This window comes from Tamandua tetradactyla, chromosome 5 (assembly GCF_023851605.1).
Source record: "Tamandua tetradactyla isolate mTamTet1 chromosome 5, mTamTet1.pri, whole genome shotgun sequence".
NCBI classification, from domain to species: Eukaryota; Metazoa; Chordata; class Mammalia; order Pilosa; family Myrmecophagidae; genus Tamandua; species Tamandua tetradactyla.
In genome coordinates, this window is record NC_135331.1 from 138,437,659 (window position 1) to 138,581,837 (window position 144,179).

At 37.8% G+C, this 144,179-nt stretch overlaps 2 protein-coding genes and 1 long non-coding RNA gene across 8 annotated transcripts; 1 reads left to right on the forward strand and 2 right to left on the reverse strand.

The window, feature by feature from the left end:
• Positions 1 to 15,688: 15,688 nt before the first annotated feature.
• Positions 15,689 to 22,783, reverse strand: TENT5A (terminal nucleotidyltransferase 5A). Of its 5 annotated transcripts, none has more exons than XM_077162319.1 (3): positions 22,662 to 22,783; positions 21,388 to 21,931; positions 15,689 to 20,331 (listed from the first exon to the last, which is right to left on the reverse strand). In XM_077162319.1, the coding sequence occupies exons 1-3, from the start codon at positions 22,727 to 22,729 to the stop codon at positions 19,555 to 19,557; spliced, it is 1,389 nt and encodes a 462-aa protein (XP_077018434.1). In that variant the 5' UTR covers positions 22,730 to 22,783; the 3' UTR covers positions 15,689 to 19,554. The 5 variants fall into 5 exon arrangements, with proteins under 5 accessions (XP_077018434.1, XP_077018436.1, XP_077018438.1 ...); XM_077162321.1 differs by lacking the exon at positions 22,662 to 22,783 and adding an exon at positions 22,322 to 22,465; XM_077162323.1 differs by lacking the exon at positions 22,662 to 22,783 and adding an exon at positions 22,423 to 22,438.
• A 363-nt stretch (positions 22,784 to 23,146) lies between these two features.
• On the forward strand, positions 23,147 to 36,925 carry LOC143684904 (uncharacterized). Its single transcript, XR_013176260.1, has 3 exons — positions 23,147 to 23,360; positions 35,143 to 35,249; positions 36,755 to 36,925. It is a non-coding gene; the product is annotated as an uncharacterized LOC143684904 (long non-coding RNA).
• On the reverse strand, positions 27,679 to 96,308 carry LOC143684902 (uncharacterized). Of its 2 annotated transcripts, XM_077162324.1 has the most exons (5): positions 96,237 to 96,308; positions 53,633 to 53,765; positions 30,059 to 30,156; positions 28,442 to 28,506; positions 27,679 to 28,085 (listed from the first exon to the last, which is right to left on the reverse strand). In XM_077162324.1, exons 1-5 carry the CDS (start codon positions 96,300 to 96,302, stop codon positions 27,986 to 27,988), a joined length of 462 nt encoding a protein of 153 aa, XP_077018439.1. In that variant the 5' UTR covers positions 96,303 to 96,308; the 3' UTR covers positions 27,679 to 27,985. The 2 variants fall into 2 exon arrangements, 1 of the variants encoding a protein (XP_077018439.1); XR_013176259.1 differs by lacking the exons at positions 27,679 to 28,085; positions 28,442 to 28,506; positions 30,059 to 30,156; positions 53,633 to 53,765 and adding an exon at positions 70,810 to 72,483 and having other exon boundaries at positions 96,237 to 96,303.
• Positions 96,309 to 144,179: the final 47,871 nt, after the last annotated feature.

The following is a 144,179-nucleotide window of genomic DNA, read 5'->3' on the forward strand; positions in this document are numbered from 1 at the left end:
AAAAAAATAAAATAAAAAAATAAATACTCATGTACCAGGCCCAAAGCCTGAGATGTTTCCCACTGAATGTAGAGGGGCTGGTGTGGGGAGAAGGGAATGGAAACAAGAAGGGTGGGTTAATGCACTCAGTCTGGAAACCCATCCAGACCAGCTCAGCTCCTCTGGTGTACATTCAGCTTAATGCCCAAATTTGGTCATGTGGCCTCTAACTGCATTGTTGGCCTTTCCAGGTCCTCAGATAGGTTATGCACACTATGGTGGTGCTAAAATATGTTTGCTAATTCATTGACACTCCTTCTTCCCATCAAAAGGTGGACTCTACTTCCCAAAGTGATTTACTTCTAAGGAATAGGATACAAAAGAAATGACCCTGTACTACTTTTGAAGGTACATTGCAATTGGGTTTTTGCCTGGCTCTGGCTCTCTTGGAAAATATACCTTAAGGGCCCTGAGCTGCCATGGAATAAATCCAGCTAGTCTAAAGTTTTCATGCTGGAGAGATCATGTGGAGAGACCACATAGAGAATGAGAGGAATGCTGAGGGATTCCAGCTATTTTTTGTCTCCAACTGTTTGAATCTTCAGTCATTCATTCCCTAAGTATTTACTGAGCACCTACTAATGTCAAGCCCTCTATCTGGCATTGGGAATGCAATGGTGAGCAAATCACTCTTGTCTCTGGAATTATTTGAGCAGGGCTCATTTCAGGCTATGCAGTAATATGTAACAGGCATTATTTAAAGGACTGATGCTTTGCTATTATAATTTGCAGGTTTAAAACACATTTCAAAGGGTGCACAGGTGGTTCAGAGGTAGAATACCGACCTGCTATGCAGGAGATCTGGATTCAACTCTAGCCCGTGCACACAAATAAACAAATAAAGAAATAAATAAAACATTCTTGTTTTAAAAAGAGCTTTTCTACCATTATCTCATTAGGTCTGCATAACAATGTTTTAAGTTCTTTTGAACAGATATTAGTCTCATTTTATAGACTGAGGAAACAAAAATCCAAAGAACTTAACCTTGTCCAATTAAATGAGTAGTCAGTGGTGTGACTAGAAGTCAAATCTGAAATCTGACTCCACATTCTGCACTCTTTCAACCATGCAGCCTTGCTATGGCTGAAGCTTCCAGTTCCTAGGCTGACTGACAATGCATGGGAGTGAAGAAAAGAACATGAGGCTCAGTGCATCAGACTCCCACAAGTCTTGGTTTGCTTTCTGCACTTTTATCTGATTTCATTATATGAAACAAAAAGTACTCCAGTATTTCAATCTTAAAGTGTTTAAGTACAGACAGTAGGGTCTTACAAAATCTTTGGAAGTGCTGAAGGAGGGAAGTCAGAGGGTCCTATTGGTCTCTTGATATAAAAATATGACACACTGGTGCAAAGTCCCTTTGGGAGAAAACAACAAGCAAATCACTGCCCTCCCTCTCTCTATGTGGAACATGACTCCCAACGGTGTGGACCTTCCTGGCAATGTGGGACAGAAATCCTAGAATGAGCTGGGACTCAGCATCAAGGGATTGAGAAAACCTTCTTGACAAAATAGGGAAGAGAAAAATGAGACAAAATAAAGTGTCAATGGCTGAGAGATTCCAAACAGAGTCAAGACGTTATCCTGGAGGTTATTCTTACACATTAAATAGATATCACCTTTTTCGTTAAGGCATAAAAGAGAGGCTGGGGGGAACTGCCTGAAAATGTGGAGCTGTGCTCCAGTAGCCATGTTACTGGAAGATGATTGTACAATGATAAAACTTTCACAATGTGACTGTGTGATTGTGAAAACCATGTGTCTGATGTTTCTTTTATCTACCTTATGGACAGATAAGTAAAACATATGGATTAAAAATAAATAAATAATAAAGGGAACAAATATTAAAATAAATTTAGTAGATTGAAGTGCTAGTGATTAATGAAAGGGAGGGGTGAGGGATATGGTATGTATGAATTTTTTTCCTGTTTTCTTTTTATTTCTTTTTCTGAATTGATGCAAATGTTCTAAGAAATGATCATGATGATGAATATACAACTACGTGATGATGTGAGTTATTGATTATATAACAAGAATGGAATGATCATATGGTAAGAATGTTTGTGTTTGTATGTGGTTATGTTTCATAAATTTAAAAAAATGTATATGCCACTCTGGAAATAAGCCAGACACAAAAGGATAGATACAGTATGTTTCCATTTTTATGACCATGGTAAAGGTAAAATCAGAAGCTTATAATAAAGAATATAGGGGTCTTAGAGATACATAGAAGCTAAAGATGGGTGAACAGTTAGCTAATGAAGTTGAACTCAAATGTAAGGGAATAAATAGAAGTGAAAGTGGTTCTCTAGTGGATCTATAAATAAATTTACTGCATTGAAGGTGAACAAGATTGAAAGGAGTTGTTTAGACCTATGTGTTCCATTAATTAACACTAGAAATATAAATAAGTTCTTGCAAGAACTATTTTAAAGGTATGATTTGAGTACAAAGAGTATTCAGGGTACAGGGTTAAATAATGGGGAGAGGGACAAGAGTCAAGGGAAGGTTTAGATTTCCTATTTGGTGAGGGTGTGTTTATTGGTTATCTTCCTCTTGGGAACAATTAAAGTATTTGAAATTGAGAATGTTCATGGGCTGTGGACTTTGGGCATTATACATGATGCCTAATGAATGCAGGTGGCTGAAGGATGCACTGACTGAGTAGTAGATTGGCAAACGATGGTGTACACATATGATCAAATATTTGCTGCTACAAAAAGGAACAAAGTTGTGAGGCATGCAAAGATGTAGTGATAAATCTGTGGGTCATTTGGTGAGGCAGAATATGCCAGAAACGAAAAGAACAATTATAGTATGGTCTCCTTTAGAAAATGCTTATAAGGAAACAGGGGTCTATATTGTAAGCTCTTTAGCAGACACATTTAGTCTGGAGTGGTAATTGTTATTTCTGGATTTTGAGAGGCTGTTTTATGTATCTACAACCTGGTATTTAAAGATAAGAAGAGAGCTGATCAGGTCAGGATTAAGGTAATTTAGAACACAGGGGTAAGGAAGACATTGTCTATATTTTAGAACCACAGCTACTCTTTGAGACCAAAGAAAGAAAGGTTTATTTTGCCTGGAACCTAAATTTTTTGCAGTACATAATCTAACTCAACCTGTCTGGATAGCTCATTTGAATAACTGAAACACAGAGTGCCCAGAATAAGAATGAGGGCCTTAGGTCTTGCATAGCTTAATGTAATGCCTGGATATATCCTGCAGTATATTAAGCAGATAATCAAAAGTATTGGCAAAACCTTTAAGGGTGGCAGAATAAATATGGATCTATTAAACTTTACCATCAGGGAATTCACTAATACTGTGTCAAACATTAAGGACACCCAAATCAATAGGCCAAGCCCTTAATCTTTTTTTTTTTTAATTTTTATTAATAAAACCAATCAACATATAATAGGAACATTCTTTTTTCATCACATAGTTGTATATTCATCATCATGACCATTTCTTAGAACATTTGCATCAATTCAGAAAAATAAATAAAAAGAAAACAGGAAAAAAATTCATACATACCATACCCCTTACCCCTCCCTTTCATTGATCACTAGCATTTCGAGCTACTACATTTATTTTAACATTTGTTCCCCCTATTATTTATTTATTTTTAATCCATATGTTTTACTCATAAGGTAGATAAAAGAAGCATCAGACACAAGGTTTTCACAATCACACAGTCACACTGCGAAAGCTATATCATTATACAATCATATACAAGAAATATGGCTACTGGAACACAGCCCTACATTTCAGGCAGTTCCCCCCAGCCTCTCTTTTATGCCTTAACTAAAAAGGTGATATCTATTTAATGTGTAAGAATAGCCTCCAGGATAACCTCTCAACTCTGTCTGGAATCTCTCAGCCATTGACACTTTATTTTGTTTCATTTCTCTCTTCCCCCTTTCCATCAAAAAGGTTTTCTCAATGCCTTGGTGTTGAGTCCCAGCTCATTCTAGGCCCCATATTGCCAGGAAGGTCCACACCCCTGGGAATCATGTCCCATGTAGAGAGGGGGAGGGTAGTGAGTTTGCTTGTTGTGTTAGCTGAGAGAGAGAGGCCACATCTGAGCAACAAAAGAGGTTCTCTTGAGGGTGACTCTTAGGCCTAATTTTAAGTAGGCTTAGGCTATCCTTTGTGGGGTTAAGTTTATTATGAACAAACCCCAAGATTGGGGGCTCAGCCTATTGCTTTGGTTGTCTCCACGGCCAAGCCCTTGATCTTGAGGCTCACTCTTGTGAAGCTTATGTAGATAGCAGGGACGCTTCACCTACCTATAGGCATGCCTAAGCATTAATTCTGGAGGACCTCTTTTGTTGCTTGGCTGTGGCCTCTCTCTCTAAGCCCAACTCTACAAATGAAATTATTCCCCGCCCCCCCCCCCATGTGGGACATGACATCCAGGGGTGAAAGTCTCCCTGGCAGTGTGGGAGATACTCCCAGGGATGAGCCAGGTCCTGGCATGATGGGATCAACAATTCCATCCTAACCAAAAGGGGGAAAAGAAGTGTAACTAATAAGGTATCAGTGGCTGAGAGAATTCACATTGATTCAAGAGACTGCTCTGGAGGTCATTCTTACACAAGTTTCAGTTAGACATTGCTACCTATCGTAACTTGCCAAACCCCAACAAAAACCATTCTAGCCAATCCTAAAGAACACTTGGGACAATATATAAGATTCTACAAGGGTTCCATGAACTAGGGTAATTTTCCAGAAACCAAAATCTCCAGATGGGAACCTGGACCAGATAAGTCCTGAAATCTAGAGGGCCCTGCCTCTCCATAACATTGGCTAGTTCCATCATATTATTGACAGCCCCTTCCAACATGAACTAGTGAGAATGGGCATAACTCAAATACCCCCAAAGATTGGGATATAAGGATCAAAGGTGATGGTGGAATTATACAGAGAAGGTAGGGTTTAACAAATGAATATGATTGCTGAATTATTAAATTGATATTTCTTTTAGTCTCCAGTATCTTAGAGCAGCTAGAAGTAAAAACCTAAAATTGTGGAATTGTAACCCATACTAAACTCTAAAATTTGTTCTACAACTAATTGTTTCAATGTGCTCTGAAATTCATTGCTTTTTTATATGTATGTTATTTTTCACAAAAAAAAAGTCGACTGTGATGATAAAAAAAAAACATTTATCGCTGGCAGGCCACAGTGACTCAGCAGGCAGAATTCTCGCCTGCCATGCAGGAGACCCGGGTTTTGATTCCCAGTGCCTGCCCATGCAAAAAAAAAAAAAAAAAAAAAAATATATATATATATATATATATATATATATATATATATATATTCAGCCCTTCTAGCCTCCTATATCCTGGAGCAGCTAGAAGGAAGTTCTGAGAGGATGGTATGGTAGCCCATGACAAACTCTGGGATCTGTCCTTTAACTACTTGTTGAAGAATACTTTGAAAACTATTGCTTTTTTTTCTCTTTTTTTTTTTTTGTATATATGTTATATTATACAGTTTAAAAAGTTAAAAAAAAAATGCCACTCTGAAATCCAAAGGTCAAAAAACTATTACGGGGGTATGAGGGTAGTTCAGTGATAGGATTCTCGTCTGCTATGCAGGAGACCCGGGTTTGATTCCTGATCCATGCACTTCCACCCCCCCCCCCAAAAAAAATTCAACAAATGGTGCTGCAATAACAGGATAGTCACATGGAAAAAGAATGAATATGACCCCCACCATACAGCATACCAAAAAAAATTATTACTGTCACCAATATTCACATCTATAGGAGCTTGCTTGGCAGCACTCCAGTGATAGAAAGAAGACCTCTGCTTTTCACAGATAGTGACAGAACTTGCATTGCAGCCAGAACTTCAGCTGTAAATGTTCTTTGCCTTCCAAATCCTGGGATACTAAGAGGAGGATAGAAAGGTGGAAATAGATGGCATGTGCCAATCAACAACATTTAGCACTATAATTTTCCTCTCCCCAATACATTCTGTCTTCCCTAAATCTGCCATGTCTTCTCTATCTCCAACTCTCTCCTCTTAACTCCTCAATGATCTCTTCCTTACCTTAAGTGACAAAGTTGCATTGTAGAATGCAAATCTTGGCTATCTACTTCATTTTTCTCTTAGTCAGCACCCTATATGCACCAGATTAATTTCACCTCTGGACTTGAGGGAACCATCACCCTGTAGGGGTAAGACGTTTCTTTCTACACAGCCACCTAGGGGACAGTTGATGGAACTGGGAATGTGGAAGAGGTAGTTCTCCTAATGGCAAAAAGTGGGAGAAGAGAGAAAGAAAAATCCCAAGATAAATTCCCCTTCCTTTCTCCTTACTACTTCAAGGTGCAATGCTTCCTTACAAACCTTCTGAGTGTTCCCTCCTACTGACTGAAGAAGTCTGCCAAATCACCATCTGTGTTGCTTTGTCGTACCCTGTGAAACAAAGTAATCAGCAGGGAAATACATTTGTGTTGTAATGAATTACATCTTTTCTTTGCTTCACCGTCCTGTGATTGTACCTGGCAAATAAACCATTGGAGTCAGAAACTCTGCTCAGTCTCTGTATCTATAGGGCTCAGACATGAACACTGCACCATTAGAGCCTTTAAAGCAGGGTATTGAGGAAGGCTGTGCTTCAGAATCACCTTGTAAAAATTATAGATGTTCTTGCCTCACTTAAGGGTGACTGAATAAAAACTAAAGGGATGGGGCCGGGGCACGCATGCATTTTCTCCAGCTCCCTTTTCAGAACTGTATCAACCAATGTATAAATAGAACTAGAATCCACATCTATAGATCTTATCTATGCTCTCCCCCTTCCCCACAGTTATCCTGACTTATTTACTGCATGAAAAGACTCTTGTTGACATTGGGTATGAATGGAAGACTTAAGACATTATCAGGCAGTAGTCATAAACTAGGAGAAAAATGCCTGGGTACATGTTTGGGGTGGCATAGCTAAACAGTTGTGATAAGCCTATACTACAAGAAGACTAATGAGCATTTTAGGAGTTATAGAAATTTATTCAAAATTTTGGAAGAGGTTAGCATATCTCATTACCCTCGTTACCTTTCCTTTCAATCATTTCCTTCAAAATATTTTTTTAAAAAGGAGATGCAAAAGCAGCCAGCTGTTAGCATATATTGTCAGTAAGATGTGACGTAAACCAAGCTAATTGATCATTTTTTGAAGATTAAGTGGCCCATTCTCTGTATCATTGCATATAGAAAACGGCTTTGACAACACTGAAGTAGTTTATTGAATTTTGACTCCAACTGAAAATTTAAATCATGCTTATTTTTCGTAAGGTAATCCACTTACAATAGACAATTTATGAGATCTCATCCTGTCAGAAAAGCTCTGACGTTCTTCCTGAACCTCTTACCTGCCGTGTTGTTGGGATGCACCTGCTTTTTTGATATAGATGGTTGATAGAAAAAGAGTTACTGAGAACTTGAAGACCAATTTGCTTTGTGGTTCTCAGACAGAAATAGACTCTCCCTCTGTGGAATCTCTGAATGAGTTCTAAAGGCCTTTATCCTGCGAACTTCATATGAAATGCTCAATACAAGTTCAGACCTTCTAGGTCTCATTTTCCTTACCTTAAAAGTAGGATAATCACAATAGCTGTTTTACCTAGTACTCAGGTTATTGTGATGATTAAATGGAAAAATATTTATTTTCAATATGAACATGTACTGCTACTATAATCGTACATTCTATAGAAAACCTGCAATTGGGAGCTACTGGCCACATCCACTTTTTTCTCACCTTTTTCTACCTCACCTAGCTGAGGTAGTGGGAACTAGCACTGTTTATCCTTCCTCCCATCCTGGGAGTGAGAGAAACAGTGACACTGACAATCCACAAGCAAGAACAGGAAGTGGAAGGGTGAAGGAGGTTGGGGTAGGCAGGTGTCAGAATTTCAGGGTTTTAAAAAACTCCTTTGGGTGTGGAATTAGGTCTTTACCGCTCATAAATTTTACAAAAGGTAAAGAGTAATAACACAAAGGATATGAAGTTCAAGATTTGCCCTGGAATCCTTCCTCTTCTACTTTCCATCTGCATAGTCTAGTCCTTCTTAGACTACATTTCCCACTCATAAAAGTGGAGAAAATAACAGCTACCACCATTAAAGAGGATGTCTTCAGGGTAAGAAGACAACAAATATCACTTTCCTTCTTCTAGCTCATCTAAAAAGATCACACAGTGCAGGGAGCAAAAGAGGACTTCCCATGGGGTCAGAATTCTGGCATGCACATACAACAGTATAAAAGTAATATAGAGGGTCGCTCTTCTTTTGCAAATGAAAAAGAGGTATCACTTTCTATTCCCCTCTTAATATTAAGATTTGCTCAAGTGGCCCTTGAAAACTTTAAGGTTTTTCAGGAACCCTAAATCTACATTCTTTATGGTAACTTCATATGAAATGCCTAATACATTTTTATAAAATACGTCACACTGTGCTATTCTTGATCAATCTCCCTCTCCTTCTTTTCATGAAAATTTTCATTGGGTTAAATGTGTTGAGCCTTAGGACAAGAACCAGAGACTATACACTGGTTTTAACATGTGAAAGTAGCAATAATTAAAATTTGAAACTAATTTTAAAAGATATTTTACAGATTCTGTTTATCTATGAAGTCCAGGATCCTCACTGCACCAGGCATCTAATTTATTCAGTAATTATAAAATAGCATTTAAAATTAGAAGCCTTATTGTAACCACATGCAACGACATGACAGGTCCAGGGTCTGACAACAAACCCTGGGCAGTATTCCAAAAGCTGGACACTCCTGAAAAATCAATAACAAATGGGCACAACAGGTATAAAGCTCTAGGGCAAGACTGTTCTGTGAGGCTTGACTAGCTAAGGAGATCCATGGAACTACTGATTGTCTCTTTGTAGAAAGGGCCCTTTATACATGTACCTTCTTCAAATAGCAGTATGTATTTCCTGCCTAAAAGCCCTCTACACTTATTCCAAATATGACGGACGGACTGCAAGTTTTACGCTCTTGGTCCTGAAAATTTCTGTCAGGGACAAGAGTAACAGGAGGCACATCTACAGCCCACGTGTCTGTTCTCTTTGTTCCAAACCAAACTCAGCAGCTTGTTTAATTGAAATCTACAGCTGACTGCACCCTCCTTTTCATCCAATCTTAGGCTACATTTCCCACTCATAAAAGTGGAGAAAATAACAGCTGCCACCATTAAAGAAGGTGGTGTACATAAAGTGCTAGGTATCCCAGTTCAGAGTAAGAAGACAACAAATATCACTTTCCTTCTTCTAGCTGATCTAAAAAGATCACACAGTGCAGGGAGCCACCATTTCAGGCTGATGCTGCCCACACACGCTGGCCCACCGTTCTCCACTCCTCAAGCTCAGAAACCAAGAAGAGCCATGGTTCTTTAGTTTAAATACTATGGCCCTGAATATCCCTGCTGAAATAATTTCTCCTATTGTTTAATGCTCCTAACTTGATTCAGGAGTGGAATTTTTCCACCTGGTTTCTGCTCTGTGCCCTTTCAAAGAGCAGGCAAGCTCTGAGATTCTCCTATTTTGAAAGTGGTCCTAATCATTTGTCTTTTAACATCTTCTTTGATACTTCCTTATTAATCAGGGTTCTCAGAAAATACAACCAACAGGAGATGAGATGAGGTAGATAGATAGATGATAGATAGATAGATAGATAGATAGATAGATAGATAGATAGATAGATAGAAAGAAAATAAATATTGAGACTTATTATAGGAATTGACTTACATAATCATGGGAATTAGCAAGTTTGAATTCTGCAGGGCAGGCTGCAAGTTGGAAACTTGATGAAGGTGATGTTGAATTCCCCAGGAGAGATAAGCTGCGTAAGTAGAGACAGATATTGTTCTTTCAGACTGCTGAAATCCTCAGTTCTCACAGTAAGGCCTAAAACTGAATGAGGAGACTCCTCTCATTGATGAAGGCAACTCCTTTGTTTATTGTAGACATAATCAGCTGTAGATGCAGTCAAATGACGAAATACCCTCACAGTAACAACCAACCATTTCTTGCTTGACCTAAAAACTAGACAACATAAACTAGCCAAGTTTACACATGAAACAAACCATTACGCTTCCCCAGTTAGATACTTCACCTCACTTCTCTCCACAAAATGCATCTTGTACCTAATAGGAAGCATTCATTCATTTATTTCCTCATCGATGCATTCACATACCAAAATGTAATAAGCACTTCCTAAGCAGCAGGCACTCTTTCAGACACCAAGGATAAAAAGTAGTAAATACGACAGACAAATTCCTTGCCTTTGTGGAATTTCATTCTATGGTGACAAACTATAAACCAAGAAGTTAGTTTATAATGCAATATCAGGTAGTGACAAGGGTAATAGTAACACATTCTTATAAATCAGAGTAAGGGTTTATAGAGTTGCTTGGTTAAAATGTTGGGGAGAAACTATTTTAAGTAGGGGATCAGAGAAAATTTTTCTGAGACTGTAACATTTCAGCAAGTAATAATAATAATAAAGTGAAGGAGAAAGAGATGCAAAGATCCAGAAGAAGAACTTTCCACGGAGATGGAACAACAAGCAAGTATTCCAAAGTGGCAACGAGCATAACAATTCTTAAATTGATTTGGCAAAGTTCTTAATTTCACTATTGCTTTGTGTTTAGTTTGCCCATATGCCTGTGTTGCTTTTCAATGAAGTCTGCTAACGAAAAAACAGATGTGAGTAACCCTTTGTAGATCTTCACAGAGTATCAAGCCATTTGCATGAGAAATTAGTTGTTTATTAAATATCTTCTTGTTGCTGAAGGCTGTGGATTTCCCCTATTCCATGCAGTACTGGTATAATTAATCAAAGTGGCAATCATAAATTCTCTTAAAGAGAGGTCTGTACCCTGACTCAATACTCTATATTGACTGACAGCACAACCAGCTTCACACAAATTGGGAGAGGGTGGGCAAGATCTGGGGTGCGTTGTGCAATTGAGGCACTTAAGAGACTTTTACAGCCATGGAAATAAGCAGCGAAGTCTAAATTGTACTTACTTCCAGATGACAGTTAACCAGCTATGGTTACATAAGAAACATCGAAGGGAATTTTAATGTGTTGCAGCAAACAGGATTATAGGGCAATAAAATTTCAAGGTACATTCTAGTTAAGTCCTAAAGATTCATTTTGCAGCAGTTTTGAAAATGGAAGTGTCCAGAGGCTTAGGAAGAATTTATGCTTCCCTCAGCAAAAATTGCAAAAGGTCTACTCTTACCCTTTGTTTGCTGCAAAACCAGCAAATGCCTAGTGCCTGTAGGTTATAGGGGTTCCCTGTGGGGAGCGCTTCCTCTGAAAAGTTACCAAGAAGGCACATTTCAAGGGCTATTATTACCTTTATCCTGATTCTCCATTAGTCCACACGGCTCTTTATGGGGCCCCATGCAGAGTTAAATCTCATGAGTAATTAATCCCAGGGTAGCTGAAAAAATAATTTTCAGCAAGTTCTACTTGAAGTAGAATCTTTCTCAAGGGGTATGGACTAGGTCTTTCCCTTCTTTGGGTCCGTCTTAGAGCCTAGCACAAGACTAAACCAATAAAAGGCATTTGGCAAATATCAAATGAATGAACAATGTTTCAAAGGGTTTGCTGTTATGGGTACTCTGTGTCAATGTAGTGTTTAATGATATCTAAAAGTTAGGTATTAACAAGTAATAAAGCCTTCTTTATTCAGGCTGTAATAGGAAACTATTTCAGTCTTATTTTGTAATTCTATTCCTTCTAGCATTGCCAGATAAAATACAGGACTCCCAGATAAATTTGAATCTCAGATAAACACAGATACAGATAATTTTATTATAAGTACATCCCAAGTATTGCATGGGGCATACCTAATACCACAGAAAAAAAACTTTTCTAAAATTCACATTTAGCTGGGCACTTTTGTTTGCTAAATCTGGCAACCCTAATTCAGCCTTTAGGCCTCAAACTTGATTGGATTTGTCTTTTTTTTCCTCTGATGGATGGACTCTAAACTGCAAATATTTCAGTATATTTTTAGTCATTCCTTATTAAAATGAAACAACAACACATAAACCATAATCTTATTGACCCTCTTCGAAGTAATATAGAGGGAGAAACTCTAGAACATACATAACTCAAGATTAATGCAAAATCTGGCATTACTCATAGTGACTAGTGTACCAGTTATATGGACTTTTGCTAAAAGAAAAAGAAAAAAATAAAAGAATAGGGTTTCAGTCATTTTCTAATGACATGGCCAGATGATGCCACAAAATCTTGGCATTACTGATTAGTACACACTGTGCTGGAAAAGCAATAGTTGCTGAAGGGAATCCTGAAGGGAACTTTCCATTATTGAGATTAGAAAACAGCCCCATATTCATAAATTCCTGCAGTTTCAGGGTCCTCCGAGTCTTTAAGCATTGAAAGCATGAGCCTTGTTCTAACTTCATAAAATTGTTGAGCTGGAATTGCTTTTAAAAATTTCTAAGAGGAAAAAAATCTAAAAAAAACAAAAATAAAAATGACTAAGGGTATCTACTTTTTAAAACAGATTTGCCTTTCACGTATTTCAAATGACACTGATTTAAGTGAGAAAGTACAGGCATCACTCCACTTTAAGAAAGGCTGGTATCCTAAAATATAATCAGATAATAAATTATGGAGTGGCTATTTACATTAAATAATAATTTAATGCAATTCATCATTATATATTAGCCCCCCCCCAGTATTAAAAAAAAAATACATCATTACATTGTCACAAAGAATTCCTAAACAACTTTTCAGGGTTTTCTTTATATTTGGGCTTTAGGTTTAGCCCCATTGTAGCACACCGTTTTTGCAGATATTTCTACAATAGTTTGTGGTTATACTTTGCATTCCTTTTCCTTAAAATCCTAAAGTAATATTAATTCCTCTTACTATTCTACAGGAAAGAATTGCCTATAGAACGCAGCTCTCCTAAACCTCTTTCTTTTCCTTAAAACTTGCAGGTAAGAGTGTCTCTAAACCTTTTAAATAAAACATACAAATCATTTTATTTTCATACCTTCATATGATCTCCTAAAACTTAAGAGTGAAGAGGACATTTAAAAATCTAATATTTTCATTATTATTTTTACAAATGGAGTCATAGACCTAGAAATAGCAGAGAAGGGTACCTCAGTCTTCATTTTTTAATAAGCATTTTATTTGAGAATGGTTTTAGTCTTACAGTGAAGATAGTCCGGAGTTCCCACATACTCCACACCCAGTTTCCCCTATTTTTTTTTTCAGTGTCCCCTATTTTTAGCATCTTATATTGGTATGGTGCATTTGCCACAATTAATGAACCAATGTTAGAATGTTATTAACTAAAGTCCAGACTTTATTCAGATATCCTTAGATTTTACCTAATGTCCTTTTCTGTTCCAAGAGCCCATCCATGGTACCACATTGCATTTAGGCATCATGTCTCCTTAGGCTCCTCTGGGCTGAGACAGTTTCTTAGACTTTCCTTATTTCTGATGACCTTGACAGCTTTGAGACATACTGGTCAGGGCATTGCATAGACTGCCCCTCAATTTGCATTTGTCTAATGTTTTCTCATGATTAGACTGAGGTTAAGAATTTGGGGGAGAAAGCCCACAGAGGTAAAAGTCCTTTTCCTCACATCATATTAAGAGCAGATGCCATAAGCATGACTTATCATTGTTGATGTAGACTTAATCACCTAACTGAAGTAGTTGCTTGACAGGTTTTTCCATTGTAATGTTTTTCTTTATCCTCCTTTCCATACTGTTATCTTTAGAAGGATGTCACCACGCAGCCCACATTTAGGTTCCACCTCCTTGAGGGCAGAGTATCTACATATATTATTTGAAATACTTCTACACAGGCAATTTATCTCTTCACTCCCATTTATTTATGCACTCAAATCACTTATTTATTTATATCAGTATGGACTCATGTATATTTATTTTATTATTTGCTGGATTAAAATTCACTAGTACTTTATTTTGTTGTTCAAATTGTCCCAGCTTTGGCCGTTGGGAGCTATTTCAGTTGGCTCCTATGTCCCTTTGACAAACACCCATCATTGTGGGTGTTTTGTTTGTTGAGAACTTCCTTATTTTCTGGAACTACAAGATGCCCCAGATTCAGATTCATCTTGCATATTTCCTGTCCCAGCCCTACATTCAGCCATTCCTCCAAGTAGCCCTGGTTCCTTTTATTGGGGGATGGCATCAGAAACCAAGGCCATTTTCATTTTAAATTAATTTCTCCTCTCACTCTCCCTACTAGAATGTACTTGCCATTAGACTGAAGGATATGCATATAGCTTATTTCATACTTAGGTCTGAGGAAGAAATTACAGTTCAATTTCAGAGGCATTTGATGATTTTAACCGTTCTTATTCTGCTTTACACTTAAAGACTATGACTTTAATTTCCTTTCATTGTTTTGCTTTTTTGGATATCAGTATCTTGGCTTTTCTTTTTCTTTTGAAAGGAACTGAATGTGTTTAGGGAATGAGGTTCCTAAGAAAAGTAAGGGTGGGTTGCTTCTCTCCAGGCTTAGCTGGATGCAGCCTGTTAAGTGAAGCAGAAATGGCAGGGTTTATCTAAGTCTAGGAAGAGCTTAATATATACTGTCCCTACTCAACCCTTGTTTAAAAAGAATTATGTGACCACCACAGACATGTTTGGGGCTGGTTGTAAAAGGATGAAGAGGTTGCAACAAAGGAAGACAAGAATGAGACACAAATACCAGTATCAAATCAAATAACACCCTGTATTTTGATGTGTATGTGATCAAAGCTGGCTCTTAATACCAGAAATGGCCCTTTCGTAAAGGTCATGCATCCTGTCCAACATCAGGACTTGAAATAGCTTTAAAAACCTAAAGTGGGTGCACAGGTGGTTCAGTGGTAGAATGCTCATTCTTCACGTGGGAGGCCCGGGTTTGATTCCCTGACCATGCACCACCCCCCCCCCCAAATGAAACCCTGAAGTACATCCTATCAATAGCCTAGGCTTCCCAAACTTTCATACTATTGAGTATGTCTCCCAAATTACACAAACCAAAATTATTGTCTGACCTGTGGCAATTTGAATAGGTGAGATTATATTGAATACTAGCTAAGGACAATTTCTTTGTACCCATTGCCCACAAAACTAAGATTTTAGATCCTGTGATTTACCTCCTTCTATTTACCTGCCCAATTCCTGACTTCTCATACTTACTCTCCTTACCCCAAGAAAGACTACTGAACCTCAAACAATACATTACCACTGATGAATCATTTCACTTGGGCTACTCATGAAAACTGAGGTCCACTCAGGGCTATGGGGCTGTGGATTCTACAACCATGAGCCTCTACTGACAGCTCTGATATCTGGGTTGCTTAACAGAGCTAAGTTAAGAAGCAAACAAGACTTTTTGGCACCTATCAACTAGATTCCTTTGGAGCTAAGTGGCCAGGCAGAGATGGGCTGGCCGAGAGGTATATTATGTCCAATTGGAAAGCTGCAGAAGATTGGTCTTCTCCAAGTGCTGCCTTGTCCTTTCTCCTGGACATAGGTTGAGATTTAAGGGAAACAATCCTCAGCCAGCACAGACACTTGACACAATACTTGAACACAGCAGACACAAATCAATAGAAAAAAATAACTTCTTTTATTTACAAAAAAAAAATCCAAATATTGGATGCTGTAAACAAAAATTCACAATCTGTTCTCTCTAGCACTGATTCAAACATGTCAGTTTTTTAAGAGTCTGTTTTCCATCAACTTCTTTCCTGTCTGTGACACAGCCTATAGTCAAAATATCCCAAAAAAAGGTGACCCAAGTTGCAATTTGCTGCAACAGGATGCTTCTGAGCAGGCAATGGTTGTAGAGAGTTTGGAGGGAGAGACAGCCAGAGTGGCACAGCCTCCTCCATTCTGCAATACTTCGCAGCAAGTCTTGCCAAGTTACCTTAACATCTTCAGACTTGGTACTTCTACCATTTACTTTGTTAGCAAGCCATTATTACAACAAAATATTACATAGAGATTCTTTCTTAGCAGTGGAAAGGCTATGCAAAAAAGAAATCTTTAGGAAAGAGTATATTCAAATAGGTGCTATATATGAAATTACCTTTTTTGGCTTTTTGGTTTCATCTAACACACTTCATCTTTAACAATAACAACAGAAAAGCTTAGTTTTGAACTGCTGACAGCTTTCAGCATAATACATAATACATTTCATTTATAAAACAGTTCACAATATTCATTTAACAAGCACTGCAATGAAAGCAACTTTATGCACAGTAAAGCAACCAACAATAAGCAAACAAAAAGGGGTGATAAAAACAGTATATTCACTTCTCATTTCATTTCCTTCTTGACTTCGATTACAGATATTTCATCTTTGCATTTCTTGAAGCCATGTTAAAATAGTCCACTCAATGCCAAGGTGAGCAGATACTTCATCCCATTTCAAGAAGTGAAAAGTCCTTCTTGATGTACGAGTCTTGAGGCAGCTGCATTTACTGCAAATGTAGTAAACTTTTTTAAAAGGGCACTGTCACAGATTAAGTGTTCTCTGACATGCCAGAGTGGACAAGTGAGAAGAGCCTCTAGAAAATAAACTGCTTCCCATTTTAAACTAACAGCACAGTAGGCCAGATAAACACAAAAGCAAAGAAATCACAGGCACTAATTAGGAGCTGAGAGTTGTCCTCTTGAACTCTACGTATGGCTCTCTCACCAGACATTCAAATATTTAGGCCACACATCCACAAAGACATATTCCATTGTTTTTTCAACTACATCTGCACAAGACTATAGTACATACAAAAGAGAAATAAATTATATAAGTCTTAAAGTAAATGCTGAAAGTTCTCGAGTACAGCATGTTCTATCTGAATGCCAGGTGCTGGCACTTAGAACTATGCAACCAATCCTGGAGTAAGCAAGAAAATAACAAATATTTGAGAAAGTGAATAAAAAATTTATTTTAAAATAAGGTTCCTCCAAACAAAAATCTGTGGCATAAATTAACAGCAGGTTGTTGTTATGGTAGAGCTAGAGCCCTCCAGACTCTTTAGTGGACAACTGATTTGTCAAAGTTAGGATGAGAAAGACGAAACCAGATCACCAGCTGCTCCTGCGTTCCCTGGCCTTCCCTTAGTTTTCTTTTAGAAAGCTTTCAAACAGCTAGGAAGGCAGAGTTTTTGACAGGTGAGTGTCAGGCTTAATCTGCAAACTGAATGTTTCCTGGGAATTCACAATGTTCAAACACAGGGCTAGAGTGAGGGAGACTCAGCCAACCGTGGGAGTAGGGAGTTCCCTAGGAAACAGTGAGTGGCAGTGCCATAGCTTTTACACCTCTGACAGGATTCACAGGTAAGCTGCTATATAGTAAACCCTTCAGGTTCCCATTTAGCTTCAAAGAAAGACAAGTAGTCCAGATGGGTTAACCTAGCACTGAGCCATCTGAGTGATGCTCAAATAACAAATAACACGGCCAATGGGATAATTCTGTTTTCCTTCCCAATCTCTCTTTGATTAAAAAAATGGTCTGGTGGGTCTCAGAGGAATTACAGTAAGCAGTCATCCACTAGGATTGGTAGAGAATGTATGGCTGCTTCACCATGCCATACAAAGGGAAGGTTTTTATGTTAGTTTAGTTTTGTTGTTTAACAATTGTATTTTCAGAGATCAGTATCAGAGGAATTAAGGGCTGGGAGAAGGTATCATTTTAGGATTAGCTGTCATTGAACTGCAATAGTAATTGGCAGATCATTTCAGAAAGGTACAACTGATCTCTTGGGAAAGAAAATAAAGTAGGATTTGTTTTAATGTAATGTGATTTAAGTACAGTACTAAATACTTAAATGCAGTGTGACAACCAGATCAAAGATATTTCATATTGGCACGAATTTATAAAATCTTATATATAATATATATCTTATATATAAATTTTAAGCAATTGTGCAAATACTCTTGAAAAAGGGTCATTTCACATTTACTAAATTCTAGTGGTCCTGGAATGCTAAAAGCATTCATTAAAAAATTCATTTAAATATTAACAAGTAGTGTTCAGATCACTAGAAAAAAAACTTTTTTTAGCAGTCAGGGATTTAAATAGCCCATTATTGATCTACGATCCACTGAATTATACACCATAGAGGTATGAAGAAAAAGGGTTCAAACTGCCAAAATGGCAGTTCAGTATAAGAAACTGAGTGCTCTGCCAAACAAATATCTCCCATTCGTGGAATTCTATGGCTCACAAATAGGGAAAAAAAAGTCACTAAAATGTATACTCTCTGCTCTTTCTATCAAATATATTATGTTTCCTTCCTTCATTTTTACTTTAATTTTTTACATGTGGGTTTTAATTCATCACTGCAATATGCCCACGTCCCACGTCATCCTGTTGAAAACAAAAGCACAGTATTTAAACATTTCCTATTTGCTACATTATTCTAGACCATAGTCAATGTATTACGTGTGTATATATACATATAAATACGTATATATGTATACACATAATATACACACACATACACATGTACCTATAATATCACACCAACTATGTTAACTTTATACAAGTATTTGCCAAAAAAAAAATATATATATATATATATATAGGGCATTTCCTCCTCAATTCACAAGCTTGTGTTGTTTTATTTTCTTGAGTCCCTGAAATAAAATAATCATTAAATCATAAAAAAATTTCCCACTTCAAATTTCCAGAAGGCAACAGGCACTTTGATGTACATTAGTGTGTAACAAATATAGTAACTCTTTATATATTCTATTAAATCTCTCCTACTTGGGTATTTTTATCTGTTAAATCTTTGGTCCTTGAGCATACTTTCTTTGCTATAGCTGGTTTTGCTAGCATTTTCACATTTTTAAAATGTGAGCTATGCAAGCAGCTGGAAATAGTGGATTGTGTCATCATAAGTTCTGTTTGTTATGAGAACTGCACCAGCCTACTACTGTTCATTCACAGCAAGCTGTTTCTGTTAGCACAATAGGATCATTTCACAGAAAGCACTTGCTACAAGACCCAGACAGTGATCACAAGGTTGGGAGTTCCCCTTCTCCCTGTACTGAACTCCTGAATCGATAAGTTGGAGTGAGACCTCTTTTTCTGTATATCTCCTTTGTGAATTCCACCTTTAAAAGAAAATTTCCAATATTTTTTTTTTCTTATGGCAAAGCTATGGGAGCAAGTACTGCAAACCCATATTGTCAAGCATTGTTATTTTAGGAGAACCTGGTTGCTTTTAATGACAGGTCTCTTTTGTTCCAAGATAGAATCCAACTGGGTAGGAGGATGAAGTGGGAGGCTCAGGGGTATCACGCTCCCATACCTATTAAAAGATCCACAAGTTTTGACAAGCTTAAAACCAGGAACAATCATTGCACAAAATACACCCTTAATCAGAGCTGGGTCACTCTTCCCCCCCCACCCCCTATCTTTTCTGAAATAGCTTCCCCACAGGACATTTTTCAATGATCCTTAATTACAGGGTAGCCAAGTAGAGTATGTCTGTTGCTGGCATGTGAATACTGGCTGAACCTGTGCAATGTAGTAATTGCTAAAGTTGGCATCTGCTACATAGGGGGCTGGCTGGTAATAGCAAGTGACATTGGCCACGTTAGGGATGACATTTTGGTCAGCTAGCACCCGGATAGCCAGCATCGTGATAAGGTTTAAAGTCTGTCTTCTTTCATGTCCCATCAGGCACACCGTACTCTCATTCACCACTCCATGAAGAGTCATGAGATAGTCGTACTTGCGGTCTTCCAATCCCACGAAGTGGTTCTGCAAATAGGACTCCAGTTTTCTCTGCTGCTCTCCAATGTCTGAGAAGTCGATGAAAAACCTGGAACACATATACCTCTGAAGGGTCTTGATCTCATCAGAGGCAGGCCTAAAGCCCCTCACCAAGAGGTTACAGTATTTAAGCAGTCCTCCCCCTCTGATTTCTTCTGGATTTCTGGTGGCAATAATCTTGTTACAAAGGTGATCAAAGGCTTCATGGAAATCACCGTAGACACTTTCACCGATTATAGTGGGGTGAAACGTTTCAGTCATTGGGTTCTCTGAACATTCGTAAAAGAGGAGGAGAGAGTCTAATTTGATTTGAAAGGAATCTACACTGAATTCAAACTGCCTCCGGAGGGAATCCACAAATTTCAGTTCCACATTTTTGCCACTGTTGTTTGACAAGGAGATAAGACTCCATCGATCAGAGTCATTGCACACTTTAACCATTTTCTGCACATAAGCTTCCTACAATTCAAAAGATAAAACAAAAAGATGAACATAACTGGAATAAGTAAATACATCCTCTTCACAGCTAAGAATTATTTTGCTCTCTCTTTTGTTATGTCTAGTTTCAGCAAAACACTACCTACAGGCTTAAAATAGTCTTCAGAAAACAAAACAACAAAATATATTTAATGAGGTTTTCCGTCTGGGAAAGAGACTAGAAGTAATAAATAGTTGGAGGCTTTTGGCATCAATAGCACAGAACTAGTCGGCTCTGTTGTCATGTCTGATTTTTTAAAGGTTATTTTCTGAAAATGGTCTATGAGGCACAATATTCACACTGTTCAAGACAAAAAAGCATACAGTGAAAGTTAGTCTGCTTCTCACCCTTGTCCCTAGCCGCCCAGTTACTCAATCTCTGAGGCAATCTCTTGTTTGCAATATTCTGTGGGAGCTTTCAGGGCTACTCTCTGCAGTTACAAGCAAATAAGAACTAAATTCTGGGCGGCAATTTTAACTAACTATAAAAAACGCACCTTGAACCAACGGAAGAAAACACCATATTCTTACCGCGGGAGCCAAACCCCGGAACCACTATATCCTTCCTTAACAGACAGCCGAATGCAGCTGTGAAATTTATTCAGTTTCCAATTCAATAATAAGCTCAGTGGCTCAGTTCTGCTTCAGGCTGCTATTTTAAAGGCTAGTTCCCATATAATGTCACAGAGTAATTATTTGCATCGCTTCATTCTTCCACGTATCAGAATCCACTCGGGACAAGGCACAAGCACGGAAAGCCACGAGTTAAAAAAAAAACAACGCCGGGGAAGAGAAGGGAGGGCAGAGGAGGAAGCGAGAGAACAGTCGCGGCGCAGAAACACCAAGTAAACTAAAATACTCAAAGCCGTCCACGCACCTTCATTTGCCCATAAAAAAAAATACGACTATAAATAAAATAAGGGCGCCCAAACCCGTCACAGCAGGACACACCGAAATCCCTCTATAACCTCTGTCCGCCGCACTCCCGCCGGGCCTGGCCGCGCGCTCCGGACTCAAACCCTTCTCCCGCTGCTTTACCTTGAGCGTGAGTGGTGTGATCTTCTCTTTGTTCACCCCTTCGGGTAAGAAGTCCAAGAGGCAGTCCAGCACGACGTCCTTCACAGTCTGAAACTCTTCTTCCCCACGCAGGTCGGCGCAGAAGATGAGGTCCAGATCCTTGTAGCCCAGACCGCTGTCCTGGTGCAGGACGTGGCTGGCAGCCGAGCCATTGAGGCGCACGTCGCGGACGCCGATGCGCTTCTCGGCCAGGCGCCGCCGCACCACCTTCACGATCAGGCTCGGCTGCAGCTCGAGCGTGGGGAAGTTGCCGCGTCCGTGGATGGGGATGGTCTCGCTCAGGATGCCGTCCAACCGCTGCACTTGCTCCCAGTTCAGCACGTTGCAGTGAGCCGTGAGACTTTCGCAGTACTCCAAACAGTGATCCCCGAAGACGTCGCCGCCACTGAAGTCGCCGTTCAGCGGGATGTAGGGGCTCCCGGTCAGCTCGTCTTCGGCCATGGCAAAGTACTCTTCGCCCTCCGCCATGAAGTGCCCGCCGAACGCCACTTGGCCCTGCTCAGTCCTAAAAGAAGAATAAGGAGGTGAGGACTCGCGGCGGCAGAGGGCATGGGCCAGAGGAGAAAAGTGCGTGTCCCCCACCCCCAAGATAGCCCCCTGGCCCGGGAACTCTTCGGAGACCCTCTTCCCCCATCCTGTCCCTCGCCTCCCCGAGCCGCGCGCGCGGGGTCCCGCAGAGCAGCCCCGCACCAAAAGTATCTCTGATGCATCTGGAAAGAGCAAGCGAAGAGTCCCGTCTGTGTCACCTGAAGGCGGCCGCCCCTTCTAGGAGCGCAGCGCGCGAGGAACCGCGAGGCGGCAACACTTCCAGGAGCTGCAAGTGCGCTCCGGCCGCTGCAAGCGACTTGGTTCTCCCCAGACCCCCGCCGCCTGCGCTATAACTCCCGCCCCTTACCCCGCCCTGCCCGCGCCGCTGCCGCCCCAGCTGCGGTAGTACTGGAGGTGGCGGCTCCTGCTGCCGCCGCCGCTGCACAAGCTCCTGTCTCTGGAGCTTACAGTTGTGCGGGAAAAATGTCTTCAGTACTTTTTTTATACCGGGCTTCTCTGCGCTTCCGGGGCCCAGACGCGCGCGCTCGCCACACCCTCTCATCTGCATAGGGCGCCGCCCCCGCCCGCCCTGCCCACCAAACCAGGTTGCACTGCAGCGCTGCAGGCCTGAAAACCCCACCGAGCGCGACATCTGTGCCTTTATACCTGTACCTGTGTATATATTAGATTACTGAACGGTCCCTTACCCCCACGCTTCTCTTTTCTTTTTCCCCACGAGAAGACACCGAAAATGCCTCGAGTCGTAAGTTGACATCAAAACCAGATCAGACTAAAACCACACAACTGCAGAAACTTCCGAAAAATGAAATTCTCGTCGGATAGAGGGACGTCATTATATCTTAATGACGGGGCTCCAGAGGCGGAGATTCCACATGACCTCACTTTTATTAAACAGTATGTCTGTAGGTAGTCAGACCTTTTATTCCATTAATAAACTCGGTTTCAGTGCGAGCTAATGAGTCCGAAAATCAGTTTCGGAGGATAAGGGAGCGAAGGACTCTCAGATAACTGGGTGTCGATTTTCTAAACCTCAGGAAGTGCCGAGGGGCGCGAAGGAGCCGCGGGGGCGGTGCTGCGGGTGCTGGGTGCATCCGGCTACTGCGCACGAGCGGCGTGGGGCGGCGGGAGCGCGGCGCGAGCCAGCGCGCGTCACCGAGCGGACGCCCCGGCGAGTCGGACGGCTCCGCAGGCGAGCTGCCAATCGCAGAGGACCGGGCGGTCCCTGAGGGCCGTGTGGGGAGCGCGCCCCGGGTGAGCGAGCAAACTTGGTGTCTGGGAAAGGGGCCGCTGCGCGTCCTTTCGCGGAGAACTAAAGGAGGTGGAACTCGTTTATTGCAGCCGGCTAAGGTTCTCCTTTCTCAAGTACGAGTATGGAGAGTGGCAAGGTAAAGGAGCGTCCTGGTTATCCCCACCCGCTCTCGAGTACCCCCAAAACCACCTCACCCACCCCACCCGTCCACACACACTTTCTCCCGGAGTTCTACTCTGGTCGCTCTCTTTCCAAATTAGCCCAGACCAGAAACAGGGTGGGCGGGGGGGCGGGCGGTGTCTGAAGTGAAGGCAAATGAGAAAGCGTTCCCTTCCCAAGCCCCTGCGGATCCCAGCCTCCCAGTTTAGGAAGTAGAACAGTCCGCCTAGTCCCCGCGGAAGCTGCTCGGTTGCTGGGGGCTGGGGAGGTTGAGGGCGGTCACTCGCGGAGTAAACAGCCGCGTTGCAAAGTCGCCCCCTGCCGGTGCCCTGGGGAGCTCCGTCCCAAAGCGGAGACTCCTCCTACCTTATCACCAGGCCTAGCGCTGTAGTGGGTGGGTGAAGGAACCCCAGGACAATTCTCATAGACCCATCGCCTCCCCCCACCCCGCCCCAGCACACCCATGTATTCGCTTATCTGTCCTATTCAAGTGACCAAATAAAAGACATTTGATGGCTTGTTATGTGCCGTGTACCGAGGTGTGTACTAAAAATTTAGGAATGACTTCCTTTCACACAGTCTGGCGGGCATGGCAGGCAAGTGCATAATTATGGCTCAACGGTACTTGTGTCTCGACGAAAGGACGTTCCCGCACAGAGGGGGTGATCAGCTAACTAGAATGGAGGGCCCGGGGAGGACCCCATAAGAGAGGTGTCTTTTGAGCTGAATCTTGAAAGAATAGACTTCCCATCAATGTCGGAGAAGGAGAAGGTCATAAGGAACAAAGGAAGGATGTAGTAGAATTAAAGTATATATTTATCTCCCTATGGTAAAAAAAAAAATGAAGTTGTTAGTAACTGATGGGGTCAGGCCTTGAACCCAGCCCTTTTGTCTATTTATGCCAGTCAGCCATCATGGCCAGAGATGGGGTGACTGCTAGGATTTTCTAGCTAGAAGGGAAAACAAATAGCAAGAAGAAAAGAAAAAAAAATCAGTAAAGGTCTGTTAAAAATGTTTCTTTCATAGGCCAATATATTCTATTCCTTCTTAAAACAAGACAGAAAGGATAAATTATATATTAGATATGCTACATTAAATAAAATGAAGGGGATAGAAGAGCCTCAGAGATGGTGAGCATCTCTGCTTCATGCATTGCCCAGGGTTTGCGTTCAATGGAGCTAAATAGAGTCTGCATTTTAACTAGCTACCCACGTGATCCTGACAATAATGCTCCACTCTTACTTTGCACCTTACTTGCTGCAGCCGCTACAGCTCTGTTCTCTAGGTTGGAGACCCCTCTTCCAAACTGAGGCTTCCCTTCTCTGCCCACCTGCTCCCAGGATCACTCCAAAGGATGGAGGACACTGCTGAGAAGTGGAAGCAGAGTGTTAGGCTGGACAAGTATTCACAGAGGGTGTTTCATAGTCTATCTAGGGAAAAGAAAAGGAGTCCTAGAAACAATAGGGGAAGATCCCTTCTCCAGAACTGATAGTTTTTCATGGCTGCTACTTCACAAATCCATTTACAAAGCATCCCTCACTTCCCAACCAGGTTCTCTGCTATGGCAACCTTCCAAGTCCCCTGTATCCAGACTGTGCTGCCTTCTGCCTGGGTTATCTGTAATAATTCACTTTTGGCAGTGCCTTGGTGGGCATTTTAATCTTTGACTGGATTGATACATGCCTGATGCAAACTGGCCACTTATTATATATTGTTGAATGAAAGCATATGTTGTTCATTTTCCCTCTTCTTCTTCACACTGAGATAATATTTAGTTCCAGAGAAAAAAATATTCATCCTTACATGAAATTGCATTTTACAATAGCAGGCATTAATTTATTTTCTTTCTAGATAACCAAAATAATTATCAAATGAGAAAATCAGTACTTTTCAAACTGTTCACAGTCAGGACATTTTTCAGTACAGTTACTCTTAGACTAAATTTATTTAAAGAGTTGCTATAGGATTTTTTTTTTTAGGATTTAGATTCTGAACCTACTGGGTAAGTAATTTGTTTTTCACCATTTAAAAGAAAAAAAAAGCTATATTAATATAATGCTATGAGTTGATAAAGGTAAGACCACCACAAAATTAGAATATGGACGGTCTAAATTCACACTGCTTTCTGAATGACCAAAATGAATAATTATCTGAAGGTTTTAAAGGAAGCGTTTACATATGTTTTTGAGAAAGAATCACTTATAATTAGTGATCTTGAATGAAAAGTTTCAGTAATAACCTATACCTAACAAAATAAGAAATTCAATTTTGGCCTTCATAATAGTAGCCATTATTGAGTTTACTTTTGTTGTCAAGCAGTGTACAAAGTATTTTATATACATTGCTTCTTTTCAGCATTTTCCAAGAACTAGAACTTTGCATAATACATTTCCATTTTCAAGATGCAGAAAATATGGTACAGGAAGGTTAAGTAATTTCAGAAGTGGCAAAGCCCTGGTTCACTCTCAGCTTGTGGCTGTTCCCCTACTGTTCCTTACATTCTATGCTTCTGCTTTCTCATATTCCCTTCAAGCTTACTGGAATTGGCTCTGCTTATTCTTTTCTTCAAAGTTCTGGATACTCAGGTTGGACCAAACTTTGAAGATCAAGACCTTTATCCTGAAACCACCGTGAAGGCCAAAAGGCACAGTGACTTAACTGGGCTGATAGGAGTTTCTTCCCCCATCCAGAAATGACCTCCTCAGCAGTGGGAGCTGACCGACTAGCGGCATTAACGATAGTTCCCAGGAAATATCAAACTCAGAGAAACGCATTCTGAGGTTTGGAGACTGCCCCATGTTCACTTAGCAGTGGTGGCCACCTTTCCCTTTTTGCTTTATCTGCTTCCTGTCTTCTCAAATATGTCAAATAAGCAAATATGAAATTGTTTCCCCAAATTCATACCCAGAAGGAGAAACAGAAGACAAGAGCTCCAAAAAATGCTGTGAGGCTTACTACTTCCTTTCCTAGTCCTCTGACCTGTCTTCCCACCACCCTCTTATCCCATTCTTGATCTTTGCATAGTAGCCCTCTCCACTCTCTTAATTGATTTTCCACTTTCTGCCCCTTCTGTTCTTTGATCCTTTAGACAAAAAGTGATATTTTGCAGTAGAAGTTGTATGCAGGGCTGAGCAAGGGCAAGGTGAGGAATTTGCCCCCATCTTTACCACCTTCCCCGACCTCACCCTACCCCATGGTTATTTGCAGACCTTGGAGGGCAAATCCCAGTAATTCCTAAAGCCACTGTGGCCCACAGCCCTGAGGGACCCAGCATCCTTTTGCATGCACTCACACTTAGGTGTCTCCTCTGCAGAGTAAACCAGACACCTGCCCACTGACAAGTTAGTGCTAATAGAGCCACAACTAGCCAAAGGACGTCATGTAAAAATTAAAAATTGCTTGAGAAACTAAATTACCTGTGTGCTGGTTTGAAATTACATCCCCAGAAAGGCCATGCTCTTCTAATCCAGTCTCGTTGGGGCAGACCTGTTGTTGGGTGGGACCGTTTGATTAGGTTGTTTCCTTGGAGATGTGATCCCACTCATTTGAGGAGGATCCTAATCCTTTTACTGGACTCCTCTATGAAGAGATTAAAGGCAGAGACAATAGAGCGCAGAGGTGAAACCAAGACACAGATGTTTGGAGATACAGAAGGAGCTGAGCCATTTGAACCCAGGAGCCGGGAGAGAAGGACAGCAGACATCACCTTGTACCTTCCCATGTGTCAGAGAAAACCTAGTGCTTTCAGCCTTTCTTAAGAGTAGATTTCCTCTTCTTGGCATCTTATTTTCACGGCCTTAGAATTGTAAATTATAAATTAATAAATCCCCTTTATAAAAGCCAGTCCATTTCTGGTATATTGCATTCCAGCAGCATTAGCAAATCGAAACAACCTGCTTTCATAGGGAAATGGTGCTTTTGAAATTACTTTTCCCATGTTTATTCAGGGCTTGTCAAGGCCAAGAACATCCTAAGTCACACAACTTTTAGGTTAGTTTGGAAGTACCATCTCAACTTCTTACTATTTGTATGGTTGTTGGTAATAAATTGAGGTTAACTTTTATTTTTTAAACTTTTTGACCCTCTTTCTCCTTTATTACACCATTTTGTCTTCAATACTGTTCTGACCTTGCCCCAAACTTTTACAGCCACGTACGGAAAAGTTGCAGTTACACTCAATTGCCCTCAATCATGGGCCAGCACCCCTTTCTCTTGACCAAACTGTTTAATCTTACACCTTTATGAATTCATTTAAATGATCAGAAGCAAATAACTAAGTTTAACGGAATCCTGTAGCTATGCAGTAGGTCATTTGTATGCACATTATCTCAGCTATGAACACCTTATAAAGCGTCACCACTGTACTGTGGAGCATCTTGTAAAGTATCATTTTCCAAGGAGTTTTGTTATTTACAATATCTCTTTGAAGTATATGACCATGTGAAAACAACTCCATTTACAGTCCAGGCCAGTAAACTTAAGAAATTTAATATGCAAGCAATAAAGGCCTCCATATTCATTTTGAAAATAAAACTCAATATAGATTCTCCTTTAGTAGGGTACTCCATCAGAAAGAGTAGCCAGTATTTTCTTGTGCTATTATCAGTACTGATTGTGCCAGAATTTCTTCCTGTTTTGACATCTCAGTGAAATGCTTCCCGTTTCATTCAGTGTTGCAAGTCCCATGGGCCAGGCTGTCTTCCTTACTCCAAAGAAAAGAGATGGTCAAAAGTTACATTCATTTAAGAAAAAAAAAAAGAAAAAAGTTACATTCGTTTGACAAAATGTAAACTAGAAATACATACGTATTTCCAAATTCCAAAGTAATAGTTGTATTAAGATATGTTTTCCTCTGTAAGTTTATATTGGAAAGATGTTTAGCTTCTCAGAAGAAAATGCTGGTGGTTGCTTGTGTAGCTTGTAAAACGTTGAGAAGGATACAAGAGGAGAATATAATAAATTATTCCTCTTTCCTATTATTTAGCCAAAAATGCTTGTGAACCTTGTGAAAATAAGACAATCTTCTAAGCATTTACATTTTCAACCCCCCTTTCTTACCTTAGACCCATGTTGTCACATTTGTTAGCTGTTGATAGGTGCTCTCTTTTATATGAGCTTTTAACCTTTCAAAGAGATATAAAATATAGTAAATACCCATTATCACTCAATTTTAGCTAACACCATTTTTACCTACTACATTCAAAAATTGTATAACTGCTGTGTGAATTTGTGGCAGCTGCAGAAGCCGTATTTGCTTATATGATAAACCTTACATTGATTCAATGATGCATATTCTTCCTTGTTTGAGGGAATTTTTTAAACATTATTTCTACCATTACCTTATTCTTTATGTCTTTTCCATTTAATTTTCTTTTCATCTTTTACCTCAAAACTACTGCCAGTGATAAAATAATAAATTATATCTCACAATTGTGTTATCTTGATGTTTGGGAGAAATTGCTATGAATATACAGGCAATCAAAACATTATCTTGGAAAGTTTGAGAAAATGAATGCAACAAATTACATTTAAACAAAAGGTTTTGTTGTTTTTGTTTGTTTCTTGAAGCTACTAGAGTGGTAAACATTTTGAAAAGACAGTTAAAAAAACTATCCAAGCAAAACTCTGGGAGGTAAGTCTGGCCAACTTGGAAACCCTGGGATTCTTCATTTAAATGTGGGAAGGGAAAAATTGCTCCTGATTCTCTACTGAGTGTAATGTTAATGAGCCTGATTTTATTCTATAATGTTATGGGATAAAAGTTCTACTTTCTAACAAAAGGAATGGCTTCAGAATGCTAATGTTATTAGAAGGTTAGAGAGAAGTTATAGGAGAGAGAAAGAGCTATAAAACCATGAACCATGGAAGCTTCTAACAGGAAGAAATCGGTTTCTAATAAGCTGCAGCCTGGGCAGGGGTATTAGAAAGTAAAAAGGAGTTTGGATGGACACATGATTAAGAAGGCTGAGGATTCACAGTTTAGATAAGTAAGCTTTTTCTAACGGTCAATGGCACTACTCTCCAGGTTTCGAAATTTGTAATCACTCAAGGAAGTAAGTAATTGTTTAGCATAAAAGAAATGGCATTCTTATTTTTTCTTAGCATCATGCCATGGGGATTTTTTGCTCCATAACTTCTCCCTGGTTTCCATTAAAATTCTGAAGAATTTCCATTTTTCTTCATTGGCATTAATTCAGCAACCGCATCCCATTCCATCTACTTAGAGTTCTTTGTGAGCAGCAGATGGGTTTCCTCACACTGACCAGGAATGGACGGTTTTGGTGTGTGTTAAAAAGTAAATGCTGCTTCCAAGGCCTTGAGGCTTGCCTCATATCTTCCACTCCTCCCACTGACATGTCTTAGAAATCTGTGTTCTTCTGCAGGTTGCAGGATTTGTTTAGGGATCTAAAAGTACATATACATGGGACAGGCACTTTGTACACTCCTGAGGGTGGAAAAACTTGAAAAGTGTGGCCTTTCCAAGCTCAGACGAGTAGAAAGTAAAAATAGTAATATATTTTTACTTTAAATTGTTTTATTGCATAATATTACATTTCAATTATATTTATGTAGTACATTATAATTTATTTTATATATCATGGCCTCAACCAAGTATGGCCTCATGGCCTCAACCAAGAGATGAGTAAAAAATATCTCTGACATGAAGGTAATTACCCTTTGCATTTTGGATGGGTCATTATTTTGAGTCACACTTTCTTCATTAACCAAGGAAATTGAGTTTTCGTAATTAATAGTTCTTGTCCACTCTGTGTCTAAAATAGAAAACATTCAGATTAAAACATTGAAAACAAACTAATTCAGATATTTTTAGCTACATGATATCAAACAGCCAGATGTCTGGTTAAACTTCATTTTTTTAACAGAGTGAATTAGAAATTTCAGTTTTTTAAATTTAATGACCACTTTGATCCGAACATTTACTCTGGAATTTGTATTATGTATTTTGAATACCTGTATTGATCAAATTAATCAGAGGTTTTACAAACCTCCACTGCACTAAATGTGTGTAGCCTGAGTCTTCAGCTCCCCTCAACTCCAAATGTGGCACATGATCCCCTGTGGGCTCAGTGAGCTACAACATCAAGTGTCTCAGACATGGATACATTGGAAGGTGAGAGCTTGTACTCACAGAATGTACTTATGTCTCTCCTCATTTTTTTTCCTTGATTGTTTGTTCTTTCATACATTCTCTTTCTCATTCCCTGATCTTTAATACAAATAATGGCTATTGAATCAATCTAGTGCCCTAAGCCTCTGTCATAGTCACCTATGGTAAATCCTTTAGGTTTGGCCACTAAGATTATCTGAAAACCACCTGGCAAATAATCCAGATAAAATAGCCTAAATATGTCCTGTGTATCTCTGGTGAAAAAGTCTCTCTTTGAAAGATAGCATTTTCAGTTGAAATACAGTCAACTTAACTTTTCGTAATATCCTCAATGCTATTATGCAGCAGAATTTCCAGTATTATAACCATCTGATGATTCATTTTTCTGAAGCCCCAGTTACATATGATTAATGAGATTTTATTGCAGATTTCACTTTTCTCTTTTTTGTTTATCTTTCTGTGCTTCTGGAAATACTTCAGAATCTTCCACCAACGTTTTGTTTTTCTTTAATAAAGTGATGTATGAAGACTAATAAGTTTTAGATTTCAAAGTATGCTTTTACCCATGGGATATGAAATTTAAAATATATACCATTTACTTCTGTGAAGATGTTATTATTTATTCACATTCTATGGTAATAAGCATGTGTATATTTTGATTGACATTTTTGTGCTTTTTTATATTTCTAAGACATTTGAGTATAGGGATCATAGATACCAAATCCTACATATGTGGCCTGAAAATAGTAATATGCTTATGAGGACAAAGGGAGAGTATATTTTAAATCTGTTCAGTTCTTCAAAATCTACCATGTATGGTGTTTATCTAACTATTATGTAAATTTCTATTTCTTCCTTCAGTCCATTTCCACAAAAGCCTCTCTGACAGCAACATTTCATATCATCTGGTGGCTTTTGTCAAATTATAGCAGAAATAAAATATGGAGGATTTAATTCAGCATTTACAGACCCATAGAGATATCACCATACTCGTTGATTTAAAGTTAAAATGATTAAAGGCTTTTCCACATCTAATTGAAAGTACTAACCATAAATAGTGGTTTTGTAAAATTAAAATATAAGTTATTCTCCTAAAACCTGTGGAAAAAAATATTGTCTCCCTGAAGAACATTTTGGTCTCCTCAGACACTAGGATCATGAGTTCTAAGTCACTTGCTTTGACTTTTTTATCCAGCCACATATCTCCCTTTATCTTTGGCCCTAGTCCAATTTGCTTTCATTTGGGGCCCATGTCTCTTTGTCTTTCATCATTGTTGGCCAATAAGTGTGCACAATATATTTTACTACATTTAATTGCCCTAGGAAATTCAAGTTTGATTACAATTAAGTAGACTATATCTAGTATAATACCATTATAGCCTAACTTGGCCAGGCATCTGTGTTTCTATAGATTACATTATCCTAGCACACGAAATATTCATGTTTCTGATTTGGCCATGCCTGTAGGCTGTGACCTGCTGTTTCTTGCAGCTGAAATTTGTTTTTTGTTGTTGATGATGTTGTTTTTGTTATTGTTGTTGTCATCGTTATTGCTCTCGTTGTCAGTAGACCATCCTCACAATTTCATAAATGCTGTTGAATTCCCAGCGGATTCCTATATTTCCTATCTGTTCCATTGTTCTACAATGAGATCATTCTTAAAAGAAAAGAAAAAGGGTATTATTGCAGAATCTCGCAAACCAAGACCAATCAAAAATTAAGTAATAGCTCAAATCCTGGCACCAAAATAGCCAAACTATTTTCTGTTTAATAAATTGTGATTCAAAGGAACTTGGCCCTAGAAAGAGACTAGGACACACCATAGATCAGCTGTCCATTTTCCTTCGATCTATGGCAAGGCCATCTCAAGTTAAGCCACATCTTCTTCATTATTAATTGCTTGGGAAAAGCCAATAGCTGACACAAAGACAGCAGAGTACATTATAGTAAGTGAGGTGATTAAGTCATGAGGTTGACAGTTGGAAGCAGGTACCCTGAGCATGAATATCTTTCCTTGTTCTTGAAGATTTTTCCAATGATAACGTATAAAAACTCCCCTTAAAAGCAGTCACAGGCGGGCCGCGGTGGCTCAGCGGGCAAAGTGCTTGCCTGCCATGCCGGAGGACCTCGGTTCGATTCCCGGCCCCAGCCCATGTAAAAAAAACAAACGAACAAACAAAATACAATAAAACAAGAAAATGTTTAAAGATGTTTCCCTTTCTTCCTTCCTTCCTTCCTTCCATCCTTCCTTCCTTCTCTCTGTCTTTCCTTCCCTTCCTCCCTCTCTCTTAAAAAAAAAAAAAGCAGTCACACTTCATTTGAGGTGGGCATAGTAAACTTCATCCAAGGTTAAGCCTCATAAAAATAAATTATTTAATTAAGGAAATCAAGCTTTGTCTAGGAGTTACAGGAGTCAGGAAAGATGAGGGCCATGGGGATCAACAGCCAACAGTGCATGTGCATTCAAGTCAGAGCTCCAGGGAAATGCTCCCCTGGTGCTGCTCTGAGAAGGGATAAATGCAAGATTGTGACCGAGGGTCAGGCTGGGAGAGCACACTGGGTAGTACTAAATGAATAAACACATGTAAATATGCCTTAGAGCCTACCCGGCACTTTGGAGGCTCTGATTGCCTACTAACTATTCTTTCAGTAGGACCTAGAGTGAAAGCTAATGGGTAGGAGTGGAGGCTGGCAAAGGCAGAGGAAGAGTCTGGAAACCTGGTGGCACTTCTCCTGGGCTTGATGCCCCTGTGGTTCAAATGGCAATCTCAGGCTCTGGGGAGTCCGTTCTCATGGCATCCTGGAGGCTCAGGCAATTCCACCTGAACTCCAAAGTAGATACATACTGGTCCCTATCCTTCAACTGGGTGCTGGTAAGGAGTGATACCATATGAAAATATCTGCCTATAGCTTTGGAACTGCTGGGTTCCAAAAGTCTCTAGAAATAGAGACTTTTAGTCCCTTCGATAAGACAATTTTCAATGCCCCTTCAGCTGAACTGCATGGAAAGCTGATTTTTCAGCTGTGGACAAAGCCAGCAAGTTCCCCTTGATATCTAGGCAGGATCTCCAGAGTTAGAGAAAGAATAATTGAAGAATGGAAACATCTCTCTTACTGAAACATCAAATAAACCCACCACAATAAGTTCGGAGCCAAGAAGAGATCTTCGAGAGAAGCCCCAGCTGGTGGCAGCTGGCCATACTGGCAGTCTCTGACTTTTCTCCCTAAGTATTGCCTTTCTGTAGCGTTCTCTCACTTTGAGTCCCTCTATTACTGCTAATTCTGGGATCTGACTATGTGCTGTAGTCCCTTTAAATGGTTAGCTAATGTGTGACCAAACCCTTCCTTTGAATGAAAGGACAGCCTTCTCTATGACAAGCCACTGTAGCCTACATTAGACAAAATAAAACATAAACATAACACTTAGCCCAATGCACTATGCATTTTTATTATACCCACTGTGATGATGCAAAATTTTTAACAGTTAGTTGTATGGTGGTGACTTTAAACTGAGCAGAGACTATATTGTCCTGTGAAGAGGTTCAATAACTCTCAAATTGGAACCTTGGAAGACCAAAGGACAGTCATGAAGACTGACTAGACATAGGATTTAATATTTTCTCCTGTGCATGCAACTTTTTTGAAGACATCCTGCACTTGCTTATAAACTCTACTACAGTTTCATCAATGACCCAGAAAATGAATGTTCAGCCAAGAGGTAAGAGAATGACCAACTGGTGAGGTGACCATCAGACTAATTCTTTTTATATTGTCCCTTCAGATAAATGATTGGTTATTTGCCATTTTCCTATATAATGGTTCAATATTATTATTACATTAGTGTAAGCAATATTTCAAAGAATAGGTGGGATATAAATATAGGAATGCAATACTTAAAATGAAATAAATGTCTCTCAGAACTCTAACTCTTCCCTCTTTGTGTCTTTTCTTAGGTGATTCTCTTCATTTCCACTTGAAAGCAACTTTTGCTGATGTCTCCCCTTTTTTTTTGTCTTCACTGCAATCATCTTAGTTTAGCCCAGCAGGCTGTTTGACTACTATGCAGAGTAACAAAGTCACTTCACAGCACAATCTAGAATTCAAATATATGTACATATATGCATTAAAAAGTTTAACAAATATAATGAAATGATGCAATGGCCTCTGATATTTAATATCTAATGTAATAATAATATTGAACCATTATATAGGAAAATGGCAAATAACCAATCATTTATCTGAAGGGACCATATAAAAAGAATTAGTCTGATGGTCACCTCACCAGTTGGTCATTCTCTTACCTCTTGGCTGAACATTCATTTTCTGGGTCATTGATGAACCTGTAGTAGAGTTTATAAGCAAGTGCAGGATGTCTTCAAAAAAGTTGCATGCATAGGAGAAAATATTAAATCCTATGTCTAGTCAGTCTTCATGACTGTCCTTTGGTCTTCCAAGGTTCCAATTTGAGAGTTATTGAACCTCTTCACAGGACAATATAGTCTCTGCTCAGTTTAAAGTCACCACCATACAACTAACTGTTAAAAATTTTGCATCATCACAGTGGGTATAATAAAAATGCATAGTGCATTGGGCTAAGTGTTATGTTTATGTTTTATTTTGTCTAATGTAGGCTACAGTGGCTTGTCATAGAGAAGGCTGTCCTTTCATTGTTCGGGTCTCTAAGGAGTCTTTCTATCCATGTGGACTTGAGCAGATTTGATTTAAACTACTTTTGGGGTAAGTTTCTATCCTGAGGAGAAAATAGATTTATAATAAATCGACCCTAAAAGTCAGAAACGTACCTTGCAGAGAAAGGGTACATTTCATGGACAATAAACAGGTGCAGAAATCCTTTAATTATAAAATATGCCCTTTACCTGAGAAAACTTATACTGTGCTGACAAGTGGCTGAATCTAATAATAAGCCTTTTCATTTTATACACACACACACACACATACACACACCTATAATCTATGAACATGTTAAGACCAATATGTTCAAACAACTCATTGACAAATTGCTGGGTGTGACCAACATCAGCTCCCTACTCCCTCTGGCTTTTGAAGAAGGTGCATTTATTTCACCTTTTTCCTGGAGTCCCTTGTATCAGTTCTAACATGCCTCTCATTCCTCCTCGTATCAAGCACCAATCTTGCTTTGGAGTAGGTGATAACCAAAGACTGTAGATGTATTTAGTAGTAGTCTCTTAAAGACCTCAAAACCCAAAGGAATGAATCTGTAATTGAAGAAGATTAAATTCTAGTGGGACCTACTTTGGTTGCTACTTGAGATGCCATCCCCATTGCTTCTCAAACCAGACCACCCAGGCAACTGCCTATGCTGTCTGCCCATACATTTTGATAAAGCCACCCAGAAAACCCCTGCTGATCCAAATAGCTGTGCTGGCTGACTCAATTGTAAAGTTTTCCCTGTGTCAAATAAACCACAGAATTTCAGCAGTTAGGACCTGAAGACAGCATCACATTATAATCTTCAATCAGTTCCATCAGTCTCAAACTCACAGTGCTGGACCTTTCTGCAGAATTTCAGTTTGGCTTTTATTATTCATTGAGGAAGTCTGATGCATAGAATAGCTTCCTCTTAGCAAGGAAAAGACTAACAAGTTAACAGTTTTTTTTGGGTAAAGTAGAGTTAATTATCAGGAAGCTGCTGATAGTTCATTGCTGACCTAGGAAGAATGAGGTCAGCTAAAATAATAGGGCTATTTAAAGTTTGGGTCATATACGACGTCATTAAGGATCAAGTTATTTCAGCAAAGAAAATATTGCAGAGAGCTCTCCTCTTAAAAGAAAATAGTTTTTCTTTTCCTGCTGGAAGACTTCCAAACCACACCATTGCAAAACCTAAACACCTCAAGCCATTGAATGCTAATGTTCAACTGTCTCGTTCTAGTTATCTTGAAAGCCTTTTCTCTGTTGGTATTTGATTTTTGCTAAAATCCAGGTGTCATTTGGTTTTTAATCCCAATTATGTTCCTTATGCTGGGTGAACATGCTGTCATGGCCTAGGTGTTACTTTTTTACACTCTATATAATGTAGCATGTCCTCCACATTGCTCTGTGTGATTAGGAAAAGTAGTAATCAGCATTTTACTAGAGTGGGGGAAAACACTAAAGGGCAGGGCTGGCCCCAGGCATGGTTGTGAAATACTTGAAATGTTTTAAGTCCTTGCCTCCTAATTTGTCATTTAACTATTTTTGTGCTGTGAAATCTTTTTCAGCCACTTCCCTGTGATCCCTGTAGACTTCAGTTTCCTCCTCTGTAAGGAGAATTAACCGAGACCTGCACGTTCAAATGCATAGCCTGTTGCCTGACACGCAACAGCATGTTTGGACATTGTTAGGTCATCAGTGTCCTAATCAACATCCCCTAAGCCTCTAAGCCTCAGGGGCAAAAGGATACTTAGTATTGATTTACAATAAAATTGCTTGAAAGAACAGTTGCTTTTAATAATTTCATTCTTGAAGACTAAGAAACTTGCCAAATCCAAAGGAATGTGCCTCTAATTTTGATATTTCATGCGCCCATAAGGGGTGGGGAGGAGATGTGGTAGCTGGTTAGGAGGAGGCTTGACTCTTACAATGATGACAGCTGCCCCCATTCCTTAAGCTAGCATTGCTGGGGGATGGGGGGGGATAATAATAAGATAGTGTGAGTCAGCCTTGGGGGCAGCATGAAGACCTGGGGGATCACACCATATCTGCAGAGCCCAGGTCCCAGTTCGGTTACACCACTCCCCCCAGCCCCATGAACCCCACAGGTCTGGGTTCTTTGGCCTCTCTCCTGCCACCCACCATTCACTGAAGGGTCTGATCAGTTAGTGCATCCTTAAATGTCCTAGAACAGGGTTTGTGGGGCTTGAAGGTTATACATTTATAGGGACCTTCTTTAAGAGAAAGGATGTAATATAATAAATAATAGGTTCAAATGTGAATATTTATTTAGAGTAAGAAATCACCACCAATTATATATTTTAAAAGTTGATAAATACCGCAAACATCCAAAATCCAGAAAAACTGTCATATATATTTTTTCCCATTAACTTCCTAACATACCTCTATAGAAACTTTTTTCCTGCCTTTTTGGTCACATACTCTTTGATTACCTCCTAATGTATTTCTTGACAGGAGAGAACTTCTGAGTTAAAATATTGATGAGAACCAAAATATTTGCAAAAAGTTTTACATTTGAAGTTTTTACATTTTGCAAATGAGCTTCTCCCTCTGAACAATGCAAACCTTTTTTTCTCATCTACAACCCTGATAACTTCTGGTATCATAGGACATGCTCCTATTGCATTATAACCTCTGGCCCTGCAGCTTCATTTCCTGACCCCAGGTAAGTGGGCAGGTGGAGTATTTCTGGAAGAATTTTTACACAAGAATAGGTAGTGATAAGTTAGCTATACCTAGAAGTTACTGCAAACCACAAAAATATATCCCATTAAACCCAAACTAAGTGTATCCTCAATTCAATTTCCCATCAGCCAAATACTCAAAATGTCCACAGCCACTCAAAGGCCACCCAACATGAAGGGAAATAGATGGAGAAGAAGTAAGCATGGAAAGAGAGAACAGGCTACTGATTGTGGCTTAAATGTTATTCTTTTGTAAATTTACAAAAAAATATACTAAATTAGTTCATTAGTTACTCAGAAAATCAGACTCTTCACAGAGGGGGTTGAGAATGAGGGTTGAGGTCCTGCCTTACTACACTTAGAGAAAGATTTCTTTTATGCAGAAGCATTTGGTAACCTGTAAAATATATATACACATATAATAAGGATAAATTTCCTGGTGCCCAAGTATGAAACGATTTCAGAGACAGAAATTATGATGTATGCCTGCTTGGAGAAAGGAGAAGGAACCAGATTTGACCTGTTCCTTAACTAGGAAGAACCTGTTTCTCTTCTGCCTCTTCCCTCAGCCCTGCTCCAGGCCAACTGAAGAAGCAATTTAGATTATGATTAAGAAATGTCATTATCTATTTCCATTACTGTAATGCAAACTCTCTTCTGCCACTAACTAGCTGTATGAACTTAGATGAATTATTTAGCCTCTCTAAGCCTCAGACTTCTCATCTGTAAAATAGTAATAATAATACTTGCCTTGCAGAATTGTGAAAAGGATTAAATGAGATAGTATATGTATTCTAAATGTATGTATTCACCTTTTAGACAATTAAGATATTAAAGCTATTATTTTCATTATTCATACACTAAGCTATGACTATAAGGGAAGAACAGTTGGGGGTCCAGGGACTCCAAATGTAAAAATATGACATAGGAGGTCTAATTCTGTAAATGCTAAAAGGGAGGCTTGCAGCTTCAGCTTTTCCACTTTGCTCTGAGGCCCCAGTAGCAATACAGCGAAAGTGGCCATGGCAATATGAGAGCCACAGCACTCTATGACCAGTTTGTCAATAACCATGAGGCTTTTAGAAGGCAACAATTATTCATATGTGGCTCTGGTCTTTGCTTTGATGTAGGCTCCAAATCTGAAATTGCATTAGACTTAGGAAGTGTTCTAGCCACAGGCAGTTAAATATTTGAACAAAGACAGAAAATAGCCCCCATTGGTTCCTGCTCACAACTGACTCTGAGCACCCAGCATGTGATAGGGGCTCTATAAAGGGTTTTTAAATTCACCTCAAGTGATCTGTCTTCAGGCATGACCCAGCCTCTGAGTAGCCTGAGACAGCTGGTGAGAGTCCGTACAACATTGCAGTCAGTGCTGGCCTTGAAGCCAGATAGCTCTAGGCCCAAATCCCAGCTTGAGCATTTAGCATCTTTACAACCTCAGGCAAGCTACTGAAAATTCTTTGCCTCATTTTCCTCCTCTCTGAAATGAGGATAAGAAAGTGTCCACTTCGTTTGGTTGTAATGACTAATAAGGCGAGTATTAAATGAGATAATACTTCCTATGGGCTTTAAAACCATGCCCGGCACATTGTCAGTGCTCAGTAATGATTAGCTGTCCAATGAAATGGAAATCCATGTGAAGGTATCCAGGCGGAATTTCATTATGTGGAACAAATACTCAGAAAAGAGATGTTATGCTTACTAGTTATATTAGTTTCCTTTGGCTACTGTAACAAACTACCACAAACTTGATGCTTAAAACAACAGAACATTCCTATATTCTGGAGCAGCTAGAAGGAAAAATCTGAGATGATGATATGATAGCCCATGACAAACTCTGGGATGTGTCCTGTAACTTCTTGTTGAAGAGTGCTTTGAAAACTATTGCTTTTTTCTTTCTTTGCTTTGTATATGTGATATATTATGCAATTAAAAAAGTTAGAAACAAAAAACAAATTCATTCTCTTCACAGTTCTGGAGGCCAGAAGTCTGAAATGGATACCAAATTCAGACTCTGCACAGAATCTGAACTGAAATCACAGTATCAGCAAGGCTATAGTCCTCTAGGGGATCTAGGGGAAAATCTGTTCCTTGTCTCTTCCAGCTTCTAGTGGCTGCTGGTATTCCTTGGTTTGTGGCAGCATCACTGCAATCCCTGCCTCCATCTTCACAGTGTCTTCTCTTCTGTGTCTCTCTCTGCCTCCCTTGTATAAAGGTACATGTGATGACATTTAACACTCACCCCAATAATCCAGGATAATCTCCCCATCTCCAAACCATTAACTTAATTACATCTGCGAAGACCCTTTTTCCAAATAAGGTAGCATTTACAGGTTCCAGAGATTAGGACCTGATATCTTTGGGGACCATTATTCACCTTTGTACACAAGTTAATATATGATGCTGCAAGACATGGGTGAAGATGAAATTGAAAGAAGAAAAGAGGCCCAAATACAGAGGTCTGAGAATCATCAACATTTGTCAGGAAGACAAAGAGAAAGGGGCCACCACAGAGAAATAAGACTCAGCAGCCAGAGAATCAGAAGACAAGTAGAAGGGTTTTTCACAGACTCCAAGGACATAGCGAGTTTTACAAAGAACATGCAAAAAAAAAAAAACTTCAGAAAACAAAAGGGAGGGCTAAGAAGTAGTCATTGGGCTAGACTAGTAAGAAGGATATTAGTAAATATAGCCAAGGCAGATTTATTGGTGTGGGTGGAGAAAGCCAAATTGTGGTAGATTTAGGATAGAGTCACTTAGCATGCTGGTGTACTTTGCGTGTAGGCAAAGACAAAGACGAAAGGGAAAAAATGGTGCAAACACACATCTTGACAAGCAATTCCACTTCACCTGCAGCTGTATTTTCTTCAGGTTCCCAACTATGATTAACTAGTTAATCAAAGGCCGCAAACTTGCCAGGGTGGACATGGCCCATGATTAGAAGGGCAAGGTACAGCCTCCTCCTCACATAAATATGTTTGCTCTGTAGCTCCTGAGAGAGGTCAATGAAAAAGGTTCATTCATACTTCTTACAATTGTCCAGCCCTCTCCATCTCATACTCTTTGGCAATGTTTTTAAAAGGACTCTAAATATCAAGGTAAATAGTTTAAATTATTACTGTTTTTCTAATATAGAAACATTACTTAGCCATTCAACAATCATTATAGAACACAAATTATATACTAGACATTATATTAGGGATAAAAATATCTAAGTAGTTAATATATCAAGTTATTGCAATTGATATACCTTATTTCAATTGAGAAAGGAGGTACTATTATCACTGTCCCTAATTTTTTTTTTTAATCACTATCCCTATTTCTTGGAAGAGGAAACTGAGTTATTAAGATAAGGAAGAGTCAAATGTTTAGGATTAATGCAGCAGTCAGGTTCTGGGCCGAGCCTGTGAACCACCTTGACATACATTTTTTTAACATCTGCAAGAGAATATCTCCAACAATTTTTTGACCAGAAACAAACAAATAAGCACTACTTCAAAGTGATTTAACAAAACCAAGTTTCAAGTTGAAGAAAACCTCATACTACCACAAATCCTTATTCATTATTTAGAACATATTTACTAAGTGCCTACTATGTACTATGCACTGTTCCAGAAAATGGACTTTCAAAAATGAACAAAATGGATAAAAGTCGCTACCCTCATGTTCAGATGAGGACTACCATCAGAGTCCTCAAGCCAGCCCTCCACTCACAGTCTGTAAGAGAACAACAGGAATTATTGGAAGGAGAAGTACATTTTATGGTAGACACTATCACTATCAAGTGCTGAAATCATCCATCTGGGAGACTTATGCTATGCTGAAGTGTGGGTGAAAAATTACATAGGAAAACATGGGAAACCATGTATCAAAAAAAAATTTTTTTTTCCTGTAGCTCACTGAACTTTCAAACATCCAAATCAATAATCCTGGTTCAGAAATACACTATCTTCATGACATTGGGCAACTCATTCAATATTTCTGGGTCTGTTTCCTGAGGATTGTATTACATGACATCTAAGATAGTTTCTAGTGGGGCTTTCTATGACCCTAAATTACAAATACCAGGAGTCAAAAGGGGGACACAGAGATCTGCTTGGCCCACTTCCCATTCCACCACCCACAGGCAGGGATCTAGAGAAACCCCCAAACCCCACATACTCAGAGTAATGTCTCCTGGCTCAGGCCTCTGCTGCAGTGAAAAGGGAGCCCCAAAGCTCTGTGACATTTTCTTGTTCATACTCCGTGACATCCTCAGCCCATCAAAATGTATAATTATAACGCATTTGCCCTTTATTCCTATTGTGTCAGTTCCAAAAGGAAACCCAGGACTACCTGGTATCCCTTATCCCCAGAAAAAGTTTTAGCCAAACAAAATACAGGACACCTGGTTGAATTAAACTGAACATCCTGTATCTTTATTTGCCAAATCTGGCAAACAACCCGAGTCTCTCAATCCCAGGAGATAAAGCCACCATATAAGAGAAGACTTGGCTAAACACTCAGCCTATTTTACATCGCAATCCCTCCTCCCTCAACACACCCTGTATCTCCTGCACTAATTTTCCCTATAGGATCTGTCATCAGCTGACATACAATCCGTTTAATTTGATTGCTTTTATTTTCTATGCTTTCCCTTTCTCCTATCAGAATGAAAGTTCCAACCAGATCATAGAAACTTACCTACTTTGTTCATGTTATATCCTCAGTACCCACAATATTGCCTGTATCCAGTTAAACGTTTACTAAGTATTAGTGAACACATTTGTTATATTAAGGTCTCTCTTTATATTTGATGTCAAATATAATATCGGTGTTTTGATAAATATCATTGATAAATTGAATAATAAGTAATTTTACAAATAGCTGCTATTTATTGAGCATATAAATACATACCAGGCAGTATGCCGAACATTTCACGTGAATTAACTTACTCAATGCTCATAAAAACCCAGTGAGGTAGGGCTTATTATTACCTCCATTTTAGAGCTAAGAAAACTGACACTGAGAAAATAAAGTAACTTGCTCAAGATTACACAGGATAATCTTGGAATTCAAACCCAGCAGCCTGACACCTGAGTTCTTTACTTGAAAAGAATGTTTTTTTGTTTTTGTTTTTAGGGACACTAAAAATATTTTTTAAAAGGGGAGTGGGTAAAATGCACATATAAACTATTAAAGTACAGTTATTAAAAAAAATAATAAATAAAATAAAACAGGTGAAGTTAAGAGGGTTCACGTGTGGTTCAGTGGTAGAATGCTTGCCTTCCATGCAGGAGACCCAGGTTCAATTCCAGGACCATGCATCCCAAAAAATAAAAAATAAAATAAAGTATTAAAGGCTTTTGAATGAATAAATTGTCTGTCCCCGGCCAAAAAATGTTCCTTAACATATCCTTGCACATGAAATAGAACCTGGATATGGTCAAACTAAGAAAGTCTATGTAACAGACACACTTAAGTTACATTAACACAGCACTGGGGCGTGTGTGAGGGATGGGCGAAAGGTCGTAGCTAATTATCTGTTTTTGTTTGCTTTGGAGCTCAGGATATTGATTTCGGTAGGTACCAACATATAGCTGGCCAAGATACCATATACACGTTTAGTATATTTCTTAACTCAGGATTTTATAAAGATGGCAAAGGCATTTTTAGGTAACAACAGAAGCTGCCTTCAACTCTGGAATGAGAACCATATTCATTTTCCTGATAATGAATTTGAACATAAATATATACAATTATGGGTGGGTTCTGATTTGATTCTAGTTCTTCCCATAAAGAACATCCAATGCTCTTCACCACTGACAAGAAGGGAATTCTCTTTACTCTCACCCACTTAGAAAGTGCTTTTACCCCCGTCCATGTCCGCTATTCTTAGCTCACACTGCTTTGTGCTGGATGCCTTTTCTTTTAGCGAGATGGTATTTGCCATCAGTTGTAAATTACTCTCATTGTCTGCTAAAACAATGATTCCAAATTACCTTAAGGACTCCCTATTATTGGATTCCTACAGAGGTGTTGCCCCTCCCAGTATATTCTCCAAAATGCCTCTTTACCTGTCAACCAGATAACAAATCCAGGGGAATTTTTTTGTTGCCTGGTCCTGCAACTCATTCTTACCTAACTTGTGTGTTTGGCTTTGGTTCTCTCTGTTGTCCACTTCCTATACCCAGTTGCCTTCTCTTACACTCTAACTGATGCACTTTGGCATAAAAGGTCACTCATTGTTGTCCTCCAAGATGAAAATTAGTGTACTGTGTCAGCACCAGCACTTTAATAACAAACTGTGGGAAGCAACTACCAAAGGCTGTACTGGCTAACCATACTGGCTTTTGAATGAAGGATGCTTTTACAGGTCTTCTCCCTTTCATCTAATCCAGGGATCAGCAAATTAAGGACAGGAGCTGGGAGTGGTTTTTACACATGAGCATTTGCAGTCAATTCAGTGATAGGGAACACTAATTGGTGAGTCTCAAGTCAAATGTTATACAAAACAAAAACAAAATTTTATTAGCCAACTTGTCTTACAAAAAAATCACATTCACTTTTTATATTTTACTTTAAATTTCATCAATAAAAATTTTATGGAACTTTGTTTTCTCTTTTGTTATATAAGTCTGTGTCTACGTAATACACTTAATTTAACTTCTTGACTGGCAAAGCCTGCACTATTTACTATCTGCCCCATTACAGAAAGTTTGCTGATCCTTATCTAATCTTTGATGTTGAGGCAGAATGATTCAAAAAAGTCCATTGGTAATCATTTTTAAAAGGAGCAATTATAGTTTCACCACCTTTAGCTTAATTTACGTTGTAATTTGTGTTCTATTTTGTGGTGTCTTTTTTATAATAAATATTTTCCCCCACACAGTTTAAGTGGTTATCATGTTTTGTTTTTTAATTTTTAAAAGATGCTCACTTTTTTTGCCTGCGAAGTTCCTATTGTCACAATTGACTGCTGTTAAAGCATTCTGGTTTGGAAGCTTATTTTTGGTAAGTGCCAAATTATATTCAGTCAGTATAAAAAGATAATTTAGGTCATCTGAAAATATGCCTCTATAAACACATGATCTAGAAAGGCTTTTTGTTCAGGATCATCTCCTCTTTGTTCATACCAACGAGGATGTTAGTGATTTTTCTTTCTTTTTTTTTTTTTTGTCAATTGACTACCATCTACCAACGAGGATGTTAGTGATTTTTCTTTCTTTTTTTTTTTTTGTCAATTGACTACCATCTTATTTTAGGGGGAAAAAAGTATTTTAAACAAAAAGAATATGCTGAAGAAAACTGGTATGAGCGTCTAATCATACACCAAAGGAACCCCTTTAGCTGACCCCCAAGAAAAATATGGGCCATCCTTAATGGAACTGTAAAAACACAGCTGTGATTGCCTCCTATTAAATGTTTTTTAAGCTGTCCTTTTTCTCCCTGGTAGACCTTGAATTGCAAGGCAGAAGCGGTTATGGGAGTGGTTGCATCCCTGAAACTCTAAAGGCCATCACTGGATTTAGCCAAGCCAGGTTTATGGAACAAATAAATTCAGTCTGGACCTAGGCTGTTAACCTCTTACTCACTAATCTACTCGGCACACCTTTACTGAGCTCATATGATGACTAGGACAACGGTTTCTGCTTCAAAGGAACCCATAGTTACTTAATCTTGTTTAGCCAAAGTTAGCCCTAGGAGAAACTATAATTTGGGCAAATATAGTTAGCTGTCTTGCTTTGCCTATAATTGCCTTTACCTTTTAAATTACCAGTACAGATGATCATGCATCTATGTGATGATGTTAAGAATTACTGATTGCATATGTAGAATGGAATGATTTCTAAATGTTGTGTTAATTTCTTTTTTTTCTTTAATTAATAAAAAAAAAAAATTGCCAGTACAATTGCCCCTTAGAAGCCAAAGATACTTAACACAGTTTAGCCATTAAGGCCTCAGCCTCTGGAAGTCAGAACCTAAAACGTCTTCCTGGCCTTCCTTTAGGTTAGATCTCCAGGCTATCTATCCTTAAAGCACCTGAGGCCAAGATTTCTCTTTTACTGTCCTATGTTACCTTTTGCCCATCTCATTCCCTCAGGGGTAGATTATTCTAAAAAGTCAACTAGCTGCTTTAGAAAAAGAAGGAACTCTTCAGACTTCTAGATGAAAATAATAGCTGACGTTTATCAATTCTAGGGTTTATTTAGGCCAGGTACAGTTCTACACATTTTACACATTGACTCATTTTCCTCTCATAGTAATCAAATGAGGTAGGAACTCATGATGGTCTGCATTTTGAAGATGAGGAAGTAGGCACAGAACATTTCAATAATTTGCCCAAGGCCCCTGAGCAGAAAAGTGGAAAAGGTCAGGATATGAAGCCAACCAGAGCGGCCTGTAGCCCCTCCTCTCCACTGTGTATCTAACAAGTAGATGATGCACAGATTTTAGCTGTTGATCAAGCAGAGGCAGTCTTCCAAATCTGGTCTAACCCAAAACAAGGACTACACAGAAGAGGGGAATTTTGAACTGAGAAAGAGTGGACGGACAGGCCTCCTTGGTAGAAAGACTTAGTAAAAAAACATACTAAACAGCCAATTGTTGATCTTTAAGGCTTTGATGGAAAAGTTTCCATTCACAAGAGAGGCCTGTTTCTTGAAAAGTTATAAATGAGGAATATTTTAGGCTTTCATGGTTCACCTGGTTTGCCTTCTTCCTGAAGAGACTCTGATGATCCTACCACCAGGCACAGCACCCATGCCCACGTGCTTTCTTCACAGCAGTAGCTGGATGAATCCAATGTGACAAGGACAAGGGTTGTGGCCAGGATGAAGAGTTATCAAGTTCACCCAGGACTTGTGACTCATCCACTCCAGTCAAAAGCCAAGCTCTTCAGAGAGATCTGTTCCCTTGTCACATCAGACAGAAAAAAAGAGACTGGAACCAGATGGCAGCACAAAATAAAGGCCAATTATCAAGGGTTTTCTGAGCTGCAAAGTCCCTCAAATGTGAGAAATGTCAGATCAGATCATTGAGAATGAATATGTGAATATATTGAAACTGCCAAGATGAGATGTTTGGTTTCAGCTTTTGAGTGTGTGCCATCCTCCAGAAGCTATGTAGAATGTGTCAGAAGCCTTTCCTTGTGAACTCATACTAAATAAATCATGGCAGATGGGTTGTGAGAATAATTTCCACAGCATTTCTATGGCTCTGCTTTCTGGCGTCCCTTCTCACATCCTCCAGGGGGCTCTGGGGTCCACTGGCTTAGATTCTGAATAAACAGCTAACTTGGACCTCTGGTAGGACCGAGAGAGTAACTTCAGGCCCCTGTAATGATAAAAATCCATTGCTGTCCCACCCTCTCCAACAATGTGACAAGGACAAGGACAAGATGGAGAAGGTTACTGCACTGGATGCCTATCATTCTTGGCTATTTCAAAAGAGGTTTTAACTTCAAGTCTACCTTTTCTGGTTTGACCTTTCATCTTCTACACGATTGTCTACAGCCCAGCCTCTTGCTTTTAACTGATATTTGGCATTTAACTTGAATAATCTAGGTAGCAGAATTCTAAAGTGTTTCTCAGAAAGGTTTGTGTGTTTTGTGTTCCATTTCCTGAACACCATGTTCCATTCTGCCTAAATCAGAGAACTAGGAGATGATTTGAAATAGATTTTCCAAGACATCAAATGAGGCAAGAACCTTCCAGAATTCCCAGACATATTTGGTGAAAATGTGCCCCATGTTTCAATGCATGGCATAGAGAATCCACCAGGCTGCCTAAAGCCATATCTTCTATATTCCCCTTTAGGGTGGAGCTTGATGCTCTAGTGACTGGACTAAAGTTCAGGTAGGGGGACCATGGAAAGGGGAATGAATGCTAGGCCAGATTTATAGGAATGCGAGGAAAGGAGGGGTAAAGATTTCAGAGCTCTCTGGAAGTCTTTTATTTCTTTTCCTTCCCTCCATCCTTTCCTCCCTCCCTTCCCTTCTCCAGTCTCTCATTATTTGTTGTGGTAGAAAGTAAAAGATTTGAAATTTGGGGTCAAACTTCTAGCTTTGTCATTTCCCACTTGCAGGAGTTTTCTTCATATGTAAAATGGAGATGAAACTCACTTCACAGGTTATTTGTGAATATTACATGTGGGAATATTTGCAAAGTGCTAAGAATAATATCCTGATGTATCATAAAGAGTCAACAGCTGGAGCCTTTTCTACCTCACCTATTTAGATGATGCTAGAACCCCTTTAATTTCAGAGATAAAAGTGATTAAAGTTCAAGTTGATATGCTAATAGAATCTATTTCAGATTTTGGTGAGAGTGGAGCTGAGGCCCAGCTGGTCTTAGGGAGTCCTAACAGGAAAGGCTTTAGGTGGTAAATCCAGAACTTCATGCCTCAAATTTCACCAGAGTTCTTCAAGTAACTCAGTCGAGGCAATCAGAAGAGAATTCAGTTAGTCTGATTAATTCTACATTAAGAAATAATCACTCAAGTCAGGGTTTTCTCCTTTCATTTTGTCATCTATGTTTTTTAGAGATTGTAAGGATAACATATTAATGTAGTATTTTAAATATACTAGTACTTTTAAAGATTTACATTTTCTCGATAAATACTAAATGACTAAAAGGGAGATAGAAAGAAGAAAAAGTTAAGGCAAATTAATAATAATTTCCAATATTTATTCAGCTCTTATCCATGCCAAGCACTATTCTTAGTGTTTTTCGTGTTAACCCAGCCCATGCCACAACACTATGAGTTTAGTACTTATTGTGTCTACTGTAACTGTAAACTGATGTGCCTGAGGTCACAAAGCAAACAAATAATAGGACCTGAATTTGAGCCTAGGTGTTCTGACTCCTACATACTCATAGCTACTACATTAACCTCCTTGTCTTTAGTTCCAAACATGTAAACTAATCAAACAAATAGAAGAGTTATCCCAAGACTTTTTATTTAATGTAAATGTTATCCTTGCACAATCAATTAACCTTAGATATAGATAGATACTGCATAGACTGAGAATGGGATTTGTCAATTGTCTGATTTATTCATAATCATACGATTTTAGAGCTCAAAAATATAGGGCTCATCTAATCAAGCCCCTTATTTTACTAATAAAGAAATTAAGGGACTTGACTAAGCTCATACAGTTTGTTCATGATAGAGCCAATACTAAAACTTGAGTTTCTGGTCTTCCAATAAAGAGCTCTCTCTACTCTATTCTACTTATTCTATTAACATTAGCAACAAGACTTACTATGTGCACAGCACTGTGTTAAGACATTAACCTAAGGGCTATAGCTATGTACTTTTCAAACATGTAAATATAGTCATAGTGCAAATTACTGCATGAAGAGGAAAGAATTTAGAGGCAGTGCAGAATGCTGTTAATATTTGCAAATAATACAAACTTGCGTTTTTCTCTTTTGGGAGGTCATTTGTGTTTGCATTCCTTCCACTCCCATTGCCTAGTTCAGTTAACTGCCTGTGATGATTAGTTTTGTGTCAACTTGGCTATAGTACCCAATTATTTAATCTAACACTAAGCCAGGTGTTACTGTGAAGGGATTTTGTAGATGTGATTAGCATCAACATTCAGTTGACTTTCAGTAAGACTTACCCTTGATAAGGTGGGTGAGCCTCATCCAATCAGTTGGAAGGCCTTCAGAGCAAAAACTGAGATTTCCCAGAGAAGAAGGAATTCTGCCTCAAGATTGCAATATCAACTCTTGCCTTAGTTTCCAGTCTGCTGGCATCCCTATGGATTTTAGACTTGCCAGTCCCCACAAACATGAGTTATTTCCTTAATATAAATGACCGGTACAGTACCCACCAAATCATCTAAGGTGAAAGACGGCAGGAAAGTTATTTCTCTTTACACTGATATCCTGAGGATTGTTTAATATTAAATACAAATTAAATTAAATTATCATTAAGCATCTAAAAATTGACAAATAATATAAATAAAATTATGATTATTAATAAGTTAATATTAAAATAAAAATCATCTGAGCAACTGAAACCCTAAGGAGGAGACTCTGAGGTGGGAAACGCAAACTGAATATGTAAATTAATTTCACATTGACAATTCCTTTTTAATATTTAAAAAAAAATTTTTAATCACACTAAAAGAAAATTAAAAAAATCAAGAGTCACATATTTCCAGAATACCATCTTTATTAGGAGTCCTCTGGGCCAATTAATTTCTTTGACTAAAGTCCAGTGTTGATTTAAACTTCAAGGTACTTCATGCTCTGGGTACAGCATCACCCAACTCTTCCCTCTGCCTCCAGCCAAAAAGCAAGTATAGATGATCATATAAAATAAATTATCTTTTATAAAAGAATTTTGTGCTTGTTACAAATAACCCATATCCCATGGCCAACACACATCACACATTTTCATACCTGACATTGCATAAACCATTTGATTTTCAAAGGGTTTCACTTAAACGAAGATTTTAAATAAATTAGGAAAAAGGAAAGATTTTTGAAGTCAGTATTGAACACGTACCTCTTAGAAATTAGTACATGCCTTTATTAGTTTATTATAAATAAAGCAAATACAAAACTGACAGTATCCAGTTGTGGCTCCACTCTGTGACCACCAGATTGGATTTATGCTTGCTTCCTTAGCATGCAGCTTTTTTAAACACTTAAATGACAGTTCTAACTTTAAATTATATTCCCACTTAATAATGGCCTTCAGTGCAATTCCTAAGCATAACATCTTTGCTTTTTGCTTAATTTTGAGATCTGGAGCTCTCTTTAGGAGAACTCGAATCTATTTCACAGTCCAGGACTTAACTAAATTTCAGGCATGGCTCTTTAAATCTGAAGGAGATTTCAGATCTCCATTGGTCTATGCTGGTAACAGATTAAGGAAGGTTTTATTTTCCAAGATGGCTGCAACAATATCTCCTACCACATTTCTACTACCACACGTCCCCTCCCCTTTAATCTGTGCAAGGTTTATGATTTGCTTGTAACTAAGAGGATGCATGAGAGGTAGTGCTGCATGGCTTCCAATTAAGTAAAAAATGTCCATGCAGCAAGCTTCGGTTAGACATTGCTACCTATCATAACTTGCCAAACCCCACCCAAAACCATTCCAGCCTCTCCTAAAGAACACCTAGGGCAATGTATAAGATGTTATAAAGGTTCCATGCACTAGAGTAACTTTCCAGAAACCTACAATCTCCGATGGGTCCTTAGACCAGAGAAGTCCTGAAACCTAGAGAGCCCAGCCTCTCCAGAACATCAGCTAGTTCCATTTCCCTACCCCATATTATTGACAGCCCCTTCCAACATGAAAAAGTTAGAGTGGGCATAGCCCAAATACCCCCAAAGAGTGGGATAGAAAGATCAAAGGTGATGTGGAGTTATACAGAAAAATTAGGGTTTAATAAATGAGTATGATTGCTGAATCATTATATTGATATTTCTTTTAGTCTCCAGTATCTTAGAGCCGCTAGAAGTAAAAACTTAAAATTGTGGAATTGTAACCTATGCCAGACTCTGAAATCTGTTCTACAACTAATTGCTGTGCTGTACTTTGAAATTTATTCCTTTTTTGTATATATGATAATTCTTCACAAAAAAGAAAAAAAAGTCAATTGTGATGATAAAAAAAATATTTACTCCTTCTAGCCTTCTATATTCTGGAGCAGCTAGAAGGAAAAATCTAAGATAATGGTATGGTAGCCCATGACAAACTCTGGGACCTGTCCTGTAACTACTTACTGAAGTGTGTTTTGAAAACTATTGCTTTTTTCTTTCTTTGCTTCGTGTATGTGTTATATTATACAATTTAAAAAGTTAAAAAAAAAAATCTGTGCAACTCTTGCCTTGTTCATGGGGGATCTTAACTTTGGAGCTCTGAGTTGCCAGGTAAAAATTTCACTACCCTGAGGCCACCATATTGGGAGGAAGCCCAACCCACATGAACAGACCACAAGGTAGATGCTTCAGTCAATGGCCCAGCTGAGGTGCCAGTCAGTAGCTAGCATCAACCACCACACGTGAGCTAAGTACACCCTGAGATCATTTTTGTCCAGTAAGAATAGAATGTGAATCACTTATGCAATTTAAAATTTTCTATTATCTGCATTTTGAACACTGAAAGAAACCAGTGGAATTGATTTCTTAACGTATTTTAATTCAATAGACCCAAAACAGTATTATTTCAATATGTAATCAATACAAGATTACAAAATAATTTAAATTATTTCTCCATATCAAGTCTTTGGAATACTGTGTGCATGCCTGTGTATTTTATACTTACAGAACTTCCAATTTGGCCTTAGACACATTGTATTGAACAGCAAAACTCTAGATGATTCCACCTTCCTATGGTCCAGTTCCCCCAGTCATGGAATCTTATGGGGGGGGAAGGCAATGTGGGGTCCTCTTATATCCTAATCCACACGATCTATATTTCAAACTGCCACATTTTGGACTAATATAGTGAGCACAAATAGAAACAGAAATATAGTTACCAGTGAAAATGTAAGTTATAAGGACTGATGCATTTCTGTCCTCTGTTTAAGCTTAATCATTTCAAAGAAAGGTTAAACCATAGCATTTTAGAGGCCCTTGGGAAAGGCCTTAAAACCCATTTATTCAGCCTCTTACCCAGTACAGAGACCATGACTACATCATCCACAGCAAATGATCTACTCTTTTTTGCTTAATCATTTACAGTTAAACTTCCCAAGTTTATTCCCAAGAAAACATATTCCCCTTTTGAGCTTTTTAAATTTTTTTGACATTTTCCTTCATATTGAGTAAACAACAACATTCATACAATTTCTCTTTAGCAGCTCTTATTCTGGCCTCTGGAGCTACACATCTACTCCCTCTGATGTAACAGCTTTTCGGTCCTTTGGAGATAATGAATATGCTCTCCCCCTGCCTCCCCCACCCCCAGGCTTCTCTTTTCCAGGCTGAACATCATAGTTCTTAGAACTTTAACTGCAAGAACAAATTCCTGGCAACTCAACCCTTTATGACTCCTCATAAATCTCAAATCTTACAATTCTGATACTTAGAATAGAATATACACTCCAGATTTGACCTGACCAGTACACAGCTCAGTGGAGCTGCAAGACTCGTTCTGGATGATATATTTTTATGAAGAGAAGTTAAGATTGCTACTTTCTAAAGGTCTTTTAATTAACACAGGGCTCCCATCACCTGATACCCACAGTTCCTTAAGCAGCATGCTGCACCCTGATGTGTGTTAGGAAAACCCTAGGATTTAAAATCAGAAGACTTGACCTTGAATTCCAGTCTCCAGTCTACTAGCTGTGTGCCTTTGGGCAAGTCACTCACACTCTCTGAGTCACTATTTTTTTCTTTATTAAAAAGTGACAATATAGAAATGTGGCATTTTTCTTTGGTAGGTACTAAATGAAATAAGGATGTGCAAATGATTTGTAATCTGTGAAAATCTATACAACATTAAGGCACTCTTATTATTAATATTAACATCAGAATGACTTGATGCTTGTGTGCCTTCCTGGTTTTACTTCACCATCACAGCACATGGAGAACTTTCTTCAAAATGATATTTAGTTTGTCTCAGGAATTAAATAAGCACTAATCATTTATTCAGTTTTAGTTTTCCTCAATGCCTTAGAAAGTCTGCCAAGATTTAAAAATCCCTAATTCATCCACCAACTACCTGCAGATATGTCTTTTAATCAAAAGGAGTGATTTCAATCGAGACTTAAGATGCTGTTCTTTATACCTGCTGATCTGGGACCACGGACCAGGCTGCCCAGAATAACGGCCGCAGCAGGAGCAACAGGTGAACCCAACTCCATTTTAGGGGATGGCACAAGGAGGCCACCTGCACAGTTTCCTGTAAGCCAAACAATTACCTGAAAGAACAGAAGAAGAAAAGACTTTTTGATTAATGTAGGTAGCAGCTCTTGAGACACTGAGACTCAGATGTTTGGGCCAGAATGCAATTAAGGGTCAGGAACTTAAACATGGAGATGGCTTCCCTGATGACCCTTTGCAAGACAAGACAGAGGAACTGAATTTATCATGCCGGTGTACACCACTACACTCCCACTCTGAAAAGAGGCCAAGAGAGAAGCATGTCCGTTTTTCATTCCCTTTTCTTTTACTTTGTCACAAAGCAAGATCTTTTTAAAATATAGCAACTTAATTCTAAGTTCCTTATAAATGTCGTGGATGTTTGCACAGCAGAGTATTGTTTTCAGATATGACTTGACATTACTATATCACCTATTTTTCCTTGCCTACATGTTGTATATATTTGGGAGGGACTCTCTGGATCAGCTAGTAGGATGCATTCATTTTACCAGAGAGGACTGAGCTTTGCAGTCTTTTTAAGACTCACAACAAATTAGTAGCATCACAGACTATAATTTCCTATCTAATGAGTTTCATCTATGCCCTACCGATTAAGCAATTAGGGAGTTAAGCAGCTGAGCAGGTCACACACACACACTTATGCAGACACACATTAAATTGGAGTGTGAGAGGAACTGGGTCCAATATCACTTCCAATCTGAGTCCCTGCAGTTTCTCTTCGCAAATGGAAACAAGATAGACCAGTTTTGTATTTCTGTTTTTTGGTTTTTATTTTTTTAAAGCTATAATGAACTGACTGAAATTATTTAATGGATCCATTGTCATTATGCAGACCCAGTCTCAGTTTCACATAGTATCCTAAAAGTCCATCAACATCTACAGAAATATGGGATGTTGCACATCTCTCAACTAAGTGAGGAGATTGAAAGAAGAATTAACAAAGAAGAATGAGAGTCAACCAGGGAAGATTTTCAGAAAAGGTGTATCGTTAAGACTAAGAGAAATACATTGCTATAGAGAAAAGAAGTAAACACTATCTAAAAATATAGAAGTGGAAACAATCAAGTGATCTTAAGGAGCTAGCCAGCAAATAGATTCTAGTCTGGTTCGTGGATGGATGCAGGGAAAACAGGTGGAGGTGTGAAAGGGTGGTTGTTACTACAGTGTCTTACCAATATCCAGATATGCTGCTGTGAGCAGGGCCACCTCTGCTGCTTCTTGCACAGGGCAACAACCCCAGTGGTGAAAACAGTTTGGAAGTACTTAATAGAATCGGATGGGGCAGATTCTAGAGTCAAATACTTACCCAAATAAACATGTGTTGCTTAAGACTAATTAACATGAGTTCCGTTATACAAAATGAGAGGGCAGAAGTGCTCACACTTCACTGAATTTTTTCATTTAAATCCACTGTAACATCAAAGTGAGTACTTTATTTGCATTACCCTGTCCATAACTACACATGCCCTACATTTATTGGTATTTCGTGGATTACCAAGCACAATAGCAGATATTAATTTTTTGGACTCTCATCAGTCCTGTGAGGTAAGCTATTTATTACTCATAACTCACAGTTACAGATGTGAATTGCCTAAGGTTACTCAGCTTGTAGGTGTCAGTGTCAAAGCTCAGACTTAAGAACTGAGTCCAAATCAAGGTCCCTTTATACTGAACTTTGATAGAATAATGATGGACACCTCCTACTATAGCTGATCATCTGTCTTCCTGGCAGAAGAGAATTCTGTTACGGTGATAAAGATATATCCTAGCAGATAGAGTTAAATATTAGACCAGAATGTCCTTCTCTGAAGGACACTTCTTCATTTGTTTGTCTAACTGATCACATGGAAAAGTCTGCCTCAAATACCATGGCAATGGATCAAATGATCACTAAGGTTAGGTGTATTGGAACTTGGAATGTCTATGATTCTCTAAGCAAGTTGGAAATGGAAACTTGAAACCTTGGCTTAATAGGATTTTACAGAGATTTTTGACCCTTGCATCCTCTAAGGAAGAAGAGCTATGTAGACAACAACATGCTTGTATTTGTATTTTTACATGAATTTTCTAGTATAATTAGTCCCATTTTGCTTTTAATCTTAAAAAATTGCTCTACTGACTATTTTTCTGAGGCAGAGACTTTATGGAAATATTCACTGGGGCTTTAATTTTAGTGCTTTAGTGTCACTTTTACTTTTAGTAAAGTGAAGTGTTTTTTTTTTTATTTTTACGTATTTACTAGAACCATTATTTTCAATTACTGTGGCAATACAATTTCCTTTTGGGTTCTGCTTTATTTGCTTTACGTGAAATGCTTTTTGCTTTGCTTACTCAGACACACTAAGTTGTTTATTTTTTTGTGCTCTTTGATACATTTTTTTTCCTGCCCAGTGGTTACTGCTATTTTGCCTCTTTCAAAATTCACTGATAGCTGTTTTAAATAGTCTTTTTTTTTAAGGAAATTCAAATATTTGCTTAGCCTCCTGATATTTCAGAAAATGAGACAAAGTTCTATCCCTTATCTAACCTGCTCAGATACCAAAGGAGGTTTTTACCAGGACTTCACTTCACCTCACAGAATCAAGGATGATTGCGTACAACATTAGCAGGAAAAGGAAATGGTGATTATATAACTTTTTAAAGCAGCAATAAGTTGCATTGTTGGCAGTTTAAGAAAAAGTCAGTTGATGATGGTGTTTACAAGCCTGACGTATTCCCATTTTGATTGACAATATTACCAGAGAGGCATAAGTAGTGTTTATTCAGTATCAGAAACTGCAGTTCTCAAGTTTCAATCTGTAAATAAACCCCTAGCAGGTGTGTCCATTTTAATTTTATTAATTCTCCAGGCAAATATTTTAAAAACATTGAGAGACAAGATTAGCTGATTGACAGTAGCGCTATAGTTCTAAATCATACAGTTCCACCTAGAGAAATATGATGCTCTAAAGGGCAGAAATTTGAAGCAATGCGGTATTTGGCTAAGATCCATAATATCCTGAATTCATAGAGCATATTTAGTTTACAAATTTTCTTTGATACTGGCAGCAACCTTAAGAAGTATGCAAAGAGCATACAATATTAAGACTATTTTAGAGCTGAAAGGAGTAGTTATCAGGGGTCTAAATGGCTCACCAAAGTCCAGACCGCTAATTAGAGAAAGATCTAGGTCTTCTTGTTCCTACTCCATGCTGTTTCTAATATTTGGACTCAATGATTTTTAAATTGCTGATTCAGACAATCATTGGATGAATAAAGATGGAAATTTCATATGGTACAAATTAATACAACTCAATTCCTCTCTCAAATGCATTTCCTATAATGAAAATTAGTTGTTGTTGTTTGGGGGTGAAGGAATGGTGGACAAGGAGGAAAGGAGGAAAACATTTATATTTTATATAGTTGCTAATCTGTTTGAAAATAATTAATTGACTACCTTAATTTAATGTGCTGTTTTCCCTCCCACATAGCAGGAGTTCAATTAATTAATTGCTGTAATTATTGAAACTGAGAAGTAAATATTCTCATTAGTAAGGTCTGGGTGTTTATTCAGTATGAGCATTGAATTTTAGCTACACAATAATGAAGAAGGAAAAGTTTTAACAGAGGCCCTAACCCCAAGTAGATCGGATGATAACTTGGTGACCCAGATATCTCTAAACATGTTCAATTATCCATCTTTCAGAGTATCAATAGGACATAACCACTCTAGAAATTATCTTGGAAATGATTCATTCATCACTTCAAAATATAGTCAGTCTTAAAAGTGATTATGAGGAAACAAAAGCACCTATTTCATAATCAAAATTCATTATCAAAGCAGTTCATGATATTCTAGAAAATTCCATAACTTAAGCACATATAAGGTTTAAAAACAGGAGTGAGGAAAAGACATCATTGACCTACATTACCAAATGAAATATTTGAACTAAATGCACACTTTGCACCATGATCTTCTTGAAGATAATCAATTCCTTTTTGTATTTGAGATCTTGCGTTCTTCTGGGCTCTATCTCTGATTGTAAAAGAAATTTTTGTAGTAATCAGAATGAAAAGTTAGTAACTCAAAATTAGTTGAAAAGAGAAGGGAACATGGGAAGAAACTGATCCCTATTCACTCAAGAAATAGAGAGCTCTTTGTCTAAGGGAGGGCTATTACCTCCCAATAAGGTGGAAAATAGCTCCTTACTGTCTGCTGCTTGAGACTCTCCACAGCCAAATGCCTTTCCCTAGCCCACATGCAATCTCCAACTTCAGAGAGCAGCTTTAATAAAACTCTTGGACCTGCAGAGAGGAGCAGCAAAGGCAATCGTCTTTAATCAATTATTTAGTATGCCATGCTCCTTGACCAGCAGGACCCACACACCCTCCCCTCTCTCCATGTCAGAAAAATGCCTTTATTCATAAACAACATGTTCCAGGAAGCTCCATACACCTGTCAACAATAAAGCACAGCTCAGTTCCTCAGAAGCTAGTGACTCAATGGTGTTTGTTCTGCTTCTTTCATTGTTGTTTATGGAGGACCATTGCACAATGAAAATGAAAGGCTTAAAAAGAGAGTTCTGCCCATATTGCATTGATGAAAACTGTACCACTGATTCCTGTTTGACAAACAACTCACCCAAAATACTTACCTGTATCATCTCAATGTAAACTCTCTTATTTGGTGTTTTGGAGGATAAATTGTACCCCACGGCAGAACAGAACAAGTAGAACAACACTGATGGTTAAAAGCTTTGGAGCAGACAGCCTGGGTTTGGATCCTGCCTTCACAGCATACTGACTGTGTGGCCTTGGGCAAGTCCCTTAACATCTGTGCCTCAAATTCCCCACCTATAAATGGAGATTATAACAATGCCTATTTAATAGGGATTATGTGAGAATTCTATGGGATCAATACATGTCTAGCTCTTAAAACAGTACATAGCACATGGAGGATGCTCAAAAAGTACCTGTCACTGTAAATGGTCCAGGGCCCCAACCATCACAGTAACCAGTTTGCTTTCAGAGAGGCAACACCTCCACTTCATCACGCTGCCTCTCATGTTTGGTAGCCACAGAGGTCATAAATAATATGTAAACTCATAGACATAAAATATACAACATAGGTTACCAGGATATAGAATGAGGCTAAAGAATGGGGAGCAGGTGCTTAGTATGTGCAGAATGTTTACCTAGGGTGAACTTAAACATTTGGAAATGGACTGAGGTGACGGTAGCACATCATTGTGAGAATACCAGTACTGAGCGCTGTATGAATGTGATGGAAAGGGGATGTGTTGAGTCATGTATGTCACCAGAAGGAAAGTTGGAGGTTAAAGCATGGGAATGGATAACCCAGTGAATCTTGTGGTGGACAATGTCTGTGATTAATTGTACAAATATTTTAAAAAGCTATTTCATGAACCAGAGCAGATGTATGACACTATTATAAGGAGTTCGTAATAGAGGAGTATATGGGAAAATATATACCTATTGCAAACTATGAACTTTAATTAACAGTAATATTTTACTATTCTTTCATCAACAGTAGCAAATATACTACACCAATATTATGTATGGGTCTATAATACAGGGAGATAGGGGATATGGGATGTTTGGGGTTTTCTTTTTTCTTTTTTTCTTTTTTGGAGTAATGAAAACGATCATGGGGCTGAATACACAACTATGTAATGATATGTGAACCAATGATTTTATACTTTGGATAGTTTCTGTGTTGTGTGAATATATCTCAATAAAATTGCATTAAAAATAAAAAGGTCACCTCAGCATGCCATTCAGAGTGTGGGTGGCTCATTATTCTGAAAGAGTTCTGCTCTGGAAGCAAAAAGATCCTGGTTTTAGTTTATCATTGTTAGTAACTTGTTTAGGACATTGCTTAGGACTACCTTTCTACTCTATTTTTCTACACTATAAAAATAAGGGAATTGTTCAAAGGCCTTTTTAGATTTACTATCCTACACTTACTTGGCCTTTGAGGGGTAAAGGGAAAACCTGAATGAATAGGTTAACTGGAATCAATTCATTCAGTGAACATTTGTGTGCCAGGTACGTGGGCCCTGGCTGCAAATATGGACTTGAGCAAAACAGACACGAACCTTACCCTCCTGGGGTTCACATTGCAGAGAAGAGAATCCATCAATCAATACTAGACTAACAAACAAAAGAAGTCCAGGTAGAGATAAGTGCTATGATGAAATGACCACAAAGTAAAGGGATATGGAGGGAGGGTCATTTATTTTTTTGGGTGCCCAAGAAAAGTCTCTTTAAGGAGAGATCTTTTAATTTGAAGGTTGAATGGCAAGAAGCCATCCATGTGCAGACTTAGAGGAAGAGCATTTGTAGCAGAGCTAACAGTGGTTCAAAGCCCTGAGGCAGGAACTAGTTTGCAGTATTTAGGAACTAGAGGAATACTAAGAACATGGAGGAGAGTGGAATGAGATGAGGCTGAAGAGGTGGAGCAGACTCCTATAAGCCTCTTAGCCGTGGTGAAAAATTAAGGTTTTATTCTAAATGTGATGGGAATCATTGGATGGTTTTAAACAGGACTGGGCGGTAGCTTATTCCAATGTGTGTTTCACAACGTGTGTTTTTAAAAGAGCAGTGGTTCCAGAACCCTGCACTGAGGGAGGCAATCACAGAAACTCCTGAATGAGAGCTGATTTGGTTTCTTTTTGAATTCAAAGGTATTGAGTTGTTGTCTCAACTTGGCTCTTAAATGAGAGAGTATTTGTATGAAGTCATATAATTCACAGTCACTTCCTTTTATATTCAGAAAAATAAAAATTGAAATATGTTCTTAGCCTAAGTTTGGAGACATGACAGGAAGAGCTGAGGTTACACTTGAGGGTTGCTTTAAGAATTATGTGTCATATCATAGTCAACGTTTTAAAATATTCTATATTCTTTTAGTAAATAGGGAGAAAAGAAAATCATCCCTCACAAACAAGGAGGGGACATAGAGTGGGCATCTGCAGCAGCAGGTTTCTATGAATATAAACCTGGGAACCAAACTACTTAAGTTTCATATCCTGGCTATACCATTTACTAGATCAGCAATCCTTAAAGTTACTTAACTGCATCTGTAAAATGGGAATAATAGAAACTCCTAATTCATAGAGCTATTATGAATATTAAATAAAATGTGCCCATATACAATACCTGGATCAGTAACTGGTACTTTTCACATACCCAGTTGACAATATCACCCACTCCCTTTTGGCTCTCGAGGATCCAATTTGCCTTCTCTGTGCCCATTTTGAGGGATACCATGGTAGTGTGACTCCAAATGCCCTGCCTTCCATTAAGGAAGCCAGGGGCACTTTTACTCTCTCTCTCTTAACCCTCTGGCAGTCAAGCGCATTTGGCCTAGTCTGTGCTAACCAAAATTCAAATGATACAGAGATAATGGGATTACCACAGTTAATTCACAAACCCTTTCTGCTGAATGAGATTTTTGTAATCTCCTCCACCACCCTCAGCACTCCTATTGCCTCAAGGTGCTTTGGTTCCTATCTGTGTTCTCCAACTTCAGACATCTAGCCTAAAGGGGTTTTTAGTAAACCCCTAAAATCCCATGATTCTGCCTTGACTTTAGATAGCCAGAGGCTGGTTTGTTGTCTTGAAAACAAAACATTCTTCATGGGTTCAGGCTAGAAACTTCTGTTTGACTCTCCCCAGCACCACCCTCTTCTCCCTTCCATTACATCTTCTAAATTGGTTGAATTGATGGGTGATAGCTAATGATTCTACCAGAGATGCCCAGTCATGCTCAGTGTATAGTACAGAATGCTGTACAGTAGAAGGACTTCCTTTCACCAAGAACAGGTTTACTGAATCCCTTCTCCTTCAAGAAGACAGACCCCTCCTGCCTTCACACTCCCATTGCGTATAATTAGGGCATGCAGGATAGAACTCACTACATTTTGGTTTGTATCATAATTGAATAAATACCTATTTCTCTTCTGAATTGTTAATACTTGAAAAGCAGGAATTATTACTCATTTTTCAGTTGACTTTTGATATACATCATTCCATTAAGATAATCTCTGTTGAATATTAAAACATAGTAGATAAGAGCTAAAGCTCCTTTGACCATTATCTTCCACTCCCATTACCATTCCCTAAAGTTAACTAGAATTATAAGGTTGGTGTGGGCCAATGTAAATAGCATTTCATGGAATTGTTTAGTGGATCCCTAGTTTGGGTGAGTGAGAGGGTGGTGATGGTGGGGAGGATTCTTCCTGGGTTGTTTTTTGGCATTTGATGATTACCGAGAAAATTTATAGTATTAGATGTGTGTGCTGTGAGTATTTACATACAGTATCCTACTGGATGTATTACTTTGCATAGTTTTACTCTACTTTGCATAGTTTTACTCTAACATCTCATCTTAGAGATCTTTCCACATATGGTTCTACCTTATTCTTTATAAATAATGGATGATTTTCATTGTACAGATGTTCCTGAGTTTGTTCTGCCAGTGTCATATTTATGGGTATGTAAGTCATTTCTGAATTTTTACTATAATAAACAGTGCTTCAGCAAACATTTTGGTGCATGCCTCCTTGAGTTCAAGTAATCTTTTTAAGATGGATTAAGATAAGAATTACTGGGTTTCTCCAGACAGAAAGACAGAAGATAAAGACTGAGACAGTATAATTTAGAAATGCCTAGAGTGAACAGTGATGGTGATTAAATGTACAAATTAAAAATTGTTTTTGTATAAGGGAGAACAAATGAATATCAGTATTGCAGGGTGCTGAAAAGTACAATCAATGCAAGCTAGGTTCTACAGTCAACAATAACATTGTAATGGGCTTCCACTGAATGTCACAAAGGCATTATGCCAAAACTAAGTGTCACCAGGTAGGGGGCTTTGTTTCCCGGACCACGCACCAAAAAAGGGGGGAGGGGAAAAAACAGGTCGGGGCATGGGAAAGGGGTATGAATTCTTTGTGGAAGAAAAGGAAATGTTTTCAAATAGTGCAAGGCATGTCTATACACTTAGGTTGGATTATATGATGTATGAATAAAACTGCATAAAAATGAAAAAATAAAAAGAATTACTGGGTTTCTCATTCATTTTACATCCCCCTGACATTGCCTAGCTTAATAAATAGCTTTTAGTAAGCCCTTAGTGAATATATTTTTTAGACTGATTGGAATGACCCCAATTCACCCCACCCTTTCTAGCTCCTGTTCCCCAAATGGAAATCGAGCCCAGAGACAAAGTGAGCCAAGACCCAGATTTCTTGAGAAGACACAGAGGTGATGTCTCTAGGTCTACAGAAGACTGGGAGAGCTGCTTATAGTCTTTCCACTAGGGGTCAAAATCATGTCCAATATTAGCCAATGATTTTTTAAAGACCTTATTAAAACAAATTTTAAATTAACCCCTAACAGGTATGACTTCCACAGGAGCAATTAGAACCATTTCTTTTAGCAGCAACCAGACTTACCAATAAGTTTTTCCACAGCCCAAATACTTCCCCTTTACAGATGAGAAAATTATTCTTGTCTCTACCATGAACACTAAATGTTATTTATGTAATTCCTCTCTGCTACACAGCTTCCATATACTTCATGCCACTTCATTCACTCACAGCAGAGGCATTTTAATAGCAAATGCTGAATGATGCATTATTTCTCACGGGAAAGATAGTTAATTTAACTGACCCCTCTATGTCACGATTCAATGCATCACTCTGGATGAGGAAGCACATGGGTGGAGAGGAAACCACAAAAAAGACAAATCCATGCAAAGTTCTGTGATCCAAGCCCAAGGTCATCTCTAATGGAATAAAAAAGGACTCCTAACAACAACAACAAAAGGGGGTCTAGGTCTTAAGCTATCATACCACAGTCACATGCCACTGGGCTCTCAAATATAATTAGAGCACAGTAATACACATCCTAAGATGTTCTCTTCAAGTAGCCATGAAGGCCGGAAGAGGAATGGAAAAGCATGATTTGTCAAGTAAATACTAAGATTAAAAAAAAAAAACAACAGTAAAATGCAACATCGATGAAAGGAAATCGTCCATTTTGTTTTTTCCATTAGATTTTCTAATTTTGCTTTGCTGGTCCCTATTTCAGCTGCCAGTCACTAGATGCCAAACACCCTTTTCCTAAATAATATTGGAATTACTGAGCTCATCAGGTAGGTTTTCAGCTGTGAGCAATTAGAGGCTATTCCACCTTTCAAGGTTCTACAATTTGACTGTAGGCTCTTTGATGACAGGGATCACGTCATGCATTGCTTGGAAGAGGGAGCAGGGATGGTGTTGATGGGAGCTCAGTCCATCTGCCAAGGTGTGACCTCTCTGGGAGCATGCAAGCAGGATGTAAAAAAAAAACCCCTAATCTTCCAAGCCTTGGTGGGTTTCTAGTTCTAGTATTGTGGTGCATCCTTCAACAAACCACTTTTCTTGAAGTGACTTCAGTTCTTTTTTTATCTTGTGACCTAACTTTCCCAAGTCACAGAATAGTGTCAAGAACCTTCATAATCTATTATAAGGAATAACCAAGTCTATTCCTTGGACTGTGAGGTCCTTTTCATGAATATAACTTCTGAACACTAGCACGAAGCAGTGTTTTCATCCTTCACTCCAAGTTTCTGTCCATATTTCTGATGTTATATGTAATTGAGGTTAAAAAGGCAGAATAGGCATCCACAGATAGATAATTTTCATATGTAATCTTACTCCACTTGGCTTCTGTCTAGCAAGTAAGGCTGCAGCTGACATATGTGGCTTTCTGATAAATTCTCATTGGGCCAGAATGCAGAGTTCTCAGAATTCAATACTCTGTTTCTTCATGGGAATTGTGATTCTGCTCAGGCTGTGAGGAAAAGATTAACTGGAATGTTTTGGGAATATGGTTTTCTGAATCCCTTCTAAATTATAGTTGTTTTTTTTTGAACTGGGGGAGGAAGGAAAAAGGTTGGATATAACTCGGGTTAAAGGGATCCAGAGAAGGGAGGATGTGAAAGAGCCCACAATAAAGAAAGAAAGAAAAACGTGTGGAAACATGAGCCAACTGTTTCCTCTTTGATAGAAAAATGAGGAAATAGGGGGAAAAAAATGGGAAAATTTTCACTAAGTTTGAGGAAAAGTTATTTTCATTTTTACTTTGCATAGCACTCCAATCAGAAAGCATTCAAGAAGTGGGTCTAATTTTTTCAATTAAACATATATTATACAAAATCACAAACAGAATGCTTCATATAGTTCTATAGTATTAAACTTGACAATCTTAAGAAAAACAGATTATTTTCTAAGAAAATGTATATGACCAACATCACAAAATGGGCTCGAGAAGAGACAAAAAGTTCTAAGAAACAAATAACTATGTAAAAAATGAAGAGTACTATTGAAGAAATACTCTCCCCTGGTCCCAGGTACCCAGCCTAGCTGGATTTGTGAATGAAGTTTTCTTTTCCCCTAACTATTCCCAAAACAAATCATTCTCATGTTACTTAGATGATATTAGAGAATGAAAAGTAAAGGAAAGCTTTATAGTTTTATACACAGTTAGCAGAATCCATTGAAGGATATTCTCACATATGAATATAAATGCAAAAATAATAAAACATATTAACACAATATGGTAAAATAAAACAATTTAAAAAATCCTATTATATATTTATTTTCTAAATGCAAAGATGATTTAATATTATGGCATTTTAAAATATAAATATGATTAACATGTAATTTAATTATATTATTCCTGTTGCTTAGCATTATTTTACATTTAATTGTCAGTGCATTTAAAGGAGAGCTTTTAAATAAGAAGTATGAATATTGGAAAGATGGAGATAAAACTATCACCCTTTGCGTATGCAATGATTCTTTCATCTTCTTGGAAAACCCAATAAAGCAACATAGAAATATTTATTACAACTAATCAAAGTTAAAAATTTAATACATTTTCCCATACTCGAATGATAATCAGATTGGAAACATAAGCATGAAAAATGATCAGTTCATTTTTAAAAAATTTATCAGTTATTTAATTAGGTTCTTCTTAACCTTGCCACTCGCATCAGCTTTCTTAGCTTTTGGCTTCTTCTCCATAGTAGCCGGCTTCTCAGTTTTTCACCTGCCATCTTGCTAGACAGGAAAGATATCAGTTCACTTTTACACCCCAAAATAAAATAATACAGGAATGAATTTAGCAAGAAATATACAGTACTTCTTTACTGAAATACTGAGTGGAAATTTTCCATATTGGAAAAAAGTTAATCACCTCCAAATAAATCAAAACATTTTGCTAATTGCAATAAAAGTCTCCTTATCCTCCAATGTGGCTTCTTGATACTTGATAGTGGACTTAATTTGTAGATTATAAATTGCGTTACAAAACCAAAATAAAATATAATGATATTAGGGCAGAAATAGAAAAGGAGACCAATGAAACAGAAGAATAAACTCAGAAACATAACCAAATAAACATATTTGGTATATGATAAAGGCAGCATTTTAAATCAGTGGAAAAAGGAGAAATGTTCTATTAATGGTTTTAGGACCACTGACAAACTTTGGAAAGCAATAAGGTTGTTTTTTACCTCACCTATTTTCTTTCTTTGAAATAAATTCCAGATGGCATAAAGATGCATTAAAAAACAAACACACAAAGCCAGTAGCAAATCATTACATAATCTGCACATGGAGAAAGCCTTTCTAAGTATGATATTCACTGTGAAAACCATTAAGGAGAGAAAAAAGTGTAGATTTTCCTAACAGCTAGAAATGTGTGTAAGTCCAAAAGCATTTTTAAAAAGATTAAAAGGCGAACCACAAACTTTGAATGTATTTCAGCATATGTGACAATAATAATTTCATTATTATATACGTGTATGTATGTATGTATGTATATACACATAATTATTTTAAATGATTAGAAAAAAACAAAAATTCTAGTAGAAAAGTAGAGGAAAAACATAAATAGGAAATTTACAAAGAAAGAAATACAAATATTCAGCAGAAATGCAATCATTATAATTAATCAAAATGCAAGTTAAAAATAAGATATCAAATTTGACTTTCAAATTGACAAAAATATGTTATCAAGAGGTTAGTGAAATGGGCCTACTCATATAATTTTGCTGGGAATGATTGGAAATTTGTGTGACTTTTCTTAAGAATAAAATATGTACTAAAAGCATTTAAAAACTGCATACTTTTTTAAAAATAGTTTTATTGTCAATCCTTAACAAACAAACATACAAAAATTCTTGACATACAAACATTCTATACATGGTTACAATCAGTGGCTCACAATATTGTCACATAGTTGTATATTCATCACCATGATCATTTTTTTGAACATGCACAACTCTCCAGCAAAAGAAAGAAAAAAGAAAAAAGAAAAACACATACATATCATACCCCTTACCCCTCCCTTTCATTGACCACTAGTATTTCAAACTACTTAATTTGCTTTAACCTTTGTTCCCCCTATTATTTATTTTATTTTTTTGCATGGGTAGGCACCGGGAATTGAACCCAGTTCTCCAGCATTGCAGGTGGGAATTCTGCCCCTGAGCCACTGTTGCACCACCCTGTTCCCCCCATTATTTATTTTTTAACTCAACTGTCCGTACCCTTGACAAAAGGAGCATCAGACACATGGTTTTCACAATCACACAGCATACTGTGACATACAGTTTTAAATGATATTTCTTTCTGCCATACTTGACTATTAAAAGAACTAAACAGTCTTAGCATGGGGATACTATTCTAGCATGCTGAGAGGAAAATAATCCATGTATGTCTGGAATTTAAGATCACCTAGAAAGTTTGTGGAAGACCTTCCAGCAATTTTGTAGGGAAAAGCCAGGGTCAGAAAACTATGTCATAGTCCAGCTATCTAGCATTAAAAACTGCATAGCTCTTGACCCAGCAATTTTTTAAAATTATTTATTAATTAAAAAAAATTAACTACAAACTAAAACATTAAAATGTGATCATTCCGTTCTACATATATAATCAGTAATTCACAATATCGTCACTTAGTTGCATATTCATCATTTCTTAGAACGTTTGCATCAATTCAGGAAAAGAAATAAAAGGACAACAGAAAAAAAAATAAAACAAAAACAGAAAAAAAAGAGTATAAACATCATACACCTTACCCCTTGCCATCATTGATCACTAGCATTTCAAACTAAATTTATTTTAACATTTTTCCCCCTATTATTTATTTTTATTCCATATGTTCTACTCATCTGTTGATAAGGTAGATAAAAGGAGCATCAGACACAAGGTTTTCACAATCATACACATTGTGAAAGCTATATGATTATTCAATCATCATCAAGAAATCTGGCTACTGGAACACAGTTCTACATTTTCAGACAGTTCCCTCCAACCTCTCCATTACATCTTGAATAACAAGGTGATATATATTTACTGCATAAGAATAACCTCCAGGATAACCTCTCGACTCTGTTTGGAATCTCTCAGCCATTGACACTTTGTCTCATTTCACTCTTCCCCCTTTTGGTCAAGAAGGTTTTCTCAATCCCTTGATGCTAAGTCTCAGCTCATTCTAGGATTCTGTCCACGTTGCCAGGAAGGTCCACACTCCTGGGAGTCATGTCCCACGTAGACAGGGAGAGGGTGGTGAGTTTGCTTGTTGTATTGGCTGGAGAGAGAGGCCCCATCTGAGCAACAAAAGAGGCTCTCTTGGGGGTGACTCTTAGGCCTAAATTTTAAGTAGATTTGACCTATCCTTTGTGAGGTTAAGTTTCATATGAACAAACCCAAGACTGGGGTCTCAGCCTATAGCTTTGGTTGTCCACACTACTTGTGAGAATATCAAGAATTCAACTTGGGGAAGTTGAATTTCTCCCTGTTCTCACCATTCCCTGAAGGGGACTTTGCAAATACTTTTCTACTCACTGATCAAATCACTCTAGGATTCATCGGGGCATCACTCTGGACAAACCAACAAAATCTGATGTCCTACCCAAGATTCCAAGTACTTATGGTATTCAATCAAGCTATCTACATAAGTTATATTAGGAAATTGACCCAGCAATTTTAATTCTAGGAATTTATCCTAAATAGTTGAAAAAACTCACAAATAATGCTCATACACTGATGTTTACAATGGTTGAGAATTATAAATTTATCAAAATCCCACCTTTAAACATGCATTTGCCATAGGACCCAGCAATCACACTGTTAGGGGTTTGTAAATAATGTAAGTAAAATAAAAATTTACGTTCATGCTAAAACCTGTACACGAATATTTATAGCAGCTTTTCATTTGTAATGGCCAAGAACTGGAAACAACCCCAATTCCCTCCACTTATGAATAGATGAACAAACTGTGACATATCCATTCAGTAAAATAGTATTCAACAATAGTATTTTATCAAAGGGATTAAATTAAAAGGTATTAGCTATTTATACATGTAACAATTTGGATGACTCTAAGGGAATTAATGAGTGATAAAAGCCAATCCCAAAGGTTACTAAGTATTTGATTCTATTTATATAAGATTCTTGGAATGACCAAAGTGTAAAGATGGAGAACAGATCAGTGGTGCCAGAGGTAGAGTTGGGGGAAAAGTGTGACTGCTAAGGCATAACCCAAGGGAGTTTGCTTTGTGGTGTTGGAACATTTCTACGTCATGATTGTGGATAGTTATGTACATCCATATCAGAAATAACACTTCATAGAACTGTACACAAACAGAAATGAGTGCTTGAAAAAACTGGTGAAATCCTAACAATGTTACAGTTCAGTTCATGGTATCAAGCCAATGTCAGTTTCCTGGTGTTGATAATAAGTACTATGACTATGTAAAATGTTATTGGGGAAAGCCAAATGAAGGCTGCATGATAACTCTCAACTATTTTTGCAAACTCTTGTAACTCTAAAATTATTTTGAAGTAGAGGCCAAAAGAAAATCCTACCTCACCTTCAAGACCCTTTGCAAACGTCCTCACTTAACTTGAAGCTTCTTTTCCTCCACCAGATCCATTTTCTCATTCTAATTCTGAGTTGACCTCTCTCTCTCCTACCCTTTAAAACACTTCAATCCCCTTGGAAGGCATATCATATTTTGTTATTTTAGTGTACTTTTGTCTCATTAGCCTTCTAAAATTTAATATTGTTGAGGGCAGAGACAAAAGCATTTATATTTTAGTATCTCTATATATTTACAATTTACATTGAGTATAAAAAATCTCCAGCAGTTTACAGTCAATAATTTTTGTTAAATTAATTCCATTTAATTAAAAGTTTTAAAATTCACCACTTGTTTTAGAAAAGTAGAGGGGTTAAAATATTTGCTCCACCGTTTCCAATTTGTTTGACTTTGATGAATGTCCTTAACTACTCTGAGACCATAAAGTGAAGATAAAAGTGATAAAAGTATTGAAATATTTATAAAACACTTAGCATGCTGTAAGATTCTCAATAAAAATATTCATTGGATTAAACTGAAATTACTAAGATTCATTTTTGATATGGAAGAAGAAAAGAAGTGAGATATTCCAGATGAGGCTCACACAAAATCTCTCTGGATTCTTTAACTATTGATATCATAAACAGGTTTGTTATATAAATTAAATTTGGGTTAGGGATACAGGCATGTTTTTGCTATAACAATTCCAAATATCAAAAGAAGAAAATCAAGTGATGTTTCTAAAATTATGTGCTTCAATTTCATGGACTTTTTTTTCATGCATAAAATATAAAATGATCCAGATAGAAGCATTCTGTTATATACAGTCTATTTAAGAGGTTTTTTTAGAAGCCAAGTAAGTAAAGTTCCCCAATGCTTCCCAAATTTATTCATGTATTTGGGAAGGTGTGAAAGTTCCATGCTACAACAAAGGACTGTCATCTTTCGCATACTTAATTTGGAAATTATCCCTCATACTTTAACTTTGATGATTAAAAGGAGAAACAAAAATACTCTCTTATTTATACTTAAAATGAAAAACTAATTTTTCTCCCATAAATGAAAAAAGTCAATTTTATATAATATTTTATATATCCATATATAAACTTTATTAAGGTTGATGATTTGAATGTTTTATTTTTTTTATTGTGAACTATAACATATACGTAGAAAAGTGATAGATTTCGAAGTACATTTTAACACATAGTTCTAAAGCAAACTTCAAGACTTGGTATGAGTTACAGTTCCACAATTTCAGGTATTACCTTCTAGCTGCTCTAATACATGGGAGATGAAGCAGAAATAGCAATATAATGACTCATAGCCATACTCATTTCTTAAATCCTATCTTCTTTGTTACAACTCCTCCCTCTCATTTGATCTTTCTTTCAACCTTTAGGGATAGTTGGGCAACGACCATACCAAGTTCTTCATATTGAGAAGGGGTGTCAACATTATGGGGTAGGGGTATGCAACTGGTTCATGTTCACGGAGATACTGGTTCTTCTCGGTTTCAGGGCTTATCTGGCATAGAAACAATCGGGACATTTTAGGTTTCTGAAAAATAAACTCAGTAAAACCATTATAGAGTCTCAGATAGAGCTCTCAGTCTTTAGGATTTTTAGAATATTGCTGGTTGGGACTTGGCATACCATGGCAATTTGCAATATTGATCTGAAGCTTGCATTAGAGTAACCTCTAGAATAGCCTCTTGAGTCTATTTGAAATCTCTTTGCCACTGAAACCTTATTTTGTTACATTTCTTTTCCCCTTTTTGGTCACAAAGACTCACCCTGGGAGTCATGTCCCACATTGTCAGGGACATACACCCCTGGAAGTCATGTCCCACACAGGGGGAGGATAATGAGTTAGATTACGGAGTTGAACAACAAAAGAAGTTCTCTGGAAGTAACTCTTAGGTATAATTATAGGTAGGCATTCATTACAGAAATGACTTTCATAAGGGCAAGCCTTGAGATCGAGGACTTGCCTATTAACTTGGGAGTCCCTAATGCTAGAGAGAGTATCAGGAATTTCCTGGGTTGGGAAGTTTAATTGTTCCATGTTTTTTCCCTCAGTCTTCAAGGGACTTTGCAAATACTTTTTTATCATCTGTTCAATTTGCCCAGGAATGTATCAGGGTATTTGCATTAGCTATACAGAATTGTAAGATCTCATTCCTTATTCTGGACTCCATGTGTTGTTGCTTTGATGGACTGGCCAGATATTTTAAGTTAGATTGTGTGATATAGAAAATCTAAATTTTGGACAAAATAAATATCTCTTCCTTTGGTCTCACACAGAAGGTGAAGTTTTAGAATACAAATACTTTACCCTGTATTCTAATGTACCTTAGTCATAACCAGATTAGCTTTATTTGTATCTCTTATTGACAGCTGATCTCACTTTACGCTTCTCTAACAGTTACTGTATGAAATACTACTGACTCTCAGAACCACAGAACTGCAACTCTGAGTCCCAGTTATCACACAGTTACCCAAAGTTCCAGGGAAATACCAGATTATACTCATTGAGCATGGCATCTCAGAATTTAGAAATAGCACTTAAAACTAAGGAATAAATGTGACTGCTGTAAAGCTTACAATCTAGGCCCTAATTTTCTTATAAGTATTTTCTAAATGAGACTAAAATTATTTGTCCTTTTGTTTCTGGCATATTTTGGTCAACATAAGGTCCTCAGGGTTCATTTACCTCATTGCATGCCTCATGACTTCATTTGTTTCTGTAGCAGCACAATCTTCCATCATCTATATATACCAGTTAGCCCTTCTGCTCCTCAGTGTATGTCCCCTTCAGCCACCGCCATCCATTGGCTATCATGAAAAATACCAGCATAAACATCAGTGTGCAAATGTCTGTTCGAGTCCCTGCTTTCAAGTCTTCTGAGAATATTCCTAGTAATGAGATTATCTAATCATATGGCAACCCTATATCTAGCCTCCTGTGAATCTACTACATTACTCTCTGGAGGGAATGTGCCATTCTGCGACCCTACCAACATTGAATAGGTATACCTGTCTCTTCGCATTTTCTCTAGCACTTGAATCTTTCTGTTTGTTTGATTATTTGTTTATTGGTTTTGAGTCTGCAGATTTTGTTGCTATATTCACGTAGTACATATTCTATCTAAAATATACAATGTCTCACAGTATCCTCACTTAGGTGAACAATCATCATCACTCTTAATTTTAGACAATTTTCATTACTCCAAAGAGAAAAACAACAGATAAACACACCCACATGAAAGAGAACCAAAACTTTCTTTAATGAAATTTATTTTTAATGAATTCTTATAAGTCCTGCCAGTGTTTCACATTTTATTGATCTTCTATAAGCATTTAAAGTAACGAATCAAACTCATTTGTCTTTTTCTGCTTGAAATTAAGTATATAAAGTGACATGAGTATTTTTACTTACCCCAATAAAAGCCAAATGTCAACTGTCTTGTTTTTATCAAAACATTCTGTTTTTCATCTTTTATTTTGTTTTTCCCAAGAATTTGCTGTATCTCAACCTCCTGTCTGCTTCAACCGCAATATTCCTTGATTTTTTTTTTTCATATATAGTTTTATGAGGGAAATTTTGCCTCCTAATCTGGAAAACACTCCCAAGGTGAGACAATCATAATAACGGTCTTAAACTATCTTTCTGAGCTGTTCTGGCATTTAAAAAGAAGCTTTGAAGCTATAATAGCCAAATTTTGGAGAGAAAAGCAGTTAGAAGTTTTCATTTTATCTACTAGCAAAAGAAATGATGGTAAAATTTGAAAAATTATAACTTGTCATGATAAGTCACTTGTCAGATCAAATGATTCTATTACATATAAGAATCCAGTAATAACATTATGAGTGAGGAACAGTAATAACATTATAGGAAACTAGACCTTCTAAAACAATAAAATGCACTTTTTAATCCTGTTTTACAGATGTTCTTCACCCAAGCACCGACTTTAGATTGTTAAGCATGTCTGTAGCCAAATCTGACAAAAAGGTTTTCATAAGAGCACATGTAAACCCACAAGCAGCATCTCCCATAATTTGCTCCTCATTTCGTTCAACATTCTATGGCAAGCGAATGGCAATGAGTTGTAATTTTATTTTATTTTGTTCCTTACTTAAAGTTTGAGTAAATGAAGTTCAGTTACTGTTTGCAAGTTGCTGGAAGGACCAAATCCAACCATGTTTAAAGACTAGACCAGGAGTAGAAAGATTAAGCAGTTCTCCTTGCTCTATCTTCCTTTCATGCTGCCTGCTGGGCTCTTTTTAAAGAAAATCACAGAGTGAGGAGTGGAAATTAACATCTGGATTCTTCCATTTATCATCCTGGAGGTCTTTACTTGTTTTCTGATTCTGTGCTCTGTTGGACAGCAGGAAAAGAACTCTGGAAACAACTGCCTTAGTGTCAGTTGGCCCATGATTTGCCTTGGTTTTGCTAACTGATATAAAATGCCGCTTGGATGCAGCAGTACAGAGTGAATGCCTAGATAGGAAATTGAAAATCCTACCTTATGGGTCTTATTAATGTCAGCCAAGGAGTAAAACAAGGACAATTGATTCTGGACTGACAATGATTTTACTTATCCATATGTTACTCAAAGCAGGCTTACTTTTCCATTATCCCATTATTGGCAGGGCAGGCTGATTGTTCATTCATTCATTCAAAACACTTACATAATGTTGCTGAAGCATTAAATATTAAGTTTATGTGCATTAGTATTTCTTACAATCCTCTTTATAAAATAGTGAAAATGTGTGTCAGGGGGAGGGAACACTGACAAAAATATGTGTGCTGGATATTCCCTAATGCAGATATACTTTCTCCCTTTCTCCACTCACTCTCTTGCCAGGGCAGCTGACATCTCTGGACTCTACAGAAACAGATTTCTTTGTGTTGATATCTGACTGAGTTTGGCCAGTGACAAGCAGCAGCAGGAGATTGGCAGATAAGAGCAGAGAGAAATTGAGGTAATTGTTTCTGTAGCTTTCTCCCGACCAGACTTGTATTGGCAATAGCTGTGCCCTCTACCTATAAAGCTCCTGTTCAGAGACCCCTGTCTGATGACTATAGCTCTCTCCAATTTCCCTAACCATTTCCTCCCGTCACCCTTCAGGCTGGGTGCCAATGGCTCCCACATGCTTATCATCCCTTATTGGTGCGTCATTCGCTATCCACACAGTTGTAAATGATTCCTTCGCTAACTTCTGTCAGTTTTGCCAGTTTAGGGTATCATCTGCTCCTATCGGGACCCTGACTGATACAGTATGGAAATGATTCTAAATATTCTAATACACCTATATAACAGAATATTATGAAATCACTTAACATAGCGTTTACAAATAACAGCAAATGCCATGAGAAAATGCCCAGACTTGGGGAAAAAAAAGGATATACAATAATACCAAGAGAGCGATTTCAAGGTGGGGGTGGGGGGGAAGAGTGAAAGTGTTTTTGGGTATAAGCAAAAATTTAAAAAACATTTTGAAGGAGATAAACTGAGATATTAATTAAATGCTTGTTTAACTGATGGTTTTTAGAGGTGTTTTAAACTTTTTATTTATACTTTATTTTCCAAATTATGGCCTTATATTAATTTATGGTTAAATTAAAAAATAAGAAATATGCATATATCTGTAAGTATATATATATATAATTTATATATATTTTTTCATCTAACACTAGAATTATAGGTAAAGGATAAACCATGCCATCTTGTTTAAAATCATGCCTTTCCTAAGAAAATTGTCTCTATTATCTTATAATGCCATATGGTTTCTAAGCACAGAACTTTTTGAGATAGCTGGGTTAAAGGATATTAAGTCAAAATTTTAAAGAAGAAAGAGATAGTATAGAATCCCATAAAACTGGAATCTTTCATACTTTAAATAGAAAGTAACTCTTACAAAAATAAAATAATAATGATCATAACAATAAAAATGAATCCTATTATTTCTATATCACTTACACATACAATGGTCTAATTTCTTTTCCTAATAACCTAGGGAGGGCTTTGTATCCCTCCCAGGGAAGAGTTTACCACTATGAAACTCAGAATCCACTTACATATGTCAGTTTTTACAGCTGACTAAATATGATTAATAAAGTTAAAGACTAAGAATAAGCAGGACTTGTTCAAAAAAGTCTTCAGCATTTAAAGAGGAACATTCTGAGAGCAATGTTGCAACTGTTTCATAGCCTAATCCCATTTTGTTAAGAAGGGAGAATACATTTATTGTGCATGTTTAAAAAAGTTAGTTATCTAGTAAGTAACCAGAAAAAGTGGGGATCAGAAAAGAAATGAGAAAGTAAGAGAACAAAAGATAAAGCAAAAACTAATTGTCATGACCTAATTAATATAAGTTGATTCCTTTGATGGTTTTAAATATTAGATAAACAGTGATCCACATGCCAACAAGAAGAGATTTTTTCCCCTTATTTTTGTTTTGTTTTGATTTTTTCTCATTTTTTTGTTTTATTTTTTTAAATACCAAAAAACCAAACAAATGTAAACATTCTTATTTTTGATCATTCCATTCTATATATATAATCAGTAATTCACAATATCATTGCATAGCTGCAAGTTCATCATCATGATCATTTCTTGGAACATTTGCATCTATTCAGAAAAAGAAATAAAACAAAAACAGAAAAAAAAATTATACATACCATACCCCTTACCCCTCCCTTTCATTGATCACTAGCATTTCAATCTACTAAATTTATTTTAACGTTTGTTCCCCCTATTATTTACTTTTATTCCATATGTTCTACTTGTCTGTTGACAAGGTAGATAAAAGAAGCATCAGACACAAAGTTTTCACAATCATACAGTCATATTGTGAAGCTATATCATTATATAATCATCTTCAAGAAACATGGCTACTGGAACACAGCTCTACATTTTCAGGTAGTTCCCTCCAGCCTTTCCATTACATCTTGAATAACAAGGTGATATCTACTTAATGTGTAAGAATAACCTCCGGGATAACCTCTTGACTCTGTTCAGAATGTCTCAGCCATTGACACTTTCTCTCATTTCACTCTTCCCCCTTTTGGTCGAGAAGGTTTTCTCAATCCCTTGATGCTGAGTTTCAGCTCATTCTAGGATTTCTGTCCCACGTTGCCAGGAAGGTCCACACCCCTGGGAGTCTTGTCCCACATAGACAGGGGGAGGGTGGTGAGTTTGCTTGTTGTGTCGGCTGGAGAGAGAGGCCACATCTGAGCAACAAAAGAGGTTCTCCTGGGGATAACTCCTAGTCCTAATTTTAAGTAGGCTTGATCTATCCTTTGTGGGGTTAAGTTTCATATGAAAAAACCCCAAGACTGGGGGCTCAGCCTATAGCTTTGGTTGTCCACACTGCTTGTGAGAATATCAAGAATTCAACTTGGGGAAGTTGAATTTTACCCCATCCTCACCATTCCCCGAAGGGGACTTTACAAATACTTTTTTACTCACTGTTCAAATCACTCTGGGATTTATTGGGGCATCACTCTGGACAAACCAACAAAATCTCATGTCCTACTCGAGGTTCCATGTACTTATGGTATTCAATCAAGCTGTCTACATAAGTTATATTAGGAAATGCACTAGTCAAAACATAAATTTTGTACCGAATATTGTTTTGATTTTTTAGGTAAATTTATCGTGAATTATGATGAGATAGAATACTCTGCCCAGGGCTGCTAATAAGGGCAGTATAGAAACAGAATAACTGACAATTTCGCCAGCTCAATGGTTGCATTCACTGTTCTATCTCTGGATCAGATCATTAAATTTTGCTTCAATAAAATAAATATATGTTCTTTGTAAAAAGCAAAAGGAAGGAAACATTTGCATTAAGTAAAAATCCCCATTTCTCTTTATCAATTCCACTTTTCTGGTGTAACCACTACTAATAAATAGTTTGATGGACACTATTCAACATGCTTTTTATGAGGCCATCTGTTTGTGTGTATGTGTTTAAGAAAGTTTCTTTTTAACACAAATCAGTTCCATGCTATTCATATTGTTCTGTAATCCAGTTTTCAAAATTTAATAACAAATGATAGACATCTTTGCTTATCAGAACATATGAGTCTATGTCATTTTCACTGCCCCACTAAACTTATTTACAGGGATGCCTTGGAGATATCATGAGTTTAGTTCCATAATACTGAAATAAAGCAAATATTGCAATAAAGCAAGCCACACAAATTGTTTTGGTTTCCAAGTGCATATAAAAATTCTGTTTATACTATACTATAGCCTATTAAGTGCGCAATAGAATTATTCCTAAAAATGTACATACCTTAAATACAATTAAAATATGACAATGAGACATGAAGTGAGCACACACTGTTGGAAAACTGGTGCTAACAGACTTGCCACAAACCTTCAATCTTCAAAAACACATTTGCAAAGTGCTCTAAGTGAACAGCAATAAAATGAGGTATGCCTATATCTATTCATTGTTTTCACTGCCATCTATTCAGGGGATACATAAGGGAAAAGCACCTCATCACAGACGTTACCATTATGCCCCAGTTTTTCCCTCCTTCCTCTACTTTCTTGCCTGTGCTTCCTCCCTTTCTTGCATATCATGCTCCAGACCAACTGGAAAGTTCAAATGCATGACATAAATAATCTTGTACAGCATGCATTTTCTGAGCATGAACAATGCAATGTTTAAGCTAACTCTGTAAGAGTCCCATGTTACTCTGTTTGACCCTGAGGCAGGCTGAATTGTGTACCCCAGAAAACAACCAACCAAACAACAACAACATGTTCTTAATCCATTCCTGGACTGTGAACCCATTATAAATAAAACTTTTTTTTTCTTTTCTTTTTTTTTTTTTCACATGGGCAGGCACCAGGAATCGAACCCGGGTCCTCTGGCATGGCGGGCAAGCATTTTTGCCTGCTGAGCCACCGTGGCCCACCCATAAATAAAACTTTTTAAGATGTTATTTTTAGTTAAACTGTGGTCCAGGTAAATGAGGCTTTATGAAGAGAAAGAGAAAAAGGCACATGAAGGAGTAGAAACTGAAAGTCAATTGAACACAGAAGAGAAAGGAGAGGACATCATCAGGTAATGAGAAGGTCAAGGAATCCCAAGGATTAAAGGCCAGCCAGAATATTATCAACCCCAGGAGGTAGCAAGCTTTTTAGGCTCTGAAACATGGGCTAATAAGTTCCTTTTGTTAAACCAATCCATTGTATGGAAATTACTTTAGCAACAGGGAAATCAAGATGGAACTTCACAAATATGAAGCATTCTGAGGGCTAAACCACTTGCTAACATTGTCTCACATTGTCTCCTCATTCATTTTTCTCCTTACAACTATCTCTCATCACAATCACAGGGCTAAAAGAAATAGGCTTAGTCCCCAATCTTGGGGTTTGTTCATATGAAACTTAAGCCTGCAAAGGATAGGTCAAGCCTACTTAAAATTATGCCTAAGAGTTACCACAAGAGAACCTCTTTTGTTGCTCAGATGTGGCCTCTGTCTCCAGCCAACACAACAGCAAACTCCCCCTCTCTACATGGAACAATTCCCAGGAGTGTGGTCCTTCCTGGCAATGTGGGACAGAAATCCTAGAATGAGATGGGACTCAGCATCAAGGGATTGAGGAAACCTTCTTGACCAAAAAGGGGAAGAGTGAAATGAGACAAAATAAAGTGTCATGGCTGAGAGATTCCAAACAGAGTGGAGAGGTTATCCTGGGGGTTATTCTTACACATTAAATATATATCACCTTTTCAGTTAAGGCGTAAAAGAGAGGCTGGAGGAAACTGTCTGGAAACTGCCTTGTCAACCCATCTGCTCCTTTTATCTACCTTTTGACAGATGAGTAGAACATATGGAATAAAAATAAATAATAGAGGGAACAAATGTTAAAATAAATTTAGTTTGAAATGCTAGTGATCAATGAAAGGGAGGAGTAAGGGGCATGGTATGTATGAATTTTTGTCTGTTTTCTTTTTATTTCTTTTTCTGAATTGATGTAAATGTTCTAAGAAATGATCATGATGATGACTATGAAATTATGTGATGATATTGTGAATTACTGATTATATTTGTAGAATGGAATGATCATATGTTACGAATATTTGCATTTGTCTGTTGTTGTATTTTTTTAAAAAAATAAATAAAAAAACAAAGAAACAAAGGAATATAACCCCGTCTATGCCTTTATTTTAGCCCAGTAAGACCAATGACTTCCAATAATAAATAATAATAAATAAAAAAAAAATCACAGGGCTACAGCAAATTCTTTAGTTAGAACCCTTAACCATCAAAAAGGTTTTGGAATTCTGTACCTCTCTCCCATTATGCAAGTAAAATAAAAGCAAAAATCAACTATCAAATAAATACTGCAGTATTTTTTTCTGGGCTTTGTGAAGTTTGTGGTACTTTTTTGCTTTTTAAAAGTGTGTACTTTATTTTTATTTATTTTCTAATTTTAAATAAATATCTACTTTTATATCTAATCATATATTTGTAATTTTGTGTTCTTTTCTTTAAAGAAGGCCCTGTAATTGCCTAGGCATTAAGCTTCATGAAACATGGATATGTCTCTGAATGTTTTTTAAATTCCTTACACATAGTTTATAAATACTTCTGCATACATTTGCTATTTAATAAAAATAATAAAATTTCAAAAAAAGAAAATAAGAAGATTTTCTGCTTAGAACTGTTGATCCTGCTCTGCTGCTCTGTTCCAGTTTCAGTTCAAGGTTCATGTTTTCCTCACTTACTATTTTAATACTTAATTCCAACCTAGTACATTGAATTATGTACCCCAACAAAAGACATGTTCTTAATCTTAATTCATGTTCCTGTGGATGTGAATTCATGTGTAAATAGGACTTTTTGAAGACCTTATGTTTAATTAAAATGTTTCCCAGATGAATCAGGGTGGGCCTTAATCCATTTGAGTCCTTTCTAAACAGAAGAAATTCAGACACAGAAAAACACAAGATGAGTCAGAAGTCAGTGAAAATTGGAAGAGCAGACATAAGGAGAGAGATCACCATGTGTGCCAGTGTGAAACTGTTGTGTACCCCAGAGAAGACAAGTTCTTGAATCCTGATTTCATATTGCAGGGTGGTACCTTTTGATTAGGTGGTTTCCATAGAGATGCATCTCCACCCATTCAAGGTGGGTCTTAATCCATTTACTGGAGTCTTTTAAGAGGGAACCACTTTGAAAAAAGCTGAGAGCTGAATAGATGGAGATGTTTGGTGATGCAGAAAGAAAATGACCCCCGGGAAGCTACTGAAACCAGAAGCCAAAGGACAGCAGACACCAGCCACATGCCTTCTCAGATCGGCCTTTCTTGAGCCAAGATTTCTTTATCTGAATGCCTTAGTTTGGACATTTTTATGGCCTTGGAACTGGAACCTTGTAACTTAATACATTCCCTTTAAAAAACAACCCATTTCTGGTATATTGCATTTCCAACAGCATTAGCAAACTAAAACACCATGTGATATGAGGCAGAGATGCAAGCCAAGGAATTCCAAAGATTGTGGTAAGCTAGCACCAGAATGTTATAGACTGTGGGGGAGAAAGCCTGGTCCTGCTGATACCTTGATTTTAGAGTTCTAGCTTCTGAAACTATGAGCTATTAAGTGCTTGTTGTTTAATTCAACCCATTGAATGGTATTTGTCATAGCAGCCTGACAAATTAAAACACCCAGTATCTGTTTTTATAATTTATTTCTCCCTCTCATCCCTCACCCATCATTCCACCACACCCTCAAAAGTACAGTCAATTTCATCTCATTCCCTGGGCATTCGGGTATATCGCATATCCAGCAGCATTGACAAACTAATACACTGTGTGTTCTGTGCAGATCACATTCACTAATTTGGCTTCCAATCACAGCAGCGATTCTCTCAGGTTATTTGCCCAAACATATAAACCAATCCTGCTTACTAACCATTAATACATAATCTCATCTGATTTTGTAAAACAATATAACTATAATAACCCCATTTTACAGATGAAAAGTCTGAGGCTCAGAGAAGTCAAATAATTTGGTCAAGTTTACAAAGGTCACAAGTGATAGAGGTAGAATTTGAACTCTGATATACCTGTCTACAAAGCTTTTTTGGTTTCCATCCTATAACAATATTATTTCATGTCTTCTGTCTTCTTTAATCAAGATGTTTCCATATTCTTTCTTTCAATTTTAATTGGGAAGATACTTTATAATGTACTGGTGGAAATGTAATAGAAAAGAAAAAAATTCCTAAGCATCTTTTTTTACTATTCATGGTTCTGGGAAGTACTATCCTCAGCAAAAAAGTATACAATATTCTGGCACTAAAAGTCAATTAAAATGAACTTTCTCAAAATAAAGTGTCACTGGTTAAGAGAGTTCAAACAGAGTCGAGAGGTTAACCTGGAGTTTATTCTCACGCATTATATAGATAGCCCCTTTTTTAGTTTATGGTGTATTGGAGTGGCTGAATGGAAGTACCTGAAACTATAGAGCTGTATTCCAGTAGCCTTGATTCTTGAAGATGATTGTATAATGACATAGCTTTTACAATGTGTCTGTGTGATTCTGAAAACCTGTGTCTGAGCTCCTTTTATCTGGGGCATGAACAGATGAGTAAAAAATATGGATAAAAATAAACAAATAATAGGGGAAACAAAGGTTAAAATAAATTGGGTAGATAGAAATACAAGTGGTTAATGAGAGGGAGGGGTAAGGGATATGGTATGTATGAGATTTTTCTTTTTTCTTTTCTATCTCTTTCTGGAGTAATGCAAATGTTCAAAAAATGATCATGGTGATGAATACACAACTATGTGATGATATTGTGAGTCATTGATTGTATGCCACATATGGAACGTTTGTATATTAAAAACGTTTGTATGTTTCTTAACTTTTATTAATAAAAATATTTTTTAAAAAAAAGAAAGAAAAAAGAACTTTCTCAACAGCTATCATCCACATAGCTATGGTCCAAGCTGAATTCTGCTTTAACCATGAAAATATATGTTCCTCCTCCTGTTAATGAAGCTCCAGAGGCTCCCTTTACCCTTGTTTCATTCGCTGGTTTCTGGCTGGCATTGATCCATGCCTGCACTCCCAGAGTCAGGTCATTCTCAAACTAAAACATTCTTCTATTTCATATTTTGTCTGCTTTCAGGGAGGAAGGAGACTCAGCAAAAAGGAAACAGATATGGGCTGTGTAAATATAGAGCATATTGTAGGGCTGAGAATGAAGTAATTTTAGAGGAAGTTAGGAATCCTGCAAAGTAACAGCAATTGCAAAGTTTAAGCACAATTACATGTAACTTTTGTCCACAATATAAAAAAGAAAGATACAGTGAGCAAGACACAAGGGAAAACCCTCAAAAACAGATATAAATGTGCAAACAGAGATGAGAAAAACAGCTTGTAAGGGGTTAATACTGCTGCTCCTTTGGGAGGCAAGCACAGGGTACTTTAATTTCTCTTACTTCTCCACTTGACTAAGTTGTTTTCAAGATACATTCTATTACTAGCAATGTTTTCTCTAATCCAGTGCTTCTCAAACATGAATGTGCGTGAAAAATCACCTGGGTACTTGTTAGAATATAAGTTCTGATCCAGTAGCTCTGGGATAGGACTGAAAAACTGAATTTCTCATAAGTTTTCAGGGGATGCACATGGGCTATACAGAACCTCAATTTGAATAGCAAGATTCTTATCCAAAGACAGTCCAATTGTGTGTGTGTGTGTGTGGGGGGGGTTGAGGGGTAAGAAGGCCTCGTAGCCATAAAATGAGGTAAAAAAGAATATTTTCTCATTCTGCATTAAAAATTAGCTATTTTCTTTACTTTGGACTATGTGCAATAACATTCTATCACAGCATAATTTCAAAAATCTTTTGCACTTGCTTTTTAATAAAATGTGTTTTTTTAAATAATTTTTTATTAATTAAAAAGAAATCATAAGAAACAAACACAAACATCTGTAATATATGCTCATTCCGTTCTACATATATAATCAGTAACTCACAATATCATCACATAATTGCATGTTCATCATCATGATCATTTCTTAGAACATTTGCATCAATTCAGAAAAAGAAATAAAAAGACAATAGAAAAATAAAACAAAAACAGAAAAAGAAAAAAAATTTACATACCATACCCCTTACCCCTCCCTTTCATTGATCACTAGCATTTCAAACTGAATTTATTTTAACATTTGTTCCCCTATTATTTATTTTTATTCCATATGTTCTACTCGTCTATTGACAAGGTAGATAAAAGGAGCATCAGACACAAGGTTTACACAATCACACAGTCACATTGTGAAAGCTGTATCATTATACAATCATCTTCAAGAAACATGGTTACTGGAACACAGCTCTACATTTTCAGGCAGTTCCCTCCAGTCTCTCCATTACATCTTGACTAACAAGGTGATACCTATTTAATGCATAAGAATAACCTCCAAGATAACCTCTCGACTCTGTTTGGAATCTCTCCAGCCATTGACACTTTATTTTGTCTCATTTCAGTCTTCCCCCTTTTGGTCGAGAAGGTTTTCTCAATCCCTTGATGCTGAGTCTCAGCTCATTCCAGGATGTCTGTTCCACATTGCCAGGAAGGTCCACACCCCTGGGAGTCATGTCCCAGGTAGACAGGGGGAGAGTGGTGAGTTTGCTTGTTGTATTGGCTGGAGACAGAGGCTGCATCTGAGCAACAAAAGAGGTTCTCCTGGGGGTGACTCTTAGGCTTGACCTATCTTTTGTTGGGTTAAGTTTCATGTGAATAGACCCCAAGACTGGGGGCTCACCCTATAGCTTTGGTTGTCCACACTGCTTGTGAGAATATCAATAATTCAACTTGGGGAGGTTGAATTTTCCCCCATTCTCACCATTCCCTGAAGGGGACTTTGCAAACACTTTTCCACTCACTGATCAAATCACTCTGGGATTCATCAGGGCATCACTCTGGACAAACCAATAAAATCTAATGTCCTACCCAAGGTTCCATGTACTTATGTTGTTCAACCAACTATCTACATAGGTTATATTAGGAGATGCACTAGTCAAAATATAAACTTTGTACCAAATGATTTAGTCTCACACACAAGATGAAATTTTAAAATATGAATTACCATCTATTTTCAGAACCCTGCAGTAATGACATTCCTTTGTTCTTCTCATGCAAAAACATTTTTAAATTTGTACATTTAGTCATTATCATTATACACTCTAGGCAGTCCTAGACTATACCATTTCAATCTTTATTGTCTGTCTTTCTTTGTGATTTCATTTATGCCCCCAGCCCTCCTCCCTCTATCATTCTCACATTCAGCTTCATTCAGTGTTTTAACATAATTGCATTACAGTTAGGTAGTGTTGTGCTGTCCATTTATGAGTTTTTATATTCAGTCCTGTTGCACAATCTGTATTCCTTCAGCTCCAGTTATCTAATATCTTACCCTATTTCTATGTTCTGATGGTCTCTGTTACCAACAAAATATTCCAAGTTTATTCATTAATGTCAGTTCATATCAGTGAGACCATACAGTATTTGTCCTTTTGTTTTTGGCTAATCACACTCAGCATAATGTCCTTAAGATCCATCCATATTGTTACATACTTCATAACTTTATTCTGTCTTACAGCTGCATAATATTCCATTGTATGTATATGTGTAGGAGATAGGATTAACATAAGACCTGTGGAACTACTTGGGAGTAGATGGCATTAGGGTGGTGGCGGCAGTAGGCTGCTTTATGTTATCTGATTTATGTAAGACAGTTTAGGAGGAAGAGAATGTTTGTTTACCCCAAATGGTTATTTTAAGTACGAAGGAAGAACACTGAAAGATAAGAACTTTATTCCCTCAGGAAATGCATGCATGCCTATTGTCATCCTGTGGTATATAACCAGGATCTGGTTAAGAATAAAATTGTCTGAAGTCTGTCTGAAGTAAACTCAAGCTTCAGACCCCCTGAGCCTGTCTGTGTCTTTCTTTCTCTCCTTCTTCCTTTCTTTCTTTCTCATCATTCCTTAATATCCTTCGAGCTCCGTTTCTACAGGAAGCAACATATATGCCACAATTTGCTTAGCCACCCATCCATTGATGGACATTTTGGCTGTTTCTATCTCTTGGTAATTGTAAATAATGCTGCTATAAACATTGGTGTGCAAATGTCCATTTGTGTCCTTGCTTTCATATCCTGTGAGTAAACAGCATATAGATAGGTCTTGTTTTTTAATCCATTCTGCCAGTCTTTATCTTTTGATTCGGGAGTTTAATCCATTAACAATTAGTGTTATTACTGCATGGGTGGTACTTTCTTCTACTATTTTGCCTTCTGGATTTTATACGTCATATCTAATTTTCCTTCTTTTTAGCTTTACTCATCGTCTTCCTTTCTACACTCTTCTCCACTCCTCTCTCTTCTGTCTTTCTGTATCTGTCTCTAGTTCTCCCTTTAGTATTTCTTACAGAGCTGGTCTCTTGGTCACAAATTCTCTCAGTGATTTTTTTGTCTGAAAATGTTTTAATTTCTCCCTCATTTTTGAAGGGCAGTTTTGCTGGATGTAGAATTCTTGGTTGGCAGTTTTTCTCTTTTAGTAGTTTAAATATATCATCCCACTATCTTCTTGCCTCCATGGTTTCTGCTGAGAGATCTGTGCATAGTCTTATTGGGCTTCCCTTGTATGTGATGGATTGCTTTTCTCTTGCTGCTTCAGGATTCTCTCTTTCTCTTTGACCTCTGACATTCTGATTAGTAAATGTCTTGGAGTACATCTATTTGGATCTATTCTCTTTGGGGTGCCCTGTACTTCTTGGATCTGTAATTTTAAGTCTTTCATAAGAGTTGGGAAATTTTCAGTGATAATTTCCCCCATTAGTTTTTCTCTTCCTTTTCCCTTCTCTTCTCCTTCTGGGACACCCACAATACGTATATTTGTGCGCTTCATATCGTCTTTCAGTTCCCTGAGTCCCTGCTCATATGTTTCCATTTTTTCCCCCTATATTTTCTTTTTCTTGCCGGATTTCAGATATTCCATCCTCCAGTTCAGAAATTCTATGTTCTGTCTCTCGAAATCTACCATTGTAGGTTTCCATTGTTTTTTTCATCTCTTCTACTGTGCCTTTCATTCCCATAAGTTCTGTGATTTGTTTATTCAGACTTTCGATTTCTTCTTTTTGTTCATTCCTTGCCTTCTTTATATCCTCCCTCAATTCATTGATTTGGTTTTTGATGAGGTTTTCCATGTCTGTTCGTATATTCTGAATTAAATGTTTCAGCCCCTCTATCTCATTTGAATTGTTGATTTGTTCCTTTGACTGGGCCATATCTTCAATTTTCCTAGTGTGATTTATTATTTTTTGCTGGTGTCTAGGCATTTAATTACCTTATTAGTTTATTCTGGAGATTGCTTGCACTTCTTTTACCTAGGGTTTTCTTGCTGGATGAATTTGTTGTCTATCTGTTCTTTGACATTCAGTTCAGCTTTATCTGGACCTCTAGCTTAAGTTTTGTTTAACAGAGGAAAATTTTTCAGTTCTTGTTTTCTTGTTTCTTGCCGTGCTTGTATGGTGCCTTCCCCACCCCCCTGTCCCCCCCACTCTTAGGAGGGTCTCCTTAGGTATTATAGACCACAGCCAGATTTTCCCAGACCAAACTGGCCTTCTATCAGAGGAAAGAGTCACTTGTGTCAGTTTTCTCTGAGAGTGAGACACAGCAGATTGAAAGACTTTCCTGTGAAGTCTCTGAACTCTGTTTTCCTTATCCTGCCCAGTATGTGGTGCTTGTCTGCCTGCAGGTCCCACCAGTATAAGATGATGCGGTACCTTTAACTTTGGCTGGGGGCGTGGTGGAGACAGAGGAGAGGTTGTAGGCTGGTTTTAATGGCTTCAAATTACCAAGCCCTGGTGTCTGAATTCCTTGAGAGAGGGATTCCACCTGAGTTGGGCTTCACCCCTCCCCTGGGGAAGGCACAGGTTCCAGACAAGCCCTCAAATGAGTTTGTTTCTGCCTATACCTGGGGCAGGTGCAGCCTGAGAAGTCCTGCCACTGTATCCAAAAGCAGTCAAGCCTTTTTAGAAACACAGCCACAAAAACCTCTGTTTCCTTCTTTTTTTTTTTTTTTTTTTTTCCTTTTTCTGTCAGCCCTGCCCCCTTGTTGCTGGGGCAAAAATGAGTGACCTCTGGTTTGACCAGGTTCAGCTGAGCTGGGGGCCTGTTTTTAGTAGTCAGAATTTATTAATTAATTCCACAATTGGCGTTTGGTTGTGCTCAGCCCCTGCTGCTGGTAAAGTCTCTTTCCTTTCTCCTCTGGGAAGCAGCCTGTGGGGGAGGGGCACTTGGGGAACTCACGGTTCTTGGGGGGTTCTCAGCCAGTCCAGCTGGTTCAGACTGGGGTACTCTGTGTCCAGTCACTGATGTGATCCCAGGAACTGTTTCTGTACTGTGTCTGTTTATTTAGTAGTTGTTCTGGAGGATGAACTAAAATATGCACATTGTTAAGCCGCCATCTTGGCCTGGAAGCTAAAATGTGTTTTTTAATTGTGAAATATAACATATATACAAAAAAAAGCAATGAAATTCTAAGTACGTTTTAATAAGTAGTTATAGAACAGATTTTAAAGTTTGGTATGGAGTTACAGTTCCACAATTTTTTTTTTTAACATGGGCAGGCACCGGGAATCGAACCCAGGCCCTCCGGCATCACAAGCAAGCATTTCTACCTGCTGAGCCACCGTGGCCTGCCCTGGTCCACAATTTTTCATTTTTACTTCTAGCTGCTCTAAAGTACCAGAGACAAAAAGAAATACCAATACAATGATACAGCGATCATACTCATTTGTTAAACCCAACCTACTCTGTATAACTCCATCAACAGCTTTGATCTTTCTCCCACTCTTTAAGGGTATTTGAGCTATGCCCATTTCTAAGTTTATCATGTTGGAAGGGGCTGTCAATGATATGGGATAGGATAGAACTAGCTGATGTTCTGGAAAGGCTGGCCTCTCTGCATTTCAGGACTTATCTGGCCCAGGGACCCATCTGGAGTTTGTTGGTTTATGGAGAGTTTTCCTACTGCGTGGAATCTTTGTAGAATCTTATATAAAGCCCTAGGTATTCTTTAGGATTGGCAGGAATGGTTTTGAATCGGATTTGGCAAGTTATGATAGGTAACAATGTCTAACTGAAGCTTGCATAAGAGTGACCTCCAGAGTAGCTTCTCAACTCTATTTACACTCTCTCAGCCACTGATACCTTATTTGTTACAATTAATTTTCCCCTTTTGGTCAGGATGGCATTGTTGATCCCATGGTCAGCCTCATCCCTTGGAATCATCTCCCACACTGCCAGGGAGACTTTCATCCCTGGATGTCATGCCCCATATAGGGGGGAGGGCAATGATTTCACTTGCAGAGTTGGGCTTAAAGAGAGTGAGGCCACATCTGAGCAATCAAAGAGGTCCTCTGGAGGTGACTCTTAGGCATACCTGTAAATAGACTAAGCTTCTCTACTACATACATAAGCTTCACAAGAGCAAACCTCAGGATCAAAGGCCTGGCCCATTGATTTGGGTGTCCTCAATGTTCAACACAGCATCTGAGGCTTACCCAGTGGTAAAATTTAATAGTTCCATAATTTTTCTCCCATCCCTCAAGGGACTTCGCCAATATATGCTTGCTTTCTAAAGTAAACAATATTTATGTAAGGGCTCAGGGCCTGGGCCCCACCCCCTCCTCCATTTTAAGAGCAAGTCTCTTCACTGCCTGTATGACGAGGGACAGACATTAAAGGTCAAGAAATTTAGCTACCCCCTGCCCCCAATAATAAAAACTACATTGGAATGAAATCTTGCAAGACTATTAAACCTTGTAAGACTTTCCCTGGGTACACTCTTTTTTTTATTCTCCTGGCTTTGGGTGCAGTACAAACTTTCATCTCCCAACTAGCCACCATTGGGGAAGATTTTACTTCTATCTGTAAGCCCCTAATTAAACTAATGGGTAATCTTCTGTTTATCATGTTCTTTGATCTCAGGATTATGCTGGGCTGGAACAGTTAGCGAGTTGGCCAGGAGACCAAAGAGCCACTGGCCATAGAGAGCATGCATCCAGGGAAGGGGACTCTTCAGGGGTAATGCACCCTGCTTCCCTGGTGTCACCCACTTGTCTGAATGCACTATGGTCTCTTGGCCATTGTGTGCAGTGCTGCCAGCTATGGCAGGCTCACTCAAAGAAGACAAAGAAATCCATAAATTTGTGGTGGCTGTTACAGCAGACTGTTTCAGAAAGACATAGAAATCATCAGATTTGAAGGATGCATTAATGAGACACATTGTAGATAAGAGTTTAGAAATATGAGCATGCTGATATGCTAGAGGATGAGAGCACATCTTGACTTCCTTTGACTGTGATCCATAGGCTTGGGTTCCCATAGATTATTTCATAACGAAAAGGAGAAAAAAGAAGAAATTTGGGAGGCAAAGCATGGATTGATGCCACTTTTATATGCAGCATTTCCAAAGGTGCCTCTTTACTACAAGGAATTAATATTCAATTCTTTATTTAGTATTTCCTTAAATAGGGCCAGTCAACCTGTTTTAGCCCTCACCTGGGAAGAAGAACAAAAAGTATTTTCATCGTGTTCCCACAAGGCTATTCACATAGCCTGACCATCTGCTATGGGTTCATCGCAAGGTATTTGGCTAAATGGAAAAATGTGACTTTCATTATATTGATGAAGTCATGTTAATCAGTAACTTCTCCAGAAGTAAAAAAAAAAAGAAAAAGCCTCAGGATCATGGCTATTTCTCTTAACAGCTGGGGATGTACAAGTGATCATGGTAGAATACAGTGCCTTGGCTGCCCAGTCAAATTCTTGGGTGTTGTATGCCTGCGAAAGGCAAAATTGATCTTTTTGTAGTAATTGATAAAGTATGATGTTTTCTATGCTGCATATACTGAAACAACTAATGGCTTTCTTGGGATTATTGAGGTATTGGAAATCACTAGTTTCTCACTCAGCCCAAATGATAAAACCTGAGCATGTTTTGATTAGAAAATGCTATCTCTGGGAATGGGATACTTCCCAGCAGGCTTCTTTTGAAAAAGCCAGATGGGACAGCATACTCGCTCAGGCTTTATGCAGGGTGGACACAGATGTGATTTGTGAATTAAATATGACCAGTTCCATTATTGGCTTTGGGTGGGGCTTGTAGCAAAGGCAACGGGCAAAGCAAGTTCCCATTGGCTTTTGGTTTCACTTTTGGGAAGGAGCCTAACTGCGGTACAGTCTTTTAGAAAAACAATAGTGTGCTATTGTTTACTTATAATGCTTTATTGCAAGTTGGGCTGACTCAGAAATGCCCTGTGAAATTAACAGCCATTCCCATACAGGGGTGGGTATGTACTTATCTGCTACAGCACAGCATTTTCAACAACAGCCCCTTAAGTGCAGAAATGCATGATATCCTGAGACCACTTTCCTATGTGGAAGAACAACACTTGCCTCTCCTTGCTGAACCTCCCGAGATGGCTATTTCTGTGCCTACCATTGACGGATGTAGCAGTAGGCCTAAGTCTGACGGATCAGCACATGGGCAGCTGCCACCCGGACGGCAGTAGCTATGCAACCTAGTACTGACACTATATGGTGGGAAACTGAGATTATGCAAAGCAGCCAATGGGCTGTATTAGGGCTGAAGCATGGTTACTGTTCATGAACCAGGAGATGCATTAACTATTTACTATTTATGCTGACAGGTGGCCAAGGTATGGAGGCCTGGCAGTGTGGATGGCCACATGGAAGCAAGAGCAATGAATTGTCGTCTGCCACCCCTTATGGGAAAAAGAAATATGGGAAGATATCTGGACTACCTATCACAAACAAAAAAGGAAACTGTGTTTCCTGTCTCTGCCCATAACACTGATTTTTCACCTATCGATATTAAAGCAGATGCTTTTGCAAAAATTTCATAGTCTAAAGCCAACATTGCACAAGGCTGTGGAATGATTGCATAAAAAAAAAACAGAACACGAATACTAGACTCTGTGGAAACTAGCACAGCAATTCCTGCTGCCCATACCAGACAACTGAAAGAAATTGTGGACTTCTTCTGTTCACTGTGACATCCAAGGAAGCTTTCTTGTCAACTTGGTCACATCAGCCACAAGCAGGTTCCAGTCGCCAGGTGGCCGGCAAATTATATGAGGCCCCTTCCCTTATCTAGAGGTACAAAATATGCTTTTACAACCAGAGATATGGCCACTGGATTGTTGCTGACCCAAAGAGCTGCCATACGTAGTACATCCTTTGGGGTCCCCACACATGTGGACAGTGATGGGGAGACCCCCCTCTTCCAGAAAACTAACCCGAGCCTGGGCTACTGAGCATTATTTTTTTTTATGGACATTTCATTTGCAGTACAACCCCACAGCAGCAGGGTAACCTGAAAGGATGAATGGTCTTAAAGGTGATACGCAATCTCTGGAGCTGTGAGTAGCTAGTTGTAATTGACCTTTGCCGCTTCAATTCCTGACCCCAAGCAGCTGCTCCCACCCTTGTTGAAATGGTAACTGCAGTGTCTATGCAGGTGCTGCAAATTCAGGTAAGAAGACCAGCAATGCCACGGCTACAATGAGGTTATGAAAACAACCTGCTCTTGCCTGTGCCACAAGCATTAGAAATTGGGGAAAATATGTTCTATTTGCTGTGGTCCTGGCCAGTGCAGCCGTGTCGGTTGGAAGTCCTAGGTTCCTGGGATATTGGGATCACCCAAAATTTAAGTATTAGACCACAGTTTATACACAAAATTCAAAAACTTGTATATGTAACTGTACCAGTTTGAAAGTATTATATACCCCAGAAAAGCCATGTTTTTATCCTGAGTCAATCTTATGGAGGCAGCCATTTCTTTTTATCCTGATTCAATAATGTCTGCTGGAAACTTCTGATTAGATTATCTCCATGGAGACGTGACATACCTAATTGTGGGTGTGAAACTTTTGATTAGATGGAGTTGTGACTCCACCTATCCAGGTGTGTCTTGATTAGTTTACTGGAATCCTTTAAAAGAGGAAACATTTTGGAGAGAAATGACAGAGAGAAGAACTGACAGAAATTTCACAGCAGAGCTGACACAGATGCTGACATTTGGGGACATGGATATTTGGAGATGCTTGAAGCCAACAGTTGTCACCATGAGATCTGTTAGGCAAGTCAGAACCTGGAAGAAGCCAAAGGAAGCCAAGAGATGAAAGCCAGCCCTGGAGAAGCAAAGTAAGGAATGCTCACAAGAACAGAGGCTGAAAGAAACAGAGCTCAAGAGCAAGGGACCAGCAGATGCCAGCCACATGACTTCCCAACTGACAGGTGTTCCTGACCCATTGGCCTTCCTTGAATTAAGATATCTTTTCCTGGATGCATTAGTTTCGACATTTTTATAGGATTAGAACTGTACATTTGTAACTTACTAAATTCCCTTTATAAAAGCCAGTTTGGTTCTGGAATATTGTTTTCTGACAGCTTTCAAACTAGAGTAGTAGGCAATCCAGGCCACCCCCATACTCCAAAGCACAGTATATATGACATTGTGGATACCTATTATGTCCAGGCTAACTGTGGGTTTGACTTCAAAAAGCTTCCTACAATTGCAAGGGGGAGAGGTACATTATCTGTTCCACTGGAAATTTAGCTTGTATTCTTTCTGCCCTTAGCGTCATAGCAAATACCTTCCTGCAATAAGCATCTGTGGTAATCTAAGTGCCCAATAGATCTCAATGCTGACTGTGCACTGAGCTGCCACTGTCGGGTGCCACCAGCCTGCCTTCGGACTGTGACCCCTATGAATTGGACTGTTTAAAATGCCCTGCTGGCCTGGCAGAATTCAGCACTCCAGAAAAATCTAGAAAACTGAAATCACAGGTTTCATCAATCAGCAACAGAATGATTTACTTTCCTTCCTTAGCCATGGTGGCCTCAACTTTGTGGAATTGTTACCTCTGTGTACAAAATTCCTAATGTTCTATTTATTGTCTTTTCTTTTTTTAAACATTTTTTTATGGTTAAATATGACATATATACAAAAAAGCAATAAATTTCCAAGTACATTTTAACAAGTAGTTATAGAACAGAGTTTAAAGTTTGATATGGGTTACAGTTCCACACTTTTTCATTTTTTCTTCTAGTTGTTCCAAGACACTGGAGACCCAAAGAAATATCAGTCTTATGATTCAGCACTCATACTCATTTGTTAAATCTTATCTTCTCTATTATACGCCTCCTTTTTTTTTCTTTTTTTGTGAAAAATAACATGTATACAAAAAAGTAATAAATTTAAAACTCCATCACAACAATCAGTTGCAGAACAGATTTCAGAGTTCAGTATGGGTTACAATTCTACAATTTTAGGTTTTTACTTCTAGCTGCTCTGAAGCGCTGGAGACTAAAAGAAATATCAATATAATGATTCAACACTCATACTCATTTGTTAAACCCTACTATTGTCTCTTATATTGTTAATGAATTCAATGTCTATTTTATGATCAGGGAGTCAACTGTGTGGGGGTGGATTTCGAGGACCCAGAGACCGGGCCACACCCAACTCCATTTTGAGAGCAAGTCACACAGCCACCCACATGACTAAGGCAGATGTTAAAGGCCAAAGAATAAAAAACCCTCTCCCCTAATAACCAAATCTTGGAGAGTCTGCTGAAACTCCACTGTAACCAAATCTTGCGAGACTGCTGATCTGTATAAGGCTTTCTCCACCGTTCTCTCTTAGCTGTGGGCAGAGTACAGACTTTTATCTCCCAATTGGCCACATTGGGGAAGATCTTCCTGCTGTCTGTAAGCCCCTAATTAAACTCACGGGTAACCTTCTGTTTAGCGTGTTCTTTGGTCTCGGGTTGTGCTGGGCTGAACAATTTAGTATTTTGCTGACTTCTGAGATTCGAGGCAAGTTAGTTTCTCAATGTTAAATTTGTGTTTATGTAAATGAAAAATTAATCTAGATTCCTACTTGCAAGTGTTCAATTATATTCTTTTTTCTTTTATGGATGAAAATAAGACATCAACTGCATCCAGTTTGTATGAATGTACATATGTCATTTACATCAAAATTGTAGATTTTAAGACAAAAGTACATTTAACTCAAGTTCGTGGTTTCTTTTTGACAAAGTGATAAGTTTTAGTCCAACAATGGGTAATCTCGTCTCAGAAAATGCTACATCGATATAGGAGAGACAAGATTTGCTCCCTCCCTTTCAAAGCTTCAGACTAAAAAGAAAGCAAAATAAAGCAATATCGTCTTTATCTGTAAGAAAAAGATTTGTTATTGATCATTCCTCAGTTTAGAAAGCCAAGGCATGGTGAGTTAGTGGACTTATTCAAGACTGAATGGCCAGGCAGCCTCAGAAGAGGCATGAAAGTAGATGAGCCCTCTGAGCTGAGCACACAGTTCCTTCCCTCAGACCACACAGCTGCCTGTCCAGCTCAGCTGCCCCCTTCCCTGAAGTTCTCGTCTTTACACATGCCGTTTGTTCCTCGAAGACTATGTCTTCTATCATATTAGGGTAGAATTTGCTAGGTAGTTTCTAACTCAGTTTTCCAGGGAGATCTGGGTCTCCAGTCATGGAATTTCTAGTAACATAACAACTAACCGTAACAGAACTGAATTATCTTTGTTCTAGGAGAACATTTTGTACTGCTTTAGTTTCTCTCCCAACATTAAAAAAAAATTCAAACATACAACAAGGTTGAAAGAAAAGATTAAATAGCTTCAGAGGATCAATCGCCACAGTAACTGGTGGCATTTAAAACACCCCAACCCCTATATATAGATTCAGAAATTCCACTTTGGGAAATTACTCTTACAAAAATAAAAGCACCAATATATATGTTTGCTTATTTCACTATTTTTGTAGTGACAAAAAGAAAACAAAAAAAACTGGAAACAGCCATACGAAGGGGAATCATTTTAAATGTTGTTCATCTATGAAATACTATGTTGCTGTTAGTTGATTGGATTAAAACTGTATTGTTGGACCTACACTTGAACACAATTTACAAATCCCCGCATCACCCATACCTCTAGCCTATTACTGAGCAAGGAATTCACTCTGTTGAATGACTATAACTAAAAGTAAAAAGATGCTTGGGTCTTTCCCTCAAAGGGTTTATAATCTTTGAACAGATAATTACTAGAGCTAGGAACAGCTCTCCAAGGGACTGACTTGAGAATAGTTTTTATTTTTGGTTTGCTGAGCTTAGTGGTAACTGGGAAGCAGATAGGAGGAATTGAGAGGGGACTGAAAATGTTTTTACTCTAGAAAGTAGTTAGAGGAAGTGGATCCTTAACTATGGAGAAGAGCTGAAAATTGGAGGGGAGTGAACCTGATAAATGAAGGAAGAATGGAGGAAAACGTTTTGAAATATGTTTAAATCTCAGATTGTAACAACTCATTCAATCAAGAGAGGCTTAGCATGTTTGGTGCCACAGAGAAGGTCCCTCTATCTCCTTGATACTCAATTCTGGCTGCACATTAAAATTACTAGCACACCTTTAAATGATAACTCCCAAGACTTACCTCCAGATGTTCTAATTTAACTGGTCTCAGATGGAGCTGAAAAGTGCCCTCCTCAAGTGACTGCATGTGAAAGCATTTTGCACAGGGCTCTGTAAAGGTTGGCTATTGTTAATAGGATTACTCAATCAGTAGTAACTGAATTGCAAAGCAAGCCCACCGCCTAGAGGAGAAAGGGCACAGTTATGGACTCTGCTCTGTGGTAAACTCAGTTCAGAGCCTTTGGACTGAATCAACATTAGGCAACGAAGCGGGATGGGCAGCCCAAGAGAAGGAAAAGCATACACAAAGGCATAAAGGTGAGAAACAACATATTCTGTGCAAGATATGTTTCATTTTCTTATTGATTCTACAACCTTGTGTTGCATAAGTAATCCATGCCTCATACTGTCCTGTTCATAGGGAGCATAAAGGTGACTAGCAATGCACAGATAGCTTTGCTCTCAAGAAACTCACAGACCAAAGTGAGGATGAGAGGACTGTGAGATTGGACAGAGTGAGCATGTCTTCCCCACTAGGGTGCTTTAAAGAGTTGGCTGGTCAAGTTGAAATTTAAAATCACATTTAGTAACAACCAGGGGGCAGGAATTGCTTCATAGCATGAGGTTCTAGAAGACCAGCTAATCCAGCATAAAAAAGATGGGATATCAGGGAAACAGGGCTTAAAAGTTCCAGTTATTATTAGGCCACAGAGGAATAAAATACAGGTAGGGGTGTCATGTACATTCTCTTGGCCTACTGCAAAATACTCTTCAAAGTGAAATAACATTATTATTATTATTATTGACTCTTCAGAGTGAGTATTATTATTGAATTAAAAAAATAATTTAGGGTGGGCAATGGTGGCACAGTGGCAGAGTTCTCACCTGCCATGCCAGAGACCCGGATTCGATTCCTGGTGCCTGCCCATGCCAAAAAAAAAAAAAAAAAAATGAAAAAGACATTGCAAAAATTTAATGACTAATAAATATATATCCCCCAGAAACCAATGAGATGCATTTAATAATTGATGTACTGAAATTCAAACAATTTATTCTGGTCTTCAGTTGTGAAGCGACCCAGTTCCCTCAAGTTTTAGTAGTTACCTCAAATCCTTTGTGACAATACATACGCAAACATGTATGCAAACATATGAAAGTTACAACTCTTCCCAGATATTTTTTTCACAAGAATTTTCATTTTCCAAAGGAGATACATGTATAAATCAAAAGCAGCTGACCTGGTTCAGGAAAACCCAAGACCAAGGACAAAGAACACCCTGGGCTTCGAAGCTGTCCCATAAGGTAGTCAAGAGTTGGGAAGTGAAACCAGAGACTCATGCAACACATAATAAATTGGTGTTGCTGTTCCCAAATGTGATTCTAGGACTAGGTACATCACCATCACCTGGGAACTTGCTAGAAATGCAAATTTTCAGGTCCTATTCCAGACCTACTGAATCAGAAACTGAGGGTAGGACCCAGAAACCTGTGCTTTAAGAGCCCTCCAGGTGATTTTGATGCAGGGATTACTGCTTTCCAATTCTGGCTGCCTAGTTAATCTACTTGAGGACTTAAAAAGATAATTCATATGTCCCACATGAGATGACATAAATAGAATTCCTAGGGTTCCACAATGTGTTTTTTAATAGCTCCTTGGTGATTCAAATGTGTAGCCAGTACTGAGAACCTGGCTGTGATAGGTGGAAGGGCAAACAAGTGGACGTGCATCAGAGGGTTTGGGTACTGGTGGCCTCACGCTGCTGTCAGACAGGTAGACGCCAGCAAGGATGGAGGATGTTATGAGATAGCGGGAACTCAACCATGGGAAATGTGGCAGAGGGTAGCATATTCAGCCAAACCCTTTGGCAAGATTGGATATGAGGAGGTTGTAAATCCAGTTAATAGAATTGAGGTATTGTGAGGGCCCATTCATAAAAAAAAGCTGGTAGTTCTCAGTTCAGGATGGATGCAAAAGATTAGAACCCAGCTGTCATCTGCACAGCACTTGACTCTGGGAATAAAAGCTCATGACCAGGGGCTCCTGTTCAGGAAGTTTTCACCAGAGTCAGAGATAGCCACAGGAACCCAAGAGATGGCACTGCAGGAAGTCAGAAGGCATTGAAGACATTTAAGGTTAAGATATTCCATCTTTTAATACCTCACATACATTTCTTTACAGAGTTTATAGAAAAAGGAGAGAAGACGAAACAAATGGCAACAACAACAAAACCCACTATCCTGATTATGGAGTGTGTGCATGGACTTCTAATGCTGCATGAAAAGCTATCCAGTTGCTAATGAGCTCCTAGACTTTATTTCATGTGGGTGATGGGGAATATCACAGAGTAATTAAACTTCTAGCCCCCTCTGTCAGAACAAATAATCTCTGCTTTGTTCTCCCTCACAGAGAGGAAGCCAATCATGTTCAAACTATTATTATTCCTATTTCTAACACCACCAAATTAAAGGACTGTTGCAAAGAAATAAGTGGAATCCAGGAAGAATGCACCCTCTTTGGAAGAGCTTACCTCTTCACCCCCACCCACCCACCTGGCCCAGAGGTGGAAGAATTACAGGGAACCCAGGCGAATGATGATGTTATCAATTCCTTGCTAATTGGATTTTGCTGAATCCAGCAACAGTCAAGTGTTTACAGGACTTCTCTTTTCAAAACAATTCAGAAGTCATTCTCAGCAGAGGAGCTGGAAATCAGAAAATCAATAATGCAAAACTGCAACTAAGTATTTTCATCTACCCAGTGAGTAGGACATTATATTTATAGAAAAACCAGCCACTCCAGTTTAGTGTGGTAATAACATGGTACAGCTAGTTCAAAGAGTGGCAGGGTCCAGCACAGCCTTGTATTATGCCCACTGTAAATGGTCTGTATGAGGAAAAACCTATAATTTAGAAAGCTTTGCCATGAATGCTAAAGCGTGGGTCATTGTAACAGATACTTTTTACCAACTCTATTTGTGGAGAGGGCATGTAAAAAGGAAGGAAAAAAAAGATTAGCTTCAGGAAACTTAGAAGAGGAAAGTGAACCTCATTTGGTTTCACCTACATGAGACCTATATTAAGCCCAACCTGAATCCTCCTTAATTGAAGGCTTATTCATTTCCAAGGCATAGAATTTTTAAAAAACGGAATATATATATTTTGTTCCCTAAAAAGTCATTTCCCCCTGTTCTACTTACATTTTTATCTCTTTCTACAATGCTCCTTGAACTCTGGGGAAAACTGTGTACTCTTCTCAATTGCATTTTTATAATACGGTTTATCATTGGGTGGAAGTCTAGAAATAATGACTCAAAATGTCCAGCTACTTTCCAAGGAACTCCTTAGGGCCTGGATCTGTTGACCTCCTGTGATTCCCCTATGGGTCTTTGCAGCTGCTTCTGGAAAAGTGGAAAGTAATTGTAAGTGCAGATTGTTAAGTACAGCTTCTCCAAAGCCGCTCTGTGAAGATACATGCAGCAACCTCTTAGACTATTAAAAATGTAATCATCAAGTAATAGCGTGTCAGGAATTAGGAAACAGTGGGTCTGAACTTTCGTCTCTAAGTGGCTGTCTAAACTAACATTGTCATTTCTGGTTTCTAACAGCCAGCTGTGACCCAGTCCCAAGGAAAACAGTGGTGGGTTGGTAAAGGTTTAAAAAGAATATGGGCTTTCCAGGAAATTAGCCTAGTATGTAGCATTTGCCCATTTCCATGTGTAAATACTCCCACAGTGGCTGATTTCAAGCTATCAACATGAAGTCACTGGAAGCAGAATTAGGAAGAGAGAGGCTCGGTAGTATTTCCAGAATGCGTGTGCAGTTGAAGTGAATAACCTCAAGAGCATAGATAATAGTAACAGGGAAATGATGAGTTTTGAACATTGATCACTTTTGTTTTTAACTTAATTTAGTTCATGCAGGTATATATAATTTAATTTTAATAATGGTCATGTTTATCATCCAGCTTGCAAAACTTCTGAAAATTTAACACTGGTTCTCACAAGCCACTAGAAGCGAGTTCAGAGCACAACCAGTTCACAGAGAAGAAGGTGAAGCCTGGGCTTATGAATTAAAGGAGAAAGAAGAGCTCTGGCCCACAAACATCAAGCACTGGGTACTATGCAAAATCTGAACTAGTGAGCAGGGAGGAGACTGAATAGCACTGCAGGGTTGGGAAATAAACGTTTGAACCAAATCTGCAACTTCCTGTCTGTGGCACAGAGGTTACCACCTAGTGTAATGAAAATAAGTTTTGTGGGAGAGTTTTGCTGCCCCTGGACCAGCATGTACATTTTACATGGCAAAAATCACCTGGATCTGAGAAGAGCTGATAGCCTTTGGGCCAGATTTGTGAACTCCAATTTGCCACTGTACAAACCACTCCCTATCAGTTTTTCCCTGACTTACTTCACTTGGTATATTATCTCTGAAGAGTCAGAGTCAAAGTCAACACTTCTCTAAATATACCTTCTCAAGAAGGCTCATGACTATAACATCCACATGATGATAATTCCAACATTTATATCTTCAGTCTTGACTTCTTCCTGCACTACAGATTCCCACATCTAGCTGCCTACTCAATGTTTAGCTGCCTATTTGGATGTTTACTGTGCATTTCAATCCTTACAGTTTCCAAACTGAACAGCTTTCTTTTCTCCATCATGAGCCTGCTCCTCCCACAGTCTTCACCACCTCAAGATACTCCATCCTTCTAGCTTCCTGACCAAATTTGTGGCCCATCTTTGACTCATCTCTTTCACTCTCTCCCACATCCTGTAACTATGAGCAAATCTTGTCAGTTTGACCTTCAAAACATATCCAGAATCTGACCTATTTTACCACATCCAACAGAGCTCCCATAATCTCTCCCCCATATTACTGTAACAGCCTCCTAACGGCTCTGCTTCTGTCTTCACCCACCTATAGTCCATTTGTAGCAACCAATGTGATCCTTTCACAAACTTGGTTTGAGTCATACATTTTCTCTACTAAAACACATCAGTGTCTTCCCATTTCACTTAAAATAAAAGCCAGCATCCTCCAACCTTTGCTTCTGCCGGGCCCTATCTGTATGCTTTTTTCCCTAGAAATACCCATAACCCTTTCTCCAATTCCCTAAGCCTTTCTCAAATGTCATCTCCTGACCTATTTAAAATTGCAAACTCCATCAAAATTCCCCCCTTTTCTCTTGTCACCATAGTATTTATCACCAGCTGGAATATTATCAATTTTATTTATGTTTGTTTTCTCCTCACTAGAATTTAAGTTCCTGAGGGCAGAAATTTTTGTCTTTTGTTCACTGCCATATTCCCAGCACCTAGTAACAATGCCTGGCATGGAGTAGGAACTCAATAAAATAATCTGTTAAGAGAATGCATATCCTGCCTGTCCTATAGGCATTGAAGGTACTTCAAACACCATAAGGCAGGGTGGTGGGATGGAAGAAGAGAAGGTAAAGAGAAGGAAATTGGGAGAATAGTAGGAAAATAGAACATATGATTTAGGCAATTTGGAACCCAACCTCTTCAGGTTCCCTGCTGAGAGTCAGTGAAGGGCATGGAGTTCTAGAAACTCTCTAACTTGTGGTATGGAATAGGTAGATATATGAAGAAAGGCTTTGTGCTGTCCTAGAAAGAGCATTACTTTTGAAGTTAGATATGCGGCTTCTAACTCTCATGATTTTCTTGGCTAACTAATTTACTCCCTCCAAAACTCTTCTAGTTCTCCTTCCTCTGAATTCTCCTCTTCTTTTTATGTAGTAACTTCTCTAGCATCTTTTGCTACCCCAGCCTCTTGAACACCATGAGTAGAACCCCCTATGTTACCCTTTTCTATTCTGGCTCTAGCCTTATTGGACCACACTTTTGACCCCATGTCTTTATTCATGATACTTGCTCACCTTGAAGCAAACAGATGATGCAAATTCAACTCTACCTTCTTTTCAGATCGAACTGCCTATGTGTTCCCATAGTCCTTTCTCACTTCCCTTCCTCATAACTGCAAGATGTCATGGAAAAAGTGTAGGACATATAGAGACATGAGACATCAGAGAGTCATGATTTCATAGCCAGATTGACTTGAATACATCCTGTAACCTTCCTAAGTTTCAATTTCCTCATGTGAAAAAAAAGCAAGCAAAAGGGCATGGCAGTTCTGGAGACAGGCCTCTTACAGTCATTATGCAGCTCTGCTACTTACAGTGGGGCAAAAGAGCAAATTAATCTCACCAAGTCTTGGTTTCTTCCTCTATAAAAGTGGGGATAATAGTACACATTCATATGATTGTTATGGGGATTACTTAAGATGTAAAGCACTGAGTATTCTGTATGGCACCATGGTAAGCACTCAATCCAGAATAGTTATTACCAATTATTATTATGAGGCTATTGTGAAAGAACCACAAACTGATGCACATGTACTGGGTATATTCTGTATACCCCTCCAGATACAGTCTCCAAATTTCTATACTCTTATCTGTGCACTACAAGGCTGACCTGGAAGGCCTTCAAAAGACTCCTTTTCCTCTGACTTCTGGCTAAGCTAATGGAGGCACTTGAAAGAGATGGATTCCACAGGTCATCTTCTCTCTACTCTCCACTGAGGATCAAGAAGCATGCCCTCACCACAAGAGGGAAGAGTGAAATGAGACAAAATAAAGTGTCAATGGCTGAGAAATTCCAAACAGAGCCAAGAGGTTATCCTGGAGGTTATTCTTATGCATTAAATAGATATCACCTTATGCATTAAATAGTTAGTCAAGATGTAGTGGAGAGGCTGGAGGGAACTGCCTGAAAATGTGGAGCTGTGTTCCAATAGCCATGTTTCTTGAAGATGATTGTATAATGATATAGCTTTCACAATGTGACTGTGTGATTGTGAAAACCTTGTGTCTGATGCTCCTTTTATCTACCTTATCAACAGACGAGTAAAACATATAGAATAAAGATGAATAATAAAGAGAACAACTGTTAAAATAAATTTAGATTGAAATGCTGGTGATTGGTGAAGGGGAGGGGTGGGGGTATGGTATGTATAAATTTTTTTCTGTTTTCTTTTTATTTCTTTTTCTGAATAGATGCAAATGTTCCAAGAAATGATCATGATGATGATGAATATGCAACTATGTGATGATATTGTGAATTACTAATTATATATGTAGAACGGAATGAACAAAAGTTATGAATGTTTGCGTTTGTTTGATATTTAAAAATAAATAAATAAATAAAACAGAAGCATGTCCTCCCCTTGGTAATGACTTCCTGTTATTATCAGCTCTAGGGTACTGCACTATCCTGGTTTCCCTCACCCTGAACACCCCTTTGTAAATAGTTCCTTTATTAAATGCTATTCAGTTTGAACATTCTCTCTGCTTCTTGTCTAAGCACAATTGATGCAGAGTGCTTGAGAATACTTTGTAGAATCACAACATATATGCCTTTAGCCTGCATGTTTATTCATCTTTGTATCCCCAGCACGGTATCAAGCACTTGCAAGAATTTTAAAAACCCACTGTCCTAGATAAAAAACAATCCGTTGCCTGTGAAACGTCTTCTAGATATCCCCTAGGAACTTCCAACATAACATGTTTGTCACATTGCTCCCCTAGACTCTGCCTCTGTGACTCCCTTCATCCCTTTCAGCCTCAGGCCTCTTTCCAGTTTAAAGGTCCTTTATAGTTTCATTTGTTTGCTTGAAGCCCAGTGTCTTTCCAACTGTTAGCCCATTTAAGACCATCATACTTCCTCCTGGAGATAACTGATGCTAATGAGGCATGGAATAGTCCATTTGAATAACTGGTAGGGAAGTTTCAGTTTCTTTTCATGGAAAATAAAACTCCCAGACTTGATTATGGGGAAAAAGAAAGTTAGTCATTTCAATGAAAGAGACAGATATAAAAAAAAAAAAACCTAACCTATTGTCACGACTTTTCAAACAGAGAGGGAGGTTGGATCATGGAAGCATAATTGAAATTCGTTTTATTATCCCCTTGGCCCTGCCCTAATGGGTTCATGCGAATTGACTTAATGAACAAACAGTGGTTCTGATGAATGAGTTTATTGGTTAAGCCATAAAACATATGGCAGGCTTCTTCTGCCACAAGTATTTGGACAAAGGAAAAGCAAATGAAAATAAAAAATAAATAAATGCTATGACGAAAAAGACCAGGAAAGCCAACTAATTAAAGTTTTATTGATCTGAAAAGGAGGAAACCCCAATTCTACTCTAGGCACATGTGCACATACTCAGCCATTGACGGAAATGAAGACTATTTTCCTTAAAAGTCAATGGATGCTGGCCCTAATCCCCACACTCTTTTATGTGTTATCATAGTTTTGTGCTATACAATTTATGCTGCAAAATTAAGGAATGCTGTCCACAAGAAGCAAGTGCCATCCTCATTTGGTCAGGATAGACAGGCGTATGTTATGCTAACAAAGAATCTCCAAGGCACAGTGTTTGAACATAAAAGTTTATGTCTGCCTCACACAAAGTCTACTGCCATTCCAGGTGGCTTTTTGATCTTGTTTTACTTCCATTTCAACATGCCCTTCCAAGATGTTTGATGACTTTACCAAAGAAGAAGGTGCTAGAGGCTCATCCACCAATGATTAAATACTCCAGCCAGAAAGTGCCACCTTGTACCAGATGTCCAAAAGGAGTCTAAGAATCTTTTTCTACAACATAGAAGGATTATAGTGCTGCAATCAGTATGGGCTCAGTAACTTTAACTTCAAAGTTCAGGCCACAGTCAAGCCTTTCCCTGGGTTATGTCTTCTTCTGTCCTGGAGGATTGCTTTTTTTGTGTTTCACATAAGTAGGGACTGGGAATCGAACCGGCATGGCAGGCAAGAATTATGCCACTGAGCCACCGTGGCACCACCCCTCTGGAGGACTGTTTTTAATAGAAGATTTTTTTTTAATTTAATTTATTTTGTATTATCAAACTAAAACAACATACAAGCATAAACATTCTTTTTTAATTTTTTAAATTTTTATTAATAAAACCAACATACAATATGAACATTCTTTTTTTCATTACATGGTTGTATATTCATCATCATGATCATTTCTTAGTACATATGCATCAATTCAGAAAAGGAAATCAGAAAAAAATTCATACATACCATATCCCTTACACCTCCCTTTCATTGATCACTAGCATTTCAATTTATTAAATTTATTTGGAATCACTTTATTTTGTCTCATTTCTCTCTTCCCACTTTTGGTTGAGAAGGTTTTCTCAATCCCTTGGTCCTGAGTATCAGCTCATTATAGGATTTCTGTCCCACATTACCAGGAAGGTCCACGCCCGTGGAGTCATGTTCCATGTAGAGAGGGGGAGGGCAGTAAGTTTGCTTGTCGTGTTGGCTGAGAGAGAGAGACCATATCTGAGCAACAAAAGAGGTTCTCTGGGAATTACTCTTAGGCCTAATTTTAAGTAAGATTAGCCTATCATTTGCAGGGTTAAGTTTCATATGAACAAACTCCAAGAACTGGGGTTCAGCCTATTGCTTTGGTTGTCCCCACTGCTCATGAGAATATCAAGAATTCTCCAGCTGGGGAAGTTGAATTTTCCCCTTTCTCACCGTTTAAAAAGACTTTGCAAATACTTTTTAAATAGAAGATTTTTAATAGAAGATGTTTTTACTAGAAGATCATATTGGGCAAGAGGGTTTTGATGACTAGGAAATATATACCTCAGAAAATTATTTTCTTAAGTTTGGTCCATTCCTATGGGCTGAACTCATTGTAAGTAAAAGATTTTAAGTAGGTTACTTAAGTTAAGGTTTGCACAGCTGAATCACAGTGATATTAATCTTTTTATTTAAGGCTTTATAGGGAAGGTCATAGAGCAAGAGAAAGCCAGAGAGAACAGCCAGAAGCTGAATGTCAATGTAGCCCAGAAGAGAAAGGAGAGGACAAGGAGGCCACCATGTGAATTGTCATGTGGCAGAAAAGTCAACAACTAAGGATCACTGGCAGCCACGTCCAGAATGCCACAATCTTCTGAAAGAAAGCATCTCCTTGATGACACCTTGATTTTAGACTTTTAGCCTCAAAACTATGAGCCAATAAATTACCATTGTTTAATCCATTTCATGGTATTTGGTTTAGCAACCAGGAAACTAAAGTAAGGGTGCATTTGATTCCAGAGTAAACTGGGTTTGACTCCTAGCTGCACTAATTTCTAGTTTAGTACATTGGACAAATTATTTAATGTCTCCAAGCCTCATTTTCTCTTTTCTCAGATGGGTATAATGATAGTACCTATCTTATAGGTTTATGAGATTAAAAGGAATAATGCATGAATAACTATGTGACTATATCAAGAGCTATTGATTGTCTACTTAGGATAGATTGTATGGTGTGTGAATAAAACTGTTAAAAATAAATTATAGGGGAAGATATGGAGTATGAGATATTTTGGGTTTTCTTTTTTATTTTTATTTCCTTTGCTGAGAGAAGTAATGAAAATTTCTAAAACTAATTGTAGTGGTGAATGCACAACTGTGTGAGGGTACTGTGAGCCATTGATTGTATACTTTGGATGGATTATACAGTGTGTGAATATCTTTCGATAAAATTACATTTTTTTTCAAGGAAAGGAATAATGCATGAAAAATGATTGGCATTGAATAAGCATCCTTGCTATGATGGTTGATTATTCCAGAAAGTACAGTCAGCCCCAAACATAAACTTACTACCCATCTCATACCTTCTCTACCCCTGGAGAACTGCCTGTGAGAGAAGGCAATTAAGACATTTCAACAATGACCAGGAAACTGAGAGATAAGCAAATGTCTGGATCTGAGTTCTGTGTGGAGGCTAGAAGTGTCTGTGTTACTGGAACAAAAATTGTCTCTGATTCCTGTAAATGCTGCCCTGTAAAATGAATTTCATGAGAACTTCACAACTTTTTTGGAAATGAAGGTGATAGATGAAAGGCAATATAATTCTCCAGAACCATTTCAAAGCTGGCTTAAGATTACTTTAAAATATAAACAGTGATCTACAGCAACCCTGCAGATAAAGCCCATATGAGATTTTACCCAAGAGTACACTTTGGCTTTTAAACTCAGTTTCAGTAAGAGATATAGATGTAATTCTATTTAAGCAAAGCCTACTATATGGAAATTTTGAATTTATGTAAAATAGCTACAGACATGATTCCTCACTTTATAATAGGATTCAGAATAGGATATATTTAAATAACAACTCCCTGTCTGTACTTTAAAGTGGTCTAATTTGCTAAAAAATTTCAAGAATTCTAAAAAATTTCCAGGCTTCTGCTAGGACTTGAATGATTACTAGGACATTTTGCTTTTTTTTTTTTCTCCTGTGGATTTTCTAAAAGAATCCATGCCCAAGAAATCATATTTATGAATATTTAAATTACTATGCATAGCCTCGATTACAACTCTTTCAAGCCAGAGATGTTATGAAGTGATCACTGTGTGATCACCTAGAAGTTAGTAAGCAAGGCTAGTGTGAAGAAAGAAAGAACAGAACATTTCTAAGCTGGCTGTTGTGGTTGAAGAGCTCAAATCCTATAATAAAGGCATACATCAGAGATATTGTGGGCTTGATTCCAGACCACTGCAATAAAGCAAAAATCACAATAAAGTGAGTCACAAGAATCTTTTGGTTTCCCAGTGCATATAAAAGTTATGTCTACACTATACTATAGTCAATCATGCATGCAATAGCATTATGTCTAAAAAAATCATTTACATACCTTAATTAAAAAATACTTTATTGCTAAAAATAAAATGTTAACCACCATGTGAGCCTTCAGCAATCATAATCACTGGTGGACAGCCTTGCTTCAAAGTTGATGGCTGTTGACTGATCAGGGTGGTGGTTGCTTAAGGCTGAGGTGGCTGCAGTCATTTCTTGAAATAAGACAATGATGAAGTTTACCATATTGATTGACTCTTCCTTTCACAAAAGATTTTTCTGTAGCATGTGATGCTGTTTGACAGCATTTACCTACGTAGAATTTCTTTCAAAATTGAAGTCAATCCTTTCAAACTCTGCCACTGTTTTAACAACTAAATTAATTAATATTCTAAATCCCTTGTTGTTTCAACAATGTTCCCAGCACCTACACCAGGAGTAGATTACAACTCAAGAAACTGCTTTCTTTGCTCATCCATAAGAAACATATCATCCATTTAAGTTTTATCATGGGATTGCAGCATTTCAGTCCCATTTTCAGGCTCTACTTCTATTCTAGTTCTCAACTATTTCTACCACATCTGCAATTACTTCCTTCACTGAAGTCTTAAACCACTCAAAGTCATTCATGAGAGTTGGAATTAACTTCTTCCAAATTCCTGTCAATGTTGATATTTTAACTTCCTACCATGAATCACAAATGTTCTTAATGGCATCTAGAATGGTGAATCCTTTCCAGAAGGTCTTTAATTTACTTTGCCCATCAGAGATTCCTCCATCAGAGGAATCACTAGCTATGGCAGCTGTAGTCTTACAAAATGTATTTCTTAAATAATAATGCTTGAAATTTAAAGTTATTCTTTGATCCATGAGGTACAGAATGGATGTTGTGTTCACGGGCATGAAAATAGTAATCTTACTATACATCACCATCAGAATGCTTGGGTACTAGATGCATTGTCAATGAGCAGTAATATTTTAAAAGGCATCTTTTTTTCTGAGCATTAGGTCTCAACAACAGGCTTAAAATACTCAGTAAGCCATGTTATAAACAGATGTGCTGTCATCCCGGCTTTGTTTTTCCATTTATAGAGCACAGGCAAAGCGGATTTAGCATAATTCGTAAGGGTCCTAGGATTTTCAGAATAGTAAATGAATATTGGCTTTGAAAAGTCATCAACTGCATTAGCCCCTAAAAACAGGGTCAGACTGTCCTTTGAAGCTTTGAAGCCAGGCATTAAATTCTCTCAAGTTATGAAAGTCCTAGTTGGCATCTTCTTCTAATATAAGGTTGCTTCATCTACATAGAAAACCTGTTGTTTAATATAGCCACTTTAATAATTTATCTTAACTAGATCTTCAGGATAACTTGCTACAGCTTCTACCTTATCATCTGCTGCTTCTCCTTGCACTTTCGTGATATGGAAATATCGTCTTTCCTTTAACCTCTTGAACCTACATCTGCTAGCTTCAAATTCTTCTGCAACTACCTCACCTCTCTCAGCCTTCATAGAATTGAAGAGAGTTAAGACCCTTGTTATGGATTAGGCTTTGGCTTAAGGAAATGTGGTGCCTGGTTTCACTTCTATCCAGGCCACTAAAACTTTCTCCGTATTAGCAATAAGCTGTTTCAGTTTTTTTAATCATTTGTGTATTCACTAGAGCACTTTTAATTTCCTTCATAAAAATTTTCTTTACATTCAAAAGTTGGCTAATTGTTTGGTGAAAGAGGCCTAGCTTTCAGTTTGTCTTGGCTTTTGACATATCTTCATCACTAAGCTTAATCATTTCTAGCTTTTGATTTAGAGTGAGAGATATGTGACTTTTCCTTTCACTGGAACACTTACAGGCCATTGTAGGATTACTAATTGGCCTAATTTCAATATTGTTACGTCTCAGGGAATAGGAAGACGCAAGGAAAGAGAGAGAGATGGGTGAATGGCTGGTCAGTGCAGCAATCAGAACACACACAACATTTTTATGGATTAAGTTCATCTTCTCATATGGGTGCAAATTGGTGGTGCGTCAAAACAATTACAATAGTAACATCACAGACTACTGGTCACAGGTCACCATAACAGATGTAATAATAATGGAAAAGTTCAAAATAATGCAAAAATTACCAAAATGTGACACAGAGACACAAAGTGAGCACATACTGTTGGAAAAAATGGTGACATTAGACTTATTCAATGCAGAGTTACCACAAATCTTCAATTTGTATAATTCAGTTATAAGAAGAATAAATTCTGATGCAAGACAACATGGATGAACTTTGAGGACATCATTGAGAGAAATAAGCCAGACACAAAAGGACAAACATCTCACTGACTTGAAATAATTAATACAAGCAAACTCATCAAGTCAGAATCTAGAATATAGGTTATAAGAGGATCGAGTACGGGTAGGTGTGCTGGTTTGAAAGGGTGTATGTCCCCTAGAAAAGCCATGTTTTAATCTAAATCCCATTTTGTAAAGGCAGAATAATCCCTATTCAATATTGTATGTTTGAATCTGTAGTTAGACCATCTCCCTGGAGATGTGATTTAATCAACAGTGGTTGTTAAACTGGATTAGGTGATGACATGTCTCTACCCATTTGGGTGGGTCTTGATAAGTTTCTGACATCCTATAAAAGAGGAAACATTTTGGAGAAGGAGAGATTCAGAGAGAGCAGAGCAGAATGACATAACCACAAGAAGCAGAGTCCACCAGCCAGCAATCTTTGGAGATGAAGAAAGAAAATGCCTCCCGGGGAGCTTCTATGAATCAAGAAACCAGGAGAAGAAGCTAGCAGATGATGTTAAATGTTTTAATTGGGACATTTTCTCAACCTTAGAACTGTAAATTAGCAATTTATTAAATACCCCTTTTAAAAGCCATTCTGTTTCTGGTATATTGCATTCTGGCAGCTAGCAAACTAGCACAGATCTTGGTACCTGAGGAGTGGGGTGCTGCAAATATCAAACATGTTGGAACAGCTTTTTAAATGGATAAGGGGAAGAATCTGGAGGAGTTGTGAGAAGCCTGTTAGAGAAGGCCTAGAATGCTTTGAAGAGACTGTTGGTAGAAATGTAGACTCTAAAGATACTTCTGACCAGGCTCTAGACAGAAATGAGGCACGTTAACACATGCAGACTGGAAGGGAGGTAATCCTTGCTTTAAAATAGCAGATACTTTGGCAAAATTGACTGGTGGCTTTGACTGGAAGGCAGATTTCAAAAGCCAGGAACTTGGATATTTAGCAGGAGAGATCTCCAAATTAAATATTGAAAGTGCAGCCTGGTTTCTCCTCACAGCTTATAGTGAAATGCGACAGGAGAGAAAGAAGCTGAAAAGTGAACTGTTGGGTACCAACAAACCAGAAGTTGATGTCCTGGAAAATTCTGGGCTTCCAGGAAGGGAGACCCCAGAGAATAGTGCTCCATGTGAGGATTTGGCCAGATGTGGAACCAGTCAGCCATTTCAGAGAAAGCCAGGATTGGACATGGAGTTAACCAGGAAGGATTTGTGGAAACTCCTTATGTCTGATGAGCACAATCCAAGGTTACTGCATAGAAAGCCAATGAGAGTGCTGTGGGACCTGTATAAACAAAGCTGCTGCCAGTCTGGGGGGTTTCAGAGAAGGGACACATTGGAGGAAAAATAACTTCAGAGGGAAAATGATGGAGGCTGAGGTCTGAAGTCAAGAAGCCTCAAGCCAGGAGAGCGAACACACCCAAGCCTGTGGAAAGGGTGAGTTTGCCCCAAAGGCAGAGGATGGGTCTTCTACCTCATTGCAGTGGAAGAGTCATGCCACCTGAGGCCTTGGAGACGGTGAATCACATTCCTTGGGGTTTGGGGAGAACCTGGCTGCCACCACATGGAGGGGTTGAGTGTGTGCCCCAGAGATGACAGAGAGCCTGGGTATGACCCTAATGCTTGGAGAGGGTGGAGCTGAGAAAAAGGTGGTCTCCCCAGTGTCCCCTGAGGTTGCATTCAGAGAGAGGCAGACCTCTGCATAGACCTTTGGAAAGGGTGGGACTGCCACTTTCAAAAGCCCTGAAGATAAATGACTCTCAGACTTTGAAATCTAATGGACTTTGCCCTGCAGGTTTTCGAAACTGCTTGGGTCCAGTGACCCCTATGTTCTTTCCTCCCTATGGAAATGTGGATATGTATCCTATGAGTGTTCCTCCTTTGTATGTTGGCAGCAAATAACTTGTTATGAGTTTTCAAAGGTCCAGAGACAGAGGATAATTTGCCTGAGTACAGACCATGCTTGTAACTAACTCTGATGAGACTTTGCACTAGTTTTAACCTTGTATTACATTTGATTGTTACTGAAATGCATCAAAGTTTTCTGATATTGTTATGGAATGAATATATTTTGTATATGGGGAAAACATGTATTTTTTAGGGTCCAGAGGATGAAATATGCTGGTTTGAAAGGGTATATGTCCCCTAGAAAAGCCATGTTTTAATCTAATTCCCATTTTGTAAAGGCAGAATAATCCCTATTCTATTCTGTATTTGAATCTGTAGTTAGATCATCTCCCTGGAGATGTGATTTAATCGAGTGATTGTTAAACTGGATTAGGTGATGATATGTCTCCACCCATCTGGGTGGTCTTGATTAGTTTCTGAAGTCCTATAAAAGAGGAAATATTTTGGAGAAGGAGCGATTCAGAGAGAGCAGAGCAGAATGACATAGCCGCAAGAAGCAGAGTCCGCCAGCCAGAGACCTTTGGAGATGAAGAAGGAAAATGCCTCCCAGGGAGCTTCATGAAACAGGAAGCCAGGAAAAGAAGCTAGCAGATGATGCTGTGTTTACCATGTGCCCTTCCAGATGAGAGAGGAACCCTGACCGTGTTCACCATGTGCCCTTCCACTTGAGAGAGAAACCCTGAACTTCATCGGCCTTCTTAAACCAAAGTATCTTTCCCTGGATGCCTTAAATTGGACATTTCTGTAGATCTGTTTTAATTGGAACATTTTCTCGGCCTTAGAACTGTAAACTAGCAACTTATTAAATTCCCCTTTTTAAAAGCCATTCCATTTCTGGTATATTGCATTCTGGCAGCTAGCAAACTAGAACAGTAGGAAATGGGAAGATAAGGCTTAAAATATACAGGGTTCCTATTTGGAATGATGTAAATGTTTTAGTAATGGATGGAGGTGATGGTAGCACAGCATGAACACCATTAACAGCACTGAAATTTATATCTAAATATAATTAGAAGGAGAAATGTTAGATTGTATAAATGGTAAAATAATAATTTTTGAAAATCCATGGAACTATACTACATAGCAGTGAACTATAAGTTAAATATTGGGCTTTAATTAATAGTGCAATTATACATGTGTCCTATTATCAATTATAACAAATATTCCACACCAGTGCAAGGTGTTGATGGTGGGTGGTATACAGGAATCCTGTATTTCATGCATGATTGTTATGTAAATCCACAACTTTTCTAATAAAGAAAAAAGACTACAAAAACAAACAAACATATTATGTTTGACACAATGAAACAAAGCACAATAAAATGGCATGTGCTTGTACATGAAACAAAACTGAATTAAAGTGGGCAGACAATGGTGGCTCAGTGGCAGAGTTCTTGCCTGCCATGCCAAAGATCCAGGTTTGATTCTCAGAGCCTGCCTATGCAAAAAAAAAAAAAAAAAAAAAACCTGAATTAAAGAGAGAAATAAATATACAATTCAACAATAATAGTTGGAGACTTAAATATAGAACATTCAATAATGAATAGAACTAGATAGAAGATCAACAATGAAATAGATGACAAACTATACTAAAACTCAACTAACTTAATAGATGCATGTAAGGCACTCCATTCAACAACAGCAGAATACATACTCTTTAAAAGTGCACACAAAATGTTCTCCAGGATACACAATACTAGAATATAAAAGAAGTGCCAATAAATTTGAAAGAATTAAAATCACACAAAGTGTTTTCTCTGACCACAGTGTTATGAAATTAGAAATCATCAAAAGAAAGAAATTTGGTAATTTCATAAGTATGCATATATTAATAAAACACTCCTAAATAACTAATGGCTCAAAGAAGAAATCACAAAAGAAATAGAAAATGCTTTGAGATGAATGAAAAAAACCCACAACATACCAAATTTACTAGATGCATCCAAAGCAATGCTTAGAGGAAAATTTGTAGTTAAAAACAACTATACTAAAAAGAAGACATATCTCAAAACAATAACCTAACCTGACCCCAGAAAACACTGGCAAAAGGGAAGCAAACTAAATCCAAAGAAAGCAAAAGGAAGGAAGTAATAAATATTAGAGCGATAATAAATGAAATAGAGAAAGGAAAAAACATAGAGAAAGTTCGTTAGTGTTTCAGTAAGATCAACAAAATTGACATACCTTTAGCTAGACAGATGAAGACTAAAACAAGAGAAGACTCAAGTTATTAAAATAAAAAATAAAAGAGGTGGCATTACATTAAACTTACAGAAATAAAACTATCATAGAAGATGTTTTACTTTCCCAGGTTCCTTAGAGCAGATACCATGAAATGGGTTGGCCTAAACAGTGGGGATTTATTCACTTACACTTTTGAAGCTGAGGAAAATGCCCAAATAAAGGCATCATCAAGCTAATGCTTTCTTTCCAAAAACTGACTGGCAACAATCTTTGGCTTCTCTGCCACATGGCAAGGCACACGGCAGCAACTGCTAGTCTTTCCTTTCTCTTCCATGTTGATTATTTTCCACTCCTTGCTTTATGGCTTTTAGTCTTTCACTCTCTCTTCATCCTCTTCATAAAGGTATTCAGTAAAAGGATTAAGTCCCATTCTAAATGAAGTGGGTCACACCTTAATTGAATGAGTTCACACCCACAGGAATGGATTAGTGATGAACATGTTTTTCCAGGGTACAAACAGCTTCAGACCATCACAAGAATAATAAACACTTTAATATAATAAAGGACAAAAACCACATGACCATCTCAAGAGACACACACACAAAAATTGACAAATTCAACATCCTTTCTTATAAAAATAAACAGCAAGACTAATTGTAAAAATTCAGAAATGGATAGCACAATACTACCTAATTGTAGCACAATAATGTTAGTGTGCTGAATGAAGCTGATTGTGAGAATGATGGAAGAGGGCTAGGGGCACAAATGAAACCAGAAAGAAAGATAGATAAAGACTGAGATGGTATAATCTAGGAATGCCTAGAGTGTACAATGATAATGACTAAATGTACAAATTAAAAAATGTTTTTGTATGAGGAAGAACAAAGGAATGCCAATATTGCAAGGTGTTGAAAATAGATGGTAATTCATATTTTATAACTTCAACTTAAGTGTGAGACTAAACAAAAAATATCCATTTGGTACAAAATTTATATTTTGACAAGTGCATTTCCTAATATAATTTATATGGACAGTTTAACAGAACATCATAAGTACATGGAACCTTTAATAGGGCATGAGATTTTGTAGATTTGTCCAGGATGATGCCCCAATAAATCCCAGAGTGATTTGAACAATGAATAAGAAAGTATTTGCAAATTTCCCTTGGAGGAATGATGAGAAAGGGGGAAAATTCAACTTCCCCATTTGGGGAATCCCTGATATTCTCACAAGCAGTGGGGACAATCAAATCAATAGGTTGAGCCCTCAATCTTAGGGTTTGTTCATATGAAACTTAACCCCACAAAGGATAGGCTAAGCCTACTTAAAATTAGGACTGAGTCATTCCCAGAGGACTTCTTTTGTTGCTCAGATGTGGCCTATCTCTCTCTCAGCCAACACAGCAAGCAAACTCACTGCCCTTCCCCTCTCAGTGTGGGCATGACTCCCAGGGGTGTAAACCTCCCTGGCAATGTGGGACAGAAATCCTGGAATGAACTGGGACTCAGCATCAGGGATTGAGAAGACCTTCTTGACTGAAAGGGAGAAGAGAGAAATGAGACAAAATAAAGTGTCAGTGGCAGAAAAATTTCAAACAGAGTCAAGAGGTTATCCTGGAGGTTATTTTTATGCATTTCCTAGATATCCCCTTTTCAGTTTAAGGTGTTTTTGAGAAGCTAGAGGCAAGTGCCTGAAACTGTAGAGCTGTGTTCCAGTAGGCATGTTTCTTGAAGATGAATGTATAATGATATAGCTTTTGCAATTTGACTACGTGATTGTGAAAACCTTGTGTCTGATACTCCTTTTATCTACTATATTGACAGACGAGTAAAAAATATGGATTAAGAATAAATAAATAACAGGGGGAACAAATGTTAACATAAATTTAGTAGATTGAAATACTAATGAATAATGAAAGGGAGTGGTAACGGGTATAGAAAAAAAATCGAGGGAACAAAGGTTAAAATCTATTGAGTAGATGGAAATACTGGTGGTCAGTGAGAGAGAGGGATAAGGGGTATGGTATGTGTGAGTTTTTACTTTTTTCCTTCAATTTCTTTTTCTGGAGTGATGCAAATGTTCTAAAAAAAATGATCATGGTGATAAATATACTACCATGTGATGATATTGTGAGCCATTGACTGTACATCATACACGGAATGTTTGTATGTTAAGAATGTTCATGTTTGTCCTTGTGTCTGATGCTCCTTTTATCTACCTTGTCAAGAAACGAGTAGAACATATGGAATAAAAATAAAAAATAGGGGGAACAAATGTTAAAATAATTTAGTTTGAAATGCTAGTGATAAATGAAAGTGAGGGGTAAGGGTATGGTATGTATAATCTTTTTTTTCTATTATTGTTTTATTTCTTTTTCTGTTGTCTTTTTATTCCTTTTCCTGAATTGATGCAAATGTTCTAAGAAATGATGAATATGCAACTATGTGATGATATTGAGAACTACTGAATATATATGTAGAATGGAATTATATGTTAATGTTTTTGTTCTTAATTTTTTTAATTAATAAATAAATTTTTAAAAAAGAATGTTCATGTTTGTATGTTGTTTTGGCTTGATAATACAAAATAAATTAAATTAAAAAATATAAAAAATAAACAGCAAATTAGGAATGTAAAGGAACTTCTTCAATTTGATAAAGGTTATCTATGAAAAGCCTATGCCTAACAATGTAATGGTGAAAGACTAAAAGTTTTCCCCTTAAGATTAGGACAAGACAATGATACCTATTCTTGCCTCTTCTATTCAACATTAATTTGATGTTCTAGCTAGGGCAATTAGGCAAGAAAACAAAAGGCATCTAAACTTGAAAAACCATCTTCATCCTGGATGAATGATATTATCATTTATACTGAAAATTCTAAGGAATCACGCAAACACTCAAATGAGTTCAGCAAGTTTGCAGATTATAAGATCTTATAAGATTATAAAGTCAGTATACAAAAATTTATTTTATTTCTACACACTAGTGATGAATAATCTGAGAATGAAATCATGAAAACAAATCTGTTTACAATAGTATCTAAAAGAATAAAATACTTAGGAATAATTTAACAAAAGAAGCTCAAGAATTGTATGCTGAAAAATAGAAATGTCAATGAAAGAAATTAAAGATGACCTAAATAAGATGAAGTGGAGTGAAGAGCTAAATATTGTTAAGATGTTAAGATTTTAATACTCTCCTAATTGACCTGTAGATTCAATGCAGTGCTGTCAAGATCCCAGCTTCCTTTTTTTTGGCAGAATTCAAGAGGCTGATCCAAAAATTCATGTTAAAATTCAAAGGGTCCAGAATAAACAAAGCAACCTTGAAAAAGAGCAAAGTTGAATAATTCACAATTCCCTATTTCTAAACTTACTGTAAAACTACAATATAAAGATAGTAGTAATGTCATAAGATAGACATATGTATTAAGGAAATAGAATTGAGTCCAGAAATAAGCTGTTATATTTATGATCAATTAGTTTTGACAAGGGTGCCAAGGCAATATAATGGGGGAAGAAAAATCTTTTCAACAGATTGTGCTGGGACAACTAGATAGTCACATGCTACAGATTGAAGTTAAATTCCTACCTCACATCATATATAAAAATTAATGTAAAACTCTAAATGTGAGAGCTAAAATATAAAACTCTTAAAATAAAGTGTAGGCATAAATCTTTGTGACTTTTTATTAGGCAGTGATTTCTTAGATATGACATCTGAAGCACAAGCAACAAAAGGAAAAAAAAATAGATGTATTGGTTTTTAGGCAGGCACCGGGAATTGAACCTGGGTCCTCTGGCATGGCAGGCAAGCATTCTTGCCTGCTGAGCCACCGAGGCCCACCCAATATACTGGGTTTTTTTTTGTTTTGTTTTGTTTTTTTTGATGTACTGGTTTTTATCAAAAGAAAACCGTTTGTACTTCAAGAGACATTGCCAAGAAAGTTAAAAGAATTCTCACAAGCAGTGTGGACAACCAAAGCTATAGGCTGAGCCCCTAGTCTTGGGGTTTGTTCATATGAAACTTAACCCCACAAAAGATAGGTCAAGTCTACTTAAAATTTAGGCCTAAGAGTCACCCCCAAGGCAGCCTCTTTTGTTGCTCAGATGTGGCCTCTCTCTCCAGCCAACACAACAAGCAATCTCACCACCCTCCCCCTGTCTACGTGGGACATAACTCCCAGGGGTGTGGACCTTCCTGGCAACGTGGAACAGAAATCCTAGAATGAGCTGAAACTCAGCATCAAGGGATTGAGAAAAACCCTAGAATGAGCTGAGATTTAGCATCAAGGGATTGAGAAAACCTTCTCAACCAAAAGGGGGAAGAGTGAAATGAGACAAAGTATCAATGGCTGAGAGATTCCAAACAGAGTCGAGAGGTTGTCTTGGAGGTTATTCTTATGCATTAAGTAGATATCATCCTGTTATTCAAGATATAATGGAGAGGCTGAAGGGAACTGCCTGAAAATGTAGAGCTGTGCTCCAGTAGCCATGTTTCTTGAGGATGATTGAATAATGATATAGCTGTCACAATGTGACTGTGTGATTGTGAAAACCTTGTCTCTGATGCTCCTTTTATCTACCTTGTCAAGAAACGAGTAGAACATATGGAATAAAAATAAAGAATACGGGGCGGGCCGCGGTGGCTCAGCGGGCAAGAGTGCTTGCCTGCCGTGCCGGAGGACCCCGGTTCGATCCCCGGCCCCAGCCCATGTAAAAAACAAATAAACAAACAAAATATAATAAAAAAAACAAGAAAATGTTTAAAAATGTTTCCCTTCCTTCCTTCCATCCTTCCTTCCTTCTCTGTCTTTCCTTCCCTTCCTCCCTCTCTCTAAAAAAAATAAATAAATAAATAAATAAATAAATAAATAAAGAATAGGGGGAACAAATTTTAAAATAAATTTAGTTTGTAATGCTAGTGATAAATGAAAGTGAGGGGTAAGAGGTATGGTATGTATAATCTTTTTTTTTCTGTCATTGCTTTATTTCTTTTTCTGTTGTCTTTTCATTTCTTTTTCTGAATTGATGCAAATGTTCTAAGAAATGATGAATATGCAACTATGTGATGATATTGAGAATTACTGAATATATATGTAGAACAGAATTATATGTTAATGTTTTTGTTTGTTCTTAACTTTTTAAATTAATAAATAAATTTAAATAAAAAAAGAAAGTTAAAAGACAACCCACACAATGGGGGAAAACATTTTGGAATCATGTATCCTATAAGAGATTTGTTCTAGAATATATAATGAACTCTTACAACCCAATAATAAAAAAGATGAAGAACCTGATTTAAATAGGAACAAAGAATCTGAATAGACATTTCTCCAAAGAAATTACACAAATTACCAATAAGTACATGAAAAGAGGCTCAACATCATTAGTTATCAAGGAAATGCATATCAAAACCACTTTATACAACTTCATATCCATTAGGATGATTAGAATAAACAAGACTGAAAATAACAAATATTGGTAAGGATGTAGGGAAACTAGAACCCTCATAAATTGCTAGTGGAGATATAAAATGGTGTAGAAACTGTGGAAAACAGTTTGGTAGTTCTTCAAAATGTAAATATAGCATTTACCCAGCAATTCTACTCTTAGCTATTTTCTCAAAAGCATATGTGCACACAGAAACTTATACACAAATACTCATAGCAGCATTATTCATAATGGTAATGTAGAAACAACCTGTTCCAACCCAGCTCTTGGAGGACCTTGAGCTGGGGCAGCCCAAAGACCAAAGGCCACATCAGGCATAGAGTTATACATGAATTTTACCGGGACTTTCGGAACAGGAGAGGATTCTTCCTGATGGGTGTCCAGTCAGGAAATAGGAAGTCAGAGCTCCACAAAGGGGTTGGAGGGAGTGCAAGGGGATAAGGGTTAAGGACAAGGGTGTGAGAACAGAGTTTCAGCACGGTCTCGTAATACATGGATTTGGAGGTTTGTTAATGCTTTGTTTACGAACCATCTATCTAGGTTTATATTCTTCCACCCCTCCCTGAAGACATCTGTTGAACTTTAATTCCTTAGCCTTAGTCATTGTACGTGGCTACATGTAGTAATTTCTTCTTTTTTTCCTTATTCTCTCCACTATTTTTTTAATTTTTATTAATAAAACCAATCAACATACAACATGAACATTCTTAACATATGAACATTTCATACTTGGTGTGCATTCAAGGGTTTACAATATCATCACATAGTTGTATATTCATCACCATGATCATTTCTCTGAATAGTTATATCACTCCATAAATAGAAAGAAAAAGGAAAAAGAAAAAACTCATACATACCATGTCCCTTACCCCTTTCTCTCATTGACCACTAGTATTTCCCTCTACCCAATTTATTTTAGCATTTGTCCCCCCATTATTTATTTATTCTTAATCCATATTTTTTACTCATGTGTCCATACTGTAGATAAAAGGAGCATCAGAACAAGGTTTTCACAATCACATACTCACATTGTGAAAGCTATATCATTATACAACCATCTTAAACAAACGTGGCTACTGGAACACAGCTCTACAGTTTCAGGCACTTCTCTCTAGCCTCTCTAATACACCTTAAACTAAAAAGGGGATATCTGCATAATGCATAAGAATAACCTCCAGGATAACCTCTTGACTCTATTTGAAATCTTTCAGCCATTGATACTTTATTTTGTCTCATTTCTCTCTTCCCCCTTTCAGTCGAGAAGGTCTTCTCAATCCCTTGATGCCAAGTCCCAGCTCATTCTAGGATTTCTGTCCCACGTTGCCAGGGAGGTTTATCACCTGGGAGTCTGGTCCCATATAGAGAGGAAGAAGGCAGTGAGTTTGCTTGCCATGTTGGCAAAGAGATAAGACACATCTGAGCAACAAAAGAGGAGTAATTTATTCTTAATATGGGGGGCGAGGGGACATCAAATGATTGATGTATAAATAAATATTGTATATCCATATACAATTAGTCATCCCTAAGAAGAAATGAACCTTGAAAGCATGCTAAATGAAGGAAGCCAGATAGAAAAGTCCACGTATTGCATTTGTATGAAATGTCCAGAATATTCAACCCCATAGAGACAGAGAGTAACTTAGTGGTTGCCAGGAGCTGAAGCAAAAAAGGAATGGCAAGTGACTGCTAATGGGATAGGGTTTCTTTGGGGTGTGATGTACATATTCCAAAATTAGACAGAGGTGATGGTTACCTAACTTGGGGATATACTAAAATCCCTTAAATTTTGTACTTTAGATGGGTGAATTTAATGGCATATGAATTATATCTCAACGAAACAGAAAACTATAGAAAGCTTTAAAAAGAAAATTAAAGACATTTACCATATGATCTGAAAGCAAGCACCATTAATATTTTTGATATTCCATTCCAGTCAAGTTCCAATACTATATATATATTTTTATCCTATTTGCATTACACTGTGAGTGTTTTTTTTAAGGAAAAAAAATTTAAAGACATAATCTGAGGAACTCTTTTGTTCTGAAAAAGTTGACTAATTTTGTGCAGTAATTCAGTTCACATTCACTGCTTGGGAAGATGCAAGAAAATGCTTTCTAGGACAACGTCTTCAAACTGAAAATGACTTGAAGACCAGTGAAGGTGAGCATTAAAATCTACTAAGCACCAAGATGTTGTATGAAAATGGTTCAAGGTGATAATATTTTTTTATTGTATAATATAGTATATATTCACAGCAAAGAAAGAAAAAAGCAATAATCTTCAGGGCACTCTTCAACAAGTAGTTACAGAACAGATTCCAGAGTTTGTCATGGGCTAGGTTCAAGGTGATAATCTGCAAAGCTTTTTCCTTTTTCCTTAGCATCCCTTTCTTTCATAAATATCCCTGTTTTTGATTACAGGTCTATAGAATGGCTTTGCAAAATGATTCAGTCAAAGGCTGCATGCTGGCTAATGATTAACAGCTACACTGGTTATTTTCCAGGCTAACGTTGTACAGGAATATTGCATGTTGAATGATAAAAACCTTGGATACTGCACATTCACCCTGGTACAACAGGTCTTCTAAATGTCCCCCATTTAAGTAGAAAAGTTCAGTACATTTTAAGTTTTTTTTCTTCCTGTTTGCATTTCATTGAGAGACTAAAACAACACACCATGCTGTTTTAACTGCACGAATGGCTCCATGTTCTAATGTGGCAATAAAAATTAGAAATCGATTAAGACATCAAATTAAAATATAAAGGTCATAGTACGTGATTCTTCCTGTACTTAAATGATATAAATGATTCTTGAGGTTCTTTGTAAAATAGGTCCTATTTAAAGTTTTATAAAAGTATTCCAGACAATAACTTAGGTTAAATGTATTGAATATATTTCAATACATTCATACAATCCTTTGTTTTCTAGGCTCTTTACAATGTTAACTGATTAGCAATTGTAATATAATAATAGCCCAGTTTTTAGAAAAGGCAACTGAGGTGCTCATGGCTAAATTTTCTCAGACCTACCCAGTGACTCAATGGCAGGATTTATTTGGAAGTCCTGGTTCTTTTAACTCTCAGGACTATTTCTAATGTCGCTTGGTCACAAGGTCCTCATAATAGGGCTTATAAAAGCACATTTTATGTCAGGCGACTAGTTAAGAAAAAAATATGACCTTTCAATTATATCACCATTTTCCAAATAAAAACCTCAGCCAGTCTCTTAATTCAAGTGACCTTTGGAAGTCATAAAAATTTCTTCACAGGGAAAGTTGACTGAGAATTGATTGGGGCCCTGTTCCTTTTGACCCAGAGTAAGTAGGAGCCAGCCACCCACAGCACAGCCCGGGAACATCAAATTCCACTCAGCACAGGGAGAAATTTGCAGCCTGAGGAAGATTCATGTGAGGTATACAATAGACTTGCTAAAGGCAGAGCTGATTATGCTACTAAAGGTTTAATCTTTATCTCTTGATTGCAAACCAAAGAAAACCTTTAGACATGCCAACTGCCTAGAGACGAATGTTTCAGAGATTGTTAATAAATACAGGATGCTGTACATGGAAATATTGAGCATATGTGTGCATAAAAAACGAAGTCATCAAAAAAGGAGACGCTGCCTGATGGAAATTGATAAGTTTAATAGAATTTCTGTCTATTAATAAAACAATTTTACCTTAGACCATGATGAATGGCTGGGTGAAACAGAAAAGAGCAGACTGTTTAGAGAAAAAAATTGTTTAGTATCTTTAAAAAGGTATCTTTTGAACACAAGGGCTTTTTATTGTATATCTGCATCATAGAAATTACCAAAGATTTAAATGAATGGAAAAAATATAACTAAAATTTGTTCACTACTTTTTTCGATGTATAGATTGATTTACCTAGGTGAGCTTCTATTTTATATATAATCTCTATTCCACTTTTGTTCATGAACTATTGTAATATTAGCATTTACTGCATTTGATTGCAAGTATTATGAGAACATCATTTTAAACTCCCAGAATGTAAATATGCCAAAACTTAAATATTGCATTATTGATGAACATTTAGGCAGTTTTCAATTTTTTCTTTCATAAATAACAATCCAGCGAACAACTTCATAGAGAAAAGGTTTTCTGTATTTCAGCTACTGTATTTTGGGGATAGATGAACTTATAATAATATGTTAAATCACTTTTCATCTTGAAGATGAATGAAAATGAATTAATTTTTTTCCAAGTGTATTACAGCGTTTTTGTATTTATAATTATTGAATTTGGACTATGAGCCAAGGAACCAGGTTCACTACTGTGTTTGTACCTGCATGCAACTGTGACATTCCATAGATTTCCTGGATGATAATTGCTTTCCCTTGAATAACACTACAAACCCATTAGGCTATGGGAGTGAACCTTGAAGCAATAACTAGAATTACATAAGAGAGAGGAAGAACAAATGATGTTCTCTGTTGTGGTGATTTCTACATGGCTTTGAAAATCTTTTTATCTTATATTTTAATGTCATAAAACTTAAAACCCTACTGGGACATTTCAGATAGGGACTGAAAATGCAGGTTTTCAAAATGTTCTCACACACTCACCCTAAAAATGCATAGAGGGCTCTAAAACACATTTGAAAAATCATTGGCTTGGGACCTGTACTTTAGCAGATGGATTGTCTTATCAAGGGGAATGGATCCTTCTTTCTTTTCTCTTGTGGGAAAAGTTTAAATACAAAGGAAGGCTTGCCAGGCTCAGAGGCAATATTGGCATCCTAAGTGTTCATCGACCTCTTGGGACATGGCCAAGTAGTTAATTGTGCCTGGGGGAAGTTCTGTCCTCTCTGACATCATGCATCATAGAGGAAAATATTCCTGCACATTCTTCCTTGAGGAGGGTAGAGAATTCATATAGATGATTCATAATCAAGGAATGAAAAGACAACAGACACTCAAAAGCGATACTGAAAACAAAATGCCTCCACTTTCATTGCCTTCAGAGGCATTAGGAAATTCCCGGGTGGAATTTCCTTCCGGGTGGAAAGGACTTCTGTGGTTAGATGGCAGCATCATCAAGAAGGAAAGGAAAGAAATAGAGTAAATCTATGTTACGCCTGTTGACAGCCTTCTATAGGTCTCACCAACTAACATCTAGTGCTATTTGTTGTTGTTTTGTTTTGTTTGTAATGAAAACTAGATGAGTAATATGCATCACTGTGGATATTTCACTTTATCAGAAAAGTGGAAGAGTTCTATGACTATATATAGATACTGTGCAGTGTGTGGGTCTCTCCAAGAAATAATTGTGAGAAAAAGAAAGAAATTAAAACGTATTCTACGAAAGACTGATATTTTTTAAAACCAAGTCAAATGGGAAAATTTTCCTAAACATATAGATGTTTACCACCTATTCCCAAAGGCATCTAGTGGGTGAGTCACCCTGGCTATCAGCCCTCTAGGTTTGGGATTTTCCAGTCCAAAGAGACCAAACATTTCCCACCCTTTATCTTCAACTAAGAGTCACTTCCAGGAACTCAATGCCTCCATGATTTAAAATGTCTTAACTCCTTTTCCACACCACACCTCAGTCCTGCCATACAGACATCTAAAGGAGGGATGAGTGAGGGCAGAGACCTTCTGCTGATTCTTGACTCCACATTCCTCTAATCTTTGTGTATCAACATTTGTTAATTGAGAGTTGCTATCAGTGGTTTTCCTCTTTCTTAAGGTTACATTTTTGGTGGATCCTTACCCTCCTTTGTGACCTCAAGTTATTTTTCCAGGACCCTTCCCTGAGGTATGTGTGCTATATAAGGCATAATATGGGACTATGCATATAGCACACTAATATAGCCAGTGTGCTCTAGGATATTTAATTTAAAGGGCATTGTCTGACTCAGAGAACATATGGTGGAGGTCTAATCTCTCTCTCTCTGCCCTGATCCACCCAAGCATGACTCCTGCTGTTTTTCTGGTGACTTCTCTAATTGTCTCCTACTCTGACAAACTTAAGTTGTTGGCCCCAGAGAGTTGACAGGGCACAGTAGCTATTGCGATTATTGTGCTCATTTATGCGCAATTTAAGAAGCTCACTGTAAATAGTTTGCACTTCGAGTGCAGGGATCACAGTGTAATAATGGAAAGTTAAGTGGGGTTGGAGTTGATGAGAACTGGTCAGAATCCTGGCTGCACTATTTATATGAATAAATCTTTTAAACTTGATGAATGTTAGGTTTCTCATCTTTAAAATGTGCCCAGTGACACACAAAGAACTTCTGGAAATTGTAAATCAACTAATGTTTATGAAATGACTGGCAGCTTTCCTTCCCTCTCCCATCAGTTTCATTCCTTCTGCCCTGTTAGCCTCTCTTTTATTCCATATCTGCTACGTAGAGAAAACTCAATATATAACTGTTGACTGAATGAACTGGTGTGAGTATACTGGAGAGTAAAACATGATTGCAAAACATGGTGAGGCAAATTCTTACCTGGCACAGGGCCTTCCCTAGGGCCCCAGAATTCCCCAGTGAACAGTGGGACACAGGTGGGATGACTGCTATTATACTTTTTACATGCATAAAAGTATATAACTGTATATCAAGTAGATATTTGCAAGGAAAGAGCTTCCCACATTATACTATTCTCTCTTATTAGGAAGGCCTTCAGTAGTGGGCTCTACACAACCTTTCACCTCACTTCCTGCCATCTCCTTCGCTTTTAGCAACTTGAACACCTTCTAAATTATAGTTTAAGTATTTCTAAATTATTGCTCTTCTCAGTGCACCTTCCTGTGTTATTCCCTTTATTGAAAATATCCTTCCTTCAATCCACTATTGGTAATTCATACTTTAGTTACTTTTGGGAGCCTTTCCTGACACCACCCTCCCTTCTCATGGTTCTCTTGGCTTTTCCTTCTTCACCCCCCCCCACTCTGTTTATAATTTTATTGTCTGTTCATTTGGTTGTTGATAGTCTCTTCCTCTAGGCCCTTGTGAGAGCTGGATTGACATCCTTTTTGCTCACTGTTGTGTTCCTATAATAAGCCACAGTTTCTGGCACATAGTGGGTGCTTAAAAAGTATTTGTTGAAGGAATGAAGAGGTAAAAGTACATCAGCAAATTCACATTTGTTCCTCTTCATTTCAGTAGAAAATGAATGGGTGTATTTCCCACTACGTCATTTTATATGATTCAGAGAACCTGAAAATGATTTTATTTTCATCCAAATCCTGGTGTTTACCATAATATTGTAAAGAAAGAGTTTCTCATAACAAATACAACCAGATGTCCAGTAGGCATATAGGAAAACTAAAGACAGGAACACAGTTTACTAACAAGCAAGTTATATGGACTACTCACTTCCAAAGAGAACAGAAGTATTGTATTTATTTTTCCCAATGCCATTATCCTCTACCCATGATTTTTCAAATTAGGATGCCACCGAGTATGTCTTATTCCCTTCCCAGAATCTTCGTGATGTTGTAAATGAAGGTGCACTCCTTCAGTATCTACAAAATGATTCATAAGGTGTATGACATCACAAGAGGTTTGACAAAGAAAATAAAAGGTGTTCCTAGGTTACCATCCAGCAAACCTCCACTTATCTTAGGCTTCTGGTATCTTCAGTTCCATTTAACAACAGTTGGAGCTATCTTGATGTATCCTGTGCTGTAGTTTATTAATTTATCATTACGGCTATTCAAATGACAGGAAGCTGAGTGTAAAAAAAAGAAAAAGAAAAAAAACCCACAATACAGCTAGAAAAATGGACCAAATTATTGGGAAAAACAGTACAGGAAGATTGGGCTGACTTATTTTGATTAAAATTACTATTCTTTGCATTTGAATTCATGTCACAAAAATATTATCCTGCCAATATAAACTGTGCCCGTTCATGGTATTAACGTTTTCACCTGTAGATACGTATATTCTGCCCCTAAGCATTGTCTTTCAGCATATGTGGGGGAAGATTGGGTAAATAATATGGTATTCAATCATTCAAGTTTGCCACTGGCCATTTACAAAGATGAAATAGCAGCAGCATGACTTTCCAAGAAATGTAAGAAGACTAATCTATAGACTGTCATAAAACATGAGTATTGAGTGATATAAATAGGACATAAGAAATAGCTGTGGACTTTGAGACTCATTCAGGCCTGACAGAGCTGCTGGACAAACTCAAAAAACAAAAACAGAACTTCACAATAAATGAGAAGGGCCATTCTCTCAGTCATTCAGGCAGGAAATCATCATACATGCTTTAAGCAGCTAATGCTTATGAGGGATAATGCTAAAAGGTGGAATGGAGAGTAATCGAAACATGAAAAAATAGATAAGGTACACTAAGAGCTCAATGTGCTTCGAAAGTCAGATCCCCAAATTAAATGTTTGTGATAATGTTGGGCAAATACTTAAATATACAAATAAAGCACCAGGAGATCATACAAGAGGAAGTTTTAATGCTTCCGGGAGGAGTCCAGGGAACCTTCAGAGAGAAGCTAGCCTTAAAACAGGCTTTCACACAGAAATTTGTAATTTTTCCACCAAAGTCTTCATAGGATTCTGAGGCAATCCACTGCACAGCTGAAACAGGAAGTCTACGTAGGAAAATCAAACACATCTAAGAATGGATGATTGCTACAAATTACCTTGCGAGAAATCAGTCCTCCACAGTAGATTTCAAGTCCACAAAAATCCAGCCCCAATTAATACTACTTTTATTACTAATAACCATTCAGAATATTTTATTAAAATGATCATATATTAAATATTAAAAATTGATAACACTTAATGTGAGTCACTAATCTCATTCAATTTTCATAGCCAGGGTATGAGAACATTATCACCATGTTACAGATGAAAAGCTTGAAATGAAGAGTGGTTAAGTAAATCGTCCAAGAACATAGTCAGTAACTGTGGAATGAAGTTTCAAATTAGAGTCTTTACTCTCTCCCAGTTTAGGGGAGTATTTGAAAAATAAGTTTGGGAGGCATGAAATGATAAAATGACTAGTTCTCTTCCATTAACAGATTAACAATGAAAATATGTGATTCCTTGAAGCAGGAGGCAAAAGTAGAGGAAGACTTTGAAATGGTAAACATGGTTCTTTTGTTCTGGAAAATTCCAAACCTCATAGAAGGCATAAAATAATTAACTAAGCCTCTTGCACCCTTCACCCACCATTAACAATTACCAACATTTTACCAATCTCTCTCTTTTGTTTTTCAATCTCCCGTCAACTTTTCTTTCTTGAGTATTTAAATGCAAATCAAAGATATCAAGTCTTTTGATTTGTAAATACTTCAATATACAGCTTTAACTGATAAAGACATTTTCCCTCTGTTATCATCATAAATACATTTGAAAAGCAAGATGTGTTTTTAAAATAGAATGCAAAGTACTGCAGAATGTTTTCAAAATGAAGAATCATTTCAAAATGAAGTCCTGCTCTATAGGACTAAATCAACAACAAGATATGTTTACTCTTTAGAGTAAAATTCATGCTGCAATCATTAACCAAATCATATGCAAAAAGTATGTATCCTGAATTATCAACTTTTGGTCATTTTAACCACAACAGAAGCCATATATGCAAAGGGGCAGAAGTTCATGGCTAAAAATGATTGAGGATAAGGATTAGACAATTAAAATTGTCTCATGAAAATGCATTGGATAGAAAAAACAAACAAAAATAACCTCCTTAAATCCATTAGACAAGAGGAAAATGTACAAACACCAAGGAATTAGTGCCAGAAAACATACACGTAAGTGTCCAGCTATGTTAAAAAAAAACAATAATACCAACACAAAACAAATAACAAAAGCTAGAATAATCTTAAATCAGATATTTATTCCAGTCCACCTGTGCCATTCTGGAAAGAGAGTTGTCTGTCCACTTTCAAAACATTTTAGATAAAATATCTACCTCTATCCCCACCCTAGTTGTCAAGAGCAAAGTTTCAAGTCACTGTGTAACTTGTTGAAATGGCATCCTGGCCCAATTTAAGCACAAAGAAAGTTCAACTTTGTCAGATTATTCCAAACAAAATTTCATTAGGGATATTGAGGCTGGGTCTTCAACAACTTAGCTGAATTGGACTCTAAAGGAAGCAAAAATTAAAAGAAAACACACAAAAAAAGTGTATGTCTGATTAATACTAGCTTGCCAATAGTTCTACCAGCAGCTAAAACCTCAGAAGCTGAGTCTCAGGCCATCTCAAACCATAGCACTCCTGTGAGGTCCCAAGTGAACGTTAGTGCCCCCAGACATGGGCGGACTCAGTCAAGAAAAGCCAGCTAAACAGGATTGAGAGCTCACGTGGCTGAAGGAGCCATAAACTGGTCAGTTCACCTCTGATGTGAGAGAAGGACCAGGTCACTTCTTCTCTAATTAGATACCAGCGAACTAAACGAGTAGATTTGTAGGAGTAAACTTATCATTCTATCACCTGGATGAGAAAGCGAGAGATGACAGAGATGAATCTTCAGAAAATTGGCTACAGCTGCCAAATTGCAGATTGAGGCAACTCAAGACAGCAACTACTTAACAGAGTATCTATCTGAAGCCTAAAATTTTCCTAAAATACTCTTTTTATATCTTTTATGTTGTGAGTCATCAAGAGGGTAAGTGTAGACTAGACATTATTGTTTCATCTTGCTAACTGGATTAAGCTAGTGAAAGAGCACAAAAGGGATTGAGTCATTTAAGTTCATGATTTTGACTTCTTTTTGCTTCTGTTTATTAATCAATAAAATGAATGAGACAGACTAATATCTATCTGAAGTTATCTCCTAGTGTTGACCTGAAAATGACATAAGTAAGAAAGTAAGGAAATACATTCTAAAAGTTAAAACATGAAATATCATTTTATTATGAGTGATTTTTCTCTTTAAGTAATTCATTCTTTTTAATATCTTATTTCTTTTGTGCTTTGTTCCTTTCTTTGTAGAATGGTAATACCAATACTTACAAACAAAAAGGATAATTGGTCAGATCTAATAGTAAAAAAAAAAATTAGATGTTTGTATAAAAGTGCATATCTGTTATAAATCAACAAGATTCAAGTAACAATCTCAAAGACAGCATATGTAATTCCTGAACAGAATAAATGTAATTTCAAAAAGTAAATAATTTGCAACTTTCCTGGGTCTAATAATTGTGAACTTCTTTGTGGACTTCAGGAAAAAGATGAAGCATAACATTATTGTTATGCATATCACATGGTAATTTTAGTTTCCTCTAAAAAATATACCAGGTTTTAGCGCAAAAATGTTCACAGAAAAATTGTTTATTTGATAATAAATATTTTGACAATAAAATATTGTGTTAACTTTGATGGAATGAATGTTTATTGAGGCTAGAGAGGTTAGTGGTTTTTAAAATCTTTTATATTCTAGACCTCCCCATTCTGCCCTTGGAGGATGAAGAGAGAACTTTAAAAATTTTTTTTGGCTGATTTCCCTTCTAAATAGAAATTCCTAAGAAAAAGACAAGTCTTCCCTAGAAGTTCTTAGTAGACATTAGTTGCTGCTATCATTTCCAAACCAACAGAGTGATTTAGTGTGTAGACTCTGGAATCAGAATTCCTGTGTTGGAATCCCTGCTCTACCACTTACCAGCTGTGTGATGGAGGACAAATTATTTAACTGTTGTGTATCTTCCTGCTCTCATCTGTGGAGTGGGAATAGCTTAGAGTCGTTCTGAAGTCTCAACAAATTAATATATATAACATGCTCAGAGAATAGTAAATGCTGAATCTGCTGTACTTATTGCTTCCAGGTTTACTGTGTATGCTTTAAAAAACTTTCATTTTCTATAAAAATTACATTAATTTTCTTTGCTATGATTAAAGTAATGCTTTCAGTTTAAATAACAACTGTGCAAACAGTGGAAGAAACAGCTTTTGAATCTGACTTAGAATTGAGATGGAAAACTTCTGCTAAGAGAAGACTCAGTCACGCCAGAAAAAAGAATTACCCTTGAAACTTGAACTATCGGCAGCTAAGGCTACAACGGAAAAGCAGGGCTCTGCAGGCGTTGCTTTTCCATCGCAAGGATGAAGGGCCTTCTACAGACACAAACCAGACATGTACCTCCAAACATTCGTTCTCTGAAATCCCTCCTCTTCTTGGAGATATAAGTGCTAAAAAATCAGTCAAGAGGAAGATAATCTCTACTATATTTATAAAAATGTTGTTATAATACTATGTATAATTTTGAAAAACTCAGAAATGGCTTAAATATCTCATAGGGAAATGTCTAATTGGTAGAATATTATATCATTATTGATATTATGCATATAAAATGAGTATGACTGCTGAATCATTATATTGATATTTCTGTTGGTCTCCCATGTCTTGGAGTTGTTCAATGAGAAAAAGAAAAATCGTGAAGCTATAACCCATACCAAACTATAAAATCTGTTCTATAATAACTTGTTAAAATATACTTGGAACTTTATTGCTTTTTTTATATATGTTATATCACACAATAAAAGAATAATAATGTTAAAAAAATCATGCCTGTAATGATTGGCCACATGAAAATGATGTTTAACATTAAGAGAAAAAAAGAGTATGGAAATCATACTACTGCTACTTCATGAAAACACTTACTTATAAGTATTTTATTTAATTAAATGATTAAAGACATTAAGAAAACTAGGAGGAAACAATTGGGTTTTGTCTGGAGTAAATTTTTTTTATAGTAGTCTACACTGATGTCTAAAGAGTAAACTCAGAGGGTGCAAAGGTAGTTCAGTGGTAGAAATCTGTCCTGCCATGAGGGACACCCAGGGTCAATTCCCAGTCCATACAGTGACACCCCCCCAAAAAAAATTCAACAAATGGTACTGTAATAACGAATAGTCACATGGAAAAAGAATGAAATGTGACCCGCACCAGACAGCATACCAAAAAAAAAGAATAAATACAAAAATAAAACATGAACACACATGTGACGTATAATGCTGAAAGTAATCAAACATACTGTGTTTGAACAAACTGATGGTTTAAATCACTGTGGTAGGTTCAATTATGTACTTCAACAAACCCATGTTCTTAATGTTAATCAGTGTCCCTGTGGACATTCACCCATTATAAATAAGACCTTCTGAAGATATTTTTAGTGTGTGGCCAAGTGAACCAGGGGAGGTCTTAATCCATATTACTGAAGGCCTAATAAAGAGAACCCAGAGGTCACAGAAGCCAAGGAGAAGACTTCACCCTGTGACAGGAGACAGAGATAACAAGCCAAGGAACCTCAAGGATTACTGGCAGCCAGCACCAGAAAGCTACAGACTTCAAAGAAAGCAAGCCTTGCCTGTATCTTCATTTGGTTCATCTGGGCACAAACCGGAGACAGTAAATGTTGTTTATGCCAAACAATTGTGTGTTATTTGTGACAGCACCCTCCCAAAATAAGATAATATGGTTAGATTGTTAGAGGAATTTTTACTACCTTTCTGCTTGTACTCACACTTTAACTAAAACAACATTCATTTTACACACATGACTTTGAAGTGAGAAGAGAACTAATTAATTTTTTTTTCCACTTAAGCAGTAGGGTTAACTGTTTCAACAGTTAATTACAATAAAGATTGGGAGGCGGAGTAGAAACCAGTATTTCTGAATGCCTACTATGCAATATTGTTATGTAGTGTTTAATATATGACTTCTCAATCAAAAAAAAAACTAGAACAAATTATAATGACTGATAATTCCAGAGTACGAAAATTTATCAAATACTATTCTGGTCAGGCACCCTGCAACCCTCTTGAAATCCCATAAACATACATTAGAAAGAATATGTATCAAATCTGAATTCAATAGCAAATTTCAACCTCATGTTCGGGAACATGGCTCTACAAAGCACACCTAAGCTAACCAGGACACCTCCCCACCCCGTTTCAATGACTGAACCAGCCTCTCCCTGATGGAAACCAGCAAAAATCCAACATGACCTGGAGCTGATGCCTCCCTCGAAAGCCAAGAGGAGTGCAAATATGGACAGACATCATTTGGGGAAGGAAAAAGGAAAAGTGAGAAGACTTCATGATAAGGGCTTGAATATACAGTTCAAAGAATATCTACTTCAAAAAGAGAACTGAAATAAAAACAGACTGTTTACACTGGGGGAGGATTTTGTTTTAGTTTCCTTGGCTGCTGAAGCAAATACTGTGAAGTAGGTTGCCTTAACCAATGGGAATTTGTTGGCTTATAGTTTTGAGGCTGGGAAAATGTCCAAATCAAGGCATCTTCTAGGTGATGCTTTCGTCCCAAGACTGTGGCATTCTGGGAGTGACTGATGGTGATCCCTGGCCCTTAGCTTATCATATGGCAAGGCACATGGTGGCATCTCCTGGTCTCTTCCTTCTCTTCTGGGTTACCTTTCAGCTGCTTGCTTCTGCAGCTTTCTATCTCTGTGTCTGAAATTTCATTCTTTTATAAAGGACTCCAGTAATAGGATTAAGACCCATCCTGATTTAGATGGAACATACCTTAACTGAAGTAACCTCATCCAAAGATCCTACTGACAATGGGTTCACACTCACAGGAATGGATTAAGAACATGTTTTTTTGGGGGGGGAACACACAGTTCCAAACCACTGCAGCTGGCAATACTTAATCTTCCTTGATACCCAGAGGAGTAAGGTAGGGATAGAGAGAAGAAGAGAGTTTGGGTTTATGGGAATACTAGACAGAAAATAAAGCTACATTTTCTTTGTGTACCTGAGCAGTGTGTGGGTACCTGTCTACATTGTGTGCTTTTATATGACAGCATTTTGTTCTCCTACTCTTCCCCCCTTAGAAATTAGCACAGATGCCCTGATAGTTAGACAGAAATGGCACAGAATGAATTAATCATAATTCTTGGAGGATTTGAGATGTTTTCTAATCCATCATCGTGTTTTCAGAGAGACACATAATTTAGCACAGAAACCTTTTTCTTTGGGATGTGAAGTATTTATAGTGGGATTTGCTCTTGGCCTCAGTGCAGTGGGGCACAGAACAGTCACTCTCCACAAGCCCTATATTCCTTTTTTTTTTATTTCTTCCTTTCATTTTGATTTGCAGACTATTTTTTTAACTTGTTGAGTATCAATATACCTCTGCCCTTCCTTTCTTCAACACACATCTCAGCTTACATTTTCAACTAAGAAAACACCAGTCTTATTGAACTATTTAGAATAAATATTAGAGCAAAGCTGCAAAAGGATTTTCTTTTTTTGCATGGGCAGGCACCGGGAAGCAAATCCAGGTCTCCGGCATGGCAGGCAAGAACTCTGCCTACTGAGCCACCATGACCGGTCTATAAAAGGATTTTTTAATCAAAGAAAATCTTGCAAGAAGATGAAATTCATACTGCTTGATTACACGGATTTTCAGAGCACTTTAGTTGTTTTTTTCTCCATATGAGAGAATTCTAGTTGCATTCCTTCATGCATCAGATTACCTGTTGAGTACTTGAATCTTTCTGAGTGCTAGCAAAATCAATTTTGTATATTGATCAAATTATAAAACATACCATATACACAATTTTCCAGCTTGACGAAGTTTTGATTTGTTTTTGTTCTTTTCAATTTTTTTTCTTTTTCCGTTTTCCTTTAAAGACAAGGAAGAACCTTCCCCAGTTTTATATCCTGTAGGGACATTTATTTGGAATGAAATAAGAATGACTTGTAATTATAGTTTAATGCCACAAAATAGAAAAATGTGCCAAACTGCTTAACCAAATGCAGATTTGGTTGGGATTCCAGAGTTGCTTCTGAGTCAAGGCCCTGGAAAGTCTGAGCCATTTCTTATCTTTAAATGATTCTCTGCTAAGGACAGAGCTGAACTGATTTCTCACAAGGTTAGGATTTTGGCTTAAATAAGTTGTGTGTCACAGAATAGACTTCAAGACAAAATTCATGTTGCATTCTTTTTCTTTGTTGTGGCATCTATTACCTTCACTTAAAAATTCCTGCATTTAGGTGTATCCAATCCTGATTAACATAGTTGCCTGCAAAAGCAGACTAAGATAAAAGCAGTACTGAATGGGCTCTCTGGGGATTTCTGAGCTCTTTCATTTCCTTCTTTCTTACTTTGGCCTTATAAAATATTGTGATCTCCCACCAGAAATGATCTGGAATATTTCAGCATTCTGACTTGCACACTTTAAAAGATGCATATGTCTCCAAGTTTAGAGTTTGTCCTGATGTAGAATAATGCTTTTCTTTAGATTTCTCAAAGTTTCAAAACTATTGTATTTTCTGTAGCGATCATTACAAAATGAGTTTCCTTGTCTGATCCTTCATACCTAGACCAGCAAAGTTAAGTTTTACAGGGAACCAGCTGAGAACCAAGTTGTCTTTTAGACATCGTGGAACTACAACTTTATTCCCAGCAATCTGTACAGTATGCCTCCATGGGGTAAAGAAGCTGTGCACTGTTGTTGGTGCAACATTACTGGTCTTGGCAAGAAGTAGATGGCACATTCAAATTGAGTCCTTTGAGTAGAGAGTAGTAGAGAGACTACTTATGAATGTGAGGGCAATATGAAGAAGCCATAAGTATCCCGAAGCTAGTCACAGCAGGCTGAGGACAAGTGAGTGGTGCCATCCTGGGCCTGGAGGGATAGGGGAAAAGGAAGTTACCAGAAACTAGAGACAGAGGCCTGTGGAAAAGGCTGCCAGCAAGAACTTGCCCTACAGTGGAGGGATGCAGCTGGCTCCTCCCTGAGCTCCTCCCCAGGGTCCAGAGGGTAAGGGAACCCGAGAATGTAGATCAGATTCTTGAGAATCTATAAGGTAGAGACTGAATCTGAAGGAGCAAATAAAAAAGATCCAAAAGCAGTTGGAATTGATCCCTCAATTCCAGGGTGATAGTCACTGCTAACCCACAATCATATCTATGTGAATTAGGGGGAAAAAATTGCCCCCGTTGGATAGGTACAGGTCCATAATATACAGCATTGTGCTTCTGTGAGTTATTACAACAAAACAAAACCTTTCCTCCAAGAATATAGCCTGATGCCAGTGTACAGCTTGAAGAGCCAGAGTGTGAGCTGGATTCTGCTGCAAATCACCACCCTATCTAGGCAGACTTTCCAAGTCTATATGATGGTCTTACCAGGAATGGACCCTGATTGATCTGAACCAATTGAAATAATGCCATTTTTCTTGTCAGAGTTATTGGTACAGTGATGGGTGCAGAGTTCAAGCCAAAGCCAATCAGTATCTGACTCTCCTCTGGTGATAGCAAATGGCTCAAGGGCAGGCACGTGTCTGAGGCTGGTCTGATCAGAATGCAGCTCAGGACTTTTCACTGATGGCTGCTCAAGAAGTTCTTTCTTCCTCTCTGGAAATGAATGAGGAAGGATGTGATCCTACTGGAAGATTCTGGCATTTATCATAAGGGCTTTTAGCAAGCCTAAAATGAGCCTGATGCCTAGAGGAGCACAAAATAACAAGAATCACCCACAACTCGGATCATATCATGAATACCCAAGTCAAAATATTCTTGAAGTCTGCCCGTTCTCTATATTATTCAAGTACCTGAGTCAATAAGTTTCCTTTAACTTTTTTTTTTTGCACGGGCAGGTGCTAAGAACTGAACCTGGGTCCTCTGGCATGGCAGGCAAGCACTCTTACTTGCTGAGCCACCGTGGCCCACCCTTCCCTGAATTCTTAAAACAGTCTTCTAACGAGCCTCCCTGGGGGCAATTTTGACCTCCTCAAAACCAATGTCCCCATCACTCCAGGAAGGTGACTGTTACTTTTCTGAGCCTAGGGAAAGGGAATATAATGAAGCCTCAACAGATGTGTGCAGAACTTCCTGTTTTACAGAATAATGGTCACATTTTTAATGCGGGAGATAAAGTCTCCAGTGACTTCCTTGGTTTTCAAACAACCCCTCAGGTTTCCTCTCCTCTTCCATGCCTTTTAGTTTACTTTTCCAAAATCATTCTTATACAATTCCTTTTCCTGTCTCAGTATTTTGCCTATATTTCTCCCATCTACATGGACTGTCTTAGCTTCTCCTCCATGATACTTCCCAGCTTCACTTGGCCATCTCTTATTCATGCTTATCGTTTTCTCAGTGGTTACCTCCTCCAGGACAGCTTGTCCCTTCACCCTTCTGGCAGTTGTTCTTCCTTTGGGCTCTCTTTTTAGTCCTGTCTCTGCAAGCCTGCTGTGAGTATAACTTTATGTGTTGATTCACCCACTACACTGAGCTTCATGACAGCAGGGAAAATGTCTTACTCCTTTGTATCTCTACATTGAAGGGAGAGTCAGGATCATAAAGTATTCAACATACAACACAGACAATTTTTATTTCTTTAGCCAGATAAGGGTCTAAAAATAATTAGAATTAATATCACAAAATCTGGCTGGACTTAGTGAGAAAAAATTAGTTTGCATATAAATTAGACATTGATTTGAGATTTTTTTGAGCTCTAAGAGAAGTTGCAAACTTAAATTAAAAAATAAATTCTAATTAATGTTTAAAACTGAAGTAACATTTAGTGTTTTTAGAGTGCATCATAAACAGTTTTGCTCCCTAACAGATTCCAAATACATTGGACCACTGCTGCAATGGTGCCTGTGCTGGTTTGAAAGGATTTATGTACCCTAGAAAAGCCATGTTTTAATCCTAATCAACCTTGTGGGAGCAAGGGTTTCTTCTAGTCCCTATTCAGTACTATAGGTTGGAAACTTGATTAGGTTATCTCCATGGAGATGTGACTCAATCAATTGTGGGTATTAAGCTTGATTAGATGGAGACTTGACTCCACCAATTGTACATGGGTCTTAATTAGGTTACTGGAATCCTTTTAAGGAGGAAGCATTTTGGAGAAACCTTCAGAACAACATAGCCACAAGAAGCAGAGTCCTCCAGCCAGTGACCTTTGGAGATGTAGGAGAATGCCCCTGGGGTCACTTCATGAAGCAAGAAGCCTAGAGAAAAAGCAATGGATGTGCCATGTGCCTTGAGATGTGCCTTGAGAGAGAAACCCTGACCTTTACCGGCCTTCTTGAATCAAGATATCTGTCCCTGGGTACCTTAGATTGGACATTTCTATAGACTTGTTTTAACTGGGACATTTTCATGGCCTTAGAACCATAAACTTTTTTAAATACCAAAAAACAGCAAACAAATGCAAACATTCCTATTTTGATCATTCTGTTCCACATATATAATCATTAATTCACAGTATCATCACATAGTTGCATATTCATCATCATGATCATTTCTTGGAACATTTGCATCTAATCAGAAAAAGTAATAAAATGAAAACAGAAAAAAATTTATATATATACCATACCCCTTACCCCTCTCTTTCATTGATCACTAGCATTTCAAACTAAATTCATTTTAACATTTGTTCCCCCTATTATTTATTTTTGTTCCATATGTGCTATACATCTGTTGACAAGGTAGATAAAAGGAGCATCAGACACAAGGTTTTCACCATTACACAGTCACATTGTGAAAGCTATATCATTATACAATCATCATCAAGAAACATGGCTACTGGAGTACAGCTCTACATTTTCAGGCAGTTCCCTCCAGCCTCTCCACTACATTTTGAATAACGAGGTGATATCTACTTAATGCGTAAGATTAACCTCCAGGATAACCTCTCAACTCTGTTTGGATCTCTCAGAGAACCATAAACTTTTAACTTATTAAATTCCCCTTTTTAAACAGCCATTCCATTTCTGATGTATTGCATTCTGGCAGCTAGCAAACTAGAACAGTACCTCAAAAACAAAAGCAAAATGATAAAAATATTGCAAGGTATAGTTTTAAAATTTGTCATTCAAAGAAGAAAAGTTAAAGAATTCTAAATTTTCCAGGGCTTAATTCAATTGATTGCCTCATTTCTCTGTCAGTTAGCTACTACATGGGACATTTAAAAGTGAAATTAAAAGACCATTAGGGTCTGTATAGGATAGAATCTTTCTAGCTGTAATCTGTCAGGAAACTTTCTCTTCTGTTTTGAAACTATGGAGTGAGGATACCCCACTGTCCCAGGGTTTTGACCAAACAGGCAATGAGACTTCATTTCATCATAGTCTGTCTGTGTCTATAGAGCAGAGAGGGCAAGATCAGAACAAATATTCACTGTGAAGGCAGCCGTGACACATGATTGCTGTGTGGGGACCAGGCAGCATAACAGGCAGCCATGGGTTGATCAGCTGAACTAAAAAGTAATGGCCAGGAAGGTTATTGACTTTGCAAGGCAAGGATGGGATTTCTCCATGTTCCAGGAAGCCTGTGGCTAGACTTAGGTGATAGTTGGCCCAGTAAATGTGGGAGGTTCACAATAACTGGTGGAGAAACCATAGCACAATGGTAGAGATGGCCAAGAACATATTTAAGAATAGACAATCAACCCTGTTTCTTATAAATAACTGGACACTGGGGCAAAGAGAGGCAGCCCAAGAGGTCCTGAAACCAATTGGCAGAGTCAAGAGGAGAACACTAAGCTTTGGACCATTGAAGCAAAAGAATGCAGGGACCAAGACTGCTTGTATTCACCATGGCTGTGAGGACTTGGAGTAGAAACATTGGAGAGTGATGACAGCAATGTTATTCTTTATCACCATTGGCTATAGATGTGCACAGGGTCACTGAGAAAGCCTGCAAATGATTTTCCTAGAATGTCAGTTTGATTCTTTTCAACTAATGGTCCTTGTATTTCCAAAACCCATATTAAAGAAATACTTCATATAGCCCCTTTAGTACAAAATTCAGAAAAGTGTCAAGATTTTGAACAAGATTACTAATGAAATTATGTAGGATAGCAATGTAGAAGTGTAAAGCGATATGGGTACACTGAATGATGAATTTTGTAAGAAATAATATGAAACAACATTAATTCAATAGATCAGTACTTACATATATGTAAGCAAGAAATATTCGTGCTGAAAATCTAATATGTTGGTCACATACTACTTTTCTTTTTATGCTGTTCTGAACACAAAGATTCGAATCAATCTTTGTTTGCTAATGCAAACATCTAGAGCACAAAATTATGATTCTTAACTGTTATCTTAGTATCATAGTATATATGTTCATGGCAAGGATGAACACAAATACAGATAAATAAAAACACTTTAGAAGTAGTATCTTATGATACATAAATATTCCTCTTTAAAAATACCATTTAATATTTTCATCAACATTTAGAAAGGAATTAAAAACAAACCTCTTTAAATAACACAAAACATGTCATGGAGACTTGTGGGATCATTGGCCAGAAAATTCCCCAGAATCCAGAATCTGTCAGTGTGTCATTCCATACATTAGTATTTTATCGCAAAAAGGCTTTTGTCAACAAGAACATAGAGCTCACACCAAATAAGGAAAAGGAAGTACATTGTAGGCATAGGGAGTGTTTAATTTTCAGAATGCCAATGTTCAGAATGTTAAATTTTCAGGAGGAAGGCAAATAGATCACTTCCAATTTGGAAATGGGGAGTCTTTTTGGCAATACCATTGCAGCCCACCTATGGCAAATGCATTCCACTGACAAAGTAGACCAGTTGAATATATTGAAATTGGTATTTCACATTTGTGGCCTAAATAGGGAACTCCCTGGTCCTCCACTCCTTCAAAGCTCAATATTTCCTGACATGCATCCCAGTGCCTTGTTTTTCTTACACTGCAGTATTTAGTATTCAAGTACCTTTAGGTAGAGTCAACACCCAGTAAGTTTTTCTCCTGATGGCCTTTTTGTAGATATTATTTGAGTTGTCCATTCCAGTATCTTCTCACCTCATCACTGAATGGTGGGAGTGTGCCTATTTTGACATCACGTGTACTGTAAATGAGTCACCTAGATCCAATTGGCATCTAGTTGGATATCTGAACATTTTTTAGAGGTGTTTCTCCAGAGTTACAAGTGGTGCCACCTACCACATTATGCATGAAAATTGCTGCCTCATGTCCTTGGTACATGTCTACAAAGCTTTTAGTCTATGACAAAACTCATATTTATTCAGTTTTGTAGTCTCCTACATGAACCAAATCATACCATCAGAAGCAATATCTTTTGTTGTTCACTGTATTGATTTCTCTGCATAGGCCTGGGATTTATGACAATTGAGCAAACTGTATCTAAGAGACCCAATGAAGGTTTGTGTCCCCCTGCATTAGTTTGCTAAAGCTTCCATTTAAAATGCTGTTTCCAAATGTTTGTTATTTGTAAACCACAGCAGCACCCCACTTCTGGTACCAAAATTGGTATTAGTTTACTAAAGCTGCTGGAATGCAATATACCAGAAATGGAATGGCTCTTTTATTTTGGGGGGGGGGGGGATGTTCATGGTCCAGGGATCAAACCCAGGTCCCCCACATGGAAGGCGGGCATTCTACCACTGAACCAACCATGCATCCCTGGAATGGTTTTTAAAAAGGAAATTTAATAGTTACAAGTTTACATTTCCAAGGCCATGAAAGTATTCAAATTAAGACATCCAGAGAAAGATACCTTGTCTCAAGAAAAGGTGATCTGGGAAGGCATGTGGCTGGCATTAAATAAATGGTCCTCGTTCCTGGCTCCATCACTTCTAGCTTCTGATACAAGTAGTTTCCTCTCTAAATATCTGTGGGCCTTCACTTATCTCCTCTGGGACACAATTCTGGGTTCTACTTTGCTTAGCATCTCATAGGAAGGCACATGGTGACATTTGCTGGGCTCTGTCCATATTTAAGTGTCTTCTCTCTCCATTGGCACACCAAGCATCTCAAGCATCCATGTGTTTGTCAGCTCTGAAGCAACTGTTCTCCAAGGGTCTACCTCTGAGGTTTTTTCAAAATGTTTCCCCTATTAAAAGACTTTAGTAAACTAATCAAGACCCACCCTTAATGGGTGGAGTCACATCTCCATCTAACCAAAAGACCATACCCACTAATAGGGGACCCCACATCCTCATAAAGATAATCTCATCAAAAGGCCAACCACAACTGGGAGCACTATTTATCTGTGGAGATAATCTAATAAAAAATTGAAATTTTACTCTACAAAATTGAATCAGCATTAAATGATATGGCTTTACTGGGGTACACAACACTTTCAAACCAGCACACTCCCTTTTCCCTATCCAACTTATCCCTGGTGGGGACTCAGATCTTGATGCCATCCCTATACATCATTTTTTAGATTTAGCAAATGATTATGACTACTGATTCATTATATAGGATATTTCTTTTTTGTTTCTATGTATTATAATAGCTAGAAGGAAATATCAGAAATTGTTGAGCTATTATCCAGTAGCCCTGATCTTTGATAATGATTGTATAACTATACCAAAAAATAAATAAATACATAAATAAATTGTCCATGTTTGTATGGATCTACTTCTGGGTGTTTTATTCTATTCCAGTGATCTATTTATCTATCTCTGATAATATTACACCATCTTATTTAACTTACCTTTATTGTATGTCTTAATATTGGGGAGAATACAATACTAAGAGTAAGAAAGGGAGAAGATAAGGGGTATGGGATGTTTGGGGTTTTATTTTTTCTTTTTTGGAGTAATGCAAATGTTCTAAGATTGATCATGGCAATGAATGCACAACCATATGATGATACTGTGAACCACTAACTGTATACTGTGGATGGATTGTATGGTATATAAATATATCTCAAAACACATTTGAAAAAAATGAAAGTAGTAGATTATGAGATATTGAATTAAAAACAAACAAACAAATATGAGTGTATTAGTGTGCTAATGCTGCTAGAAAGCAATATACCAGAAATGGAATAGCTTTTAAAAAGAAAATTTAATTAGTTATAAGTTTAAAGTTTTAGTGTCAAGAAAATGTCCAAAGTAGGGCACCAAGAGGTTACCTTTACTCAAGAAAGGCTGATGCCATCCAGAACACCTCTGTCAGCTGGGAAGGCTCATGGCTGGCATCTGCTAGTCCCTTGTTCCTGTGCTCCATTGTTTTCAGCCTTTGTTTCCTATAGGGGTTCCTCAGTTGGCATCTGCAGGCCTTCACTTAACTCCTCCAAGACACAACTCTGAGTTTGGGCTTGCTTAGCATCTCAAGAGAAGGGACATAGCGAAGTCTGCTAGATCCTGCTTCTCCAAACATTTGGGTCTTGTGTTAGCTCTGTCAGCTCCGAAGCAATTGTTGTCCAAGTGTCTGCATCTGCTCTGTGGTTTCTTCAAAATGTTACCCCTTTTAAAGGACTTCAGTAAACTAATCAAGACCCATCTTGAATGGGCAGAGTCACATCTCCATCTAATCAAAAGGTCACACCCACAATTGGGTGTGTCACATTTCTGTGCAGATAATTTAATCAAAAGTTTCTGCCCTACAGTATTGAATCAAGATTAAAGGAAATGACTTCCCCTATAATACTGGGTCAGGATTAAAACTTAGCTTTTCTAGGGTTCATGATAGTTTCAAACCAGGACAGTCAACCCATGCTGACACTAAGGGAGGAAGTTTT

Bases quoted from the DNA above. Each gene is read 5' to 3' on its own strand.
- LOC143684902 (XM_077162324.1), bottom strand. From the start codon at position 96,302: ATGCAGTCACTTGAGGAGGGCACTTTTCAGCTCCATCTGAGACCAGTT. The intron at 28,507-30,058 runs GTAATTACCTTC...TCTCTTTGAAAG, and splicing joins ACCCATCCAAAATGCAAAGG to GTTAAAAGCTCATATAAAAG. The intron at 28,086-28,441 runs GTAAGAAAGGGG...CTTTGGAGTAAG, and splicing joins TGTGACAACATGGGTCTAAG to GAAGACAGCCTGGCCCATGG.
- TENT5A (XM_077162319.1), bottom strand. From the start codon at position 22,729: ATGTCAACTTACGACTCGAGGCATTTTCGGTGTCTTCTCGTGGGGAAA. The intron at 21,932-22,661 runs GTAAGGGACCGT...TTCTTCTTTTAG, and splicing joins AAGAAAAGAGAAGCGTGGGG to GACTGAGCAGGGCCAAGTGG. The intron at 20,332-21,387 runs GTAAAGCAGCGG...TTTGAATTGTAG, and splicing joins TCACACCACTCACGCTCAAG to GAAGCTTATGTGCAGAAAAT.